Source organism: Ostrinia furnacalis, unplaced genomic scaffold, assembly GCF_004193835.3.
Source record: "Ostrinia furnacalis isolate ACB-3 unplaced genomic scaffold, ASM419383v2 OfSCF1253, whole genome shotgun sequence".
NCBI lineage: Eukaryota > Metazoa > Arthropoda > Insecta > Lepidoptera > Crambidae > Ostrinia > Ostrinia furnacalis.
In genome coordinates, this window is record NW_021131492.1 from 290,791 (window position 1) to 402,851 (window position 112,061).

The following is a 112,061-nucleotide window of genomic DNA, read 5'->3' on the forward strand; positions in this document are numbered from 1 at the left end:
GTATGTAAATCTTGCAGAAGTTAGCTTGCTATTTACACAGTGGTAAACAGCTTGCGGAAGTCAACTTCTGCAAGTTTTATTGCTAGTCTAAACCTCACTTTATAGTCGAGATGGGGAAACAAATTATCCGCCAAACAATATGTCTTAAAATAAAATATATTTTAGAGTAAACTAGCACTAATAAATCAGCACATCATCAGCAATACTGTTTCTACAAATGTATTTTTTACACTTTTATGATTAATGTCTGTCTGTCACAGAAAAACTTTATCGCGCGCGTCCCTGTTTCAAAAACCGGGATAAAAACCATCCTATGTCCTTTCCCGGGACTCAAACTATCTCTATGCCAAAGTTCATCAAAATCGGTTCAGTGGTTTAGGCGTGAGCAAGACAGACAGACAGACAGAATTACTTTCGCATTTATAATATTAGTATAGATTTTGCCAGACTATAATATACACTCTCATTCCGATACTCTCCGCGTCTAGTGCCACAAGTGCATAATTACAACTAGTGATATGTTTCACGATTATTTCAACACACATTAAACATAAACATCATAGACTCGAACACACAAATTAAACATAACAGTCATACAACTAAACTTAACATACAAAATTCGTCGCCAAAATCTTGAGAAAAATATATTTCATCTATAGCCTGGTCCGCGAGCACGTAGAATTTTGTCCAATAACCCCAAGCTACCCATCCTTATCGCTCGCGCGTATTTGTATTTGTATGTTGTATGTTGCTGTCGCGCTCGCACACTCACTGCGGGCGCCCGTCGCACAGTCGCGACAGCAATATAATGAGGATCATTTCGATTTTTAGCTGTGAATGCAGATTTATAGGGCTAAGAAATCCTTAATACACAGTCCAAAAATTTTTGTTCTACGACAAAAATTGACGAAGTTATGGCCAAATTACTAAAAAAGTTCACTGACCGCCCGGCGCGGGGACGATGACGTCATTATATCCGATCCGAACGCTGCCGGCGTACTGCGTGGATAGAAAATATTTTTTTCTAGCCAAACTATCAGTTTTAGAGAAAAACTTGTAATGACATTTATTCATCAGAATAAAGTAAGCTATCGATAAGTAATTTTTAAAAATAGAAATTGTGAAAAATAACGCAAAAAATCCATACGCTCATACGATTCAATGGGGCCAGAAACTGGGTATGACTTGCCTCTCCCCCCTCCCACCAAGGTCAGAAGCTGGGTAAGGCTTGCCCCTCCCCCAGGCTATAAGCTGGGTATGACTTATCCCCCCCCACCCCCAGGCCAGAAACTGGGTATTAGCATCATATTATGTATTATTGTCGGCCGTATATGTGTCGGCCGTTTGGTGTAGTGGTTCGAAACGGACTACTATTCCGGAGGTAGCGGGTTCGATTCCCGCACAGTACAAACATTTGTGTGCATGAACATATTTGTTTGTATTGGACTGGGTGTTTTCTATGTATAATAAGTGTATCTATGTATAAAAAAAAAAAGAAGCGCAGTGTAAAATGTCTAAGGATATTTATTATTATTACGTTTGTACGCTTTGGAGCTCACGGGTCAAAAGTGGCCCGGTCCTTTATAAGGCTTGCGTGGGGATACAGATCCAACACGTAGAGGCCGTTTTAAGCGCAAAATAATCGACAAAAGTTAATTACTATTATTAATATTATGTTAAATACTACAAACAATCATTAAGTTACACTCACCCCAACCGCGTCTCTCCGCATTGCATCGAATCCTATGAAAATGTGGTTTTTGGACATAGCGATACTTATTTTTAACAATTTTTATTTTTAAAAATTACTGGTCGATGGGTTACTTTATTTTGATGAATAAATGTTATTAAAAGTTTTTTTCTAAAACTGATAGTTTAGCTGGAAAAAAATATTTTCCAACCCAATAGTACGCTGGCTGCGCTCGATTCGGATATAATGACGTCACGCGGCCTTGCGTACGTTGACTTTTAGCGGCAAAAACGGCCTATGTTTATTACTTAATATCTTCGTAAGTAATGGTCCGATTTGGATAATTCAAAAAGATATATCTTTCTTATGTCTTAAAGATTAACGTAGATACTAGTTTTATTGAATTTTCTACAACAGTACTGATCCTCATTACGCGCGAGCGATAAGGATGGGTAGCTTGGGGTCATTGGACAAAATTCTACGTGCTCGCAGACCAGGCTTTACCTAGTTAGGTATAGAATAAATGATTCATAAAAATAAGTTTCTAAATACATTGCTACAAGATTGGAATTTGAAAATTCATGTCAATTAATATTGTTTTCAGAAAATATTGCACATTTTAGGTAAGCAATTACTACTTGATCAGTTATAAAAATACTTAAATATAACTTCATAATTTTTGTCTATCCAAGCAACATGTTTAAAAATATTTATAACAATTTAATACTAATAAATAATACATAAATAATATCTTTGGGATCATATTTTATATTTATATGCGAGATACTATATTATTTTAGTAACTAACCTGCTTTAGTAAGTTAGTAGGTCACGCATGACCTACTAACTTACCTGACCTGCTTGAAATAAATAGTGTGAATAGGGACATTATGGCTCAGTTGGCTTTTTTCTTATATTATGTAAGGAACTTGAATTACTCTAGTTAAATGTACCACAAAATGGGTATACATTAACTGCTTTGTTGGAATTTTTCTTTCGCTTAGAGGAACGATTCTTTTTTTCAAAAGTTTAAATGAATACTGGGAACCAATTTAGACAAATAAACTTACATAAACTTAAAGATAAATAAAGCCTCTTTTTATATAAACATAATTCAAATAAAATTATGACTACATATACACAAAATAATTATATGTCTAGCGTCTACCCACAAAAACCAGCAGCTTTTGTAAAACATCAATTCTATAAAACACTATGGCGCAGTCAAATGTGTCATAATTTGACTATAAATCTATTCTAACTTAACATTTTACGAATAATGTATGTAGAATTATTCCAATTCCATACATTAAAAATACACACGGCTTACATAACTCTTTTAAAATTAAAATATATTATTATTACCAAATAAAATGGATTACTCACCAGTTACCACATTTAACAAGCTTAAATAGTGATGTGTGCGCCCAATAAATGCATTACTATAGTAGTATAGTTCTTGCAACTCACGAAGGCGAATGAGCTTTACTTGTGTACGTGTACATGCACATAACGATAGTGTAAGTTCTATCAAAACTTTTGAAAAACGAACAGTAGCGAGCCACCACACATGTAAAGCTCACTCGCCTTCGGGAATTGCAACAACTATGTATAGTCTGGTCTGCGAGCACGTAGAATTTTGTCCAATGACCCCAAGCTACCCATCCTTATCGCTCGCGCGTAATTATATTGCTGTCGCGCTCGCACATTCACTGCGGGCGCCCGTCGCACAGTCGCGAAAGCAATATAATTACGCGCGAGCGATAAGGATGGGAGCTTAAGAATTCTACGTGGTCATAGACCGGGCTTTATAAATAAACATCACCAAAAATACGGCGCTCTCTGTGATTTCGTAAATAATAAGGGTCATTATAATAGTATTCCATTTTCATGCAAGCTTGTTTCAAACATATATTATTGTTATTTACGACAAAAATATTTAAAACAGAACTGGCAACACCTATTTACGTCTATAAAAGTTCAGATTCCTAACAATACTCTATAAGTACTGATTATATCACATATCGCCCAATAATTATTCTAATCTACTTAATTAGAAGCAACATTAAAAGCTTTATAATAACATTTCCAATAAGAAATATCAACTGTCCAAATAAGTCAAAATGGTTTAAATAAGTTTTAACATCCACGTAAACTTTCTTCGGTCACAAACACTTCGTTCCCATGCTATTTTATTGTATATTAGTAATTTTACTAACTATTGAAATTCTTAAAATCTTTTATATCATGCAACACTTAATTCCGTATTTCTAAGACCCAGAACAGACGGTGAAACGCAACTGCAACGAAACTGCAACTTTCTGATGATTCTGATGAATGAAACTGAAACTGAAAGTTTCAAACTGGTCGCGTCATGTGTGGTCTCTCAACGGACGCTACGGCAGAAACTTAGATGCAACTCAAAAGTAACTACAAGTTGCAATTTCGTTGCAGTTGCGTTTCACCGTCTGTTCTGGGCCTAACCCAACTTTTAATGTAGTTATCCCGTAATTTCAAATGTAACAATTAACGACACAGTAAAATTAAATATCTATCAGCACATCGATAATACTATGGCAGTACGTATTTTCCCTAAATTTTTAAAAGCATCCTATTCATATACGTAATGTGTAATACGTTAGTCGTCCATATACGTACTCGTATAACTAAATAATTCTTAATACATTTAATGATAGAGTGGTTAAAGAATGCCCTGTAGTTAGTTAGACCACATTTGAAAACCGTATGTGTTATTTTTATTAATATAATAATTTAAATAATATTAAAATACCTGCAACACCATCAAGACGTAAATATCAAATGTGAGTACTTTTAAACAAGATGTGTTTAAAATCGATTAATTAATAGATGTAAAGATTACTTTTCAATTCAAATCAGTGAATTGTCAGACATTCGAGCCATAGACAATAAAAAATATGAATCGTCGAATTAATATTGATATCATATCAGACTAAGAGTTGATAAGTGAAAACCTCGTAATGTGTGTTGAGGTTTTTCTTACTTATTTTACATTAAAAAGTGTTTTTGATAAAAATACACTTACGAGATTTTCACTCGTCAACGACGATAAGTGATAGTTGAATGTAATTTCACTGACTTTGAATTTACTTTGGTCTATGGAACAAATTATCACAGGATGGTAAATGCAAGCGTTTTAAATTTAATAATCTGTTAAAATCCTAACACCGGACCTGCCTGTCTTAAATCTATGGGCAATTCAACGTTTTAAAGGTAAAAAACTTACTTATACTCCTCCACAGGGCCTGTGACCTTCAACGGCATGGTGTCCCACTTGGCGATGGTGTCGAGGTCTACCTTGTCTATGGTCCAGCGCTGGGTGTCTTTGGTCGCGTCGCACGGGTTAATGTAAAGCGCGTGTGTGGCGCGATCGAACTCCACGCAGTTTTCGTTGCCGCCGTGCTTTATTTGTTGTGTTGACTGGAAGCAGACATAAGATATTGTACTGCTTGTAGATTGTGCTGTGTAGTTCTGAGTAGAATAGGGTCACTCTATCTCCTCCCAATAATGTGGGAAAAGGTAACGAAAGGTACAATATGCGAACGTTACGCCTCCCCAACCAGTTTGACCAGCCTTGAGGATTGTAGACCAATCTTTCTTTGGTAACATTACGGGTATATAACTAATCTGACCACTTTTTCCCATCACCACTGCAACTTCCCCACGCTCAACTAATCAAGGTTGATTAATCCCGGGGGATAATACGGTAAGTGTAGAAGATAAAAGAAAATGGGAGGAGTTGTTATACAGGGTGTTAGGTAAATGGGTATATGAGCCGACACTAGCCCATGTTAACATGGCCATATAAATGGTATGGTGAAGTCAGAAAATTGATATCTTCATTTTAATTATTTTAATTTTTGTGTCAATAAATATCATCTTATGGTGGTGACTCACCGGGCGGTACCTCCACAGCTGGTTGCCGCCACCAAGATGGCAGGCGTACAGCTGCAGGCTGCGCCGCGGCCGCGCGTCCGGCAGGTCCCAGCACATGTTCCTCTTCTTACACCTGCAATTACAATTACAATTGGTATACTTATGGCACAGATAATACAGGGTGGCCAGGGAGTTGACGTTCAAAGCTAAAATTTAGATTTCTTACATCAAGGTGTATCTAAATCACCATTTTGCTTACTTTAGGACTTAGGAGATAAGAGTTAATTTTGTGATTTATTCTTAACTATCCCTATGGTTGGTTTTTATTTTTTTCTCACTCTGAAAGCTTCTCTAGCGTAAGTAAGTAAAATCAAACTACAAGTGCTTGCCAGAGTGAGAAAAAATCTCATAAACAACTATATGTGATAGTTTAGGATAAATTACAAAATTAAAACAACTATATGTGATAGTTTAGGATAAATTACAAAATTAACTCTATCTCCTAAACTAAGCAAAATCGTAGAACATACATGGGGGTGATTTAGATACACCTTGATGTAAGGAATCTTATCTTTGAACGTCAACTCCCTGGCCACCCTGTATAATACTAATACAGATACCTTATCCCATAATAGAAACGGGGACGACTTAAGTCAGCAAATCCTTCGGGCTACCGAAATAATATACCGTTCATAAGTGCCACTTGTGGTCTAAACTGAATAAATATTTTTGATTTTGATTTTGATTTTGAAAACTCGGGCTAGCGCTAGTGTGCCGCGGCGGGCAGCGAAAAGGACATTGACCAAAAATGTATGGAATGTGGTCCAAATGTCCACCACTAATGAAACCTATGTAGTAAAATAGTCTACTAAATACTGATTTATTATATCCAAACCGCAATCAAAAATATGCTGTCAGTAAAAAGTTATGACTGAATGAAAAGTCTGTTTTTTACCTTTTCATCCGAAAAATGTTCTTGATATCATTCTATCCATTGCACATTTTGGACTAATCTACGCATGTTATGTCATGTCGTATGTGGCGCGGGGTTGAGTTTTATTAAATAATATTTTACTAGGTGTGCCTACGACTTTGTACGCGTGAAAATAATTTTTACAACATTTGTCTTTACTGCTCCGCCCCTATTGGTTGTAGAGTGATGTTATTTATCCTAAAACTATCCTTGATAAATGGGCTATCCATAACAAAAAGAATTTTTCAAACCGGACCAGTAGTTCTTGAGATTAGCGCGTAAACTACTACAATTTTTCAAACAGTCATAACTTTTTACTGACAGCTTATTATTTTTTCGTCCCATACTGAAAATTAATCTCTATTTAATGGACTATAAGTCAATATAGGTCTCATTAGTGGTAGACATTTGGACCACTTTTGGTCATTGTCCTTTGTCCGGCCCACGCTCCACGACCCGAGAGTTCCCGCGGCTAATTTTAGCAACTTGTATGGTTCGAAGTTGCGGGATATTTATTTGGCGTGCTATGTCAAAAGATGGCACTAAAGTCAATAAGTTTACTGCTTTACTGATGAAGGCATGTACTAACTACTAAGTAATCGAACAGATATAAAGTCCGGTCGCCGAGCACGTAGAATTTCGTCCAATAACCCCAAGCTACCCTAGTGCTGTCGCGACTGTGCGACGGGCGGCCGCAGTGAGAATGCGAGCGCGACAGCAATATAATTACGCGCGATCGATAATTATGGGTAGATCGAGGTCATTGGACGAAATTCTACGTAATAGGCAACCGTACTTTAGTAGGATGTGATCTCAAAGTCAACTCAGTTCACAACCCTATTCAGTGGTGATATTAACTACCGTATCCTGTATTCAACATGTGTCCTTAACTTAAGACACCTTGGTTTTCAGACCACAAACCAGGTTACTCACTTGATGTCCTTGTGCCAGGACAGCACGAACTCTTGTTCTGCAGTATCGGCATCGGAGCACTTCCGCAGTTGTAAGATATCCGTTTGTCCGCCGTGGTGTGCGTCGATACAGAAGCTTGGGTCGATCACTGGCTTTACCTGAAATATTATAATAGCATTGTAGACGATGTGGTCGCCAGCGTGAGGAAAAGAGAAGTGAAAACACTGAAGTGTAGTTTTAAAAACCGATCCCGGCGGCAGGCGTGCGCGCCCTACCAAAGATGAGTTGCGACTGTCAAGTAAAATGATTTTAGGAACACCGCACGATTGCCCCCCAGATACGCTCATTTATTAAATAACAATAAAGCTTGATAACCAAAGGGTCCTGAACGTACATAAGGTAAGTAAATACAAGTACATCATACAGGTAAGTATTTGCATTGCTTATTTACTCTAATTGATTACTGAAATGACTATAGTAAGTGATTTTAACCAAAATGAAGACGCCTAATCTGTTAGTTTTAAGTACAAGAAGATAAGGTGTGTAAATAAAGTCAAAAAGTGATCAGGCGCTTCCTATATTTGTTTTCCTTTATTTTACATTATTTATTTTGCTATTATACATACACAAATGAAATATATTTTAACGATTTTACTTTATTTTTCAGGTTTTATTTTACAGGTTTTGCAGCAGTGTGGCCATCGCCAACAAGCATCATGAATCATCAGCCTGATTATTACAACATGAGGCCTGAAACTGCGTTATGCGGACGCCCGCGCATTTTCGCTTCGCGACACACACAACTCCATGACGCGGCTTTAGATTGCAGTGCTTTCACACATCTACGAGTATTTAGGCATGGTTTGGCAAAGACTTAGTAGTATTGCAGATAAGAAATGAAAAGGAAAAAGAGAAAGGAACTAACAAATCCGAAAATATTTCAATTTAAATGAATAAACTCACCCTTCCTTCCGCAAATGGTTTGGGTTCCACTGGTGGGTATTTTAGTGTCAAGTCGAATGCAACCTGAAATCCGAAATTATATTCATTTAAAAAACGGCAAATTACGGATTGGACATCGCAAACCAACAAGGATTCCGTAAAATCGTACAAGATTAAATACCATGTTTTCATTGCCTAATACCTTCAAACAACGCAAAACGCAGTAAATTTTTAATTTGAACCTTTGAACAACCCACAGCATAACATAACCAAATTTTTCATTATTTTTGGACCTTAGGGACCCTCCATAAATTACGTCATATCTCAAGGGGGAGGAAGAGGGTCAACGAAGTATGACATCGTTTGATAAGGGGGTAGGAGGGGTCCTAAATTTCCAGACGGCAAATTGTAAAATATGCGACGTCACACTAGGGAGGTGGGTCTCACAATAAATGTGACCGGTTGTGCAATGACAGGAGAGGGGGCCAAAATCATGAAATTCGTGTGACGTAATTTATGGATGGCCTTTTAAAACAAGCGAATATGGTTCAAAATATGGTGGGAACTATATTCCCACTGCCTTATAAAGGCCTAATTCGGTGCCTCACCTATTTGTTTGTCACCTGTCATCCGCTTTGCAATGGAGGGAAGTCGAACCTTAATTTCGAACTCCTCCTATGTTCTTCTGATTAATTTCGTTGCGGGTCCAATGACAGTTTAACTTTCCCCCGGGACAAACTTGACCTTCATTGGTTGGGTTTTTGCGGCGGTCAAGCTGTAGATCCTGGCTACACAGGAGTTGCAGTGGTGGGAACGAGAGGTGGGAATAGTCCCGTCACCTGGGTGATGAACCAGCGGAAGGGCTTGCACTTGAGCCGCTGGCGCAGCGCCTTCTGCTCGGAGATGTCTCCGGGGTCGATGCTGAGGTACTGCGGCCGCCGGTTGTACAAGTATTGAGCGTACTCGTCCATCCATACTTCGGCTACTCGCCTGTAATTCTGGAGGGTAGAACGAAAAATATTTACGTGAGAAAAAGATTTCATTTTATTCATTTATAAGCACTACCGTGCCCCCAGATAAGTAAACCTTAGACCAGTCTTTCCCAAAGTGGGCGATAACGCCCCTTGTGGGCGCTGCAGGTTTTTTAGGGGGGCGGTAAGAGACCCAGAAAAAAAAATCGGGACGTTGTGTAGAGGCTTGGGAGGCGTCATTTAATAGGAGGTCTCTTAGACACCGACTGAGCACTCGACTCTCGACTACAAATGAGGGCGCTAAAAAGAATTTTTTCTCAAAGTGGGCAGTAAACAAAATAAGTTTGGGAACCGCTGCCTTAGACAGTTTAAGCAACGACATTTTTAGATCGTTTCATCCACGAAAACGCGCCACTATTCTTCCTCTAATGTTTGAGTGTTATCGGTACACGCTAAATTATCCATGAGTGCACACGCACACTACAATAATGATGCTCGGATCAAACTCCCCGCACCCCGCTCTTCCCTCGACCAAAAATTGCTAGGGCGCGTTTTTGTGGATGAAACGATCTATAGTCCCAAACTTTGCAAAGCTTGAACCCATAGTTCCATACCGGACAATGAATTGAAACATACTTAAAAAAAAACTTTTTTAATTATATTAAAAAATATCCAGATTAATACAAAGAAATATTCATACAAAAACAAACAAATATGTAGTTGTATTCTGTGGAGAGCGTATCTTACGTACAGTCAGCGTCAAATACTTCGGTACATCCAAAGTAGCCAAAAAGTTCGCAACACGTCTTTGTTGCAATCGGAATAAGGTAAGTTCGCAACACGTCTTTGTTGCAATTGGAATAAGGTAAGTTCGCAACACGTCTTTGTTGCAATTGGAATAAGGTAAGTTCGCAACACGTCTTTGTTGCAATTGGAATAAGGTTTTGTTATCACTTTGGGTGTCACGAACTATTTGACGCTGATTGTACTTCTCCGTGTACGTATATGTGAGCGTATACATGAGCGATACGAGCCAAGGTGCAAGCTTATGTGAATCCGTGAGCATATACAAGGTGGAAACGATAAGTGATCTCATTCAATACTCAATCATTTATTGCATAACCACATTAGCACATTCACATTAGGTCTTACAATTTAGGCAGTTATTTTTTATTTTTTCTGGGACCTACCATTTATTATTATTATTCTTACGCATGAATATTTTGATTATTTTTTCGCTTGGTGTGCAGACGAAGGTGCATCGTGTTAAACGCTTTGACATCATAATTACTTTCTTGTGATGGGAGCTGTTTTGCAATCGGAGTGTGTAGCCTGATGTGCTGTCGACTGTACCTACCTAGTCTTTGTTCATTAAGTAACAGTGTTGTATTCTTCGCCTACCAGTAAGGAAATCGGTGTGTTTTTTTTTTAGTGATAACTGTGTTACTTGTACTGCAACCGGAGTAGTATTGCTGTGTTATAGCAGTGCTTCTTGGCCTCCGAGTATCCACGGAAGACCAGCGTCGTGGTGTCCCTTACGACACCTCGACATGATGCTGAGTGGATACCGTTTCGGTGACACGCTCATTACCTACTCTCTTTAATTTTGTCAAATATTTTTGATGCTGTTTTGTGTCGCTGAATAAAATATTTTATTTTCATTTTTTTTTCATTTTCATTTTCAGTTATACAATGTGGACCCAGTTAGGGCACAGCAACTTTAGGAAGGAGACAAAACGACGATCTAAATTCTCAGTAATCAGTTTTTCGATATCTTGTATAGTTTAGAAATAATCGAGTGAGATCACTTAACGTTTCCACCCTGTATGTCACGTGCGAGTGTTAAGACGTACCTTGCCGACGAAGTCTCCGTGTCCCGGGTTGGGGAAGGGCGCGAACTTGCGGTAGATGTGGCCCACGCGCGAGCACGGCGCGTCGTACATGGCGCCGCCGCACTGCCAGATCTACGAACGTTATTAATCAATGACAAAGTTGATGCTAACTTCTGACTCTGGTTATACAAAGTTATTTTTTGTATATACGAAAGCCGAAACACGTGTCACGTATTTTAATCTATAGAATCAGTATAAAAAAATTTAAAATTATACCTTAAAAAAGCTTTCCAAGCTTTATTTGTTGTCCCAATATCCGCACGCGAGTGTAGACATCATACAGCGCGCGGCACTTTCGTTGTTGACAACGCAATGTTTGTTAAGCTTTGACAACATTTTCCTTACGCGCAGAACATTTTAGTAAGGTGTCCGTAAATTATGAATTTGTAAATATTATTTAGTCAAAATGTTACATGATATAAAAAATATTGCGATGGATTCTATCACTGATTCTGAACAAATAGTTTTAAGGTTTCGTATATACTAAAAATAACCTTGTATAGGAGTAAGAAGGAAGAAACAACTGGTGGTATATGAAAATGAACACGCTCAAGCTAAAAATTTCAATTCAGCAACCGGGGGTAAGTCTACTAGCGCAAGACGAGGCCTAATAGGTTCTACACCAAGCTCTGAAGTACGGAATCATCAATCTAAATGTTGATTAAGTCTGCAATATCCTAAGGCTGGGTTGCACCATCTTACTTTAACTTTAACAGACGTCAGAAGTCTGTCAAACTGTATACAAAAACACTGATGATGAATATAGTCACAGTTAAAATAAGGTGGTGCAACTCAGCCTAAGCGAACGGTAACAAATCAAAGTTTATAAGAATTGGACTCAAAACGAACATCCAAGTCGAGAGAATCTCTCTTAACACTACGTGAGAACCATCTTACTAGAATCGCTCCGTCCGAACAGAAGCAAAGCATTCACGACTTTATTACCAGTAAATAAATCACATTTTACCTTGAAGCTGAGCTCGTACTGCTCGCCGCCCCAGATGTCGAGGCCGGGGTCGTAGCCGCCGAGCTCCCAGAAGAACACCGCCGAAATCGCGAATAGACCCCCAGCCATCACCGGACTCCTGGGAACGCAGAGATAAACGAATAAATATAGAGACAAATAAAAGGGACATACAGGATATGCCTGACAAGATATGCTTTTAAAACCAGATTCAAGGCTTATCTTCTTGAGCGTCAAAAACTGATGTAGTTTTGCACGTAACAATTTTGGGGACTGTTTGCACGTATCTACTGTTGGTATCTGATCTTGTGCCTTGTTATTCTCATTATCATTGTCATGTTTGTTGTTTCTGCTTTACTTAAACTTATGCCAAAATGTGTATGTGTCACCGTTGCTCAGTTGCGTCTTGTTTTTTAATGTTTACCTGCGCCTCTCCACCACTACAATCAGGCGACCACTGAAAACCAGCGTCGTGGTGCTACGCACTGCGGCATTATGCTGAGGAAGCCTATTTGGCATAATTTTTAAATTATTTTTTTATCGTATTAATTTTCTGTAATTTGTTGTTCTAGTATGCCAAATAAATGTATTTTCTTCTTCGTCTTCTTCTAATTACACAGACGAATAATAAATCTATACTAATATTATAAAGCTGAAGAGTTTGTTTGTTTGTTTACTTGAACGCACTAATCTCAGGAACTACTGGTCCGATTTAAAAAAATATTTCAGTGTTAGAAAGCTCATTTATCGAGGAAGGCGCTATAATATCATGTACGCTATAATATCATCATGATACGAGTAATAGGAGCAGAGCAACAATGAAAAATGATGCAAAAATGGGTTTTCACGCGTACGCAGTCGCGGGCACAGCTAGTCAAATTATATTTTTCGCCGCGTGGTGCGTAGCAACTGGATGTGCTAGTAAAGCTTCAACCACACCAACGCGTGCAGATCGCGTACAGGTCGACATCTTTGGTTGGTGTGGTTGAAGCTTAAGTAACGACATTAACTGATCGACCCTGAAAACGGAGAAGAAGAGAAATTACTTCAATCGACCAGATAACTTGAGATAACATAGCATAGTAGAAATGACAGTCAATGTTGCAGCAAGGTACCGGCAAGCGCGGCGAGTCAGGAAGCCGCTGGATGTAGATAGCTTTCAACCATTTTGGAAATCGTTGGAAAGACTTATGACTAAAATGATGAAGGCTGTAAAGATAATGAGATGACTCACTTGAAAGGCTCGGGCATGTTCTTCTCGTCCTTAGGCATCACGGGCAGCCGCTTATAAAAGAACTCCCAGTCAAAGGTACCTCGAGCGCCCTTGTCTTGCGCGCGGTACTATCAAGATGATGATGATGATAATGATGACGATGTTGACTCACTTGAAAGGCTCGGGCATATTCTTTTCGTCTTTAGGCATCACGAGCAGCCGCTTATACAGGGTGTTACTTTGCATTCTTGCCATATTTACAGAGGTGACTATATTACTGATACTGATCACAAATCCGTTAAAAAATAATGCCCGAAAAAAATTTTTTTTAATCTTGAGTATTTTATTTTATCGACAATGTGTTAAACACATCACTAATTATCGTAACGCATGCACATCACTTGTTGGCGATGGCAATGAAGACTTTTTTACTTTTTATTGTATTTTTAAATATCTATTGCAATCTATTGTCTTTAAAATGTCTTTTTGACACTTGTAAAAAACTGAGAAATCCATCAATCACAAATCACGTTATAAATTATACAAAAATGTCTGAAGTGTATTCAAACAACGAATAATTTAATCAAAATGGTGCCTGGAGTGTCTGCAAGACGTTTTAGACGAAATGCTTGATGACGTACCCTTAGCGTTACACCAAATGCTCTACTAGCAGCAGGATGGTGCTCCCCCACAATAAGGACGTCAAGTGTGCGAATAATACGTTTGGTGAACAGTGGATTGGACGAGTGGTCTAGTAGCTTGACCACCACGATCCTCGGACCTGACAGTCCTGACACCAATGGATTTTTGGCGTGACTTGAAACAACTGGTATGCGCAGAAGAGATAAACAGTGTAAACGCGTTACATGAAATGATTGTTTTAGTGAAACTGTGAGACAAAACGTTTATGTGTTGCGAAAACTAAAGCGGAAAACCTACGCTTCGCCGTGCTAGACTGTGCCTTCATCAGAACGGAGGACACTTTGAACACTTGCTTCGCAGTACGTAAACTTTGTAAGTAGGAACTTATAAATAAATAATTAATTGTGAATAAGGTGATTTCATTTCATACTTAATTTATTAATTTGTAAAAATAGGGTACAATGTTAAAATTAATTAAAACCCTAATAATTATTACGTATTTTTGACGGTCCTAAGCCCGTAAAGTAGAAACTGAGAGTAGAAAGGAAAATCTGAAATCACTGGATAAAAAGGCTGGTACCCAGAGCCATAAAACAACAGATTATTAAGAACTAGGCCACGCCCACTAGGTTTATTCCACTTGCACCTGTAGAACGTGCGAGACAAAATTGGTTTATTCCGATTTGTACTGAAAAACCAAATTTACTAAAATCTTAGTGTACTTTCTTTATGGGAGTCTCTTGTTTATCTTAAATAATAGGTATTGTTCCCTACTTTTATCTCTGTGAATATGGCAAGAATGCAAAGTAACACGGTGTAGAAGAACTCCCAGTCAAAGGCACCACGAGCGCCCTTGTCTTGGACGCGGTACTATTATGATGATGATGATGATGATGATGATGATGATGATGACTCACTTGAAAGGCTCGGGCATATTCTTTTCGTCTTTGGGCATCACGGGCAGCCGCTTATAAAAGAACTCCCAGTCAAAAGCTCCATGAGCGCTCTCATCTTGCGCACGATACTATCAAGATGATGATGATGATGACTCACTTGAACGGTTCCGGCATGTTTTTCTCGTCCTTAGGCATCACGGGCAGCCGCTTATAGAAGAATTCCCAGTCAATGGCTCTTCGAGCGCTCTCATCTTGGGCGCGGTACTCTCAAGATGATGATGTTGAAAATGATGATGATGATGATGACTCACTTGAAAGGTTCCGGCATGTTCTTCTCGTCTTTAGGCATCACGGGCAGCCGCATATAAAAAAAACTCCCAGTCAAAAGCTCCACGAGCGCCCTTGTCTTTGGCGCGGTACTATCATGATGATGATGATGATGATGATAATGATAATGATAATGATGATGATGATGATATTGACGATGGTTATAATGATGATGACTCACTTGAACGGTTCCGGCATATTCTTCTCATCCTTAGGCATCACAGGCAGCCGCTTATAGAAGAACTCCCAGTCAAAGGCACCTCGAGCACCCTCGTCTTGCGCGCGATACTCGAAGGTGTCGTAGGCCACCACGTCGATGAACGGGCACATCACTACCCGGTAGTTTAACGCTATGGGCTCTGAAAGGAGACATTGGAAGGTGAGATGATGGCAATTTATACACTATGTGGTTGAAATAGGAACGATTTTGCAACAAAAGTGACGTATGGAAAGAGCCTGACTGATTTTTTGTGTGGTTTCTTCTCAGATATGGCCAACATTATTGTCCCAAAACAATGCCAGTGTTTAAGAGGGACGTGTAAAAGTGCATTTTAAAAAAATGTTTGCAAATATAAATTACCTACTTATATTTTATGAATTTTTTATGACTTGCAATCTACTACTTGTACCTTCACTTGTCATGTGCTTGGCTACGTAATGACCTCAGATAGTCGCTGGCGTTCATAAACTTGTCTAGTTAGTAACATACTCAGCAGCGATGGAATGCAGTTGACATATTGGTCTCCCCACTTGGCCAGTCGCACTGCTTCACTTGGCACTTTGCCATACCCAGCAGCGGCGGGAGCCAGTTGACGTTGGGCTCGGTGTGCGAGTCCAGGAATATCAGCACGTCCGAGGTGGCCAGCTTGGCGCTTGGCCAGTCGCACTGCTTCACTTGGCACTTGGCTACATACCCAGCAGCGGCGGGAGCCAGTTGACGTTGGGCTCGGTGTGCGAGTCCAGGAATATCAGCACGTCCGAGGTGGCCAGCTTGGCGCTTGGCCAGTCGCACTGCTCTTCCATTTTTTATGATATTTCGACTTTTCAGAGATAATTTTCACCAACGATTTAGAAAACCAAGAGGGATAACGAGAATTATTATTAACTGTCTTATGGGGAACATGACTAGAAACAATTCCATTTATAGTATCATAAAAAATATCAACGGCTTCTTGGATACTTCTATCGGCCAGCAGTTCATGCCAATTGACCGACCTAATTTCGCCATTAATAATATCATAATTAGCTGCACGAAAATTCGGAACAACTCGCAGCGCTGGTCGAAGAATTCGCGGTTTAATATGAGACGTGCGAATCGACAGAGCAGGGTGGTGCCGGTCCTCCGCAACAAGAGGTGTCGGACAACGATTGACAAGACATTCAAAATTGACACTTTGAAGTTTCGAAGGTAAATTACTAGAAATTCGCTTCTTACAAATGGATCTCTTCGAACTCAGCCTGGACCTTCAACACGCCCAGTGCCCTCTAATATACCTCTAAAAGGCTGTATGGTGTTGAGCATTTGATCCTCACCAGTCAGAATCGTAGGAATTGTGCTTTATGCAAAAACAAACAAGTGTTTTGCAGAATTTCGTGCCTAAATTGTACTAACTGTGTAATTATTCAAGGTCCTAAATTAACCAAATAACATTATTTTACACTATTTGCTATAATTTGATGAAATTATAAACTAATTGTGTAATAAACACGACTTTTATTTTAAATACTTTATACTATGAAAATCTACATTCTGGTCCAATATATGCCCATGCGGTCGTTTTCGACCAACAGAACTTTTGCAAAAAATAACAAAGCACATATTTATATTTTCATAACACTTCTTAGTTACTTACCTTGGAAATATATTCATTTCAATATTTCAATCGCAATAATCGTTTAAAACAGAATACATAAAAGAATATTTAGATTTTTGTAAGACTGAGTGCACTAATTTCAACAACAAAAAAATCAGTGAAATTCAATTTCAAATTCTAAAAAAAGTGGCTGCGTACGAACTTAGTAACTGTTAAATTTCATTAGGAAGTTCTTTCAACATTATATTTATAGCGCTAAAACAGAAAACAAACGTACAGTTTTTTTGTAATTGGCATCGCAAGAGAACATGTACCATTGGGTCGTTTTCGTGCCTCTGGGCATATATGGGTTATGTAAATGAAAATCTATAACACTTGTTTAATTTAGTACCTTAGTCAATGGCTCTTTCTTGGCGATGAGGTCTTCAATAAATGGACACACTTTTTCATTGTCGATGCAATTTACGAAGTCCTCTTCGCATTGGATGGTGTCGTGGAAGTCGAAATCGTCGGTCGTCTGAAAAGAAAATAATTTTGACGTGAAACTATAATAAATAACTTTTGGTTTCATCCAGATTCAGGATCACTGTAAGTACTTTGTGGTACTTATATAATTTTATTAAACTTGTATTTTTTTTTAACAATAATACATATTATAATGTCATTAGTTCTTCTCAGAAAGTACTTATCACATTCGACACGGAAATAGACACCAATAGCATTTTCTTCCGTCTTTTTGTTTATACCTCTTATTCTAACTAGATTTTACTTACCCCCTTTGTTCATACCTCTCCTCTCTTTTACTTTTACATCTTGAATCATACCTCAAGTTTTTCCTTCATACTTCTTTTTTAGTTCATACCTCTTTTTTATGATGCGTCAGTGAGTACTAATCTGCGCGACTTTGTCACCCCCTGATGCTTGGCACCCGGGGCGGACCGCCCCCACCGCCCCCCCCCTTACGCCGCTACTGTACCTCATTTATACCTCTTTAATGTACTCGGCGATGGCGGTGTGCGTGGCGAGCGCCTGCTTGTTGGCCAGCATCTGTGGCAGCCGCGACACGAACTGCTTGATCTCCTGCACCGACTTGTCATTGTGGCGTTCGTCGAGCTGCGTCTTGATGACGCGGGCTTTCTTCGAGAGTGCTGCGCCCACCTGAGGTAAGAAATAATAGTTATTTTGGTACCAACTTTATGAGAGTGCAATCAACGCTCTTCTCTCGTTCTATTAGTGAGTAAGCTAAAAGCAATTGTAATTCACTTGGATCAACTAAGTAAATGGTGTTTTTGCAAGACCGTGGAGAAGCCCGAACATGAATAAGTGTACTATAATGGCAGAGTTCAGAGCTTTGGCTAAAACTAAAATTTTTCGAAGACAAAATTCGGGCGAGTCCCACACAATATTTAAATAAATTGCAATACATTATTGTATTTAAATTGAAGCATTTACTTAAGTATTTATTTACAACATACCGCAGTAAAGTTGCAATCTCTCAGTTCAGCGAACAGTTCCTCGCTGGAGTTGAGTATGATGCGTTTCTTCTCGCGCGCGGTCACTTCAGGGCTGGCGTCGTCTGGGCTCACGAACTTGTGGCCGGGAAACGTCGCCGTAGAGTTCTTGATGCCGAATAGCTCGTCTGAGAACAAAAGAATCAAATTTATTTTGTACCTCTATTTTTATTTTGTACCTCTTAGCTATTTTTTTTGTACAAAATATGCGTTTTAGTATCTACACTAGTTTGTTAGGTAGAGTCGGATTTTTCGTAATTCCTTCACGCAAAAATTACTGGACGGATTTTCATTAAAACTAAATGTTAATGCATCAGAGTAGCACATAGGCAATATTATCTTAAAGTCTGCGATCAGAAGCTAGTAAGTTATGACCCAAGTGATTACTTGCTTAGTGTTGTTTTTGTGACCTAAAAAAATAAGGGAAAAGCTGCAATGTCAAAACAAAGATTAACACTTACCAATAAGTCCTTCGTATGTGAGTTGTGTCGTCATGACACTGGTGAAGTCGATGGCGCGGTCCAACAACAGCAGGTGGTCAATGCAGGACGTGGCGGAACCTTTCGGGCCAGTTCCCTGTTCTTCTTTGTTCAGTCGGCAGAGCAGGTCCCATACCTGGCCAGTTAGAAAATAGTTTTAGAGTCAGTATATTTTAAAATAGAGTTCAGAGTAATTTTTTTTAATGTTTACTAGTATTTGTTATACAATTTTATTGCTAACTGTACTAGCATGTCTACCTACATTCAGCTAAGCTAAATATTATGCTTATGTTTGGAGTGGGTTGACCACAATAGCTTCATAGTTCATGATGATGAAACTTTTCAAAATATTTGTAATTGAAACTGATTCTGAGTATCTTGTCCAGTCTGTATTTTACAAACCTGTTTAGCAGCAACTCCTTTGCCAAAGACCCGTGGTATGATGCCATACAGTTGCTGTATGGTACGCAGGGCCTGAGCCGAGTTGTAGATGCATGTTGGGTCTCCCTCAAGGTAGTTTTCTCTATGAAAAAGTAATAAAATGTTGAAATAAAAAAAAAATTAGTATTGATTTCAATTTAATGAGTAGGTAGAGACCATTATATTAATATGTAAACAAGGGTTTTTATGATTAGGTATGATAACATTTTAATTAGTTACAATTCTGGTTTTTAAACACTAGATAAAATGGGTTCAAAGTGCAAAATATGAATGTTAGAATCATTAAAATTTACATGAAAATATTGATATTAAAATTTTTTCAAGTGAAAGCAAGTAACCTCTATGACTTGATATAGGTAATCAATAAATAAGTGTGATATCATTTTCTTACACATGATTAACACAATACTTTAATTTATTAGCTATTGTTTTCTAAAATTGCTCACCTGAAGTCATTCTGTAGTTCCAACGACATGACGTCACTCTCAAAGGGGAAGATGTCACACTTGAACTCTTGGACGGAGAGGTTATTGATCACTCCCCTGTTGGAGAGATGCTTCTCACAAAGCTCACTTCTCCGTGGCACAAAAAATAGGTGGAATTCCACAGGAGTACTTTGCTTGGATCTGCAAAAGTAAAAATATTGTTTCAATAATTATCTTGAGAGTATTTAATATATGAAATAGACTAAAAAAAAATAACTTTGTTGGTTATCATTAGAGGTCTAATTTAGTACATAAGCCAACAATTTAACAGTTTGTTTGTAGTCCAGATAAAAAGGATTCTCATTTTGATTCATAAAGTGTTTGATAAATTGATTTGGTAATTTGTAAACTTATCAATAGGTATCAAAATTATTATAATAAGTAAGTAAACAGACATAATTGTTATTATAGTTTTACCTCAAGGAAACAATATAATCAGCTACAATGTCCATCAATGTCAGTTTTGGGCGGGCAATAAACACAATATGCTTGACGGAAATTGTGGGGAGGCTGCCAGGACGTAGCGGGAACATGTCAGCGACTTCATGCTCCTTCAGCAAGGAGTATTGAGCTACCAGGCCTACTGGGCCTGCCAGCCACTCATCCCATATTGTCACCTATAATAAGAAATTTAATTGAATCCAAATGTTTTTTGGTTGGGAGTTGGGACAATCTACAAATTTTATCTTCTTTGCAATAAATTATTTGTTACATTACAGAAGATTATAAGGACTTCTTTTTATGAAAATATCCATGTGCCAGTGACGTGATTTCGTGATTGTAACACATAAATCCTGTAATATTTAGGTAGTTTGGGATAGGATTTCACAATACGCATTATTTATCATTGTACCAACAAGACAAACTGCAGGAAAATAGAAATATTATAATCTTACTTTTGGCCCTTCACAAAGTTGTAGTAAGTTTAGCAGCTCTTTTCTCATTGTTTCTTGCACTAGAGCCACGTTTAATCGGCCCCCTGATAAATGAGTGCTCATCTTTGCCTCCTTCATTGTTTTAAATTAGTTTAGAGATTTAAAATTATAATAATTTGTCGTTCCAAAACACAAAAACAGTGGCTGATGAACAAAACAACACGTCAAATTGACAGCTGTTAGCATGACGTCTGCTGTCGAAAAATTATGTGTATTTTTTTTAATTCTTAAACAGCGCAAGGGAAGTATTAAATTTAATTAAATATACATTTTATTATACTTCCAAAATTCAATTACTCTAAATTGGTAGAAAGTTCATTGAATGTGCCGTTCCGGAATCGAATCGCCACGTCTTAATACAAGTTCATTGTATTTAAATTATGTAGTCTTTTCAAATTAGAGACACCGGGTTTGCATAATTATGAAAAACGGAACGGACCCAAGTTCTACAGAAATGCCTTCAGATTTCAGGAGTTCCAGACTACATATTCGTCATGTCTAGACTGAAGTTCTATATTGCTGATAGAATCACAGAATAATAATAAGTACACAGAATAATAATAAGTAAGTACTACGATAGAATTATATACCTACTCGTTTAAAAACACGAAAAGTAGGTAATTAACCGACGCCGCGACGGTAACGGCACAATTTACTTAGATGATCTTAACGTTAGAAGGCGATCTCTTCCAGACAATCCGGAAACGGTTAAAATCTAAGTAACCTCCTCAATAAAAATATTTTAGTGGTATTTGGGATTCGATATCTCCCTTTCACTAGTAATTTAGGTAATTTCTATTTATAATAATAAATCATTATGCTAATATTATGCTGAACCCAATCAAAAAACGATAGCTGACCTATTATTATGGTAATCGTGATTGACAGTTTGGAAAAAGAAATCAAATAAGTTATCTTTAGGAATAGGGGTAGTCATAATGGCCAGTGTTTGTAAACAAATGCAAATAAGCGCTCGATGAAATTATTAACATTAGATAGTAATAATTAGGTCACTTAAGTATGGATGTTCGAAAAATTAAGTAAATTAGGAAGTAAATTACTTAATCAAAACTAATAACTTTTAAACTAATACTACTTAATGGTTTTGCCTTGGTGGAATGTAATTTTTTAGCTGATGTCTTGACCTTACTGATATTATAATGTGCACCAACTCGTTTCCCAACAAGAAGATTTAGTCTTTTTAGACCCAACAATCACCGGGGGGTACGGATACCTACCACACGACCATCAATCTTAGAGACCAGCTAACTCTACTCGGAGCCCCGAGCTATACCTATATTGTATTTGTACATAAAGTTGTACCGAGCGACCGGGTGTTATCATTCGCTAGGAGCGGGCGGTGCGCGCGGCGCTCATCGATTTTTCCACAAAACAACTCATTTGAATCCATCACTGACATTACAAACACGTTTAAAACAAACCGCAGACGTTCCGTACGCGTTTTACACGGTGTCAGTGGAAAATGTGAGTGTTTTCCCGCGAAAATAATGCAACTCTCCCCGCGCGAGGAAAACTACTATGGCCGCCCTGAATAAAGGTAAGGTTCAACTTTTTCTCGTGGGATAACAGTTTTGTTTTCTTAAGTTATTTGGATTGTGTGCGATTTTTATGCAAATGTGATGTGGAAGGTCGGCTTTTTAGGGCAGCCTGTAAGTTTGTTTGAGATGATAACAGCGAGTGTGGGCGAGAAATGGCCATGTGAGCGACTGTTTGTAATCTTGTTTTCATGGTATTAGAGATAACGTGAACGACTTTAGCTAAACTTAATTTGGAAAAATACCAGTTTCATTATCTATTATTTTTTTGGTTTAAACGTAAATTTCAGTTTTGTGAGGATTTGGTATGCCTGAAATTAATTAAGTTTTATTTAATTTTTATTTCACATTGTTCGTTTACGAAGCATCTACTTAATGTTGTTTTCTAACTTGCATACTATCTGCACAGTTTTCGTTTCACATGCTAATTTGTTCAAGTTGAACCATGGTTAACGATCTATTTACGTATTCCACACTTGTTGCGGGCTATCTCTACTTCACTAACGGTAAACTTACTTTAGTTGTAGATAAAATATGATGGTTCAGTTTAAATGCTAAAACTTCGTTTAGTATGTAGATAATAACGTGTAGGAGAAACACAAAATCACCAAAAATTCAGTCTTTAAGTAGGTATTAGTTTTTTCTAATGAACCAACCCGTACCCCACGAACTTAGATATTAATTAAATGAGTTCTAGTCCGTAAGTCCCAGTTTAGGACTATACTTATTTCAAATAAGTTATTTGGGTTCGTATACCTACTGGTTGAAGTTGAAATAATAAAAACAAAAAAGTAATCTATTAAATAAATGCTGTTAGATCAGTCTATGACAGAAATAAAAAACAATTGCTTTTAGGGCATTTGCATACCTTGGCTTGGGTCCACCAGAAGAAGCATAAAAAAAATTTGTCCAATTAATCGAACCAATCGGAAAAAATTGTTCATGTGGTCCGATCGGTAGGACAAAGGCAGTAGAGGAGCACGTGGCCACAGGGTAAATTAATTACTTACTTCTAACGAACTTATTAGTAGTGTTTTAATACCTACCTTATACTTAGGTATGTACTAAGTAGCATTGAGGTTGTTTAATATATGTACGGTAGGTACTAACTAAGGTACGTAGTAGCTGTAGAGATATATCAAGCAATCACGTTTACAAAGGCCGTCGAGCTTTTGACACACTTGTCTCCGTTTTATTACTCGTGTAGTCCAATTTTCTGACTGTTTTTGGGTCGGATGGTGGATCTTTTAATGGGTGTTTTGTCCGCGTCGCCATATTGACATTGTAACAATAGAGGCGAAGAGGTAAATAGCCGTTTGGATAAGAATCTACCTTGTGGTTCGTTGATCTATCAAGGATATTATAGTAATACAGTACGAAAGTATGTTTGTACGTATCACGCCTGTACCAAAGTATTTTTTATTTACTTGAAACTTTATTGCACAATTATAAAAAACAGTGTACAAAATACGAACTTATTGTCTAAAGGCATTCTCTTAGAGTTAACCTAACACACTATCTAAAATAAGAATACCTACCAGGCATGTGTTATGCACAGACTAGCATACTTAAGTGTTAATAATATATTTCTCTACCGGCAACTAACGTCCTTACTAACGCCTTATTTGAGGATCATGCCCCACACGGGTCGTAAGGCCCTTAGGCGGGCTCTCATATTAAAGTCCTAATAATGCTGCGAAAGCCCACGGCAGTAATACTCGTAGCCCATAAAAAGCTTTTAGAATCGTTTCTTATAAGAGTTACAAAGCCGCGAGCGCCAACTTAATTTTAAAATTTTGGCAGCACAAAGGATTTGTTCACGAATATGGTTATCAGAAAAGTGTCTTATAAGAGCCTCGCTTAATGTACGCACGAATAAATCGCTCATAATAATTTTTTTTAACAATAAACACTCTTTTATTGCCACTTCACCACAGATTAATAAAAGTTGGTTAAATAAAATGAACGAGCCTTTAAAGGGTGACTCAGATCTGAATATTTATAACTGAACTAGCTTTCCGCCTGCGGCTTCGCCCGCGTGGAATTTCGTTTGTTAAATTTTCCTGAATTTTCTTTGCTATAAACCTCACGAAGCCCGAGACCTTTTCAACGAATGCAAAACCGTGGAAATCGGTTGGTGCGTTCTGGATTTATAGCGTCAGGAAGGAAAACCCGACTTATTTTTATATAGTAGATTTAAAATATTATGTTTGAAAAAATAAGTAAAAAGATCGAGACCTGATTCGGAACCACCCCTATACTTTTTGTAACATTACAATATTTTACTAGTCTAGTTAACCAACCAACGCTCCAAATACCGATTTTGCCAAGGCCAAGGTCGCACTCTTGACAGAATGTTTATTTAACTGACAATATTTTACTTTATCACTAACTACTTTTTATTAAACTGGCCGACCCAACAGATGTCGTTCTGTCAAGGGAACCATTAGTTTTGTCAAATCAAGCGTGTTGCTGGCCCGATTGCCTACTACAGAAACGGGTACTATTTACTATTTTCTAGGCGAAATTTTACCAATATTTATCTCTGGACCTTTTCAGATGACAACGAAGAACTTTGACAAAGTGGTCCTACTCGAGTTCCGCGCTACGAGTTAGTAACTAGAAATAAACTAGATTTTGATTTATGACTTACTGTTCATGATGAAACCAAAGTTAGATAGATGGGTTGACATACCAGACGATACATATTGTATTGCAAATAAGCCTATGATAGTAATTAGTTTGTGACCAAATAAAAGAGAGGTAATTGTCTATTTTAGTTTTAAAAATAGATTACAAGGGCAAAACTACTTATAACAAAACAGTTCTAAAATCGATAGGCTATGTATTGTATCGCGGCAGCGCAGTCACATCCGCATTAGTATGTAGGTTAACTGATAAGAATAATTTTCCATGAGCACTCGAGGCTGTATAACCTCACTTCCCTAGCCAAAGTAACAGAAAAATGGCACGCGAAGAAAGTTGTCCCGCCCACGCTAGTTTCGTAGTAATTTCGTAGCAATTTGTACGGCTTCGTAGTCATTCGTCTACATTTTTTCAGTTTGAGATAACAATGATAGAATACACTTGTATAACTTGTATTGCGTATTTTACCGGATGCGTAATTTTATGTAATAGTTATTAGATGCTAGTAAAATACGTTTTAGGGTCAACAAAGAATTATTGTACTACACAGTGTTTGACTACTGCAGTCATTAACGTTTCATTTTGTCTATGCATAATTATTATTGTAATTGGCTACAAATAAAGTTTTTTATTTATTTATTTATTTATTTATTGTAGTTACGGAGACGGAGAACAGCTTGGGCTATAAAAAAATCATAATTTTTGTTCAATGACCTAATGTTTTTTAGTTTCCATACAAATTGGATCAATTGTTGGATGTAGTATCGAAATCTTAAAAGAAACATTAATATTTATAACATTAATATAGGTACCACCTTCTTCAACTATTTCATTAAAATTTCGTAGTAGGTATAGAAGCGTGTCGTCTCATATTACAGTATACGGTCTACAGCATCTCAAGGTAAACATTCTGTCTTATGAAGAAGTAATAAGAACGGATTTGGAAAAAAAATGTATTCTGATATGTTGTCGACTCTACCTATTCTTCCATGAGTTACAGTTCGCGTAGCGAAAAATTAAATCTAATATTAATTACCATCCTTTTTCAATGTAATTACTTAAGAAAGTATCTTTTAGATAACGTCTTAGAAACCGGATCTTGTTAAAAGTACTTTGCCTTGGGCTTCTTTTAAATCCCATCGTTAAACTCAATATCTCATCTAAGAAATGTCTTTTTTTTAATTCTCTGAAAGGATTTACGGTTATCCTCACTCGTTAAAATTAAAGATCTCTAGAACAATCGGTAGAGTTATGAGAAAGATAGGGAAGTAAGTAATTGAAGCTGCGTTGCACGTTCAGTATACAGATCACAGCCCCATTATTTGCCTGGAATATCAAGTTAATTGTTACGAAGCTAATTTAATACTAATTAATTATTTCTTTTTAATAGCAAATGCTCCTAAATAAACCAACTTTGGTAAGTTTCAGGTTTTTCAGACCTAAATATTTCGTAAGCATCGGTCAAGCTGTTTCGGACTTTTACAAACACTGACACGAGAATTTTTCATATATTTGAAAGTAGGTAAGTCCAAAAGCTTACTAAGCGATAAAACAGAATAGTCTGTTTCTTTTTGATAAAGAAATCTAAAGAGGATAGGATACGCTTTATTCCGCTTGTATTTACAAGTGGTGTACAAATACCCGTTTTATTTGATTTTATATTATCATTTCTCCACCTAGCACGTGTAAACGAAATTCAAAGAAATAGGTATACAAATCAATTTCGTAAATATTAATATTACAATTCAACAAATCTCATATTCCCCGAATGTTGTCTCGTTTACCAAATATTACTTGTAAAACATTTACCGAGCTCCCTAGCACCATAGCAACGAAGTAAGAGTAAGCAATACAGTTATAACTTTCTATATTATTTTGATATCTCCACTTGAGCACCGAACGTAGCAAGATTGATGGGTCCTTGAAAATATTTGGGACCTTGTTACATAAAGGAGAATTTATGCTTACTTTTCCAACCTCTTTAGGGATGGGGAAACTGTTTCCCACTTTAATCGACTTGTACTAAAGTTTGGAATTCGAGGTAAAATATTATAATATGCTCTGTACTCATGAACAATCTGACAATGATCCTTTGTTCATTGGAGTAAGATAGATATTCAATGACTCAATGTCTTTGATGTTTGCATGCTACGGTTAGATATGATATGTTGATATTGACTGTTCATTTGGGAGATTGTTACTACGAGTACCTACTCGTATTACGTAGTCGGAGTATGTATGTATTCAAATATGGTCTAATGTACTATTACCGTAGTGTACTAGGCTGACAGTTTGTATAATGTAGAGAATGTAGATTATGTCGAAATTATTCTTCGAAGTCTTTTGAAAAATTGCGGTTGTACACGACTAAAATATTATGGTTGTTAGCTCTAACAAGTAAATTTTGTCATAAAAAGAAAAATATCTCAACCTTAACCGGGTTTGCTGGAATTAAAGTGAGAAATTGTCGCTTCGCTCCTCGATTGTTTTCTGTGCCTACAGCCCTCGCTCGCGATCATCGTTCAAGCTGTCATACCCACCGCGGTATTCGTTGCTGCTGAAAACCTACCTAATTCAGCCCAGTATGACAGTCGTTATCTATTCCCTACCTTACAGTGTTTAGGAAGAGCCTAAAATATTATGGTTGTTAGCTCTAACAAGCAAAATTCTGTTGACAAAGAAGAAAGGGTTTGCTGGAATTAAAGTGAGAAATTGTCGTTTCGCTCCTCGATTGTTTTCTGTGCCTACAGCCCTTGCTCGCGATCATCGTTCAAGCTGTCATACCCACCGCGGTAATCGTTGCTGCTGGAAACGCGATTAATCTTACCTTTTTCAAGTTCAGCCCGTTTCTGAGATTAATGTGTGTGCCAAGGCGAGGCTGCGGTAGAGATAGGACGGTCGGAATTATCTGGATTGATTCTTTAGGTTTAGATCGGCAGATCGATTTTATGGTTCACAAAAAGACTCCATGAATCAATGTCACTCTATTCATAGTCTTGAAGATTAAAACAAGAATTTATCGTCCAAAGTTGTTGTCTAAGTTTTATAAAACGAATGATGTTCGAAACTCTGTTCTGTGATTGGTTTAAGTATTGAAAATCCAATTACAGGCTTGAATTTATGATTGAGTAACAATTGAGTTTTGCGCATTATGTTGTTATACTTATTTACCCTTGAATAAATGAAACGAGTAAAGTACCTAAACAAATTCGTATACCTACAAAACATAACTACAAGTTTTATTTTTGGGTTAGCTTTAGCTGAAAAAATTACCTTAAGAGTAAAAATACAGGACCAATATAAAAAGAGTTGCCTACAGTTTGGCAACTTCATACGGATCGTAGGCCAATAGGCACAATGCCAGCTCAATCAGATAAAATGAAGCTGGTTTGACCACACCAAATGTACCTAATATTATTCCTTGATTACTTCAAAGAATATTTTGTTCTCCTGGGACAAGGACATCTGGTGAACTTCTTCATATATTTATAAAACACGTTTACATAGCTTAGTAGTAATGGAGCTGTCCGGAAAACGAAAGGTCGTGGATTTAGATTTTACCTGAGGCAGTTGATTTTTTTAATTTTAAATTCATTAGGATTATTTTTTTACTACAAGGAGAAGGTACGCGGTAGCCAATATATTGCTAACTGCCTAATAGCTGGTTCTAACGAGCATAGTATTCAGAACGAGCCTATCACAATAAATCACTAAAATACAGTATCATATTTATTGACAGCCAAATCGTTATTGTATTCGCTACAAAGCTTGGCAAACGAATCGCAAACTGGGTACCTACCATGAGTTTACGTTAGGTGTGCTCGCTAGCGAGTACGTCAAAAAAATCTATGAAGATTTTGTTTCTTGAAAGTAGCCGCTAGGGGGCGCTGTACAATATGTCATACATTTAATGTCAATTTTTTACGTAGTCGCTAGCGAGCACACCTAACGTAAACTCATGGTAAGCACACTGATTGTTGATCGTGATTTGTTTCGCTACAAAGCTTTGAAAACAAATCGCAAACTGCACATGACAGCGCATTCGATCGAGCGGGAGAACAAAGTAACCACTCTGCTAATTGCCGGGTTTGTGTGGTTGAATTCGCCGTTTGTTTCATTTCACAAAGTACGAGCGCAAATTAACGCTGTTTCTCTGTAGGTAATATTCAGAATTAACTCGTGTTTAGTAGTGAATTTTCATGAACGTAGTCAATATACAGGGTGGAAACGATAAAGTGTTCTCACTCGATTATTTATTTCCAAACTATACATATTATTATCGGAGAAACTGGTTCCTGATCTTGAAAGTGCATCACGAACTCTATCAAACGGTTTCAATAGCTTACAGAATAAACTGGATCTATCTAAATTTAATATTTCCAGCTTCCATGCATTTAATTACAGAACTTTAAGGATCAAGGGGGCGTAGTGTGAGTTTATGTCAAACGCATTCGATATCAACTGCAAAAACCTAACGAAAACTTTTAACTTTTAAGAGTCGATATCGAATGCGTTTGACGTAAACTCACACTACACCCATGCTACGCCCCCAGTAACCAGTTTTTCGATATCTTATCTTGTATAGAGTTGAGTCGAGAAATCAAACAATCGAGTGAGATCACTCATCGTTTCCACCCTGTATACCTTCCGTCAACGATGAATTATTTCCAAGTTAAATTTCCACGCCGCTTACCGGAACAAGTGAAGTAAATTAGAGATGAATGAGTGAGCATATTTCAGACAAGTACGTGGTTGAAAGTTAAATACTCCGTAGCATGAAACAGCTACGAAACGCTACGAGATCTTTCTACGAATTTCACTTTGAAATCAGTTAACTTGTGGTTACGGGAGGATTTCTTACTTTTAATGGAAAGGTTCTTCTTTAACATTCTCACTTTTTAAATTAAATAAAGCAATGTAAATACTTAACCGTACTTTGTCAGATGGGATAAGGAATCATTTTTCCTTTAACCTACATAAATCTAATTAATTTAAAGAGTTATGTTTGTAGACTCATTGGTAGGTGTTGTCCAATATCATTAGGTCTTGTATTTACGCAAGTGAAGTGCCCCATTTAATACTGCAGATACGGAAATAGAAGTTTTCATTATTAATGTGGGATATAAGATTTTAATATTTATATTTTAGTATTAATGTGGGAGTTCTGCATTTGCACATGTGGATTTGAATAACCAAACCTCCGTCGTAGTTAAACTCAATTTAGTTTCAAACTTAGTTTCAAAGGAGACTAGGCGATAGAGGTCCAGGCACGCACTTGCTAGAAAATGTGTAGACTTGATTTTTATGTATAAAAATACGAGGTACTCCAAGCAGTTCTTCATCAGGATGTAAGAGCCATTTTATTAGATATTCCCGAGACTAATTTTGATAGGCACAAAAAACGGACAACACAACGAGTATCATGTTTATGTTGACTCTACACCTACAGTAACTCACTAATGGTCCCATTTGCGATTCCGTAAATAGATTTGAAAACAAATTAATTTTGAAATACTGTTTTTGAAATAAAGGTTTTTAATTAGTCGATACCATCGGTAAACACTCTGTATGTTTACTCAATTGTAGTACAGATAATATAATACATTTTATAATTCTAGTAACATCGCGGCATCGCAGACTTTTTTTGCTTACCTACTTCGTTCCTTTTTTCCTTACACATCCACCGACATTCAAAACAAATAAATATTATGCTTGACTTTGACTTTATAATGATTTTATTTTAGGTATAAAAACTCTATACAAAATAACCTTTAAATCATAATAAAGGAATGCAAGTTCGTGTAAAATAAATGGGCAAAGTTTTATAACTTAGTTTATAACATTAAAAAGATACAGCCATGTCAAAACAAAGTTGTTTTGAAATTCGTTTTTATAATCCAGGCGACGGTGTGCGATGTGCGCGACCGTCTTTTGTCTTTGAAGAATAGTCTAGAGAAAATACTTCATTAGATAGGATTTTGTTCTCGTTTAATTACTCAGTATCTCTGAGGTGATTACGGCGAAGCCAGTAGAAATACAGAAGAGTAACCATTACTTGATTACCGAATAAAAGAAAAATATCGTCACACAAAAAGGATTTTCGGGGATAATCTAGGATAGCCGGTTGAAGTGGAAAATAATCAGAATTCTTTGTATTGGATTTTAAAGAGATTTATTTCTTTTGAATCCAGCTTGTTTATTTCGTCTTTTTTTATTTTTTGTCTGTGAAACACTCGAGTGTTGTATTTTTCAGTTTCGCTAACTTCAGTTTTTTTGTCGAAACGAAAAGAAGAAGAAGTTTTTTACTGGTTTTGAAACTTCAAGAAAATTATTTAATTTGGATTAAGTTTAAATTGTTATAATTGTTTTAAATTTTGAGAGAAGTTGATTAAACTCACGAGTTGAACTCTTGTAATCGCGGCCGTTCAACTAGTAACTTGTTTCTAGTTGTTTGTGAAAACAAGATTAGCGCATCAGCTTATTAAGCCGTAAAAACAAAGTTACTGGACCTTTGAGTTGGGGTTGACTAATTTGTGATGACTTTGAAATGGATTTTAAGTGATTATATTGTGATTTACCTACCTATTAAGTTTGTACTTAATGCTCACGATGCGTCTTGGTCTGTATTTCTAGATAACTCTACATTCGTTATTGATTTCGAATTGATAAAAGAGGATAACATACATTTTTCATTACATCCTCGTCCTTATGGGACATTGGAGATTTGGAACTAATGTTTATGATTTTACAGGCAATCTTATTATTTGTTTCGGCGTGCGGTCGCCTCCTTGGTCGCGCGACACTGGCCACAAAGAAAACTTTTCTCGTTTTTTTTCCACGACCAATATCGTTATTTATTTGTTTTTTTCTTTCGCTCGACTGACTAGATTTTCCAATTTAATTGATACATGTATAATAATACATAATAACTAGGTATGTAACAGGTGCCTCATTCTAATACGTATCTGTTAATTTATTTTTTATTTTATTAGTACTACAGTTGAAAATCGAGTTATACTTAGTAATTAAGAGTTGGGTTTACTTAATTTGACACTGTATTTAAATAAAAACTGTTGTTTGTTAACAGCCGAGAGCGGCTCAGAGGAGATGCCGACGGCTACAGCGTCTGACCCCAGCGCGGAGCAGAAGGACCGCCTCATCGCCGCCGTCAAGAAGGAGGTCAAGCAGTTGATGGAAGAGGTCAGTCAGTCTACACAGTCTTATTTTTGGGCAGAAATAAACCTCCCAGAGAAGGTTTATTTTGCCAATTTCGAGTGAACATTGATAAAGTTATACTAGAGCATTGGGTGTTTTAGTTTTATTGATTTTTATGATTGGAGACAAGTAAGTATTTCCGTAAGCCGGTTTCTTAAGGAATACGAAGTAAGTATTACAAGTTTCTAAAACACTAAAACTAGCTCGAATGTTCTTTTGTCTTGTGCAAGTTTTCACTAGCCGGCGTGTGGGACATGACTCAATCAAATTGAAAAGAAAAAAAAATCCTAATGATTTTGTTAAAAATCGTGAAGCTCTAAGTAGGTAAATAAACGAAAACTTTGCGTCTGGAGAAAAAAAAAACAACTATTTGCATTTTGTATTACCCAATCTACCGCGATTGCTATAAACTAGATTAGAAGTATTTGTTGTAACTCAAGACTCGACCGAAATATCCCGGCAAATTGAATTGGAGTCTGGAGAGTGGACAATACACCTGTCTGGAATTCCGGAACGAGCATTGGATGGAATACTAATTCGAATACCTTCGTTTCTTCCAGTCGGGCCGGAATGTTGGCGATCATTCTCGGATAAACAGAAATGTTAGCTAAAGATTGCTGAAAGTTATGCCGGTTACAGACCAAGAGAGAAACTAAATTAGTTTAGCTTAGCCACAGATTTCCAGTATACTTTGCAGTCTGCACACAACTATAGAAAACTTAGTCAGCTGTACGAGCTAAACTAAACTAACTTAGCTCTTGGTCTGCAACCTGCATAACGGTTAGGTACCGTTTTGAAAATACATATAAAATTATAGAAACGTACGAGTAAAGTCCTGGAATGAATGTGTTTACCCGACAAAGCAAAGCTCTTAAATTATGAAGAATGGAAATTTCGTCATAGCAATCATGTAGCATTGTTACTTTTATTCCTAACAAACGACCGTAAATTTGGTACATTATATGAAATATCTAAACGAAGGTAAACCGCCGGGGTATAATGTCGGATATTATAATACTTTTTCACAATATAAATGGGACTACCAGCTGCACCATTTATAAAACACGATATAATTTTCGTTCCAAATATTTCTGTTTGATATTAAAAAAGTTTGCGAGTCCCAAAGCTTGTATAAAGTTACTTAATGCAGCATTATTTCATTACAAAATACTTTGGGTGCTTTGTCATAGCAAATTGTTCAATGTAGAGCCAAAGTTGCAAATTAATGTTGATTGCAATCATGTTTGAACTTCGGCACTCGTGACTCCGCAACTTGCTGTGACTTCTTATTATACCTTCGAAGATAATTTTGCTTATGAGAACCCTTTATTTAGACCAGTATGGAGGAAATTAACATCAAATGAAGCGTAATGGCAAGAAATGTTAACATAGTGAAAGAAGATTAACTTGTAGTTAAGGCATTTATTGGTCTCTTACTAACCACTTTAATTGAATTTGTACATTACAAAATCAAATACATAATTATCGCAATTTTTGTATTTACATAATTTTGTATGGCGTGGAACGTGCCCAAAACCCCTAACGATCTCAAATTACAACTTTTTACTACTAATCTTACGAGATAAGTTAATCAACTGGTAAAGTTAGAAGCACTACGTACATACTTTACTGTTTTATAACTTTACAAAAGAACCCTAAAATGCTATGTTATACCATCGTAATGCGATTCATTACGTGGATCGTGATACGGATCGATGTAGACACGGTCCAGACTGGAGTAATCCAATTAGGGTTCACGCGAATAACACGTAAGTAACTAACACTGTTGCCAATTTCTTTAGAAACGTACTAATCCCTCTATGTACTTTTATATCTAAGTAAATGCATTTAAGTATTCTTCGTTCACTGAGAAAGACATTAATAACGATACTTCATTTAAACTAATCTTTTTTTTACTTTAGAATCTTTAACATTACTTTACTTTGCAGCCAAATAAAGGCTTTCTTAAATTACTAGATGTTATTAAGCTTTGTTTCTGCTGACGCAAGCAAATTTAAGATGCCACAGTGTTCACCTTGATGGGCTGTCGCCCGTACATTAAGGAAGCACTGCGGGGACAAAATACTCTCTCGTAAAAGGCACTACCTACAGGAAAATTAAAACAGGCTTGATTAAAAAGTAAACTTCTTAATGGAAATGTAAGAGGTGCTTTTATATTAAATGTTCAAGGTGCTGCTGAGGAGTTTGAACAAACTTAATTTAGCCACTCCGTAGTATCCTCAAGTTAACTGAATAAAACTGAGAAGTGTTCTAAGAACCAGGAAAAATGTTGAAGTTTAAACTCAGCAAGTTACATTTCTGAGAAAACTTCAGGAAATGGAGCTGTAAGTATGTTTTATTTTAATGAATAGTCCAACAACAAACAAGGTGCTGCAATATAGCACTAGAGATGAAAAACTTTACACTTTTAACTTTTACGTTATGTCGTGCCTGAGAATCGAATATTTGAAATAACAACTTGATCCATACTTATTTTTTTATTTAAGGCATAGCTACAAAGAGAATAATAGAGAGTAAGAGAGATAAACTTTCGAAGGGTTCACTAATATGTGTCCATGATTGGTCAAAGTAAAAGCTCGTATCTTAAATAAGGCAGTGACTTTTTTTAATTCAAGTGAAGATGACGCTAGTAATGTTTTTTTCAGTATCTATTCCCGAAGAGGTAATAAAAAGAAACTAAAATTTTCCATATACTTACTTACCTAAATTGGAATCGATGTCTCAGCCACTTCCCTTCTAACCTTCAAAGAATCTGAAAGCGAATTCCGGCGCGACGGATTCGGAATGTGCCCGTTGGGTTTTATAAATCAACCTTTATAAGAGCCTAAGCACACGATGCGTTGCGACGCCGCACCGCAAAGATTTCGCCGTATACGGTAATGCGCTATAGCGCTGCGCCGCACCGCTCGTGTGCCCGCCACAGATATTTCTATGTAAGACGTCGCAGCGACACTGCTCCGGGCCGCAACGCGTCGTGTGGTTTGGTCCTAAGGAGTAACTGGCACGGAAAGTATTCATGTAGTTTATCCTGTTTTCTTTTGATGTTTCCTTACATTGGCTTTGAATAGTGGTGAATAGGCGGGGTAGTTTGTTACCGTTACAACCTTATATCTTTTGATGGAGCTTTTGTATACTTTTATAGATCATAACATGGTTTAAGAGGTAAACTTTCCGACTGTTCTCTTTTCAAGCCAACTTCCCGATTGAGTCATATCAGACGCCTATAATATCAGAACATTCAGTTTGTCATCAGACCATAAGTCAACGTAACTCTCGGTCGGTATTGCAGAGATGCTAATCTCAACCTGTGGCCTAAGGTTGAATTGGCCTAATGACATAGTGGTTTGGACCTTAGACATAGTAGTCATAGTTATACATTTGATAGCGTGATCTTCGTACATCGCAAAGATACCAAACGACGTGACGTGAAAAGGAAAACAATGTTGCATTGTCTACAGGCGCTTGATATTTTACTACGCTCATAAATATAATATTCCGCTAGGTATATTACTTTATGACTACGCTACCGTTTTTAATTGACTTAAAAAGGAGGCATTTAGTTTGACTTGTACCTATATGTTAGAATGTCCGCGATTGTCTTGCGGCTAACCAACCGGTTTTCAGAAAAGTATTTGTTACATTCTGGAAAAGGTTTTGGTATACTTACTTTGTAATATCAGAATATCCAAGTGATTCCAAGACCTTGTTGCAGGCGGTGACACGCAAGTTCGTGCATGAGGATAGCGGCGGAGTGACGGCGCTCTGCGGAGCTGTGGAGGCTTGCCTTGGGCAGGGGCTGCGGCGCCGGGCCCTCGGGCTCTTCAAGACCAGCTCTACCACTGCCCTGCTCCATAAGATTGCTAAGGTAAGTGATGGCAGAAATATTGTAAAGTTAGGAAGAAAAGGCGAACTGTCTTTTCTCATCACGAGGACAGCTGCTTAGTGTGAGTGACAGCCTTCTATGAAGGAAGGGCTCTTGGGCTCTTAAGACCAGTTTCACCACTGTGTTTCATAAGATTGCCAAGAAACCCTAGTAGCAGGAATATTGTAGTAGAAAGATAGGGTATGAGGTAGGTAGTTCATCATGAAGGAAGCTATGGTTTGATTGCAGTCTATAATCGCCGTGAGAATACCCTCATAAAGCTCTTCAAAAGTGTATAAATTAGTTGGTCCCTAGAGTCGCTATTGGACATACATTTTGAGAAGAATATCTGCATAGTTGTGACACTATTAAATAAGTAATAACCTACTTGTATAGCGTGAAATATGCGGGCAATATAATAATAAATCTCCAATCAAAATACGAAAATACAAACAATATTGTTCAAGGCACCCCCGAAGGTGTACCAAATTACTTACCTACGTACAAAGTTGTAAATTATGACCGTATAATTTACATTCTGAAGTTGGTTGGCGAATATGTCAAACTGTATTTAGTTTATTCTCTTGAGGCAAAATTATTACTGACTTAGGTATAAAGCTTCGTTTCAGAATTTGTAGAAGTTCGAACGTAAGCAGGCAATCATTTTACTTGGTAGACATTTAGGTAACCACACACTCTTCAAGATAACAGTCGTAAGCACTTATATAGCAGGTATGTTTAATTGTGGACTGCATCTCACATAACTGGTGTAATTGCGGTCCAAATAGCTGCCTTGTTCTGCTTTAAAAAGCACACTCCCCTGGAGCAGTAATGTGAAATTAAAAATATTCATTGTAAATCAAATCCAGTGTAATAAAGCGCGACAGTTTATTAACGTTCAAAACTAGGTTTAAACTTCAAATTCAAGCATAGATTGATTTTTAAAGAAAATTTAATCATCATCATCATCATTTTAGCCACAGGACTGCTGAACATAGGTTTCCCCCAATGACTTCCACATCGCACGGTTGGTAGCGGCCTGCATCCAGCGCCTTCCCGCTACCTTAATTTTAATATGTATATCTATTATATTTTTATAACTATTAGTAGTTAACGTTATATCGTTAAGTTTATTAATTGTGCGAAGAGTTAATTTATTTTCATCCTTATGTATCACACTGGGTGGAGATAGAAATTAATTTGCGCCTGTAAATTGCGCCTTTGATGTCGCTGTGCGATGTTGGCAGCCATTGTTGTGGCGGTTACTCTTTATGTAGCGTTTACACGTTTTGGGTCTTTGTGCTTAGCAACAGTTTTGTGCTAACTTTTTGCAGCCAAATCACGTTTATTATAACAAAAAACTATTATTACTATAGTTTGTATTACTTTGTCTACGTGTGAAACTATGTAGTTTGAATAAATTTTGCCGATTTTGCAACGTTTTTCATAGCTGCTCAGCTCCTATTGGTTGAAACGTGATGATACAAGCCGAAAGCCTTCCTTGTTAAATGAACTATCAAACACAAAATCAATTTTTCAATTTGAACCTTCAGCTCCTGAGATTAGCACGGTCAAACAAACAATAAAACAAACTTTAGGGTTATAATACAATAGAAATAGTTGTACCTTGAACATGTCTGTCTCAAATTCACATATCTGCATTAGTGGCAAAACTAAGTTTATTTTGGATTCAGCAACCACTAACAGTAACAGTTCGGTAAATGTATCTCGGTTGAAACGGGGAGCGATCCAGTTGTATTCAATTAGCAAACTTTGGGGCCATTTCCCCGCCACATACCGTATTAATGTAAAATCTAATTAAGTTGTCAGAACTAACACAACATTAGCACGCACACATGGAAATTTACATTTTGCTTAATATCATGACACGTGATCCTAAAGATTTTCGGAGGACTCGTATGTAGAGCAAATAATGTAGTTTCATTCGGAATTAGGCAGTGAGTACTTTATATAAAACAAATAAATACTTACACTCTTCAAGAAGTCAACAAAAACGATTTTTGTGATACATCGTATAATGTGGATATCTACTTATTTACTTTATGGCTACTTAATAGAAATGTGAAATCATGTCGTCTATACAATATGATGTCGTAGATTGATTTTTACTGAAAAAGTACGAGTAAACCGGGTTTGATAACGGATGGGATGACGAAAACTTTAGTTTTTATCATAACAACGGAAAAGAGTCGAATGTTGTTTTCTGTTAGGCTGCGTCTATACAGTTACAGTCAGCACTGATATATATCTAGCACATAAATTTAGTTGAAACTAAGTGATACTAGTACAAGTTGTTGTAGGTAAATAATGATGTAATAACGTATCGTACGAAACAGAGCTAAAAATTCAATTCAGTTACAACCTTGGACTGATATTACCAATCCTCGTTTCATGGTTTTGTAATATGAACCTACTTTGAAAACGGTAAACAAGTAGGTTACAATCTACACCGTAAAATGTTTAAAACTTTTTTTTCGCTTCACAGTTCTCTAGCAATTAAATGTTGAATTAATTTCAATTTGTTCTCAATATCTTCAGCACGTTACTTTATTTCACCATAATAAATGCTTATTTACAAACACTAGCTATTAAATTTCAGCCAGTGTGAGTACAGCCTTAATTACGCTATGCTTAACATTTTTGCTTGTGCTGCTCAGTTAGTTTGTAAACTGTGTGCAGTACTAGTCCGATGTAGGTTTTTTGAAATATTTATTTTCAATCGTCGCTGTAAAATATGTGACTGGTGAAATTTTAAGGCATTTTAAACATTAACCTAGTATGTCAATGTGTTAAAAATCAGTACAGTTAAAAGAAAATGTGTTACGCTTTCTTTCGGAGATTTTGTAAACTTATGCTCAAACTATTCACCGTTATTTTCATCGTATGGATATTTTTTGACTATCGTCAAGTACTGCCTCCATTCTTCTTTTTATCAAAGATACTGTTGGAAAATTATAACACCAGTGCTGGTTTCTATAAACACCTACCAGCTAAATATCTACTGCTTTGGTCAAAGTGCGACTATCGTCCATTTAAATTGCTTCGCGAAAAGGGTATTTTTACAAAATACAACTGTTCATTCCAGAACTGCATTGTGACTTCCAATAGGAATTATTTCAGAGATCTTTCCTGGTTCGATGCGATTGCTTTACACGGAGCAAAGGTAACTAAATATAGAAGTGCTTCTGATAACCGCCCTCGAGCCACCCATATGTCATTGCACCAAAAATATGTCTACATTAATCTGGAGTCAGCGCACATTACTCCAGTTTGTAGTTTCAAATTCGACTACCTTTTTAACTGGACAATGACATATAAGTTGAATTCTGATGTACCATTGCCGTACATACAAATACGAGACAAGTCAGGAAATGTAGTGGGTCCGAAGATAAATATGCATTGGAAAGAAAATACGGATGACTTTGATAATGAAGTTCTTCGACTTCTTAAAAATAAGACCAAAGCTGTAGCGTGGTTCCCTTCTAAATGCGATTCAGTAAGTCTAAGGGAGATACTGGCGAATGCATTGCACCAACAACTTCAGAGCTATGGGTATAGTGTAGACGTCTATGGAAAGTGTGGACGTTTGAAATGTGGATCAGACGACGATTGTAATAGTTTATTGAAGAATAATTATTACTTCTATCTGGCTTATGAGGAGTCTATCGCTGAAGATTACGTCACTGATGAGATTTTGAGACCACTGCAGCACTATGCGGTTCCAATAGTTTTTGGCGGTGCTAATTATTCCAGGTAATTAATGATCTAAATAAGTACTTTTATTTGATCATAGACTTCTGTGCAAATGTTTTAATTTTACTACCCAGGCCTATAATCAGTGGCTTGTTTTTCAGTTGGTATTCTCACTTCACTTCTCTTTAGTACTTAATAGGTACAAAAAAGTCTAAATTATCTAGTTTTATTTCAGATTCCTACCGCCACGTTCCTATTTGAACGCTCGCGACTCAGTGCCTTCTCGTTTGGCAAGTACTATGGTCAAGCTAATGAAAAATATCAACCTGTACTATCGATATTTTACATGGAGGCAGCATTATACATACCACAATCCAATAACAGACAACGTTTGCGCGGTGTGTGCGGCTCTAAACGATCCAAAGCTGGCTCAGCGGACTGAATACCCTGACTTGAGATGGTGGTGGAACACTCCTCCTCCTACTAGATGCCCGAATAAAAAAAAAGTAAAAGAAGAAGAAGAAAAAGAAGAAGGCAGAAAATCAATCGAGATCGAGTTAACGTAATTTAGACTGCACCATAAAGTATTTTACTGTTATATTTCGTTTTAAATTAAGGTCTGAATTCCCACTTGTAAGTAGTAAAATTAAAACATTGAATAAAAGAGTTTTTTTAAGAAACTATCAGTTGGTCAACTCTAGCTTATTCAAGAGGACTAAGGTATTTTTAGCTTGTAACTCTTTCGTAGGTTGCCCTATAACAAAACTCAATTGAGGGCTAAGTTTCTTGTAAAGAAAAATAAAAAAGATGAGTGTTACTTACCAGCCAATCACATTCGTTACATACAAAGTAAAATAACGCAAGAAACAAAGAAATCATAAACAACACTTGTTTTCTCTTAAAAAGTCGGTAAGTACTTACGTTTTTCCACGAAGGTGTATGTCAACTCGTAGCGAGAAAATGGAAACGCAAATGTCTCGAAGGCCTAAAAAAACGCCCTATTTCTTGGCTCATTAAATTAAAAAAACGTTCCGGTCCCTTAACGTCCATCTTGGGAGTTTTCTAATTTAAATTACGCATAATTACCGCTCTCATAGGCGAAATGTCAGTAGGCCTTACTGTTAAACAGAAGTACTTAGCTTTAGAAACAGGAATTTTAGCAGGAAAGAAGTAATTCGTTTTCAAAATTGAAAATGAAGAGAATATCTCAAGAACATTTTAAAACTTTCGAGTGATTGTGACTCTACGAGAACAGTCAAACGGAATTCTGTGTTTTGCTATAGGTACCTTCTNTAGTAGGGAATTTAGTGCAATGATTTGTATGGAGACCCCTCCACTTTGGTATAGAAGGCTCATTTTTGCAACAGTGTTTCTTTGGGTGCTCCTGAGTAGATTTCCGTCGGTAGACATCGGGAGCCCCCCCTGTGGTAGCAGGGGGAGGGGGGGCAAGATTCCTTCTGCCGCGCTTCACTTTAAAGCCTATATCTTCAAAACTATGGTTATTAGGGCAAGTGTGGTATCATTTTTGGATAATTAAAGGATGGCGAATTCATTTCTAGAACAAACTTTTTGCCTTTTCATACAAAAAAATAGAAATATTGAGCAAAATTCACAAAAACCAAAATGTATTTTTTTAAATAAACGTCGTTTACTATGAAACCACTGGAGATATTCTAATAAAAAAATATGTCCTGAAAGCTACATTTATCAGAATTATAAATATATACCATAGTATGGTACTTTTTCCGCAAAAAGTAGGTGAAAAAAAATTTTTCTTCAGGACGCAGCGGGCTAATTTTACTGCGTATCGGAAAAAAAATGTATTTTATCCATTAATTCATACTATTTGGTTCATAAGCAAGTAAGGATTATTATTTTAAAATTTATTTAGAGTTGCTGGCACATAAATCTGCCATGAGTTGTATTTTTTCTTCAATTAATTTTGAACTCTCTGTGTAAGACATAAGGTTGAAAATAGCTTAAATACAATTTAATATTGAAAATATCATAAGGAGAAAACACTAAATAAAGAACTTGAATTTGTCTAAACGTCTAATAATTATTATTATTTTAACTAACACTTATTTCTATATACTATTGTACCAGTGATTGAACGGAAAGTTAAGTGTGAGAAAAGTAAGGATTGATAATCATAATACGGGAGATATTTTTAGCACAAAGGCTACGGCTGCTGTGACCATTTTAGTTGTTTTTTCAGACAGCACCAACTTCTGCACCAAAATCCCAACAGAACAGCCTAATCTGGTTTACTGACAGCTCCAAGATGGCCTTGGGAACGGGAGCGGGTGTCTACTGTAAACACTTCAAACACAGTGAACGCTTAAGGAGGTTTGCTACAGTGTTTCAAGTTGAATTCTACGCTATTAATACGAGTGCACTAAAGAACAGGGGTGTAAAAAACGCAATATTTACATCCTGAGCCACAGCCAGGCAGCACTCAAACAAAACCATCGCCTCAGTAAGTTAAGTCTTGAATTATTCTAGATACAATCTTATAGACGAACAAACTAGGAAGGCATGTCAAAGTGTCCCTGATGTGGGATACCTGGGCACACAGGGATCGAATGCAATGAGAGAGCCGACAGTCTAGCGAGACAAGGGTCAGAGAGAGACGATACCTATTGGGTTAGAACTGATAGTACCTTTATCTAAAAGCATAACTCATGGCCATAATATGGCCATATCCAAGAAGCACAGGGCTGAAAGGTAAAGCTTCAACGATATGAGCCTCACCAACTCATTCCTAAAGGTAAATACAGGGTCATGGAGAAAAATCATTAAGCGGAAATAAAAGGTAAGCCCAAGCAATTACGGACATTATGGAACGAACCACATGTCCCACAAAATGGGCCTAACAACTGAAGACAGCTCTCGAGCATGTGGAATACATGTGGGGTCCATAAAACACTTAATACTGTAAGGATGGGTCTAGTCTACTTGGGTCAGCATATCCGGCATCAGAAGACTATTATGTGGCTTTCACTCAAACGCTTAATTCACTTAACTAGGATAGGATTTTGAGGATAGGATAGGATTTTTGTGGATGATAGGGAATAAAAAAGGGAGCATAAAGATCCTAATGGGTCGCTGTAAACTACGCTTAGGTGTGGCCCTACTTAAAATAACCCAGACAACTTTTTATCAGCATTGGTTACTGGCAGTATATCAAGGGGTTCACGTATGTAGTTGTAGGATAGCAAGCAACAGACTCAGTCTTCCCTTTACTTGACTGGTTGGGGGTGGACCAGAGCCGATAGCAACATGGAGCCTAGATGGACCGATTTGCCCGTAGCTGCCGAATCTTGCCTGGAAATGGTGAGATGTATCATGTAAGTGCAAGTAGTAGTGCAGAAGCTGGTGCTGTCTGAAAAAACAACTGAAATGGTCACAGCCGTAGCCTTTGTGCTAGAAATATCTCCCGTATTATGATTATCAATCCTCACTTTCCTCATACTTAACTTTCCGGTAAATCACTAGTATAATAGTATGTAGAAATAAGTGTTAGTTATAATAATAATAATCATTAGACGTTTAGACAAATTCAAGTTCTTTATTTAGTGCTTTCTTCTTATATTTTCAATATTAAATTGTATTTAAGCTATTTTCAACCTTATGTCTTACACATAGAGTTCAAAATTAATTGAAGAAAAATACAACTCATGGCAGATTTATGTGCCAGCAACTCTAAATAAATTTTAAAATAATAATCCTTACTTGCTTATGAACCAAATAGTATGAATTAATGGATAAAATACATTTTTTTTCCGATACGCAGTAAAATTAGCCCGCTGCGTCCTGAAGAAAAATTTTTTTTCACCTACTTTTTGCGAAAAAAGTACCATACTATGGTATATATTTATAATTCTGATAAATGTAGCTTTCAGGACATATTTTTTTTATTAGAATATCTCCAGTGGTTTCATAGTAAACGACGTTTATTTAAAAAAATACATTTTGGTTTTTGTGAATTTTGCTCAATATTTCTATTTTTTTGTATGAAAAGGCAAAAAGTTTGTTCTAGAAATGAATTCGCCATCCTTTAATTATCCAAAAATGATACCACACTTGCCCTAATAACCATAGTTTTGAAGATATAGGCTTTAAAGTGAAGCGCGGCAGAAGGAAACTTGCCCCCCCTCCCCCTGCTACCACAGGGGGGGCTCCCGATGTCTACCGACGGAAATCTACTCAGGAGCACCCAAAGAACCACTGCTGCAAAAATGAGTCTTCTATACCAAAGTGGAGGGGTTCTTGCACTAAATTCCCTACTATAGGTACCTTCTGTCGTCAGGTTTAGATTTATGCAAAACTACAAAAAGAAAAGTAAGCAAACTTTTAATATCTACTTTTCTTTAAGTGCTTCACCAATATTTAGTGATTTATGAGGTTGGTTTACAGCTGAGTTGTATTACCGTAACTATAACTTTAACCTTAACCGGTGTTTTTGAAAGACTAGGTCGGAAAAGTCTGTCAATATGTTTGCCATAGAACATACCCAGGATTAGTATCTTTCTGTAACAGACTTCACGCGCGTGTGAAGCCGCGGGTAAATAAATAATGTCACCAGTGCATTCCACAAGCTCATGCTCACAGCTGGCATCTGAGAGGTTATGCATGTTTTAGCATTTGCGACGCGTATCGTGGATATGCATCCACAACAAACACGCTCAAACTATGTAGGACAGCACATCAAGGTAAATACTGTGAGCTCTTATGTACTTGTAATAGGGGTGATTATGGCAAAATGTATAACTGTCTGATGTGCTGTTATCTGTAAAACTGACGGCACATCAGCTAAACACTGTGGTATCTTACGTTACTTGAAATAGGTAATTCATAAGTGCCACTTGTGGTCTAAACTGAATAAATATCTTTGATTTTGATTTTGATTTTGAGGTGCTATTTTGCAGAAAAAAATCCTGTGTTGTCGCTGTACCTACAGTTTGGAATAGGAAAAGTTTTAAATTGGAAAAACTAATTGTCCTTCCAGAGTTTTAAGGTCACGTTCATATTTGCTTGAAATTTAAAAGCTTACAAGCACGTGCTCGTGTGGTGAATTGATAAAGGTTATTGTATCCTTATTTTGGCGATGGCAAACTCTAAAAATCCGGACTTATGTTAATTTAATAAGCAGTTTAGGCAGCCTAATTTTTTTTTACTTTTATGACTATGAGATGTTAATATACGGCAGCGAATCAATATAGCTTCGCCCCATGTCTGTTGTCAAAGGAATAGTTTTCCACTTCCATTACTCCGCACTATCTAATAAAGTCTCCGCCAAAGGGAGGACGCCATTATGATAAAGGGTGCGTATGGGGAAATAGTTTATGTATTCGTAGGTTTATTTACTTGCAATACTTACCTATCAATCAAAATAATTCCTGAATAGAGTCGTGTGTAGATATCTTGTTGACCACAGGCAATAAGTGACATTTATGCTGTATTAAAACTCAACAGTCTAAATTCTAAACAGTCGATACCACATGCATCAGATTCAGATTAATGAGGGCAATTAATCAACAAAATGTATATTTGCCCTTAAATAAAACTACTTAAATTGCTACAGAACAGGGTAGGCAACCCTTCTGTCATCTCTATACTTACTATTATTGACACTAAAAAATATAATGAATTATATTTAAGAAAGCTTTTTTTTAATTATTAATAAATAATCATACGAGTCCAGCCAGTGTATGTTTATACCTATGTTTTTTTCAGAAAGCCACGTACTATTTCTCGACTCTCGGCATAAAGCATATTACAAAATTTTATATCCATCAGAAGTTTCAGATTTACATAACAACTGCGCTAATTTGCTTTCAGTCGTGGAACAATGACGAACTTTTCAGCCGCTGTCAAAATGTTCCAAAGTTTCTTTGATATTTTATAGACAGCTAGCACATTCTAGGATAAAGCGTTATTTGGCGTTTATATTAATAATTAATAGAATAGTTTGGAATTGGATCGACCGAACATTTAAGCAATGTAGTGTCTGGCCATTTTGTTTTCAACGGATTTGTTGTTTTAGTTTACTAGCCTTAAGGGACGGTGTGGCCGGTCTAAATGTCACCAGACATATTCAAGGAGTATTAATTACACCGCTACAAATCTATCATACCACATTTGATAGAACTACTTTGAACCTAGGAATAACCTTTAACTATTCTCTTGGTGCCATTTACCTACATCTAAAATAAATACTTAAATTCGTTACATTTTTCCATTTAATCTAAATAAAATTGGTTAGGTTGCTTCTCTAGTAATATCTTTACGCGTAAACTGCCTGAACATATTAATTTCACGTAATTTGGTATGTATAAACGAAACTAAGAAGAGTGGTCTAGTTTGTTTTCTTTTTATTTGCAAAAATAGGTGATAACTCATGTTTACAATGAAAAGTCATTGTTGTTTTTGGTAATACCTAAGGTGTACTGTTTACTTGTCTACTGAAACACTAAAAACCACACAAAGCTGTAGGCATAAAGATAAAATCTTTGAATTTCGTTTGTCACAATGCCGTAGTATCTCTGAAAACTGTGTACATTTTCCGCTATAAAACAATAGGCTACGGCACACTTGGGAATGCAGCTATTTACTGAAAGAATTTTCCAGTCGTTTCAACTGTACACAAACAAAGGATTTTTCCACTTTAGGTTGTTAGTAGTTTGGATACGAGTAGAATGGATTGGAAAAGCTTGATAGCGTTCATAAAGGTAGGTAGATAAAAGTTTGAATGTAGGATACTCAACTTCGCAAATTGGACTTATGCTTTGAGCGTGCAGCTTTCGCTTCAAAATGTCATTTATCATCAAGCTAATGCTAATGCAAGCTAACGCCTAAAGCCCTCATTTCTTCTTCTTTCATCCAGAAACTGTCAGCTGTCATCTTGAGGTGATCAGATCAGTACCTACATCGATTCATGAAATGTGACGCTTTCGAGACATGGTTTGAAAACATTTTATCAGTATTGTGACAAACTACTTTTGGACTTTTTCGAACTTTGATTACCTTCTCTAAGATTAATTTTCTGTTGAATAACTTACGGCGCGCGCGCACGGGTGACTTTTGCCACTATCGCGGATAATACTGTCACGGCGACAAAAAAGCTACCCGTACGCGCGCGCCTTTGTTTCAGAATAGGCATCCAGAAAGTATTACCATTACGTTTGATAAATAAAAGTGTTTTTAATAAAAAGTGATAATGGTAGTTGTAAGTCCTAATGAAAAAGCTCATGCTGTACCTTTATTCACGTAACCTCTATTACAAGATAATCGACTCTAATCGTACAGAATCTGAGAGCATTCGTCCTCATAATGTTAATCTAAGGTTGATTCGTGTGGGTTTTCGTGTTAAAATCAGGGCTAACAAATCGGCTTACGGCTGAATTAAGGTAAGCTTCAGTCGCTTAATCGCCTAGGGATTTGACCCAGGTTAATCAAGGAGGATAAACCAATTCAGGAGTGGACTGAACTTAGGTAAAAAGTTCTCAAAGAGTAGATTAATATTGTTGTCTTTAATTTATTAGGATTTTAAAAGTAAAATGCTTCACATTATTTGAGCAAAGGGTTCATAATTATGGATATACCTAATACTTTTTCTCTAACTATGAGCACTACTTATTAATCTGAAATATTAAAATTATGTAGTAAGTATAAACAATATAAGTATGGTTTGGTAGTCATATAAAATATTATCGTGAGAAGGTATTATAACTACCTACCTACCCTATAAAAACAACAAAAGAGTGATTCTCTGTTTACGTATTCAGGAGACGCGGCTAAAATCAAAAAGGTCGTAGACATTCTTCTTCAGGTGTAAGATTACAACAAGTAACTTATTTTTTTCTTCGTGGTAAGAAAAGTTTCTTGCCACATAGGTACATTCGTACTCGTATTACTCGTACGTAATATAATTAGTTCATCTTTGTTTTAGACAGCAGTCGTTATGCTAACAAGAAAAAAATCTTTAAAAAAAAACGTATTTTTTTCTATGCCTATCTAAGGCTGCGGCTACAGAATTGGTTATGATTCTGGTTAGTAAACATTTTTTACGCATTTTGAGTAAACACTTCTCTACACAAAATCGTTACGGTTTTCACGAAAAATCGTAATCTTGTGGGCATAGCCTAATGTAGTAAACTTGACCTATGCACGTACTGAACTAGATGGGCCTGTGATGTGCAGAATAATAAAGTGCTAATGGCGGCTTTTAGCTAGATGACGGCCATTTGTGTCGTCTGCTCAAGCTATTAGACATGGGAAACTCTGCACTATACATAATAAAATACGTGTACTAGATTGCGTTGTGCAACGTAAGAAATTCTGCGTTACCTACTGTAGCCTAAATAAGACAGATTTCTATTGTTCTACGTGCGTGATGGAAGTGGATTAGGTTTAATTTTAGTCCTGTATTAATTTTCACACGTGCCCCGAAGCAGCATTGTTCTGGCAGTTTCTATAGTGCTGTGCTGGACAGGCTGATGTGTGGACAATAAGCCTCCAATAACGGCTTTTACTGGATGACACCTTGTTTATTTTTTATTCCAAGCCTTTTCACGGGGACGGCACGTGGAATTTTACCTATTTGTGATGCTTTGCTGAAACAAAAGTAGCATGAAGTTCATTAATTGAAGGTAAAGTTATGTTTATGATAAACCTGAAGGGGATGTTTACTTTGAAAATACGTATTATACTTACCTGTCTATGCTATTTACTGAGATGTTTTAAGGTATATTTTTTTCTGGTGACGAGTTGAAATCGACAGAGATATATTGACTAGCTTAATATTGTTATTCTGGAATTTTGTGGATTTTTGAGACGCAAACCCAAATTCCCCAAGGATTCTGTCTATATAACCTACTACTACCACTTTATGGAATTCTTTCTTTGCCATTTGGGAAATTACCCCGTATTGTGTGTAATGGAACAATTTATGGAATCAACTGCGTAAAAACGATGTTTTCGAGAGCTACTCGATTTGTTTTGTGGATATTTTTATAGGCTGGAATTGTTTGCTAATACGGATTTCATGTTAGTATAATTTAGTGGTGAATTTTAGAATGTTAAATAAAGTTAGTGGTGAATTTTATTCAAGATTGCAATGAAAATAATTACCTAGTCAATTTAGGTTTTGAACGACACCTAACGTACTAACTAAATAAGTACTTTGTAGAATTATTGTAAATACATTATAAAGAAAAATAATAAAGAAATGATAAAAAAATATTATTTAGAAACCCCATATTTCTGTTATAGATAAAAAAATAAAATAAACATATCCCGCATTAATCTCAAGTTTTATGTCCATACACACAATAACTATTCACACATCCCATCATCTTAATGGAACAGCTTCAATCTCCAAAAATAATAATAATAAACACCTTTACTGCTCTCACTTTAGGAAAACGTAACATGTAACAATAACAGTAACACAATGTTGATGGTTACGCCTACTACATTTGAATTTGATCGACCTCTAAGGGCTTAAATACAATTATCATTGAAGCTTTACGTGGAGCGTAAAAGCGTTTTAAGCGGGGCGAGCCGGATTATCCGCCCTCGCGCTTGCTTTTTAAGCGTTTCTGAGTTTCTGAGAAACAAACATGCAGAAGTAAATATAAATTGTTCCAACTATTAAAACAATTTTGCCACATATTAAACAAATACGACTTATATTATTTTATCAAAGAAATAAATTTGCTTAATATTTTGAGAATTTCATATGAGTAGGTAAAGGGGCATTTATGTGCATGTCAGTCAAGCGCACTTTGCATTTTGACTACTGAAAATCGACTTATGTAACTACATTAAGAATCTACGAAAAAAAGGCATATAACGCAAACAAACTTAGAAGTACCCAAGTCGTAAATACATAGGTTTATTATTTTCCATATTATTTCGCCTTTAGGCTGAATAATTTAAAATACATTTTATTGTTCGTAAACAGTTATGTTTGCACAAAAGAAAACCTCGCACAATAGCAACGAAAGTTGCCCAGCAAAGTGGAAGAAGGGACGGAAAATTTTCTTTAGTCATAAAAGATTTAATTTTCCATTTTATCGCATTTTGATTGACCCTTGCTTCATTTAAGTCTACATTTAAAGTTACATAAGATTTCTATAATATTAATATTAAACTTATATTTTGTAAATATTTTAATAAGTATCTAGTTTACATTATCTTTTATTCCACACCTTCTGAAGCTTTGTTTTAGCTTTGAAAAACAAATTTAGGTTTTGATGCAAAATAAGGCTCCTAAATAATATGCCAAAAATACTTGGCGTGTCGTACCATAATATGAGTAATATGTCAAACCCACAGCTCAGACCGTTTCAAAACCCACAGCTTTGAAACGGTTGGTTTTTGATATAAAACTAGAATAAATCTTTGTCCAGCAGCACTTTTATTAAAGCTCTTTGATGTGTCAAGAAAGGCAACCAAGTTAATCTTCTTACAAAGTTAGGTTCAGATTAAATGCGGCGAGAGAACTCGCCACTTTCAGTGTTTAACTTCACAACTTTCTTTCAAGAAAACCTTTTCACAAACTGAAACTTACTTTGTGAATTAGTAGTGAAAAGAATCAAAGCCATCCACAATATAAAATCCTTAGCCGAAACTGACCTGTGTGCCTACCATGAGTTTACGTTAGGTGTGCTCGCTAGCGACTGCGTAAAAAAAATGACATTTAAATGTATGACATATTGTGCAGCGCCCCTAGCGGCTACTTTCAAGAAATAAAATCTTTATAGAATTTTTTGACGTATTCGCTAGCGAGCTCACTTAACGTAAACTCATGGTAGGCACACTGAAGTATTTTCAAAGAAATAGAAGGCAAATAGATAAAGCTGAAAATCTTCGTTGTTGACACGGAAAGCCGTTAAATAAATCTATAGCGCTCTATAATAAATGCTTTAAAATGGTTTAAGTATTTTGTAAAAGCAATTAATTCTGTTATGGAACAGAGTGGCCATAAAATACCTACGCAGCCGTTCTGAAATGGGTATGCGAAAAATGTAGGTTTACTTTTCGCAGTCCATGTAAACAGACGATGAGCGACACGCTATGTAAGATGCTGCAATGTAGGTATTGCAAGCGCAGTTCCATTCTAACCGTGACCTTTCGGATTAGACTGAAATATCCCCGGCAAATTGAATTGAGAGTGAAGAGTTCACATAGAACTCTGGAACAGATAAAATATTTTGACTTTAGACTTAGTTACTAAAGATTTATGTATTGAGTTTTAACAACATTTTTTCCCACAGCACTGCCCCGAAGCGGCACTAGTGTCTGCGCGGGTTTTATCAGCTGAGGGTGCGCCGGCGACGCGATCCGCGTCGGGGGTCGAGCGTCGGCCTTCGGCGCCCCGTCCGCCGCTCAGCAAGCGCGGCTCGGGCTCGCTGCTGTCGCAAGCGCCGCCGCAGTCCAGGTAAGTGTTTAGAAGTTAAGATTCTTTAGAGATGTGTGTACCAGTGAGTATAGACCGTGCTGTGAGCTTAATCAATGATGATCATGACGTATGATTAAAATGATGCAGCTTTGACGAAGGTCCACACAAAATGTAGATAAGGTACATTTATCGAATTATACATTAGATCATAACGGTTATACAAAGTTAGGACTAGTAGAGCCATTTTAGAGGCTGCCGAAGAGGTCATTGACTAAAGAATCGGTGATTAAGCCAGAGGCGTGCTTGAGTTTAGATGAATGGGACTAGGTGGTGGATTTAATTAGAGTCAGTTCAATAAAGGTTTGAAATAGCTACGCATACAAAATATATAAGAGCAATTTTGATTTCTACATCCCAACAAGAAAGAAACGATAGAATGTTTATTTAGATAAGACGTCTTTATATTCCGTCACACGACCCTAAGGGACTGATGTGTCGTTAAGTATTTGCTTGCCTCTCAATAAAAGAGAAATCTTATTTCATTGAAGTCCCTTCCTTTCCCAAATTCTTCGACATTTCATCTAAATAATCCCTCTATCAAATTGATTGGGTATAACTGCTTCAGACTTCAGGGATAGCTTTATAAAGAAAGGACAGAAACGAGTCAATTCTTTCGACAAACGTACGACAGTAAAAAAATTGCAGTCTAATTATGTTGCCATTGTTTCATGAAGGTACATTACAGAATATGCGGACTTGTTTAAAGGGTTAAATTTAATACGAATATTTTTCAAAAGGTTGTATTATATTATTTCATTTCCTATCGCGTATATATTTTAATATACGCGATAGGAAATGAAATAATACTCCAAAAAATTGTCTTGCTGTGCTTTGAGCTCCGGGGCAACTTCCGCGTGTCTTAAATATTTCATGTTTTTCAGATGGTTTCAGAATAAAGGGATGCTCACACAATTAATATGCGAGTATATTATTGCAGAATAATCGTCATGGCAGAAGTAGGTAATAGAAAATACTCATTAATAACAACACAATTTTTATTACGTTTTTTGACGTGAAATCCACGATTTAATTGCGGCCTTTTAACAGTTTATTGAAACTGAAGTTGACATTTTAGAATTAGTAGGTACCTATTTCAAAAAAGAAGTCCCTAATATTTCGGGTCCCAGATGTTTGGGCCGTTTTTTAATTAAAATGATGAAAACATCATGACAGAATGCGGCTGGTTCAAATGAAAAGAAAATTGCTATGTGGCTCGTTTCCTCGCCTTTTCCGAGATGCGAAGTAACTCGAGTCCGGACAGTGTTCATTAAAATAATTAGCTCGTACCTTCACATTTGGTGTTTTACAAAAGATCTTTTTGTGTGCTGGTGCGGAGATTGTAGAGACGTATCGTGAACTATGGTTTTGGGTTAGCCGGTTGATATTTAAACTATTTTCCCTTCCATCCAACGTTCTCGTTTGGAATGTACACACCTATTATTATTAAGAACAGTCCACTCCGTATCAAACGCTTCGCCAGCAAGATCCTATCTACATTCCCTCTATATTGTTATAGACNTGCTATGGCTATTGCGGCTTTATTCCAGGCACCCATCGTTTTGTATTATTATACTAGTTTCCCTCACCGGCTTCGTATGGGTAGACTAGACAGGTATTTATCAAAAAATTTGATTCCAATAATTGTGAAAGAAATTTCCAAATCCGTCCAATAGTTTCAGAGCCTATTCAATACACACGTACAAAAATACAAATCTTTCCTCTTTAGTATAATTATAGTCGTAGATGTAAATTCCCTGTCAGCTGTAACGTTATATTCCCAACGTCAACCGCATGAACCGTCATTCAATTTGACTTTCTTGAGACGGAGTAATAAGGGATTACGTTACGTTTTTACTTGAATTCTGTTTCTCTACAGGTGTGCTAAGCTTCTTTTGTTTTGGTTACAGTTACATTACTTTTGACAACCTTTTGTTTGTTATTTGTGACTCTAGGGAGGTACCTACATACTTTAATGTGACCAAACAAAGGCGCGGCGTTGGAAATATTGCTTCAAAATTATCAAGTCAATAATGCATTTGGTAACTGGGCTGAAAATTCCAAATCCGAGTTTGTCCAATTCGGCATTTTAACGAGCTCGACACACGAGTATGAATGCGAAAATCGTGCAGCACCGCACTAATCGGATTATTCGCTATCTACGTGCGTGGTTAGGGTTGCTAGGTTTGGGAATTGGAACGGTTTCGTATGACAACTCGGTCTGACATTTCGATAAGGGACACTAATAAAATGTTCTTGATTAATATCAGCCTCTAAAAGTGCACTGTGAGACATAGGTCATGGAATGTGGCGAGCGGATCTGGGACTCTTAGGTTCATATACAGTGGCATTTGTAGTACGTAAATTTTCGCTTCTCGATTTGATTTGATTGATTTGATTTCTCAACTTTCAGCGCTTCTTGTACCTACAGACGACGACATATCAAACTAAACACTATCTTTCCTATCTTATGAAGTAGTAGAATAGGTGTTGTATTCCGCAACAAAAGTGAAATTTCTGCAAGAAATCTGAGAGAGTGTTGTTGAAACTAGATTGAAACTTTAAAAAAAGTTGTTACGGTGCTTATTGAATTTAGATTTTTACAAAATAATCTATTTATCAGAGCTCGAAATCGGTCGAAAGTAGAAATTAACGAGCATACAAAATAATGGTGTTACCCGGCAAAATTTATTTAGATAGATTTGTAAAAGCCCATGTCCGGATCCGGATTTATCCAGGCGACAACCCTATTCGTAGTACAATTATTTTTGCCCGGGGATTTTCCTGGGCAGATTTATTAGGAAAATGAAATTGTCGGCGAGAGGCGACAAGCCAGGAAATACGTTTTACAGTTACCCGGTTAGGTATTTCAAGGCCGTGTGCACTGCTACACGTTTAAAGGTATCACTTTTGATCACAATTGGAATAGGGATTTATAGGATTTAAAGCTTTGGGCGGTTTGAATTAGTTTTGTGACGTGCTACGCATGGTTATTAGCATAATTTAAATGAACGTGAGATGGAAATGTTAAAATACTTAAATGGAATTATGCAAAGTAGCACGATGGTAAACCTAGTCTTTTGCAAAGTAGCATGACTGTGGCTAATAATGTCGCAAAAGTATTTTACAAATAGTTTTTTTTTCTATTCGTAAAAATACATAATAATCATATCTCCGAAACTATATCTATTGTATAAACTGGTCTACTGAAAACTATAAAATACTATGTTTTGACTTAAGGTCTACCATGTTTTTTAACTTGATCTGTACAACAAACATTTGAAGCAAAGAATTGAATTGAATTAAGTTTATATAGAAAATAATATAATTTCATAACAATTTGTGTAATGAAACTTGTTTCTAACAATGTTAAATTAATAACTGAAAAAGGAACGTCGTGTTTGCCAGAACTTTTTAATCAAATCATTGAAGAGAAAAACAAGACAGCTTTTTCTTATGAAATTCTACAAGCAAGTTTTTAATTGAGATACCTACTCTAAAATTACAGGCTTAAATACTTATGAAGTGAACACTTCGCAATTAATGGGTAAAATATTAATTTCGCCAGCGAACTTGAAAACCGCTACATTTGAAACATTTAACCACCTGAAACGATTATGTTTTGCTAACTTGAAGTGAATTTGCACAAGAAAATTAGCATAATCTTGGATCTTCAGCCTTTATGGAATACTTTTGCCGAGCTTATTTAATTCAACAAAGTACAGTCAACAGCACATCAGACTTCACTTTTTTGTGAAAAATAACACCTATTACTAATAAATAAGATTCTTATCAAGCTTGAATTGCCTTCATACCGGTCGAACTAAGTAATGTATTTCTAATGTAGTTACTAAGTACTTATTCATCATCGTATCTCAATATTTATGAGATTTCTTTTAGTTGCCTATAATGAAAATGTCTGGTAGGTATAGTCTGCAAAAGTAAACTTAACTTCTTTCGTTTATTTTTATATGTAAGGTCAAGAAAATGCTAGTAGTTATTGTGTTTTAGAAGTATGCAAACGCTTTGCATTGAACGTTAGAATTCCATCGTCAACAATTTACTGGGTCATCTATGGCATGGATTTCCTTTAACTTTGAATAATTGTGTACAGTCGCCAGCACATCTTACAGTACATGTTTGCAAAATAGTACCTATTACAATTAAATAAGATTCTGATGCTACAGCGATTTGCTTGATGTGAGTCGTGTTTCCATTATCGCTGCGACAGGGCTTCAAGATAACAAATTAGGTGGTGATGACATCATGGGCGTACTTCGTGTATGAACACAGAACAATCAGCATTTTCCGTCTTTTCCTTATATTTTACGAGAGTGAAAATGAAAGGTTTTTCTTAATAAGAATACCTGCGTGTTTTCTTGGAAATGTAGTGTAAAGGATATATAAAAACGAGTAGGTTAGGTTAGGCCACATAGGTTGGCAAAAACGTGAATCTGAAAGCTCAGAGCAGATTTCACTCTTAATATCTCTTATTTTTGTACTTAGTCTTATAATGTAATCTTGATTGATAAATCGTATTTTCATCGCTCAACAGTTCGTTGCCCCTATTTTGTACACGTCTTCCAAGGAATGATGGATAGTAGTACTTAATAGCGGACTAAACATTACTTCAATGTAATAATATTGATGTCATTTACTGAAAATGTGGAGGCCTATTGTTTTTCTTCTAAAAACATGCGTAGAACCAATAAATATGTTGGTTTAAATTAAAACAAAGGTTACATCGAATGTTTGAATTATAAAATCCAATGTAACCAGGACAATACCTATATCTACACGGTATGAGCGACAAGGTGTCTGATTAAATCCGTGTTTGCTGTCTGATTGCGCGCCGTGTACGCCAGGCCGTGTTTACATTGTACGTGATTCAAACGTGCCGTGACAACCCTTCGGGTCACCACATCTATTAGAATATCTATTCTATGTAATCTGCATGTAGTTACATAAAAGTATTTATGTATGTCGTTGTATATTATGTACTTTATGCTGTATAACGTATTGTAATCAATCTAAAACATTATGTCGAAATGGTTCTGACCCGCTGCGGCAATTAAGAAAATCTGGAAAACCGATTTTAAAAGAAAGCAAATGCTTGCTATGTTTAAAGGTACCTATTTTCCAAAGTACTTACGGAATACCTAGCTTCGAATCGATTTTGGTTAGAATTCAATGGTTTAAAACTATTTTTTCTTGAAGATTAGCTTATACAAATGCTCTATCTTAGGGGCATCATGTAGACAAGTACTGCGAGGAAGCTTTGATTAATTTGATTTCTTTCGTAAGAGATATTTACACCACCTCGTCGCCTCGTTATAGTAGAGCTTTACATGGTCTGTTATTTAAATTTGCTTATTATACACGCACCTTACTAGGTGGCAAATATTGCGTCGTGAAGCTTTCGGAGTTTCAGTGCAAATCCTTTTAGCCGTATAATCTGATTATTCCAAGTTTCGTATTTTGGGCTGGAAATGTAGCGTAATTTTGCGTGAATCCTTCATTATGGCAGAATAATTTAATTTTAATCATTTAGATTGGCGAGCGTTTCAATTAGGCCTTGTTTACGCTTACAAAAGCAAAGCTATTATTTTAAATTTGGGTAATGCTGGATATTTTTTGGAGAAATCTTTATTGGCAGCGTGATTAGGCAGCGATTTTCTTTTGTTTTATCTCAATGAATGTAATTACAGCATTTACAGAGTTTTTCTTTAATGAAATGAATTTTAAAGTTGATACTTTTGTTTATGTCTAACATGCAGCTAAGTCATTCGTTCGGTAGGTCATTAAGTTTGTAATTTAGACATTTTCTTTTCATACTAATTCTAATATGTTAGGTACTGTATCAAAAAATGTTAGGAAACCTACTTACATGAAGAGGCCGATCCGATACATCGCACAAAATATTCTTTCTTTTATTCTTTCCACAAAGGAAAAAGTAATACCTACTGCGTTCGCTCCCTAAGGCCCGCGTACGAAATATTTTGTACGATGATTTCCTTAGAAGAGGAAAGGAAGGTAGAAGTCGAAGTGTCACCGAGTACCTTTTAGCTTTATCTGTAAAAACCATTTTTCATTTCGTCTCATATCACCGGAATTTCTTTGTAAGGAATTTATTTATGAACGTAACGCAAAAAACGTGTTTTCGACTTATTTGCGTCTTTTATTTCTTAAGTTGTCTGGGTGTCTGTTGTGTATATTATTACTTTTAATGTGACGTCATGTAAATTATAAAAATGTGTAACTACTTATGTACATAGGTACGACAAGTGCAGTGTTGATTTACGATAAACTTTTCGTCATATCTCTTAACAACGTCGAATTTTTTCAACAGAATTAATGAAAATAAAGCTATGTAACAGATTATTGTAGGTCATCTGACTGAAATAATAATGTAGTCATCTATTAAGAACTATTATTCGTTGTATCCCTTGATTATTACCTGTTGTGTATGCCATAATAAATAAATAAATAAAATAAATTAAAATATGTATTCTTTCAGCGTTAGGTTCTCCATAAAAGTATTTGTAAATGGTGTCAACATCACTATAAGATTGCTAGTAGCAAACTCACAGTAAGAAAATCTTCCTGGAAATTTTTTTTCGTAGTTATCTGTTTAATTTATCTAAGTAGATAAAAAGAGAGATTCAACCAACAACTTTCAGTCGCTAAATATAATAAAAAGCCTAAGATCTATAATCACGTTAATCGTTGTAATAATTAACTAACAAACTTACAAATGAATAAGAAATCTCGAACTTTCTCAGGCTCGGATTTCATCTTCATCTTTGCGAGTAAATGGGCGGAACCGTCGATTAGATTGTGTCGGATTAAAGGACGCCGATCGATCCGATCCTTTGCCAAGGTTATCGGGCGTAAGAACGTGCCCTGACACATCTAACACACATTCCTATTGCATAATAAAGCCTATTCCAAGCTCAAAATGTACCTTTATAGTAGAGCCTATTTCGTCTTCTGGTGTATTTTATAATGCAGTCTACACACTAAATCCCGCCGACTTGAGTAGTCGATTTTTGACATGTTGTCAAAAATTATAGAAGTATACAAGCCGTGGATGGGTATGATTCTGCCGGGCGGTCGGCGGACTTAGTCTGTAGAGCCCTTTTAACAAAATCATTAATTTAAACCCGAAATTCGGACAAAAATTGGAACATTCTTCGGAAATTCATGTCAAAAAGATAATAAATTACAACAATATAAAGAGATTTTGATATTAAAAGGATCGCCCGTAATAAAAAGCAATGGAATTTTTAATTAAAAGAAGCGCAACACAGATACTTTGTTCTAGCGCTGAGTGTAATTGATGTAGAAGCTTACGTTCTCTGACGTAAATAATGAATTCCTTTTCAATACCACAACATTGGTTTTCTTCTGTATTAGGTGCTGAGGGAAAGAAAACTTCTTATTTTACGAATCAATAAGAAGACTAATTAAATTTTGCTTCCTTATATTATTGTAGAAGTAGATAGACGCTACTTTTTGTAAAGAAGCTACATTTGTTAATGCTTTTGGTTTGGCGAAGTGGGACAATTTCCCTTATGCCAACTTGCACACGTTATCTTTCTGCCAATAGGTAATGACCAAGCTGAGGTTACTTGATGCATTCCAAGAAGAAACTTTTTTCAAAAAACTGTTAACAACTTTTTACCACCATTGTTTTAATTTATTTTGAACTCTGACCAGGTTATTTAACTACTACCCTGTGAGACAAACCCTAAGCATTATCTCAAGGACAATTAAAGTGGGTAGAACGTTTTTCTTAGAAAAGCTATAAGATCGAATCAGGTGATTCAGTAGCACCCCTATTGAGTCTCGGGCGAGACCCCCGAGGTCAAGGTCAGGGGTCCAAACCGCGGAATAATGTACAGTCAACAGCACATCAGACTCTACATTTTTGTTGGAAAATCACCCCTGTTACCATTAAATAAGATGCCAGAGTGTTCAGCATGATTCGTTGGTACTATTATGATCAGCAGATTACGCCTACACAGATTACCGGGCTATTAGGTATCAAGAGTTCAGAAAACACGAGAAAATGAATAATACTTGTGGTAGTATTCGGGGCCTAGGTAGTAACTATGATTTAACGTTTTTTCTCTAACAAATATTTTGTAGTAAGATAATCTTGTCTTCGTGATATGTGTAGTTATAGCTAGTTTATACGAGCTGTAAACATGTTTTTGTGTAGGAATAAAAAATACCTAGGTACCTACTTATGTTCAATTGTCATTTAGAAAAAGCAAACCCGTCACGTATTGCTTCTTTTATTTTCATCTCACATACTAGTACCGGTATCTTTATATGACTGTCATACTGCTTGCGAAATTGGTAAAGAAATCCTGAAATTCAAATAAGTAGGCTTATGTACATTATGAATTGTGGGTGTCAGGACACGGAACTTAAATATGAATAAACCTGCGGCTATTGTAGAATAGACTTTATATCGGAACTGGTAGAGATTCATTCATTTTTGTTACGTTCCTTGGCCTGAAAACCGCAATATATTCAAGCAATTCAAGTCCATATTTGGGGCGTAATAATTTCCCAGAAAGTATACTGACTGACACGTTATTGATCCTATGCGTTCGTTTTTTCGTTGAAAACGGAACTCTAAACACTGATAATAATATGTTTCTCAACTTTATAGGGAAGGACGCAATCACAACTATGCTCAATTAAACAAGTTCTCACAGAGCTGTGAAACTGGCATCCTACTAAAGTTGGTGAATAGAAACCGCTGCGATAGTTCTATAGTTAAATTATTGAGCTGGCCAGCAAAGGTTGATTGCTAAAGCCATAGTAGGTATTTAGTTTATCTAAGTGGTAAGTATCTATGATGTTCACAGATAGGTACCTACTCATCAAATCTGATCAACGTTTAATTTGTAAAATATTCGCAAAATTCTCCCAAATATGAAACGAAAAGATTTTTATGGACCTTTGCGTATTGTTCAAATATATTGTCTTCACTTTGTTGGAGACAAATTCAGAAAATTGGACTCTTTTGAGAGATCATACGAATGAATTTGGGTGGTTCGGTAAAATAGCAATTTCCTGTAAGTAAAGCTACTGATTCGGCAGTAATACACGAACTCAGTTGAAATTTTTTACCTACGGTTGATATAAAAATTCACATCATTTATTTCAATCCATTGTCAAAGAGAGTGGCGGAATCCTATCCGGTTCAGTGAATAGTAAAAATTCGAGTGAAAATGAATAAGTTACTAAAACAATACCTAAACCTAATACATACATTTATCTATCTATTGTTAGACTAGCCCTAAAGTAACTCGCACACGAAGCTTTTTTACCCAACGATTGCGTAAGTCGAAGGAGGGTAATATATCAGCCTATGTCATAGGACATCCATCCATATCCATACACACACAGGTATGGATCTATCAAAAATTTTAGATCGAGTCTTTAGCTAATGCTGCGTCTAGACTGTTAAAAGTCGATCAGTATTATACAGAATTACAGCTGAGAACTTGTATTTTCTTTTTAGGTAGTATTAATATTATTCAACATCCTCAAGTTCCCTATAAACTTGTATTTTCTTAAACGTAGTTTAATATCTTTCAGTTTTCATTATATCTCGAAAGCAGTATTTGCCTAATGAGCGAAACTAGGCAACAGCTGTAGGATAAACTAACTTCACTGGAGTTTTATAAAATTGGTTTAAGGAGATTGCCTACATCGACGAAGTTTGTGGACACTATAGGTAGAGTTGCAAATTGGACGTAAAAGTAAATGTGGCACTATCATATTAAGATGAAGATAGCTTGGTGTATACACCTTCTTATGGTAGCTCCCAGTTATACATTCAATAACTCTGGAGGTGCACAGCACGTTATTTTTTGTATTCCTCTGAATACCATGAAAATAGGCTGCAAAGTTTTTCTCAGGTAAAAAGATCATCATCGTCATCATTTCAGCCACAGGACGTCCACTGCTGAACATAGACTGACTAATGACTTCCACGTTGCTAAGAAAAAGATATTGACTTGAAATTGCCTAATATTCAAATTAAAAAAACGATACTTTAGACTGTGTCTTGACACATCACATGCGTCATGCGGCACAGTTAGTTTGACGTAATGGTTAACACATGGGAATGTTCCCACCCTTTCCATCTGAAATCGTCAAGGTCTACAACTTGACCGCCCATACTTCGATCTTCACCTTTCCTCTGATTAATTTCGTTACGGGTTCAGTGGCTCTTAAACTATCCAGGGACTAACTTAACCTTCACTGGTTGGGTCTCTCGGCAGTCGAGANGGTCGAGACTTATTATGCATGGTTACACACATAACGATAGAAGATTATTTGTAAGAAGGAGTACACATGGTTACACACATAATTATAGAAGATTATTTGTAAATAAACAGTAAACAAAACAAATACTTTGTGGCAGTAGTATCGACTATCGTATTAAATAAACGAAACCCTCTTCCAAGTTTGCGACGCGGACGCCTCTCTTTTCACCCGTTCAGAAAGAGTATTCATTAAATCAGTATCGGAATCTAACGAGCTTCCTTTGTGAATAGTGAAAAGTTTTGCTCCAGCAACTACGATTTCAGAGCTTGGCTCACACTAAAATCTTAGAAATACTTTTATCGGTGACGCTGATTTTCATTTGTAGCGGCTTCTTTTTCAGAATAATTCTCTGGTTTAAATATTCTTTACTTATCGGACTAGCAAGCTAAAGTGGCAATGGGCAGGGCACATAGTACGCAGAGCTGACGTCCGATGGGGCAGCAAGGTTCTGGAGTGGAGGCCACGAATCGGAAAGCACAGCGCACGCCACCCATAAGGTATCCACTCATAACCGCAGGCCACTAGCAACCGGTCATTATGGATATAATTGAGGGAGGCCTATGTTCAGTAGACGTCCTATGGCTGAAATAATGATGGTGATGATACTTTCTTACAGTATCTCTTAATTTCCACCGCATTTTGAAGAAAGATCCAACGTGTCATATTCAGCCTTAAGAAGAAAAACACTGACCAAAAGATGAGCTGGGTAAAAGGACAAATAAGTGTTAAGCTTAGGCTCCAATAAGGACGATAAATATTCCATTAAGGAGCCGGGTGCCTTGTTATTTTGTGATTGTGACCCTACGGGGCTATCGGATATTTCGCTTTTGTTGCTGAGGAATTTGCTGAATATTCTTATGAATATTGCCGCCTTAGTATATTACTATTATCAGCTTATGGGCCTTTTGTACGTTTTATTTATTATTATTGTCTTTATTATTATTAAGTAGGAATCTTATTTGTTTTGGCTAGCAACCGAGATGAAGAATTTATCTACAAATATGTCGATAATACTTGCCTACTTGTAAAACAATTGCAATCTAAGTTTGATTTGAATAGAAGATGAGTTTTGAAGGACTCTGTGGAATCTCCTGTTTCTAAGTTAGTTTGAAAAGCCCTTGGAAATATTGGAGTTTACTGAGAAATTGAAATTAAACCCATTTCCTATTATAAGCTCTTCATTAAAATGAAATGTATTATCCAGCTTTCACTGGAACTCGTTATTGTATTATTTCTACCGACAACTCGGTTTTCTTTGAAATTCCTAACGATAGGCATTCGATAAATTTCAAATTAAATATCTCATACTTTAAATCATACTTAATTCAGTTTAACATTTCGCAAAACAACTTGCGGGTCGAATCAGTCTCCGCCATTTTCCATCCCAATTGACCGTTTACGTGTCTGGAATACATTTGGAGAGCACTAACTTTAGTTGATCCCTCTCATTTTGGGATGTCTCTACAAATTGATGGGGAGCCGACTGATCCTGGGGCTCAATGTAAGATGGGCGACAATGAAAATTCGAATGGTGGGATAAAATTCAAATTCTCGTCGTGTTGGTCTCCATGCGGGAGCGCTAAGCGCCCGAATGTGAAAAACTTTTGTGATTGTACGTAAAAGGTATGTAAATACGTAATGCTGTGCGTGACTGAAATATATTTTTTACGTATATCGACATCGTTCATTTTATCGTTGTCGAAACTTTATAGAATCCGATATCGATATCGTCTCTTAATAGAAATTCGAAAAAACTTTATCCTTTGTAATTCGATCTTCAAGGGGTTTATTTACTGTGCCATCGATAAATATTCCATCTTATGTCCGTGTAATAAAGTGGTCTTTTCATCGTCATAAAATTGTAGGTATTTCAGTACATTTTTTTACTGCCTTTTTATGGCTGGTCGTAACGGAACGCAATAATGGCGATTAGATTTTTCAAGATTTTATCTGCTGTTAATCGGGAACCCGAGAAAATGCAAAGTCAGCCTACTAAAATAAATAAAAACAAAGTAATTAAAGTATTACCCACATAAATTACACTGCACAACAGCATTTCTAATGATTGGGTTATGTTACATGATATTAGTCCAATTTTTAATGACGATTTCAAATCTGTGATTGAAATATCTGTATCAGCTCTGGTTAAAATAATATGACACTTGGGTCTTTTTGTAAAAAAACNAAGTAGGAACCTTTTTTGATTTGGCTAGCAACCGAGATGAAGAATTTATCTACAAATATGTCGATAATACTTGCCTACTTGTAAAACAATCTAAGTTTGATTTGAATAGAAGATGAGTTTTGAAGGACTCTGTGGAATCTCCTGTTTCTAAGTTAGTTTGAAAAGCCCTTGGAAATATTGGAGTTTACTGAGAAATTGAAATTAAACCCATTTCCTATTATAAGCTCTTCATTAAAATGAAATGTATTATCCAGCTTTCACTGGAACTCGTTATTGTATTATTTCTACCGACAACTCGGTTTTCTTTGAAATTCCTAACGATTGGCATTCGATAAATTTCAAATTCAATATCTCACACTTTAAATCATACTTAATTCAGTTTAACATTTCGCAAAACAACTTGCGGGTCGAATCAGTCTCCGCCATTTTCCATCCCAATTGACCGTTTACGTGTCTGGAATACATTTGGAGAGCACTAACTTTGGTTGATCCCTCTCATTTTGGGATGTCTCTACAAATTGATGGGGAGCCGACTGATCCTAGGGCTCATTGTAAGATGGGCGACAATGAAAATTCGAATGGTGGGATAAAATTCAAATTCTCGTCGTGTTGGTCTCCATGCGGGAGCGCTAAGCGCCCGAATGTGAAAAACTTTTGTGATTGTACGTAAAAGGTATGTAAATACGTAATGCTGTGCGTGACTGAAATATATTTTTTACGTATATCGACATCGTTCATTTTATCGTTGTCGAAACTTTATAGAATCCGATATCGATATCGTCTCTCAATAGAAATTCGAAAAAACTTTATCCTTTGTAATTCGATCTTCAAGGGGTTTATTTACTGTGCCATCGATAAATATTCCATCTTGTGTCCGTGTAATAAAGTGGTCTTTTCATCGTCATAAAATTGTAGGTATTTCAGTACATTTCTTTACTGCCTTTTTATGGCTGGTCGTAACGGAACGCAATAATGGCGATTAGATTTTTCAGGATTTTATCTGCTATTAATCGGGAACCCGAGAAAGTGCAAAGTCAGCCTACTGTAATATAAATAAAAATAAAGTATTTAAAGTATTACCCACATAAATAAATTTATAAACGTCTGTGATTTCTAGTGGGTAAAGTTTTGTTGAAGCTCGATATGCTTATAATAGTAATCTTCGAGATTCATACCAATAACCGTACTGTAGCTGATGTAGTCGGCAAGTCACCAAGACAAAGCAACCGTTGTAATAAATAGTTAGTTACAGGTGAAATATGAAATATTAAATGTTTTAAAATTCACATTCTTCTGGCAATAAAACTTGAATACCATGGAAATTCTATTGCCTAGTGACAAGAACGTTAAAGTGGCAACTTCAAAAGGATATCGTATGCAGCCAATATCGAAGCCACGAGCTCGCACGTCGCTGGATGATTTAGTGACGTATTACAGTCGTTTCAGAAGCAATATCTGCTGCGGAGTGCTCTCATAAGCTTAAGGGGATGGAACGATAGCGTAGATCATTTTCATCTAAATTGGCGTGTTCTTTGCCAATAACATTCAGTAGGATAAAGGGAATCGATGAATGAAGTGTATGTAACTATCTATAGCCACAGAATATACTATAGCTAATACAGGATTAGCTGACTTGTTTAGCTTCTATTAGAATAAAATAAGAAGTACAGGCAGGGTTTCTGCTATGATGGGTTTCTTATTAACCAGAATAGCAGGGGCTAGCATATTGGTAGTCATAGATGTTGAGTCTATTGTGTCATACCTACTCCAAACAAGAGATCACTTTTTAAGTTTTCCCGAAGTGGTGGTAGGGCAAGCTATATTTGGGACGTGTATAAGTGCCCTGGAAAGGGCCTATGTACTGAATAAACTATGTATTTAATTTCATTTCGGTTGCTAAAAGCGGGCTGATAACAACAGCCTGTATGAAATGCACAAATCACTTGAAAAAAAAAAAAAAACTTTTACAACTACGTAAGAGAGTGTTTAGCCTAAATCCCCATTGTACTTGTAATTTAATTCCCGCCGTTGCTATGGCGAATAATTAATTAACAATTAACACCAAGTCAATCTGCGCTCTACCTTTCGTAGTGGGCATGTCAAGCTAAACTCTAAAGGATCTTATGTTGGTTGTAATAGGAGCTATTTTGCAACGAAAATGTATAGTCTGATGTGCTCTTGCCAGCACCTTTTTATCGTATTTTACCCAAATCTGTCTTAAGCTCTAAATCCGAAATGAGATTGAATCACTTTCCCTCTTTGGTTATATCGCCCTTTTTTATCTCGGGTATTTATCATTCATTTTACTAACCCTTCGGTTGGTTCGATCAGCGGTTAAGTCGTAGTGCACGTATTGGCTATGAAGGAAATAAAATCCACGTAACCTCTAGTTTCAAAATTGAGATGTTTGGTTTGAGGGTGCTCATTTTCTACTTATAGCCATAAATTCATGCTACTTAAGTTGAAGATAAGCGCACTCAAGTCAAAAATCTCAAATTAGAAACCATGCCTAAGCATGTATCTTTGATGTGTTTACCCGACTGCGCCAGAAAGAGGGTTATTCAAATTTAAATAGTTTATTTATACAGTACGAGAGGCCCTTTTCAGAGCACTTACACACGACTTCGGGAAAACATATGGGAAGAAACTCAGTCACCTTTGTCTGTTTTTTAATCGACTTCAAAAAAGGAGGAGGTTATAATTATGTTCGGCTGTATGTCTTTTTTTTGCCTTTGTTTTTGTCTGTTCACCCTGTGTTATATTTTTATATCTAAAAAAACAAAGATATTTGCCTGTTATATAAGGAACCAGACTTATTATTCTACTTTCCCGTGTCTACGCAGCACCTGACCCATTTGTTTCGTGATATCGCAGCCTCTGATTTAAGTGAACCGTAATATTGTACCGGCAAAATATTACCCATTGTTTATTCTATCAAAAGAAAACGAATTTACACAATTACGCGGTGATTTGGGGCGTAAATTATTTCAGGTTTAGGGTTGAGTTTAATTCGTATTGTTTAGGAAAAGGATAATGATTTATACAAGAATTCGAGAACTTGGCTTCAATTGGAGAAGTGTTATAATAACAATAACAGTTCAATATACGAGTGGGATAGCGTATACTGTTACCGTTCCTAAAACTACTGGTTGTATCTACATATTTCTACGTCAGCACATAAGGATAAGACGTGTAGTTGTTTGTAATAGGTAGCACCTATGGAAAAGAAGAACAATAGAGCCGTGGACCTTTGGGAAGAACCCATTTATAGCACCATCCTAGACCATCTCATTGCTCAGACTTGTTGAACACCTTTAACAGTTTAAAAACTTCTTTGCAGATACCTCTGGATCCGGATAGCGTTATTCGAGAGGCAACTAGCGAAGATCATCGAGCACCTGGTGAACAACGCCACCCGGTACTACGAGCGGGATGCTCTGGTGGCTGACCCGGAGTACGGGAGCTTACTGAGCTCGTTGCTTGTCGGACCTTGTGCTTTGGAGTATTCCAAGGCGAAGGCCCCGGCGTGCTTCTGGACTGATCCACCAGCGGATGAACTGGTAAACTGTCATGGACTTTTTATTTGTTGTTCCTTGTTTAGGCAGGGAATCTCAGGCTTTGATACATCTGGATTTCATAAAAAAATATGATTGCGTGCCTCAGGGTGTAGGTTAAACCGTTTTTCCGACCAATACATATACCCATTTATACAATATAGTAAGTGAATGAGGGCTATCGTTTTAGCGCTCACCAGTTAGCGCCACTGTAGAGTAAGGTCCTGTCACTTGCTAGTAGCGAAGACAGTGGCACCAACTGGTGAGCGCGAAAGTGGTAGGAGGACTATCGTATTTGCACTCATCAAGATGGCGCCACTGTAGAGTAAGGTCCTGTCAATCGCCAGGGGTGCCAACTGTTGAGTATAAAAACGATAGCCCTCATTAGAAGCCCATTGTCAGTTAGCTGTTGCAACCACATTATCATGCATCACTGTTACAAGCTGCGTATTAATACATATTTAAAATAACATAGTGCCTATGCATAATATGCATTAGTCATCTTATGCATCATTAACATAATGATATTATAGATACTTTAAAGTGTAGAGCTACGAGATGATGAAGAGGTCTGTATCAAAAATTGTGAAGATAGTTAGTGTCATTTTGATGAGGATAAAAAATAACTTATTTTGGTAACAGGAAAAAGGACTATCGCCTGGATAAATAGGTCGTCAGTGGTCATATTTCACAACACACTGTCTCCCTAGAGATAAATGTACCCACATGATAGAGGATATTGACCCAAGAAAAGTAGTCCGCAATAATAAACGAGTGTTTTTAGTCTCTCACTGGCGCCCTAAAATAACTTACATCTTAAGGGCTACGTGGTTCGCATGCAGGGATGAAAACATGAGGGTATTAACCTCATGTTTTCATCCCTGCATTTATTGTAGGATTTCTACAACAAATTATTTTTACAACTGCTGCCTGATTTCAGTCTGGCACAAAAAGCTTTTTTAACATTATTCATTAGTAATCCAGTTACTAATGTGTGTTGCTCATCATGTCGTTCGTCTTGTTTCGGCAATTTATTGAATTTTGGGTATTCCATAATTTATCGTAAGAGACAGTAGGTCAAATATTTAATAGACAAAAAAAACTTAATAACTCTATTTCCAGGTACAAAGACATCGCATGTCTGCCGGCACCACCACACCACCTTCTGTGAGAAGACCGATACTGAACTTCAGAAGGAGCCTGAACGCTTCCTCTGACGACAGCGGTGCGGTTAACACGGGTGAATGAGCAGAAATACTATTTGATTTATTTAAGTTCTACTAGGACCATTAGCTAGCTAGCATATTATTATAACAGCTAACGCAGTGAACTATGTCGCCACGCAACGTTACGCGACGTAAACGTGTGTAGGATGCAATATTAGGTCGCCCTTGTCACCATGTCACCGGGTAACACATTATCACTACGGGAGTGAGAAACACAGCGGAACGTTGCCAGGCGGCATATTTATTTAAATTCCACTTGAGATTTAGATTTCAGAAAAGGTAAAAACAAAAAGTAGAAAATATGCATGACCACAGACTTTCTGCTTCCATCGCGTTGCTTTCCGTCACTTGTAGAAATAATTTTCCTACCTGACACGTCTTCTTCACGTTATAATATCTTAAGGACATCCAATGACTGTGTTTACTTATAATGTTAATTGTGTAATTATAGGTTCTGGAAAGACTGGTGGATCCACGGCAAAGGACTACGTGGAAAGTTTACATCAGAATTCAACAGCTACACTTTTGTATGGCAAAAATAATGTTAGAGTACAACCGGTAAGCATTAACTTGAGTCCCATTTAGAGTGTCACAGTAATGGTAAGCCATTTCGATGTAATAGAAATGCCCAAATGATTTTGAACCTTAATTCCTAAAACAGAAGACTTTTATTGCAAATACCTTTTTAATTTCCTCTATAGAAAGACGTAGAAGAACCCATGCCAGGCTACTTGAGCCTGCACCAGACCGCAGCCGGTCTCGTCATCAAATGGACTCCTAACCAACTCATGAATGGTTACGCGGAGAGCGAAGGAATTGATAAAAGGTAACAAACAGGCTTTAGTTAAAACATATTTTTATTGTTGCTGTTTTATTTATGTTTTTTTACTAAATTAGCTGCTATGTAGAGCAAGGTAAATATGTATTGTAGTCAGTAGTTTTGTGTGGATTAAAGTTTACACTGGTAATATTTTATGCGTAGTTATTAAACCATGATGTTTGATTAGAAAATATTTACACAACATTTGTAGGCAATGTGTAGACTAGCTACTTTGTTGTTTGCGAGTTCTTGTTTCCAACAACACCTTTATTTATCGAGCCCCAGATCTAAAACTCAATGTCGGGACGTAAAGTAGGTACGAAGTTTTGTTTATCTTTTCTTGCCGATTTTTTGGAGTAGGCTTCAACGGGACTTTTATATAGTAAATAATATGAATTTATATGTAAGTTTTTATCAATCTTGTGCAGATGTGTATCGACGAGTGAGTGAATTATCTAAACTCATATTGTTCTTTATTGCTTTTAGTAGTAGTACACCATTTACACCTCTTCCTTTATGTGTACAGGCTGTATATTCCGTTGCCACTTTTACTTCTGTAAGAGCGCCAGCTTGTTGTCTATGTGTAGTTTGCTCCGCTTCCACCTTGTGCATGCGTCAGCCTGCCAAAGTGCCTGTGTTCTGTGCAGCGCGACCCCGTGTACTGTCTACAGGCGACTCTGTGCTGGACCACTGTGCATCGACTGGTAAGTTATGTTACGAATATCGTGCAAGTATAAGCCCAGGAGCACACCTGTGCACCAAACAGTGCTACCCCGTAAAATGAACTAATTTGTGCTGAAACACTGCATTGACTGGTGAGTTGTGGTAGTTTTTCTGGAACAAGGATATCAAACATCGATTCTCCTATGTGCAATCTCTAAGTCCTGGAAAGTACCTGTGCTCTAAGCAGCGTGGTGGTGACCCTGTGCACTGTCTACAGGCGGCTCTAATTGACGACGTCATAAATTCTCATTGTACAAGCTACATGGAGGACTGAAGGTATGGTCATCTAAAGTTAGCTCATTTAGATGTTTCTTGGCATGCTAGAGTTTACCCCTTAGTAAAATAAGGTAGGTAAGTACAATGTTTATTCACTTTCTAAGTAAGAAAATTTTAACTCAATAATATCATCCATAGAAGACTACTAAATCTGTTAGGAATTTTATGTGGTAAATCCGCTCGCTTTATAAACTTAGAAAGAAAGGAAGAACAAAGGCACCGTGAAAATTTTTGGTTCTAAAGTGAGTTATACATTCGAATAGTAACCAGTATTCGAACGGACGTCATTGTAATAGGTACTATTTCGCAACAGCTATGTGCTGAGGATTTTATAGTCACGTGCCTATTTAGGTACTGCTTTAGTTCCATCACAAAACAAGTCATCTCTGTGTCTCCAGCGTGTACTGGGCGATGTCGCTGCAAGTGTGCGTGTGGGAGGTGGTGTACGTGCACGTGCACCGCTCGCAGGCCAGCGACGCGCTCATTCTCGTCGGCCAGGACGGCGTGCAGCGCCCGCCCATCCACTTCCCCAAAGGTACCTACGATGTAAATTCTAACTGAATTCTGTACGAAAACCACTGTTTTTAAAAAGCACATCTGCCTTTTTAAAAACCAATTTTATAAGTCATCATCATCATTTCAGTTACAAGACGTCCACTGCTGAACATAGCCTCCCCCAATGATTTCCACATCTCCCGGTTGGTAGCGGATTGCATCCAGCGCCATCCTGCTACCTTTATGAGGTCGCCGTGGCGCCGGTCGAATTGGTCGGTGGCATTGGTTGCTTCTGAAATGAATCAATCGTGACCCGAACAAATAGTTTGATTATTCTCTTCTCTGAAATATTGGACATAGTCTTTCCTAAATACACTATTATTTTCCAATCGTTTCGTCGTACGTTGATGTATCTATTTCATATCAGTATTTTTCGCTTGCAGGAGGACATCTGCTATCATTTCTAAGCAATTTAGAAACTGGATTACTACCGCACGGACAACTTGATCCACCATTATGGTCTCAAAGAGGGACAGGAAAGGTAAAATGTTTATGCATGTCCTTTAGATGGAGTATCAATCATTTCAACCAAGTTTTTTTAAAGCTACTGTAATGATTTTTCAGGTCTTCGGACGAGGCAAAATTCGTAGACGTCCTCTGCCTAGCCTCTGTGAGAGCGGAGAAACAGAAGAGGCTGAGTGGGAAGAAGCCGCTGGCGACTATGTATTTCGCATCGTCAACAATGCTATTACGGATAGAGAAGGTATTTACAATAGCTGGTTCACTTTCTTGCATCTACCCACCATGTATAGTGTTGCCACCTCGGATTTTATTAAAGCGCTAACCTAATTTGGACCTAAAAACCATATTGAAAAACCGCCAAAAACCATTTTAAAAAACCGTCAAAAACCACCAGAAATAATTAAAACTCTAGGTAATGGAAACATACCACCAAGAGCCCTGAGAAAGCGCCAGTTCTGGTTGTAAAACCACCAAGGTGGCAACACTGAGTCCATGTAGCTATCAGAACATCTTGAATGTTTTTCTTTTAACAGCAATGCGACATTCCCTCCTCGAGCGAGCAGTGTCGTCACCCCCGCGGACTCCTCGTCGACCACTTGCTTCAACCTCCACAACATCATCAGATTCATCTACAATGTCAGTGGACTGTCCTCCTCCAATCGGTCACAATGGAGTACAACCACAGGTTGTGCCACCACCACAGCCAATGGAACAGGTAAATTCATAGAAGTGATCCATAACTTATACGTTATTTTTTTAAATCACACGTTGGGCGCCACTTTTAAAACTTGGCGCCCATCGTGGTGTTTCATAAAAAGAAACATTTTAATTATTACTGTCTATTTACAATATTACAACTGATTTATTTAGCCTGCATCCATTGAGCTAGTATGCAGTACGATGCGCCGCCAGATAATATCGCGGGCGTTTTATGGATGGCTCGCCTACTGCCGACACTTGTCCACTGTTCGGACGCATCTCAGTGGACTTGTTCATCCGAATATAGTTCCTATAGGTAAGTCAATAAAGGGTGTCTACTTTATTTCTTATACTGTCTTTGGTTGCTCCTAAATGAAGCTGATGAACTGATATAGTTTTAGAAGTAACAATTATCCCATTATCTATATATATAAAAATGAAACCCGTTTCGCGTTGTCACGGCATCACGTGTGAACGGCTGAACCGATTTCGATAATTCTTTTTTTTAAATGTTTGTGGAAGTCCAAGGATGGTTCTTACGGAAAAAAATATTAAGAAAATCTCTACGCTAAGGCGGTACGAAGTTCGCCGGGTCAGCTAGTTATTGATAATTTCAGAGGGCACAGAGACAGGCCTAACAGAAGAATTATGGAAGTCCATGACAGATGAAAGAGGAGCGGTTACTGACAAAGACGAAGTGTACAGACTGGTCTACTACAAGGGCGTGCAGCACGAAATCAGGCGGGAAGTGTGGCCTTATCTCCTCGGCTACTATGAGTAAGTTTGCGACAGTATCTGACTGAGAGTTACCTATAGACATCTGTAATGGTTTGACAGAGCGAATCAAATCGTATCAAATCAAAAATATTTTATTTAATTTTGACCAAGATTTTGACACTTATGAACTTCAAAGATAATTTAATAAAAGAATCAGAGAGAAATCAGTATTGCTCTATTTGTTTTGATTAGATACCTACTCTGTATTTTAAACCACATAAGAACTGACTACACTAGCAAAAAAATATCTAACTAGGTAAAACAAATAATCATACCCTGGAAGCAGTAGTTTAATAAAGAAGTAGCTGAAAGATTTAAATCCTTTTAGATTCGGGTCAACAGCAGAAGAGAGAATAGAACAAGACGCAGCATGCAGACGGCAGTATGAAACGACGATGTCGGAGTGGTTGTGTGTCGAAGCGATAGTCAGGCAGCGCGACCGCGAGGCCACTGCTGCCTCGATAGCCAGGCTCACTGAGGCTTCGGGGAAGCCGAAACCAGTGGATACCTCAGAACCTTGCGAAGTCAGTACCCCCACCGTAACAAACGCATAATTATGCTGGGTTGCACCATCTTACTTTAGCATTAACAAATTCAAAAGTCTGTACAACTCCATACAAAAACACTGGTCATGGTTACAGTCCCGACTGAAATAAGGTGGTATAACTTAGCCTTATTTGTCTCTATATTTACCTCTTGTGTCCTACTGCTTTCTCTTTTTATTTCTTGCCTTAGGTTGAAAGACCAATTTTCACGTGTTTGAATTTTGTAGGTGTTTGAAGACGACTGCAGCGTCATATCAGATAATCCACCAATCGTCTCGCCCGAACCAAGTGAAACTGACCAAAAGAGGCCTGACGTCAAACCAGTCCTTTCACGAGCCCCGAGCATAGATGAAGTGGATAATATCGAGATGGACTCAGAAAAAGAGAAGGATGATACAAAAGTTAACGGAGAGACTGAGACGGGTGATAGTAGGGATATAGATTTAGACAGTCTGAAAGACTTAGACGACGACGAAGAAGTACATATTAAGAGTGTTGTAGAAAATCCTGATATGAGAAGAGAGAGCATAGCGGAGATAAAAAGATTAGCGGAAGGTATAGTTCAGAAAGGCGATGGGAGAGGACTATTGTGTAGTGTGGATAGTGCGAATATGAACCTAAACGGCAGTGATTTAAGGTCGTCGATAGATGAAGCCCAGCCACAGCAAAGTCCAGTCCAGCAGCATACGAGTGTGATTATAACAAATCCATCAGTAGATTTGGCTGCTTCGGGATCTCCTGCGTCTGGTGGCACTACAGGTAAGAATGATAAACATAACAACAAAAGGATCAGAACTGTCATCCAAAATTTGTATGGAAAATTCGGAAAACTGCTGATTATGTTATGGTAAAATTTTAAAGCAACTGTAATTTCTAGTCTGAAAGCTTTCATAGTTATAATTGCCCTGATAGCGAAGGAGAGCAGACTTAATCAGTAGGTCACCTTTTCATTTGCAAAATCGGGGCTTGGCAATAATCTAATCGACTGAGGTACTCCTAACACAAAAGGAAGTCCCTACATTAATATGACTATTGGTGTGATGAGAGCCACATATTGTTTATAGCCTAGCGTGTCATTGCTCATTTTCAGCTAACGTGAGCCCAGCTCGCAGTCCCCTTGGTGTGGTCCGAGAAGAGTCCCATTCAGCGGGTGCTTCGTTCGATACCTTGGAACCGGCGGGCGACCAAAGGCCTGAAGCGAGGTCCAACTGCGTGTCCCCTGCTAGCTCTAATGGTGGCGTTTATTCGGTAAGAATTTTCAGATGAAGATCCCAAATGAATATGTTCCCAAATTATGATTTATAGAAGACTGGTTTACACGAGTAGACCAGACTTCTGGACTACCATAGCTGGGTATTCACAATACTTCATCAACAGCCCTTTACAGTCCACTGCTGGACTATGAGCCTCCTCCACTATAGTGGAGGGTTTTGCCATAATCTCCACGCTTGGCAGGCGGGTTGGAGACTTACGTCATAATACTTACGTCATAATAATCTTTATTTGATTGTAGAATGAGCTGGTGGAGAGTTTCGCGTTGAATTTGCACCGCATAGAAAAAGATGTGCAGCGCTGTGATAGGAACTACCCGTTCTTCACCGATGAGAACCTTGACAAGCTCAGGAATATTATGTGCACGTAAGTAGCAATCAATTAATGATGTTTCCTATGAAAGAGATAGTACATCATATCGAAAAAAAAAAGAATTGAAGAAAGTTATCGATTCTTTCGTCACTTCGTTTCAGTGGTGTCTCAAAGTGGTGGTGGGGCAGCTACATTTGAGGCATGTGAGGTGCCCTCACTTATACATGTCTGAAATATAGCTTGCACTACCACGTATCAGTATAATTTACATACTAAATCAGGATTTCAATGTGAACTAAATCAAGCAGTCCGATGTGGAAGTCGTACATTACTTTGGTTCTCCAGATACGTATGGGAGCACCTAGACATGGGCTACATGCAGGGCATGTGCGACCTGGCGGCGCCGCTGCTGGTGACGATGCGCGAGGAGGCCGCGGCGCACGCGCTGTTCGCGCGGCTCATGGACCGCGCGCGGGACAACTTCCCCTCGGGGCAGGCCATGGACGCGCACTTCGCGGATATGAGGTGAGGAGGATCAGTAGACACATAGTGCGCAGAACTGAAGGCCCATGGGACAGCAAGGTTCTGGAGTGGAGGCCACGTAGGCACCGAAAAACGCAGCATGGGATATCCACCTACAAGGAGGACCGACGACTTCATAAAGGTAGCAGGAAGGGCGCTGGGTGCAGGTGAGAAGGATCACTAGACACATGGGCAGGGCACATAGTACGCAGGGCATGCTGATGGGGCAGCAAGATTCTGGAGTGGAGGCCACGTAGGCACCGAAAAACGCAGCATGGGATATCCACCCACAAGGAGGACCGACGACTTCATAAAGGTAGTAGGAAGGGCGCTGGATATAGACCCCTACCAATCTGGTGATGAGGCAATCATTGGGGATGTTCAGCAGTGGACGTCCTGTAGCTGTTGATGATGATGATAGAAGCACTGGACAGGGACTACATGCAGGGCATGTGCGACCTGGCGCCGCGGCGCACGCGCTGTTCGCGCGCCTCATGGACCGCGCGCGGGACAACTTCCCCTCGGGGCAGGCCATGGACGCGCACTTCGCGGATATGAGGTGAGGTTCATTAGACACATGAGCAGGGCACATAGTACGCAGGGCATGCCGATGGGGCAGCAAGATTCTAGAGTAGAGGCCAGTGTGGGACGTCCATCCAGAAGATAGCAGGAAGGCGACTGACGTATGCCACCTAACCTGGCGATGCCGATATGGAAATCACAGGGTAGGCCAATGTTCAACAGTGGACGTCCTATAGCTGATGATGATGATGATGGGACAACTTCCCCTCGGGGCAGGCCATGGACGCGCACTTCGCCGATATGAGGTGAGAAGGATCATGAGACTCATTGGCAGGGTACATAGTACGGAGAAGTGACGGCTGATGAGACAGCAAGGTACTGGAGCGGAGGCCATGTACTGGAAATCGCAGCGTCAGCCACCCACAAGGTGGACCGACGACCTCAAAAGGTAGCAGGAAGGGCGCTGGATGCAGGTCGCTAGCAACTGATGATGGGAGCACTGGACAGGGCATGTGCGACCTGGCGGCGCACGCGCTGTTCGCGCGCCTCATGGACCGCGCGCGGGACAACTTCCCCTCGGGGCAGGCCATGGACGCGCACTTCGCGGATATGAGGTGAGAAGAAGGAGCATTAGACACATGGGTAGGGCACATAGTACGCAGAACTGGCAGCAGATGGGGCAGCAAGGTTCTGGAGTGGAGGCCACGTACGGGGAAATACAGCGTGGGATGTCCACAAGGTAAACTGACGACCCCATAAAGATAGCAGGAAGGCGCTGGATGCAGGCCGTTATCAACCTGACGATGAGGATCATTGGGGATATTCAGCAGTGGACGTCCTGTAGTTGATGATGATGATGATAAGAGCACTGGACAGGGCTACATGCAGATGACGATGCGCGAGGAGGCCGCGGCGCACGCGCTGTTCGCGCGCCTCATGGACCGCGCGCGGGACAACTTCCCCTCGGGGCAGGCCATGGACGCGCACTTCGCGGATATGAGGTGAGGTTCATTAGACACATGAGCAGAGCGCATAGTACGCAGGGCATGCCGATGAGGCAGCAAGATTCTAGAGTAGAGGCCAGTGTGGGACGTCCATCCAGAAGATAGCAGGAAGGCGACAGACGTATGCCACCTAACCTGGCGATGCCGATGTGGAAATCACAGGGTAGGCCAATGTTCAACAGTGGACGTCCTATAGCTGATGATGATGATGATGGGACAACTTCCCCCCGGGGCAGGCCATGGACGCGCACTTCGCCGATATGAGGTGAGAAGGATCATGAGACTCATTGGCAGGGTACATAGTACGCAGAACTGGCAGCAGATGGGACAGCAAGATTCTGGAGTGGAGGCCACGTACCGGAAAACGCAGTGTGGGATATCCACCCACAAGGAGGACCGACGGCCTCGTAAAGGTAGCAGGAAGACGTTGGATGCTGGTCGCTACCAACCTGGCGATGTGGAAATCATTGGAGGACACCACTGTTTAGCAGGGGACGTCCTATGGCTGAAATGATGATGATGATGATAGGAGCACTGGACAGGGGCTACATGCAGGGCATGTGCGACCTGGCGGCGCCGCTGCTGGTGACGATGCGCGAGGAGGCCGCGGTGCACGCGCTGTTCGCGCGCCTCATGGACCGCGCGCGGGACAACTTCCCCTCGGGGCAGGCCATGGACTCGCATTTCGCGGATATGAGGTGAGACAGGCCAAGGACGTGCACTTCGCTTATATCAGGTTCGTTCGTTCGCTGCTGGTGAAAAGTTTTATTTTTTACTTAGCAAGTGATATGGATGAGGACTTCTCTGATATGAAGTGAGAAGAAGTTGGCTCACCAAATATTAATTTGGCAATCCTTTTGATGTAAGAGGAAATGAGGTAAGACAAGCTATGGACGCAAGTAAATTATTTTTTATTTACAGATCGCTGATCCAGATCCTCGACTGTGAGCTATATGAGCTCATGCATGCCCACGGCGACTACACCCACTTCTACTTCTGCTACCGCTGGTTCCTGCTGGACTTCAAGCGGGAACTGCTTTACCAGGACGTAAGTTATCTTTGAGTAATGCTCTCGTTTTAAGTTTTCAACCTATGTCGTCCACTACTTCACAAAGGTCTCGCCCATGGATTTCCAGAACGACCAGTCTGCCCACATCCAGGTTTTACCAGCAACCTTCACCAGATCGTCGATCCACCGAATCCCACGTTTTTCGGTCCGTGTTTGCCACTCGAGAACTATTGTGGTAGGTACTAATACAGGGTGGAAACGATAAGTGATCTCACTCGATTATTTCTAAACTATACAAGATATCATAAAACTAGTTACTGATCCTGAAAGTGCTTCATGAGCTCTATCAAATGGTATTAATAATAGGTTTCTGAATAAACTGGATCTATCCGAAAATTCAATGTTTCCAGCTTCCATACATTTGGTAAAGTCACATTATTTTAAAAACTACACATGATTTCGTTAAACTAATTACTGATTCTAAAAGTGCTTCACAAGCTCTATCCAATGGTATCAATATTAGGTTACACAATAAACGGGATCTATCAAAAAATTCAATGTTCCCGTCTTCCATACATTTAGTACTAACTACTACCACAGTCATGACACTCATCTCTTGACAATATTATAGCAAGTAAAGCCTAAAACGAATGTTTTCCATGAATAATTTTAAAGAAGAATATAATTTACGAGTTTATTTTAAGAGTTTATTATTCAATAAAAAAACACACTTGTAATATTGTGTGTCTGGCATACATTTAGTATGGAAGGTGGAAACATTGAATTTTCAAATAGACCAGTTTATTCTGTAACCTATATTATTGGTACCGTTTGAAAGAGCTCATGAAGCACTTTCAGGATCAGTAACCAGTTTTTCAATATCTTGTATAGTTTAGAAATAGTCGAGTGAGATCACTTAACGTTTCCACCCTGTATAGTGGTTACTTTGGTTTTCCAACGGATTTCTGGAAACTCTGAGCATAGTTACGCTCCATCGCCTTTTGGGTGACCTTGAGCCTACTTATAAGGTTTATGGTAAGGGATCACGTCTCCGTTCCAAGTTATCACTGGCAACACATTTCATATTGGTGAGAGATACAGAAAATTGTAGTGAAATATCACAATTTTTTTTGCAGGTGTTTGCAGCATGGGAGCTGATATGGGCGGCGAGGCACGTGGCGTCGGAGCACATGGTGCTGTTCATAGCACTGGCCTTGCTGGAGACGTATCGTGACGTCATACTGGCCAACACCATGGACTTCACTGACATTATCAAATTTTTCAATGGTAAGTTGCAAGTGACAGATGTACAGGTGCAGGCGACAACGGGACTATTCCGACTCTCGTTCTCACCGCTGCAACTCCTGTGTAGCTAATATCTATTAGGTAGCTTGACAACCAACCAATTAAGGTACAGACATATTTTTTTCAGATAATAAAAAATTGAAAAATATACTTTTAAAAATTATATGATGACGATGACCTGGATATTCCAGGAAAGTTCTTGAAGGTCATGAAAAACCCATGGCACAAATCAAACATTCCAGTAGGTATAGTTGTAGTAGTCTGGTGAAGATATTACACGCAATTTTCTAAAATCTTGTGATGCAGCTATCTGTCTTCATTGTTGTCTGATTATAAACGCCCATCATAATTTATTGGCTGCTCATTATCATAATATATTGCCATTTATCTTATTCACCAAAACTACTAAGACAAAGGAAGTCCGCCCAACAAATTACGTTCTGAATGAACTAGCGTAATTACTCCGCATTTATAAATAAAATGACCGGACAGCAGCACGTCAAGGTAAACACAGTGACGTCTTATTTCGTTGTGATACAGGCTATTTTGCAACAAAAATTTGTAGTCTGATGTGCTATCGAATGTACATTAAAATAGACTGTTGTTTCAGAGATGGCAGAGCGGCACGACGCTTCCGCGGTACTGGCTTTAGCGAGAGACCTTGTTCTGCAAGTTCAGACTCTAATTGAGAACAAATAAGGTCCGGAATAGGTAATGCAATATGATCTAGATGTATGCTAACTAGGCCACCGGTAATTGCATGACTATACAATGTCACTGTCGCAATGAATCCAATGATATGGTATAAATCAATATCGTGACGCATACGAGATAGATACTTATTTAATAGTACACAGAAGGTTAAGAGAATACAGAAATATTTTAACACTATTCAACATCACCCTCTGTTATTAAAAATCACTCCTGTAAAAAACTGTCTAAAATATTTTTTTGAAACGATGGCATCTATCATGACATGTTTACCCTATTTTAGGAAAGTATCATAAAGTCAAAGGAACACCACTAAAACAAGTAAATGTGTGTAAATATTTTTGTAACAATTGAATGCGACGCGCTTCAATAGGGTCATGTCGCCTATTCGCGTCCTACCGACGGATCTCTATTAGATTTAAAACCCTATCCTGCAAATCCTACCAACAATTTTCCATTACTGTCTGGTGTCGAACTAACGACAACGTGTTGTATGACCACGGATGACGGCACATCAAGCTTAACAGTATGGAATCTTGAGAATGTAGTTGTAATAAGTGCGATTTTTAAATAAAAATTTATAGTCCGGATGTGCTGGCGAGTGCAAACTTTTACAAATATATAAAAATGATAATTTCTTTATTTATTATACGAATATTAATTAGTTAGGTAAATCTTGAATTTAATACAAATATCTATAAAAAGACTAAATGTTATATTTATTATTGTATACTTACGGAAAGTATATTTATTTCAATGTGCGTTCATATTATTATCGTGTGCTGATTGTACAATGTAGGTTATTGATTATTGTATTTAAAAAAAATATATATTATTATTATCAATATGTTATAACTATAAGTACATAACACTTTAATGATTTATTTACAAACATTATTTATCAAATTAAATAATTATAATATTAAACCTACCCATTTATATTAAAATATTTTCATAAATATTTAAAAATTACTCCTATAAGAAAAATTTAAAAACTATTTTTTTTTACTGTATTGGAATTTACCTCCATTCCTAAAAGTTTAAGTTTCTTTATTATTGAGATTTATAATTTCAAATGATAAATACGAAGCATTTATTATGTCGTTACTTTCACGTTGTAATGTTTTAAAACTAATACTTGAGGTACATTTATTTTTTATTCACAAATAATGAATAAATAAAATAATGATTAAAATCATTGAAATAAACTTTTTGATAACATATCTTGATAAAATACAGGTGTTGATGTATTACGATTTCTGACTTACAAAATAAAATATTAAAAACATATTTTATGAATTATGCTTCATTATCATCATAGCTGTTTATACAGGGTGAAATGAAAAATCTGCATATGAAAAGATTAGACTTTTAGAGTTTTTATTGTGTAATTGGAAAATGTATTAGATTACTTTATATTCGTTACGTTATGTGATTCAAATCCTTATTTGAAAAATTGGTATACCTATATGATATCAGCTATATCATCAATCATCATACATAAATTAAATTAGTTATACAACCATTAGCGACCCAAAAATATTTTTTTATTTTTTAGTTTATATTTTTTGTAAAATTATTATGATCACCTTATATCTTAAACCTATCTTCCTCCCGTGCCTTGTCCTAAAGTGAAGTTTCATTTACTTTACACTTAAGTAAAAGCGTAATATTCCCTGTTGACCTGCATGACGTTAGAGAATTTTAAATTATTGTAGGTGCTTATCATATTAATATAGCAAAATATATTTTACATACGTCTTTGCCAAAAGTGATTGAAATTTTATTCAAAAGAATGGTAAAGTTTATAAAATAAAATTATGATATAGCATGTTGTAATGTAGATTCATGTTTAAATTTTAAATTGTAGATAAATGATAGACTTGGCAGAGTACCTTTCAGTTGTGAACTAAAACAGTTTAGCTTTCGAAACAAGGTTTTATATCCACTTTTGGAAACAGATATCGACCTTTCCCATCCCCGCCACGGTGCGATGTATTAAATTGACTAGTAACCCTGTATGAGACGGTATTTCTATTGATAACATTGATGTAAAAACTACAATTTTAAGTAAAATCTATACAATACACCTAATTCTATGAAATTCGTTTATTCATTCTCTTAATTTATATTTTAATTTAATTATGTACCTACTTTTACTACCGTTAATTTTTATCAACACTCAAATTGTGTTTTTAAAAATATTATTAAATTAGCGCATAAAAAAGGATACGCTTCTTGTATTTCGTCCATGGCAAAAGTACTTGTGCTCATTTATTCCGAGAGAAATTTTATTTAAACAATATTTAACAAATATTTAGTCTTTGACTTTAGCGCTTCCGTTGAGGTATCGAATATTATGTCATTAAAGAGGTATATTTATTAATTCATTAAGTCAAGCTCTCTCGTTAAAATAATAATTATTTTAACTGGGTCAGAAGAATTTAAGCAAATTTTTAAGAAAAATCACTTAGTTAAATAGTATTTCACATTATGATAAATTATTAAAGTAAGTAGGTTTAAAGTTTTTGTAGGGTTGAGTTTCTCGGCTGACAAGCGGGGTGTAGGGCTCCAAATAACAACACCGCGTTGATGCAAAAATGAGGTACTTTATTGCAAAGTATGGGGCAGGTACAAAAATGAAGGTGCGGGAGTCTCCCGTCCGTTGACCAATTCCCGCAAGGACGTTGGACACAGACGCGGGAGAATCGCTGGCAATTTGTAATTAGGCGTTTGGAAGTCCCAATCTGTGATTCCCCTAAAGAACGTCACAGTCGGATACAACTTTGGCTTATTACTTCTCACAATATTCAACATAATCGTCGGAAGGTCTTTAAGGAAAAAAAAATCTGGACACCGCGATGTAGAAATCGACTCTCAATGTGCTAGTGGCATCTAGCGGCGAGCGGTGCAAACATTTCCTAGACTGAATAGATCTTGCAATAAGCACGGTGATCCGCGGTGGCTTGGTAATGCAGGCGAACACCACGAGATGGCGCTAGTAGTATTGATTGATAAATGTGACTTTGTTACAAAGTTAGTTTTCAGAAGACGGCGTGGTAAATTTTTGATAAAAGTATTTATTCCTGTTTTTTTAAGATCTAAACAATTTTCCTACACATTTATTTCTGACTCAGTTAAAATAAACACCTTGTATAGTTGGAGACAAGGATTATAATGTTACTAGTATTATTTATTACTATCCTATATTAAATGATTGAATACTATATTTTATATGATAGTGTTATTGATTACTAAGGCTTTTTAGACTTTCTGTGCTTGTATAACCATTGGTGTCCATCTGATTTTAATATTGTGATTGTCATACGCTTACCTACTTATATTTTAGTACTAATTTAGTACCTACTAAAATACAAGACAGGCCTAAAGATAAACCAAGCCAAGCTTTACACACACCCGGACTGTGTTAAAAACACGTAATTAGTGTCAAATGTAGAGAAATATTAAATAAATTGATAAAAATAATATAAAACTAGATTTAAATGTTTTCAAATAAATGTTTGTACGAATCATGTAATGACCATTTTTGAAATTCGCACTCGTTAAAATAAGAAAGTAATAAAAAATATTTACCTAATGTTTATGTACAGTGGTATTTAGAAATCTATCAATAAAAAAGCTCAGTTTTGGGCGTAGTTTACTGTCATTTCAATTGTTGTTGTCACCAATAACTTAATTTAAGTATAATCATTATATTATTGTTCGTGATGCAGCTTGTTTTTGTAACTATGGATGGAATTTCGTTTTCGGACCATAATAAATGTATTATGTGATGAATGTATACCTACGTATTTATTTATTTTAATTGTTCGCTTCGTTGTCGTTAAAATAAGCAATGAAAAAAGAAATTTTAATACGTATAATGAATTCTCTTTCTATATTGTAAAGATGTTCCCATACAGTGTTTCTTATTTCAGTAAAAAAGTTGTCATGAACTAATAATAAAACCAAAATCACCCATTTCTTTAACTGTATAGAGATAAATTAATAACTAATAATAGTCGACAATTTCTTAATAAATGTGTTGCCCATAAGTAGCCTTTACGTGTCATTATTTTGTCCTCAGTATTTTAGTCACCTCAGTATAATTAAAATTTAGGTAAATAGGAACTTTTGTTACCTTATTGTAAATTTACAAATAGTGAATCATGAATCCAGTGAAATCCCTGGCTAGTTGATCATTGAATAATTTGTTTGTCAGTTCTTGGAAATAGTTGATAGTACTACTCGTGGTTACTCAGAAAAACGTATTGATAAAACTATAGTCAGCCAAATTGTGTTATCGCAAGTTAGTAAATAATATTGAATAATTATCCTCAAACAATCATGTTTTGGTACTTCAATATAATGTTACTGACATCTTACATCAGACTCTCAAGAAAATCTTTGCCTTTGCTTGTTTTAATTTGCGACATAAGGCTGTTTAGGTCCGTCCTACCACCCCACTTTGACAATGTCGTTTAGAATCAAATAAATGTTCTTCTTTTTATTTCTTTGCTCATAGTTCCGCAACAAACAACTAGAAAAGGAAACCACTATTAGTGTCATATTAACACAATGCTGTGTTATTTATACTAAGATTTCCTTAATGATGTTTTCCGTAACGGCGTAGTGGTAAAAAACCGTAGATTTCGGAAAATCGAGGGCCTCGCTCTGTGTTTGTTGTAAAGCATATTTATTTTTCATGTCCTGGATATAAATGAATACTTCACGCAAAAGTAATTTCATTGAAAATTTGAAACTTTTATGTAACGAATCGCTTTTTTAATGCACACATGGCTTTTTTAAAATACTAGCCAAATTAGTAATCTTTAAGAATCTACATAGAGTCACTCTACCGACTCTGTCACCTCTGTTAGAAGAAACTACTACTAGACATATTCTGCTTCTAATAAAAATGTTGTGCATTTTTTATGTTGATAACAATAGAGATACTACTGCATAAAATTAAATAAATGTTACAATTATTAAGTATTTTAGCTGATAATTATTTTTGGCCAACAATTATTTTTTTGTCAATCATATTGTCATTAGAGTTTCCATTTTAATACGTGTTTTCTTGTTGTACCTATGTTGGAATGGTGTGAAAACCACAGTCAAAACATTGATAAAATTTAAAAAAAAATACGGGACTTTTTTAATCGATTTTCTTATCTTTAGTTTAAAATGTTACACATTTACCCTACACCTACACCATAAAATTTTTAGTGAGCGTTTTGACAACTCTTGAAAAGTACGTAAATAGAGTAGGGTTTTACCTAGTTTCAGCTATGAGAATAACAGGTAAGTACCTATGTAATGAAAAATGCATCTGTATAAAATTTCTTTTTATTGAGCACTGTAGTGTTTTTACAAACTCCATTGTCATAGCATTTGTACGAGTACTATGGGAAATTAATAAAATTAAATGTTCTTGCATTAACCTAAACTGTTATTGAAAATACTTACACGTTAATACATTTGTCAATAAAAGTAATACTTTTAAAACTCATAAAACTCATTTATTTATGCAAGTATATGCTTTTAGAAAGCATTTTTACACGTCTAAGTACTAACCCTACCACTGAACTTATATACTTTTATGAACTAAATAAAAAACTTCACCAATACTTACTCGACATCTACATAAATACAGACTCTATGTATATTATATGCGTTTATGTACATTCCGATGATTGAACACATTTAATAAATTATACACTTATAACAAATGAAAATAGAAATCGCATGCAGTTAATTCCATTTGTATATAATTGTAGTTATTAAATAAATAATATTAAAATCAAATTAATGAAAATTATAGCAACCACATACATTTTATATTTGTTAAAATGTTTTACAATTGAATTAAACTAGATTCTCTATATTCATTATCTACTTATTTATTTAGGAACCTTACTGTTTATTTGTGGGTAAGAATATTTTTATATTTAAATACAATTATTGCTAATAAAATTACTTAATTCAACTAAAAATTAAACTACACGAGCATTTGAAAATAACGAATTTTCAGGGCAAGATAATTGTTGACATTAGCATCACAGTTTAGTAGAAATCCGTTACATTAAAATCATGATTCTATTTTATTTGCGTTAAGAAAATTTTATCTAAAACTAACTCTTAGATCTATTTGGTAAGTCAAAACACTCTTTTTAAGGCTGCACACGAGTCACGAGCGCTACCCACTTGCCGGTTTTTGGTACAGTCTACGAGTAGAGTCCTTTCTCTGATAACTTTCTATAGCAGACTTGTTCATAAATAATAATGTATTCTAAAATAATAGATAAATAATCAATAGTACCGACCCGTAACTTCCACTTCTAAAAATCTTCTAGTTTCAGCAATAACTTTCAATAAGTTTCATACCAATTCTTTCTACTCCTTCATCATGGCTAATCATCATACGTAGAGTTACCTCTCATAACGTCCTTAACTTTCTCGGGAATTTCAGGGAGATTTAACAGGTCGGTAGCTGAACCAGGGTACGGGGAGTAGTGTGCCCAGCCCTGGATCTCTTTATACAGGGCATCTCCTGGGCACTCGGTGTCCCTCACTTGTCTGTGGCCGAGCAGTTTGTAGGTGGGGCTGATGTAGCCGAGGTCGACACCTGCAGCGATCAAAGCCTTGGCGGTTTTGAGTTGGTCTTCTGGGGGAAGTTCATCTGAAAATGATAAAAAAGGTATGTTTTTCATGTTTGTATAGGTACTAATGTATGTTTTAATTTGGACCTTAATCGGTTTAATCATGACGTGAGTAAAATTTAGTTTGAGAATGCTAAAAGTAACTGTCTATTTATTTGAATTTTTTTGCTCTGTTTAGGGTAGCTTTATGTTTTACAGTTAGTAGGTATAATAATATGTACCACGAAACAGCTCTTATACAGCAGCGATCACAGCGATAGAACGAAGTGCTCAACGTTTGACGTGAGCTAGGAACGCGTTCTTTATGGTAAATAAAGACTCACATTTCAATGTAATATTAATTGTAGATTACCTAGGATCCTGGGCTCAGATTGAAAATTTTCAAAGTGATTGGCTTAATGAATTATCTAAATAATAAATTAAAAAATAAACTTACTTCGCCAGTCCCCTATAAGACAGATGCCGATGCTAACGCTGTTAAAGTGTAGCGCGTGCGCACCCAGTGTGCTCCAGCCGCGGCCCTCGTACGCTGAGCCTTCGCTGCCTACTGCAAAACTGGAAAAGGAAGAAATTGGCATATACAATAACATTCAAGAGGCAACAAAGTGTACCTATTGGACGTACAGTGTTAAATCTTTACTTGGGAAAGAAGGCGCCGTGTAAAATGAGGATGAATAAACAAAATTACGAAGTGGTAAAAACGAGCGTAATTCAAGGTAAGTAAGCACTCTTACGGTGGGTTGCACCATCTTACTTTAACTTTGACAAATGTCAAAAAGCTGTCAAACTCCATACAAAAAGCACCGGTAATCGTCATAGTTACCGTTAAAGTTAGGTGGTGCAACTCAGCCTTACAGTGATCTAGTTATAATAGAGGCGGTTTTGCTAAAAGGCCGACAGGGCAGTAATAGACGTATTTTTAGGTAAATGGGCTGTCGTATTTACATATATCATACGAGTAGAATAGATACATAATAGTTAGTACCTACTTCTACATAATATTCTAGTGGCATGACCGTGGCCTTAGCTACGTGATAGTGGTGTGACACTTTCATACGATAGTCGTAGTAATTACCTATTGGTTAACGTCATATTGTGACGTGATGCACCGGCACTTAACCATTTAGCTTGAATAGTTAAAAAGTTTATTTGAAACTTATGCCATCGGTATTGAGTTCAAAATATCCTGGCAAAAATTCCGCTATGACCAAAGGATTAAATCGTATGGATAGTCAAGTCTCGCATAACGCCATAGCCGCGGCTTAATACTTTTATTATAGAGATTATTGAAGTACGTCATAAAAGTTTTCATTATAAAATCCCTATCAATTAACTGTCTGTAACGCCATTATAAAATAATCATATTGTACGTATATCTACTAATAATAATAAGTAGATTTATTATTATTCTAAAATCTTAAGTTTTATAAGACGTTCACGTAATAAATAAGTGTTATCTGGCAAGGATTTAGTTTTGCGACCTTTCGTATGGCAAGTGACTGATTTAATCTTGCCTTGTTTACCCTGTCCAATTTTTTGTGAAAGATTTTTAGCATCAATCAAATGTAATATTTATTGTGTTGACTACTAACTTGATTTAATCTTACATAGTCAATGTAGAACAAAAAGACACAGATGTACCGTCTTTTTTTTTCAGGAGCCTTTCAGTAAATTTCGAAAACAAAATAAATAAATCGCTATAAGACATAGGTATAGGTATCCAATTGGGATATTGCCGTCCTCCTGCCGTCCCTTAGCATGCTATGCATGACTCTCATAGCATTCTCCCACATTCTTCGGTGCTGCGACTGCGCGCTAGCGGGGTTTAAAGGAGTGGTAGATAACATTTTAGAAAACAAAAACTATTTATAAAACACACTTACTTGTATCCAATATCCCACCACCCCCTGCCGTCCATATGCATGCTCTGCATGACTCTCATAGCATTCTCACATTCTTCAATGCTTCTGCAAGCTGGTGGGGTATAGGAGTGGTGGATGACCACATATGGCACTGGTGTGTGCAGAGGTAAGGTCATCTTCGGCTTCCGCGCATGCCACTCCGATCGGGTGACGAAAGGAAAGTTGTATGTGTGCACTTCATTTTCTGATGACGTATCTGAAAATGAAGGAAAATTGTTTTAATTTATGCATCGCCTAATTACTCAACATTACCTATATCCTGCCTATTCACGTAGGTATGTACGGAAATAAGTTTATTTTTGGAATCTATTGAGCTACATTACATAAATTACATTCAATGTAATCTTAAATATATTTTAATGTATTTAGGAAAAACTAAAAAACTTGTAACTGACCTATATCTACGAATAACGTTCTGATAGAGCATGTACCTATATTACTTTATTCATCACATTAAAGTACGAGCCTACATCGATTATTATTCCTTGGCCTTGAAAATCAATGTAATGATAAGGTTTTAAAAAAAACGTGGCCCCCCAACTTCAATTTAACATAAAAGATTACATCATAGTAGGTATTCAACACCTCGTGCTTAATTAGTTTTGGCGAAATTATAGCTATAAGAAATAACTTGAACCTTAAAATTTAACATAGTTACCTACTTACTTTATTGGTTACGATAGGTGTGGCCTTACCTATCGTTTGGCTCTCTCTAAAATGTGCAAATAAAAGAGGACAGAAAATCGTCATAACAGCACTATTCAATACTGATAAATCACACCCATATTCAATCGATGGAAAATTATGAGATTGTGGTAACTTATATCTACGAGTAATACTTAGTATAGTTTTTAAAGGAGAAATATTTCTATTTTCATGGATGAAAAGTCATTTGCTAAAAGGCTCTGAATATTGTCTATCTATCTATAATATACCTACCATACATCACATGTAATAGGTACTGTCTAAAAGCATGATGTCCATCGCATCAGTAAATTTTTTTTTCAGCATTATCTTGTCTTTAGCGGAAACCTACCTAAGGCACCCGTTAAAGACATTTAAATATTTAGGTATTCCACTGTTGTCAACTTTAAATCAGCGATTAACTAAGATGACTTTATAAATCAAAATATTAAGCTATTTTTGGCAAAAAATTTGGGATTTTTTTATTGGACTTAAGTTGAAACCCGATCTATCTTCCAAACTATTGAATATTTTATGTATGGGCTACCAAATGTTTTATGCATGATGGGTAAATAATATAACTAAACAAAAATAATTTATCAATTCTTACCTGTAACCGTAGTGGGGTGTCCCATTATATCTCCAACAAAATTTACGAGCGAAATCAGGAGAACCAAAAACATATCTACAGTATGTGGTCCACGTTTCAAAAATCTGGAATTAATTTTAAATAATTAATTTATTGAAGGCATGACTTGAAGCGAGCACTTCCTGGAGTGATCTGGTTGACTGTGAGCAAAACGTTGATAATGAAAATTCTTATCAATGTTAAGTNCTATCGATCTGAGTTACGCGTAATATTATATAAACCTAATTATATCGAAGATATCTGACGTTAATCAATACAGTTATCTTTTACGGTAATTTGTAGAGCAACAGTTTTAATGGTTTTTTCTTATTGTTGGATTTATAGCGATTAGATCCGACCTTTTCTTGAAGGACGAACTGATTGTAATATAGGTATTTTAATTTAATTGCAAAGAATTCTTATTTTTAAACTTTGTTCGAAATATCGAAAAAAGTATATTTTAAATTATCTCAAATTGTCTTTGAGCACATAGCAATGTTTATTTTTAAGAGACATTATGAAGCTTCAAAAAACTGTGATTTATTTATTTTACTATTCTAGCTCAGAATGGTATTCTTGTAAAGGTGTTTCTTTCATACAAATATTTATCCTTTTAATATAAATTGTTAATGTTACGTACCTAGTAGCCTCTATGTAAATATTTCTCCTCAAAAAACCTTCAAGCTTGTATATTTGGATTTAGGTAATACACTGCACAATTTTCTGAAGTCGATGCAAGTATCGTCCACTTTTCACACGCTAGCACCAAAGTTGAGCACTATAGGACGCCTTTTGTTGCCGGACGCCACTCAACGCTCAGTTTTTACTTACTACTAAATTACTCTAACTGGTATACAGTTATTTATACAGCCATTGAAAGCGAGGGAACTCCCCTCGGACTGTGATCAGGTCAAAAAGCGGCGAGAGTAACTTGCACTCATAAAATATTGTCATTTAGGACCAAACTGGTTCTACTTTACACGTGGATGTTAATAATAGAACATTATTAATTCATCATTGCATGAGATTATTAGTTTTTTGTACAGCGCAAAAAAATAATATTAATTTATTCTGCGCATTACTTTAAGTAGCTATTATCAATCACAGTTTTTCTGAGTCTTATCAGTCAGATTTAATAATAAAAACAGTCTTAATTAAAGCACATCAGTATGATATTAATAAAATTCCATAAACGTTTCATGTACCTACTTTGCTCCCAGATTGTTTATCAAAAAGTTCTTCTAATTAACTTAAAGGTGAGTTCTAAATTAGCTACTCTCAGGGATTAATCTACTTTTACCAATTGGTTTAGTCATGGGTTGAACAAGAGATGGAATTACTAGTACTACAGGAACACGACTCTATAACTTTATCCACGCTGGTCAGACGGGTTAGGGAGGCTTTAGACGTATGGTTCCGACAGTGGTGCAAATCTTTCATTTAAACAATACCAAAAAATATGAGAATTTAGTGAATTAAATAAAAATAAAAAGTTCCAAAAGTATAATAATTTATTAAATTACTTAATAATACTTATACCAATAATAATTTTCATTATAATTTTATAATTTTTAAGTATTGTTCTTTCTTCAATATTTAACATATTTAACCCAAATCATGCTTATTAATATTAAGCAACTAATTGATATGAAATTTAAATATTTTGGCAAAATAATATGACAGAAGTTACTAGCATGTCTGACTATCCGTAAATGCTGTAAGTAACTAATAATACGAGTAGCTACCTACGTAAATCTTTGAAACTTGACATTGATTTTGGAATATTAGTAATTTAGACTTAAATAGTTTTATTTAATTAATTTATAGCCAACCGTACATCAGCTGCTAACAATGTAGCATCTACATAATAGTTGTTTTAGACGCTATTTCCCAAAAAAAATCTACTCAGTCTGATTTAATGTCGCCAGTGCCGTAACTAGGGCGGTGCCAGCGGTGCCCAGGCACAGGGCGCAGAAATGACCAGACCAGTATCTAGTTTTGTTTCATGCACGCTCTGCACCCCCCCCCCCCCAGGTAGAAGGTTACTTTTTATTCAAAAAGGTTACATTTTTTTATATTTTTCGCACCGGGCGCATAAAAGGCTAGTTACGGCACTGAATGTCGCATGAAAAATCGAGGTCTCTCCTAAAAAAATTCTAAATGTTCAGTCCTTTTTTATGAAATAATAATCATCATAAGTAGCATTCCCCCTAATAACCTCTTTAACTTTCTCCGATATTTCTTTCAGGTATAGCAGGTCTTCGCACGAAGCCGGGTGCGGTGAGTAGTGTTTCCACGTCTGGATCTCTCCATACAGTGCGTCGCCAGGGCACTCTGTTGGGCCCACTTGCCTGTGGCCAATCAGTTTGTAGTCGGGGCTGATGTAGCCTAGTTCCACTCCTGCGGCTATCAACGACTTGGTAGTTTCAAGCTGGTTCTCTGGCGGCAGATCATCTGTGAACGTGAAAAAGAACAATGATTTTCAAGTCCGTAAAAGGGTAGGTAGATGACACAACTTTATGAGCTGTTAAATTATGACTCTACCGTAGATTTTGTTTTGTATTAAAGGAAACTTTGACTCCTACACTAATTTAAAAATCATAAATCATTTTTCAGGGCTCGTAAACTTGCTTTTTAAGTCCAGGCGGGCGAAGCCGCATGCAAAAGCTAGTTTATATTTTGAAGATCGTTTCTAATACGGTTCGTAAGATCATCTCATTATAAAATATCGATCAGATATTGATGGGATAGGGAATTCCATCAAAATGGCGTAATAATATTAATATTACGATAAAAATAAGATAAAAAGCGTCATTACATCGCAAGATTGGTAGAGTATCGATAGAATCTGCTAAAGATCGAAAATGTTTTTATTGAACGTGGTAGGTATACTGTAGAGAAGTAACTAAATTAAAACTTTTTACACCAGGCAGTTTGCCAACAGGGAGAGATGGCGGGAGATTCGTGCACTGAGCTGTGTCCGCCTCTACAATCGACGTGGACACCTTAATGTGACTACGAGGGCTCGAGCTCTACCAAGAATGAAACGACTGAGAGTCAAAGCATATTGGCGCCGCACCGCTCGTCACTAGTGCGAAGTCGTGTGCCCGACACAGCTACACACCGCCGCAACGCATCGTGTGCTTTGGCTCTTAGGGCGCCTTCAAATTAGACGCGTGAGGAAGCGCTGCAGTGACAGCATTGTGGCGCGCTTGCTGCACAACTCATAGTTTTCATACAATTTTAGATACGCAGTTGCAGCGCCATTACCAAAGTGACAATGTGACAAAGACGTGCTGCTGTCTGATATTGTATGAAAACTAGTAGTGGCGCGGCAAGCGCGGCCAGTGGCGTCACTGCAGCGCTTCCTTGCGTCTAATTTGAAGACGCACTTAGAAGAAGAGGAAGAAATGAAAACAGAAACTTACGTCGCCAATCCCCTATGACGCATATGCCGAGGCTGACGCTGTTGAAATGAAGCGCGTGCGCACCCAGGGCTTGCCAGCCGCGGCCTTCGTACGCCATTCCATCGCTGCCCACTGCAAAGCTGGAAACGACCAATGCTAAATTAAAGTACGGCCAACGAGAAGCGATACCATATGTAAACAAACCCAATGTCATGTTCATTTGGAATAGCAGGGGTTTGACTTTGACCTATTTTGGCGGGAGAACGAGACATTACAACAAATATACAAGATGGGAAGAGACAGAATAGATTGTCAGTTCGACAGTCGAATCGACCTTTTGTAGGTATCGCTGCTAGTTGGCCGTACTTTAGATTGACCTCCGGGCAAAGTAGCATTTTGATAGAGACATTTTGTAGCCACGATAGCCGAACGGTGAATGGGTCGGACTGGCCGACTCGAGATCCGAGGAACGCGGGTTCGAATCCCATCGCCGCCGCTCGTCTATTGTGGTGAGCCCACTCGTAACACAAACTTATTTAGCTTAACACGAGGGGCTAACGGGACTATTATAGTCATTTGCGCAATTTGCAATTTTGTGTAATTTAAATAGGTTTATTTCGCGACAGCTTTCGATAAGTGCGTCAATTGATTAATCGAATTGAATTATCAACTACTTTATTTATGAAAATGCCACACTAAACTGCATCATTTGATATCAGTTGTGATTGCGGTGAAATACCCACGTTTAGCTGCAATAAAAAAAACAGTTTTGCCAAAATTGATAAGTCAGCTACTTACTAATTTTGATTCCATCTGCATTATTTTGGGGAGTCTCTATCTTGACTTTGGTAGCAAAGAAGTACCTGTCTCCTTTACTAAATATACGCGAGGAATGTAATGTTCATTTCAATTGTCTTTCCTACCAAATAAAAAATAGGCTTACTTATATCCAATGTCCCCCCAATTCTGCCCATCCATATGCATGTCCTGCATGGTTCTCATGGCTCTCCTGCAATGCTCTCCGTTCACACAAGCGGCCGGGCTGTAGGAGTGGTGGATGACCACATATGGCACGGGGGTAGGCAGGGGAAGGGTCAACTTTGGGACCCTAGCGTGCCACTCGGAACGGGTGACGAAGGGGAAATTGTAGGAGTGTAAGTCATCTGAAAAATATTACAAGAGATTTATGTAAAGGCGAAAAACGGTGTAGGTGTCGATCGTCAACTCGAGATCCGAAGGAACGGTAGTACCTATAAAACCCTCCGCGCGCCGCTGGACTATTGTGGCGACAGTAACACAAGATTATTAACTTATCACGAGGGATTTTCGATACAAATTAATAATATTCTTTATTAAAAAAACCCTGTTCTTGAAATAATTTACTATACGAGTACCTACTTTACGTTAACTGCCCAGCAAACATCATGTTGGATATAAAAATAATTTACCTAAGGAAAACTAAAATGAAAAACCTAATACTTTTAAGGGTACGTACGAGTATAATCCGAGTGTGATACAAAAAGAACATTCATTTGTGAATCTAAGGGGTTCCCAATGCATGACATTTTAATTTACGATTTTGGTTTCACGGTTACAGTTGACATTTTAGTGTAATTAACAAAATGAAAAATAAATAAAAACATCGTTTTTTTGAATTAAATATTCGCGTACCTACTTTTCGGTTCCAATAAAACTCACAAAATTGTTTTTGAAGTACCTATCAAAATACACTCGGCATCAAATAAATCGCACCTCCCGTGACAAGCACTTTCAAACGTATGGATCCCCACTTCCCACCAATATTGATACCATTTGATAGTCTAGTTCTAAACTTTTTTTACCCCAGAAATGTGTCTTTAACTCTTTAGTAGGATCCAGAGTCTCTTCTTAAAGCGACAGGTAGTTACGCTTTTAAGCTAACTTTTGTGGTAATAAAACTGTAAAATTGGGAGTAATCGCTATCCATCTGTTAAAGAGGACACATAAGATCATTATTTGGTTTTAACCACAAAAATTGGACTAACTGGTCCGAGAGTGAGCCCGAAATGAGGCCTTTTTTCAAATCACGTTTATGGTACCTGTTAAATGTTTATAAAAAAGTATAATGTGTTTTTCATTAAGTTTATTTATTGGGCTTTCAAATAACACCAATATTGTTGGGGCACCATGATTGTGTCAGAAGAAAATCTTTAAAGTAATTGTCAGGTGCGATTTATTTCACGTCGAGTGTATTACTCAAAAATATTATAAATGAATACTGGCAGATGATAAACATAATTTAAAACTAAAATTAATATTAAACTTACCTGTGCATACTGGCAGCGGACCCGGCATCTCGAAAAAAGAAATTAATGGTATCCGTAACTGTTTACACTAAAACACTAACTAATGAAGATTGCGTTCACACTAACGTAAACAACTGATAGTCGCTATGCACAAGTGCTCCCTTATTACACCAGGTTATAATGAGTAAGTTTCAGATAAAACCATTGTTATCATATCGATCTAGCTGACTGGGGAAGTATCGACATGATTTATTATAGTCAGTCAAAGCTATCAAACGATTTTTATCTAGCCCGGGATTTTTTTAGCGCAATGATTTCTTTATGCAACTGCATCATATAGTGAAGGATATCTAAATATAGCTTTGGATGCTATTTATAAAACATTATCCTATTATCCGATGCTAAGACCCAAGATAATGCACGATTACTCAAAAAGTACCGATTCACTTTTGTCGTAAGGCCAACCTTCAGGAGAACTGGTATCATCATCATCATCTCAGTCATAGGACGTCCACTGCTGAACATAGGTCTCCCCCAATGCTTTTCAGGTTGCCCGGTTGGTAGCGGCCTGCGTCCAGCGCCTTCCTGCTACTTTTATGATGTCGTCGGTCCACCTTGTGGGTGGACGTCCCACGCTGCGTTTTCCGGTAAGTACGCGGTGCGTTTCGGTAAAGTCGCTGACATAGCCCAACGGATTAGCAAGCTGAAGTGGCAATGGACAGGGCATATAGTACCCAGAACTGACGGCCGATGGGGCAGCAAGGTTCTGGAGTGGAGAGAAGCCTATCATTTTGTTGCAATCCATTAAACACTTTTTCAAAATAGCACATATTACATTCTACACAAAGATGTCTGTTAAACTTGATGTCGTATGTCGTAGTAGAGCTAAATATGCAATTTGAATAGGTTATTTTTATCGAAGATGGGCGTGAAATCGGACGTCATATTTTTGGCAACCGTATCCTATAGGATGCAAACAACATACAACAAATTATAATTTCGGTGGCGCGAGTGCTTTCGTCAGTGTTAAAAAATACGTAGTTTGTGACACCCAAAAAATGTGTCAAAAAGTTGACAATACAACCTTATCCTACTTCCTACTTATAATATTATAAATGCGAAAGTTTGTGTGGATGTCTGGATGTTTGTTACTCTTTCACGGAAAAACTACTGAACGGATTTTGTTGAAACTTTACAGTATTATTTTTTATAACCCAGATTAACATATAGGCTATAATTTATGACGATATGTGACAAAAGAAATTCAATAAATAAATAACACGCCTAAAAAGCGCCATCTATCGTCATTGGTTAAAATCTACAGCGCTGCACAAACTACTGTTATTGACGTTCGTAAATAATACATGAGGGGGAAGCTCCGAAACGCCATCTATCAACATGATATCTAACAACAGATTTTACGAACTAAGGGCCTAAGGGGGTAAAACGAGGTCCACGCGTACGAAGTCGCGGGCGACCGCTATTTTTAATAATAAACAAAGATGTGTTGCAAACTTTTTTACGCTGACTGTACTTAGGTACTCGTATTTCAAAATATACATAAGATCTCATTATCTTAAATGTAAACTATCCAGTATGAGTCTATTAGGGTTGTCAGACGTTTGGATAAAAAAGGACATAAAGGCTTTACGAATGATTACTCGTATCCGGTCGAATACGACAGTGGCAGACTACTGATCACTTGTCTTATGTTGATAAAGTTCTAGGAACATTTTTTTAAACTCAATTTTATTACAGAAGTTATTTTAATGAGTTGGATGACTTTTCAGTAAGTCATAGTTATCAGAATGCACACTTTTATTACATCAACTATCTATGGTTAATAGAGTAAAATAAGGTAAAACTGCTAAATAGTCCTACTTTTCTATTTTTAAAGACCTGGAAACCCTACTATCGCGAGGGAAGTCCCTTCATTTTGGATCTCATCCAAAAAACTTGATTATAACGCCATTTATTAAAATCGTTTTCGCTTTTGCACATGTGGCCGTACCCGTACCTATAAGGTAATTTTATATTTAGTGTAATTATGTAAAACTCATTAGAATCATGTCTGAAAAAAACTGAAAGCGGTATTTTCTTATTATTTTAAGCCTAGCCGAGACGCAGACCATCGATTTTTCGCCGGCCGATAGTTTAGTCGGGCAGTTGATTAGTATGGGCATGTATGGAAGTGCGCACATTAGACCGATTGATTTTTCATACAATTTAGAATCGGGCCCAAGTATCGGCCGACTAAAAATCGGTGGTATGCGCCTAGGCTAATTCAATGAAAGATTATTTTGTAGATCTTAAAGGTTACAGTAGGTAATATGCATAATGGTGACATAAGTAAGGGCTTAGGTAAGTATGTCAGTCAGTTCATTTCTCGGTTTCTCAATATTGTTTCTTAACTTTAACTACATACCTACTTAGGTACTCTTGGTTTTTTCTTCTTCGTTGCTACAGTCTTGGCAGAGCTTTTGTAGTCGCCTGGGACCATAGACTCAGAAATTATGAGACAACTTAGGTATGACTGTATGACATACCTACATCTAGACACGCCGTAGCGTGTCAGCCAAGTTCGAGTAAGTAACGAAACCTAATAATAATAATAAATTTATTTTCGTAACTTAGTCTAATAATATACAGATAATGGTAGGAACTTCCCTTTAGGCAAGACATTGCCTGTGTTGGAAACCTGTGGAGCATAAAACAACTACATATTTTTAAATGAAAGTACTGCGTTTTGTAAACATTAACTTACTTAAATATGCACGGGAAATTATGCATCCTTTCAGATAAATGTTTGTATGTCAAACATTGTTGTCTCTCATTTTCAAGTGATTACAGTAGTAAGTACACAAATAGCACGTCAAGCGTTCTATTTAGACCTTGAAACTACTATTATATTACTTGCGGAAAAAGAGCTAATTTTTCAGTGCTTGGTGTAACACTGTATTTACTTAAGGCATTATGATTTATATTTTTTAAATTATGTAGGTATTGTTTAATAAGTGTAATATACAAATTAAAGTAACAATAATTGTATTAATATTTTATCGTAATTTCATGTGATGTATTCCACGGCACCGATAGTCCAGTAAATTTTTATTGTCGCCTGAATGGAGTGGTGGAAATCTGGTACTTCTGATTTTGGCAGACTAGTTTCAGATGTAAAACCCGGTCAAGTTAACTGCGTACCTGGCGGCCGTGACGTCATCACATCGACGCTCTGGTACGAGCGGGGAGGTGTGCCCGATGATTATTCCAAGTTTGCTACATTCAGCGCTGAACGCAACGTCAAAAATTTTAAAAACCATCGCGAGCAGGTTCATGACCAAAGTGCTTATTTATTAAACTAATGATCACTATCCAATCACCTTTATAAAGCCATGTCTTGGCATTCTTATTTATTTTCATTTCGCGGTACATTTGAGCAGCAAATTAAAATCGGGAAAGGTCGAACTTAGTCCAGTAATTTCGTTCGAAATAATGTGGAAAGATTTACGTGTAAATTTTCTAGGTAAAATTACCAAGTGACTAGACTATACCTACCTATTACTGAGTGAGTCGGACTTCCATCTTTCAAAATACAGGCGTTTTTAAGGTTGCACTTTGCTTAAGTACCCCTGAATCAGAATTTATGTACCCGTAGAGAGTTGATTCATAGTATGCAACAGTAGGCAATTCAGAAATAATATCATTAAATCATAACACACTTTACCCCTTCAAGGGCTTAAGCATACCAATTAATTTATAATGACTTGCCTCATATAATTATGTAATTAAAGATGCAACTTTACTTTTTCTACAGATGCTGCAAATAATTGTACCTTAAGGGTAAGTACCGCCATCGTCGTATGAGTCATGTACACTTGGGTATGCCTATTTACCTACCGTGGTGTAGTAGGTAAAGGTCGAGATTAACCATAATAAAGGTCATAGCAGACTTATCAACTCGGAAAGGGTTCAACACCGTATCGCCTTTCGCGTGCTGTCAACCGCGAGGCGAGGCGTTTACGTTACGGTGCGGATTACGCCCGTATTCACAAACGATGCTTGCTTAAGTGAAGCAGCAAATCGAACGCACAGCGTTGAATAGAGCTCTGTGATTGGTTCATGTGTCACCCTGTGCGTCCACGCGCACTGTGAAACTTCATAATAATGTTTGTGAATACGAGCGACAACGCCGTGCGTTGCATAATTTGCATGCAGTATGGAGTTTCATACAAAGAATAGTGACCGCCTCGAGTCGATACGGTTACGATCCCTTTCCGGGTTGTTAAGTGTGCTATGTTCTTAAGTAGGTATGTCAGCTGAACCACATTAAATTACGACTTTGAGGTGGGAGGTAAGGAATAAGAAAAGAATGTATTGCTAAACAAAATTAGTTTATTTTATAATCAGCAAATATTAGGCTAGATAAACTAGATATAACTCTAAAAATACAAAGTTATATTATGATTCGATCAACAGGAACTATGTGACGTCCGAACTCTAGTATGTATACTTAAACTAAATTGGCAAAGTAAACGGTATTAATTCGGTAATAAAATTAAATAAGTAAATAAATGAGTCGCATTATTAATTCCTCTTTGGCTTTAACATGTAGAGGTATAATTAAAATTATAATTCATAGGGTTTTTTTCTCACTATAAAATTGCGTTAATTGGTCTGACTTGCCTTCCAAATTCCAAAAAAACATGTTGTCAAAAAAACTACACGAGTTTTTGGAATGTAAATCCTAAACCTACGAAATAAAACCTAATTCTTAACCTCTTCAAATTTGGGTACGAAGTGGTCCCAGGTAGAGATGTGTTGGTACAACGCCCCGCCGGGGCATTCGGTGTTCATGACCTGTCTATGCCCCACCAGTTTGTAGTCCGGGCTGATGTAGCCCTCCTTGATGCCAGCCTTGATGAGCTCCTTGGCGGCTTCCAGCTGCTCTTGAGGTGGCAGTTCAGCTGTAAAAATATACTTGGTTAGTCTATGTTCTAGAAGTTATAGCCTAAGGCTGAGTTGCACCACCTAACTTTAACCTAACTATAATGATAACCGGTGTTTGTATATGGAGTTTGACAGACTTTTGACGTTTGTTATAGTTAAAGTAAGATGGTGCAACCCAGCCTTTATAATTTATCTACTTTCGTTACAGATTTTGATTCGTCAAAGTCGCATTTACTGTTATACTTTTAATAGATGCGATTTTGTAACTTTGTGATTTTTACCGGAAAACTAGACTCGCAGAAATCTCGATACTGAAACTTTTCTTACTTTATAATCGCAAGCATAAGAAACCTAGAAGTAGTTCAGGTGAGATACAAGCCAAGAGCTTCCTTGTTGTGGATAAAAAAAAGTTAAAAATAAACAAATTACAATATATTCCTACGTAGGTACGCGTTCACGGTTCATTAGCGCAAATAAATTACCTCGAAAAGCAATAAATTATTGAATGTAAAAACAANACGTGCTGTCAACCGCAAAGCGAGGCGTTTACATTACGGTGCTGATTATACGCCCGTATTCACAAACGTTCATGTGTCACCCTGTGCGTCCACGCGAACTGTGAGACCTCATAGTAATGTTTGTGAATACGAGCGACAACGCCCCTATGTGCATTGCATAATTTGCATGCAGTATGGAGTTTCATACAAAGAATAGTGACAGCCTCGAGTCGATACGGTTACGATCCCTTTCCGGGTTGTTAAGTGTGATAAGGGGTCATCCATAAAGTACGTCANTAAAACAACAAACTAGGTGTTACCGAACATCGCTAATCTTGAGTAATGTATCCAAGTTATCTCATGGTCTTGGTGATGATAGTAAGTACAAACAAAATGTCGATAATAAACCCTCTTGAGGCCGACTCGATCGGTCTTGACCTAGCCCAATCGATTGTACATCCATTTTCAGGAGTGTCACTGATAAATTTTATGTTTTGTGGAGATAATAAAAGTAGGTACTAAATCACAAAAAAGTAGGTAAAACAAAATTAGTTATTTCCAATTCTTATTGGATGATCTTGACCATATTATGTAATGATATTGCTTTTGGTAATTTACGGCTAAAGAGTGACAAAAAGTCTTCGACCAGCATTCTTGGGAAGGTCTAGCTAGGTCTACCTTTGACCTACTTCAATATATGTAGATTCGGAGTTTTCAACTAACGTGGAATAATTTTAGGTAACATTGACTCAGGAAAACCATTTAAAGTAGTAATGGATTAGTTTTTAATTCTACAAAAATTTGCATGAATAGTAACTACTTATACATGAATCAATCTAGTTCTTATCTTAATCTTACAAGGCCAATATAATCACAATGTAATAAAAGTAGGAAATTAAAAACGCAAAACCTAATTATCTAATGTATCATCAGTGATATCCACTTGACCTAGCCTAATAATCTTTTAACTGCAAAAGTAAACAATATCAGTTATGATAACATTTTGTTCCGACCTAGTTACAATACACTGCAGTGTTGTCCGAGGCCAGTGTTGTACATGGATTACCGAAACTACAGGTACATGTTTATGTTTTTTTTCTTTTTCTTGTAAAAATTTATCGTTTACTAATATGGTAGTTGATGCCTCTAGTGTTGGTTTAATCTTCTAATTAATCATCATATTTTATGATGACAATATTATAATCCTGTGATTAAAACAATTGATTAACTTTAAAAAACTAATATGGTACTTATTTAAAATTTTACCCATCGCAGGCTCGGGACTATGTTTAAGTTTCAATCGAGATTAGATCGCTTATAACTTTGTCATTATTAACGTCAACATTATCTTTTTCAGTAGGATGGCCTTACTTCTCCAATCGCCGATCAAGCAGATGCCCACGCTGACTCCGTTGGCTCTACCAGCGTGGATGCCCTTCGTCTGCCAGCCGCGGCCCTCGTAGACGCCTGCCTCGCTGCCAATGCAGAAACTGAAACCAAACGGTGATGTGAGTACTGGAACGGAAAGACAATATATTTAACGCAGTCTAAGAACGCAGTCATTTTTTGGACTTGGTTGATGGAAGATTTGTGTAGGGCGCTCACGATAAGCTTGACAAAACGTGGTCTCCACTTAAAACCTCGTTAAGCCGATCATCATTTTTATGGCTATTTCTGATTAGGTTTATCTTAAAGATCATAGCATAACCATACAACGTTACATTGTTGAAATATATATTTATCGTTAATATTCTTGTAGATTATTGTTTCTATTATATTATTTGGGGCATTTAAGTTTTTGTATGCTAGGAACTTAGTCAATAGTTGGCAATAGAGAAAACTTTAGTCAGGGCACTTGTTATTTATGTACTGTCTGAGCTTTGTGAGAAGAATGAAGAAAAAAAATGTTTGAACATTGACCATAATGCTAATTGAGCTAACGATGTGCAGAATCCGATTATACCATGGTTGTAAGCTTGTAAGACATGGTCCTTTGAATCTTTCTGCAGTATGCTATTTGGATAAAACGGATAGTATGACTTTGTCAGTACCTAGTTAACGTGACCTCATCTAAGTTACATACGACAGTCTCTATCACCCGAAAAAAACTGTTGCAGCTATATATTTTACTGCACATTAAGCGCACAATTTCCGTCATAGAAAACGTCGAGTCAAGGTTTTTAAACGGAGTAACTAGTACTTTTATTTTATGTTATGTAACTTATAACCGTGTGCAAAAATGACGTGTTTTTTTATCATTCCGATCATAATATAACATGGAAGATATACAAAACGTGACTTTGGACTTGTTCCGATTAAGAATAGAACTTTATAGAACACATAAAAATAATTAGGTTTGCTCTTCCTTAGTCGCAAAAGGAAAATCCTCAATAAATATTGGACCTTGCTTCTTTAGACGATCTTATGTAAATAAATAAAATCGTTTTACTTCCTTTACGTTAATTCCGGTCGTTATCTTCACACATACACAAGGAGTATAATTCTCTTGAAGCCACAAGTTTTTAAACTCTTCATTCTAATTTTTGTGACTTACTTAGCTACGAATAGAGTCTGACCAAGCCATATTGATTGTTCTAAGCTTGAAGTTGGTAAATCATTAGATTGTTGATTTTATTAGCTATTTCGTCCATTAATTAATTACCTTATTTATTTATATTTTACTTTATTCGAAAAACAAACAGTGTTAGGTAATTGACTTTGACACAACAGAACAATAAGGTAAAAAATGCCGTTAACCTTTTACACCGAGCTCCGAATTCGGGTTTTGTCGTGACATTTTACCTACAACTTTATTCTATTATGGTCAGTTTCCGTGTTTCGACCTTAGCCAAAACCGGATGTTGAAAATCATTGCACTTTGAATAGCATTTTAACGTGTTAACATCACACTAAACTGCGACCTCGCGGTTGTTCCCCCAAAGGTTATTTACATCTGAAGTCTAACCTTTTTATATCAAATTCAGCGATATTGGGTTTCCCGTCCGAACCTCTTTATATATTTGAGAGTTTATTTTTGGAACGTGATTTAAAAATAAAATAAATTGCTGCCTGTCTCGTTGATTGTATGACATGAAAAATAGAGCGTGCAAAACGGGTTTAGTCGAACAAAAAATGAATCTCTAAACAATGCTCGGGTTTTGATTATTTATAGTTAGTATTCATCATCCTGTCATGGTGCTAATTTTGTGGCGATTAGGCAGTTCAATGTTAATTTACTTACAACAATGGTAGATATTCGTAATTAACTACCTACCAGTTTGATTAACTCGAGACTTTGAAGTAATTGCAAAAAATTTAGTGTGCATAGTTTACTAAGATAATTTAGTAACGAACTTTGGTCAATCATTTTCCAGGAAAGTAAGGCGTGTCATGATTATCAAAACGGATAGTAAAGTCTCAGAACTTTGTAATTCGTACTAAGCCATAAATCACATACACAACCCTAACTTAAAAGTTAACATTTAAGTTAGGGATGTGTGTATCCAACTTTAACGAAAGCTAACATGACACATGACTCACACACACCAGAGGTGAACCACATAATACACTTTTCATGTCCTCGGAAACACGGTGCCATCTTTTACATAACGGGTAAATAAACTTACCGCGTTAAAAATAGTCATCATCATTGAAATGAATGCTTGTACATGTCGGCATATTATAATCGTAGATGATTGTTATGATGTCAGAAACATTATCACGTCTACACTAAAAGTATTAAGTTGTTACATTGTTATTTGCCTTTTTCCGGTCACATTTACTTAGTTTATAATTATTTACTAAGTTACAGCTATAAAGTTAAGTGACAAGTTGTATTTTTTTTAATTATGAATTTTAAAAGAACTACCTAGTTCAAAAGCAATTATACATTATTTTGTAATCCGAAAAGTGTCTGGCTTTTTCTGTAATGTACGATGAGACGTACCTACGTTCATCGAACTCACGTCAAAAAAAGGTTGTCGCCATTCAAGTCTACCTTTAAAAAACCGGCAACGACAAGTCTGACTCGGCCAGACATAAATAATGTTCCGACCACCATACAATGTACTTTAACAGTACTTCTTTAATAGCCACCCTTTTTAGTTTTATGCAGTGTTGTTAAATAATCTGAAATCTGAAACTGAACAGAAGTCAAGTATCGAGAATAAACCTGAGAGGTATGGACTGTTATTTTTAANGTTATGGACTGTCATTTCTAAAAACTAGTCTACCATCATCAAAACTTAAAAATTAACATTCAAATTAGTATACATATACCCGTATCAGTATAATAAGTCTATATGCCTACGTTCTTAACTCGATTGGCTCATTCGCGAACAGGCAATGAAATAAACTTTTTATAACCTGTTTATGTGACGTAGAAGATGTTATTTACCTATTAAAATGATTCGATAAGTATTATTCATTCGTTATCACTTTGTTTTCGTGACCTAGGATGACGACATCACGAGAGATTCGTAGTAGAAATGTATTCAGTAGATAATATGGAAAAATACACAAGGAGATTCAATCTCCCTAAGGTCGTTTTTAATATGTTTGAAAGTTTTTTTATACTTAGTAAGAAGGTAGAGCAAATTGAAGATTATAAAACTTGCTTAGTTTGTCATAGTCTCATTTCAACGGAAAATATTTCAAATGCAAGACAAAAAAACTAAATGCTTAGTTTATGCTTATGAAATATCGTTATAAATATCTGCCCGAGACTATTTTGAGCATTTTTCTTTATTTTTATACTTTCGTTCGTATTCTCCATCTGATAAACTCTACCTGTTTGGTCTATGTTAATTTGTAGGCTGAATACATCTTCTACTAGTCAAGTTAGAACACATAATACTTATGTAGTTATTACACTCGACTAGTAGAACATGACATAAATACATAACTAGTTGTCGATTCTACCACATATTCTGTACAGTGTTGAGTCTACTTCACCTTCTTGTAAAAGATTCTGTCGTTTTTCTACTATACTTACTACTGAACCCTCTCTCGACACAAACATCTGACTATCGATCAATGAATGAGTCACTACACGTGGTTTCAATTACGAGTGCTTACTTATTATTCAAAGGAACAATCCGGAACAGAAATAAGTAAACTATTCGTGTAAGCTTTGCGAAATTCACCTTAATGGGAACTTACATTGAGATGACTGTACGTGAGGTGAATGGTTCTAAGATGGTAATGACTAATGAATGACTTTTCGGCACTGGATCGACTGCGCAAAACAATTGAATCTGAAGTTAATTGAGTCGAATGTCCTGAAATTGTATTTATTCGTAACCCGTTCCTTTAAATTTTGATTTTCTGCTTGATAAGCAGTAGAGGACCATTTATTGAGTGATTTTACACTACGTGTGTTGGACATTGAACCCATAATGAGTCTACAAGTTCAATACAATTCCAACGTCACCACGTCAGTGTTAAAGGCAGACATCTACTCATCGTCTGATTATGACATAATGGCTATTTCGTTTCCACTACAAGAGAATCCTTTACAAGCACAGGCAAATATAGGATTTGGCGCTGACCAGACGGGTTCGGCAGGTCTGATATTCGTATATTCTCCCATAGTCGTCTTTTATAACATCCACATCATCCCGACATCCTGGTGGTCCTATTAACTATTCTCTGCCAGAATCTCACGTCAAACTTACTCAGTTATTACTTAGGATCTACATACTACATGGTAAGGACAATCTTTTCATGTGGGCATTGGATGGCTCAAACTTGGAGTGCAAATGTGGTTTTGTTCCCCACATGATGTTGTGCCCTGCGTGCCCATACAACTGCACGCAGGAAGGTTTACTGAAGGCTACTGACAACGCCACTCTTGTGGCGGAGTTTGGGGCTGACACTGTGTAGGTTTGTTGTCGACACGACAAGAAGAAAATCAACCGCCAAATTTAACCGCCTCTGTGGTCTAGTGGTAAGACCACCTGCTTCAGACGCAGAGGTTCCGGGTTCGATTCCCAGTGGGGGCAGATTTTTCTGTTCGGTTTGGTAGGTGGTAGGGCTTGTTCTAAGTCCGCCTGGCTAGCTACCACCATCTTACCTAAGTCCGTCGCCATAGCAACAATGTTAACAGCATTATTGTGTTCCGGCAGTTAAAGGTATGATAGCCAGTTCCTCCGTGGTTGAGGATTCCGGGTGAAGCTCGCTTCCACCTTCGGCCTGATCGTCACTTACCATCAGGTGAGATACAGGCCAAGAGCTTCCTCGTTGTGGATAAAAAAATGTACTTACTTGTATCCAATATCGCCCCAGTCCTGGCTGTTGTGGTACCTCTGCATGGACCTCATGCCGGCCATGCAGTCCTCAGTAGTATTGCAGGCGGCGGGGATATAGGTGTGGTGGATGACCACGTATGGTACAGGCGTGTTCAGAGGCACGATCTTGGTGGCGGGCTCAGCTCCCCATTCTTGACGTTTGTAGAGCTTGAAGGGGTAGTGGTTTTCTGATGTTTTTTCTGTAAATAATAAGTTAATCTTTATGAAAAACACGTTTTTCGTAACTATTAACATGAAAATTATATCACTTTTGCCTGTCGCTCTAATACGCGTTTTTCTATGACACACTGAATTTCACGCGGAAAAACCGTCGGCTAAACTAGCATGATGTACAATTATCTATTATTTAGCTCTACTTTTTATAGAAAATGACATCGAACCTTTAAGGCTGGGTTGCATTATTTTAATTTTTACTTTAACAGACGTCAAAAATCTATCAAACTCCGTTTAAAAAAACACCGGTTATCTTTATACCTACTAGTTCCAAAGTTTGGTGTTACAATTCAGCCTAAATCTTCATATACCTAAGTACAACCTACCTGAAAACTTTATTGGAAAAAATACTCTTTCCATTTCCATTTCCATTTTTTTTTATGTTTACAAACGCTACCGCTTCTTAGCAAGCAATTAGGTGACTGATATGTGATTCTAGTGGTGCATTTCCCTATTGTCTCTATTTATAAGAGGTACTTATTAGGTATGCAGTTGGTTATTGTATGTTGGGAAAGTCCCTAACTGAAGGATATTGATTTATTCTAGTACTTTCATTTATCAGGAAAAAAGTCGTTATTGCAGTCATTAACTAAAGAGTATTTTTTTTATATGCTAGACAAGGCAGGTATTTGACCGCAATCGCACCTGGTGTTGGTGTATGGTCTTCCGACACGTAGATACATAACCACAGTAGGTATATTGCAATGGTTTATTAATTTATTATGGAAAAGGGCAGTGTAAGGTCATAAAACTCTTACAAAATGACGACTTTTCCTAGTGAATTATGAACTCTATGTTCTAGGTCTTATTACCAATTTCATATTTCATGAAAATTTTATTTGAGACTGCATCACTTTCCTGAATTTTAAGAGCAACTTGTGACAATTTTTATAAAGGAACCATACTCAGAACTAAATAAGTTCAACTCACTAAGTATTGGATCTCAAAGGCATAATAATATTGCCTATAATGGTCCTAAGTCTCAATATTAGAGCCAAAATACGCATAATAAAATATTTAACACACTTACCCCCCACATATCTCTCGGGGAACCCATTCACCACACTGCTAACAAAAACAACAACGATGCTCAGAACGTAGCCAATCATCGTGAATTATCTCACAATAATAATGACAAGATAAATAATAATCTCCTCTAGATGTGCAACTTGTATTGACGGCCAATGTAACGCAGCGCCGGTTTTATACGAAATTGTTCGCACCCCGGTTCTTCCCAGAGCAAAATAATGGTGTGCTTTGCCATTCAGATTTTAGGGATTCACATATAATCAATAACTTGTTTTGAGATGTAATGTAACAAGTTATACTTAATAACAATTAATTATATCAATCAGATGGATTATCTACATTACATAACATCACAATATTATAATATCGTGGCTTTTGCGTAGTAGAATTCTTATAGTTCGATGACCAGCTGTGAAATTATGATTTTATTATTAATAATCTTGATTATTCAATCAACAGTATCTATCTAGGTCATACGCACATTTATTTCCAATTGAAAAACTATAGTCTTACTGTAAGTGAAGCTATAGCGCAAACAGAAGAAAATTAGTTTCCAATTTATAAATTTTCCGTAACATGGTTGTATGTACAATTCACTTGTCGTTTGTAAATAATAAAATTAATTTTTAAAAATCATAGTAAGAAAAACTGATAAAACTTTGAAGAAAAATGTAACTGATGTTTTTAAATTTTGTGTCAAACAGAGGTAGAGTTAGTTACACATAATTGTGAGGAGCTGTTAAAAAACTCAGTATGGATGTATGGAAGTTCAAGCTCGTTTGACCTCATCATTGGAATTGATAAAAAATAATAATAATCTAACCTTAGATCTTTGAGTCAGACCAAACGACGACTTTATAAATATTTTACACAAGTTATAATTGTTAGTTTACGCTAAAAAGTTCCTTGATATAACTTCTAAGCAAAAAAATATAATTTCGACGTAATGTCTTAAGAAAGGTGACATCACTAACTGGTCAATATATCGATGAAAAAACAAAAAATATAGTTGATGATAATTCTTATGTCAATAAAAGCTACATACGAGTACATAACACTCGTATGCAATCTAAGATCGTAGCTAAGGTTGATGTAACATTTATTTTCATATTTTAACATTTTGGAACTTGGAATTATTATTTACACAAAAAAGTAACTTGTGAATGTCTTATTAAAGTTGGTATCCGCAATTATAATGTAAAGACAATCGTTTCAAACTTCATATAATTGATCATCTGTATTTTTAACTGTAGAGTTATTATTTTTGACTCAAACATTCCTTAAAGCTAAGAGTATGGTCTTCCGACGCACACCGTTGATTTTTCGTCGGCCGATAGTTTAGTCGGAAATTAAACAGCGCCCCCTATATTATAGCCGCCCTAGGGGGCGCTGTTTAATTTTTCATACAAAATTTTTCGATGACACTTTGAATACGCAACGAAACGAACTCGAAAGTTTTTCCTACTAGAGGTACAGTATGGGCATGTATGGGAGTGCGCACACTACGCCGATTCGATTTGGCCGATTCTTCATACAATTTAAAATCGGGCACAACTATCGGCCAACTAAAAATCAACGGTGTGCGCCTACTCTAAGCGTCCACTTGTCGGTATCGTACGCAACGGACGCATCGTACAAAACGCATCGTATCGGATGTGCGATGCGTACGATGCGGACAGATGGACGCACTTATATGAGTTTCTATATAAATAATACTACGATCCGTTGCGTGCGATACGTCCGATGCGTACGATACCGACATGTGTATCAAATACAAATAACAGAAACTGAATTGACGCTTCAAATAAAATTAACTTAATGCCAAATGAAAAAGGGTATGTTTCCAGCAGGCGTGGAGGCCATATTTAATAAGTAAGACTAGCCTTTTCATTGGCTGACCTGTAAAACTCCAGCCAATCACAGTAATTATTTATTTATCATTTAATTGATATTGATGTGACATAGCGATAATTTTAATCGATGTGTGCACACTACAAGATTATTCTAGAGATAATGTAAATCTTTACATAAGATCTTAATGACTTTAAATAGGTAAATTACGTTTAATGATAGATTGCCCGGTGCTTTGTCCTGCTGGAAGCTCTTCTGGATGGACTGGTTTTTTGTTCTAAACGTCCTGCCAGAAGATTGTCGCAAGTCCTGCCCGCAGTACGCAACTTGTACGTTTTTGCTTGCTGGTCCTTCCAGCAGTACGGTGACCTTCAAATTTGAACTCATACTCACCAGAAGTAGTAAACACTTGGTTAGTGTTTATTAAATAAAAAGTCATGTCGTAGAATCATTTCGTTTAATCAGTCTTTTACTTTTCTTAATATATTATAAACTTGTTTATCTTCTTTTAACTTAACTAATAGGAACTATAATAAGGAACTTTAAATTAATTACTTTAGTACGTCACTTTGTATTAGAAATTACACCTATCACTTACAAATACACTACAAATTAAAAATAAAAACAAGAAATAAATTATAAATGTTTGATTAGGCTGGAATACTACACATTCATTATAATATTATCGCCAAAATGTTGCCGACTCCAGGCCCGGCGCGTCAAAATGTGTCGCGCGAGCGCGAACGCGCTGCCCCCGTGTATACTCGTGCGCCATCGGGCTCTGGCTAACGGTTAGTCGCGTTTTTAGATCTTGGGCACTATTGGGTGAAAGAGAAAGAAACACTCTATTTTTTTGTATAAATTTGAACTTTGTACAATGTATACTTACGAAACTGTGATCTTTTAATTTTGCGTCCTACCGGAAGTACTTTAAGTCCTGCTTGCAGGACTCCGGGCAATCTATCATTAAGTAAGTATTCGCGATTTGGTGCAGTAGTAACCTTGGCTAAAAAATGTAAAAGCTTATTTCTGGTGTGAGTAGAATGTCCTTCAGCTAGGTGGAGTGACGACTTGCAAACGGTGCTGGCAGAAGATGTAATGTAGGTATATAGTTAGCAACTCACGAAGTCGAGTGAGCTTTACTTGTGTGTGTACATGTACACTGTACATGCACATAACGATAGTGTAATATCTGTCAAAACTTTTGAAAAACGATCAGTAGCGAGCAATCACACATGTAAAGCTCACTCGCCTTCGTGAATTGCAACAATTTTAAGCTAAAATGGCGCGTATTGGGGTGTTTAGCAGTAGAC

The 112,061-nt window shown here is 36.9% G+C and overlaps 6 protein-coding genes across 10 annotated transcripts; 1 reads left to right on the forward strand and 5 right to left on the reverse strand.

The window, feature by feature from the left end:
- Nucleotides 1-4,102: 4,102 nt before the first annotated feature.
- On the reverse strand, nucleotides 4,103-17,207 carry LOC114352109 (N-acetylgalactosaminyltransferase 6-like). The gene is made up of 10 exons (XM_028303567.1): nucleotides 17,191-17,207; nucleotides 16,127-16,377; nucleotides 15,519-15,696; nucleotides 12,263-12,380; nucleotides 11,257-11,367; nucleotides 9,272-9,430; nucleotides 8,454-8,516; nucleotides 7,512-7,648; nucleotides 5,627-5,738; nucleotides 4,103-5,149 (listed from the first exon to the last, which is right to left on the reverse strand). The coding sequence occupies exons 1-10, from the start codon at nucleotides 17,205-17,207 to the stop codon at nucleotides 4,952-4,954; spliced, it is 1,344 nt and encodes a 447-aa protein (XP_028159368.1). The 3' UTR covers nucleotides 4,103-4,951.
- A 305-nt stretch (nucleotides 17,208-17,512) lies between these two features.
- Nucleotides 17,513-21,176, reverse strand: LOC114352119 (vacuolar protein sorting-associated protein 33A-like). Its single transcript, XM_028303589.1, has 8 exons — nucleotides 20,964-21,176; nucleotides 20,485-20,684; nucleotides 20,029-20,208; nucleotides 19,544-19,664; nucleotides 19,124-19,277; nucleotides 18,627-18,790; nucleotides 18,139-18,309; nucleotides 17,513-17,668 (listed from the first exon to the last, which is right to left on the reverse strand). Exons 1-8 carry the CDS (start codon nucleotides 21,078-21,080, stop codon nucleotides 17,531-17,533), a joined length of 1,245 nt encoding a protein of 414 aa, XP_028159390.1. The 5' UTR covers nucleotides 21,081-21,176; the 3' UTR covers nucleotides 17,513-17,530.
- A 1,162-nt stretch (nucleotides 21,177-22,338) lies between these two features.
- Nucleotides 22,339-81,003, forward strand: LOC114352115 (small G protein signaling modulator 2). Of its 5 annotated transcripts, none has more exons than XR_003655836.1 (24): nucleotides 22,339-22,560; nucleotides 32,292-32,404; nucleotides 36,153-36,305; nucleotides 51,302-51,465; nucleotides 67,362-67,581; nucleotides 68,698-68,815; nucleotides 69,253-69,359; nucleotides 69,503-69,627; nucleotides 70,209-70,325; nucleotides 71,019-71,155; nucleotides 71,559-71,656; nucleotides 71,740-71,878; nucleotides 72,171-72,352; nucleotides 72,508-72,652; nucleotides 72,954-73,113; nucleotides 73,442-73,637; nucleotides 73,886-74,417; nucleotides 74,749-74,906; nucleotides 75,172-75,296; nucleotides 75,588-75,654; nucleotides 77,175-77,287; nucleotides 77,527-77,555; nucleotides 78,212-78,338; nucleotides 79,436-79,454. XR_003655836.1 is itself a non-coding variant. In XM_028303583.1 (24 exons), the coding sequence occupies exons 1-24, from the start codon at nucleotides 22,542-22,544 to the stop codon at nucleotides 80,301-80,303; spliced, it is 3,555 nt and encodes a 1,184-aa protein (XP_028159384.1). In that variant the 5' UTR covers nucleotides 22,339-22,541; the 3' UTR covers nucleotides 80,304-81,003. The 5 variants fall into 5 exon arrangements, 4 of the variants coding, with proteins under 4 accessions (XP_028159384.1, XP_028159383.1, XP_028159385.1 ...); XM_028303583.1 differs by lacking the exon at nucleotides 77,527-77,555 and adding an exon at nucleotides 80,215-81,003 and having other exon boundaries at nucleotides 79,436-79,586; XM_028303582.1 differs by lacking the exons at nucleotides 77,175-77,287; nucleotides 77,527-77,555 and adding an exon at nucleotides 80,215-81,003 and having other exon boundaries at nucleotides 75,588-75,767; nucleotides 79,436-79,586.
- Nucleotides 81,004-86,497: 5,494 nt separating this feature from the next.
- LOC114352121 (peptidoglycan-recognition protein LB-like) lies at nucleotides 86,498-91,055 on the reverse strand. The gene is made up of 5 exons (XM_028303590.1): nucleotides 90,852-91,055; nucleotides 90,194-90,297; nucleotides 88,861-89,095; nucleotides 87,414-87,532; nucleotides 86,498-86,997 (listed from the first exon to the last, which is right to left on the reverse strand). The coding sequence occupies exons 2-5, from the start codon at nucleotides 90,264-90,266 to the stop codon at nucleotides 86,729-86,731; spliced, it is 696 nt and encodes a 231-aa protein (XP_028159391.1). The 5' UTR covers nucleotides 90,267-90,297; nucleotides 90,852-91,055; the 3' UTR covers nucleotides 86,498-86,728.
- Nucleotides 91,056-91,991: 936 nt separating this feature from the next.
- LOC114352123 (peptidoglycan-recognition protein LB-like) lies at nucleotides 91,992-96,071 on the reverse strand. The gene is made up of 5 exons (XM_028303592.1): nucleotides 95,925-96,071; nucleotides 94,562-94,781; nucleotides 93,640-93,758; nucleotides 92,332-92,665; nucleotides 91,992-92,131 (listed from the first exon to the last, which is right to left on the reverse strand). The coding sequence occupies exons 1-4, from the start codon at nucleotides 95,950-95,952 to the stop codon at nucleotides 92,376-92,378; spliced, it is 657 nt and encodes a 218-aa protein (XP_028159393.1). The 5' UTR covers nucleotides 95,953-96,071; the 3' UTR covers nucleotides 91,992-92,131; nucleotides 92,332-92,375.
- Nucleotides 96,072-100,393: 4,322 nt separating this feature from the next.
- On the reverse strand, nucleotides 100,394-109,055 carry LOC114352122 (peptidoglycan-recognition protein LB-like). The gene is made up of 4 exons (XM_028303591.1): nucleotides 108,899-109,055; nucleotides 107,612-107,834; nucleotides 102,719-102,837; nucleotides 100,394-100,867 (listed from the first exon to the last, which is right to left on the reverse strand). Exons 1-4 carry the CDS (start codon nucleotides 108,975-108,977, stop codon nucleotides 100,668-100,670), a joined length of 621 nt encoding a protein of 206 aa, XP_028159392.1. The 5' UTR covers nucleotides 108,978-109,055; the 3' UTR covers nucleotides 100,394-100,667.
- Nucleotides 109,056-112,061: the final 3,006 nt, after the last annotated feature.

Bases quoted from the DNA above. Each gene is read 5' to 3' on its own strand.
- LOC114352109 (XM_028303567.1), bottom strand. The intron at 15,697-16,126 runs GTATGGCAAAGT...GTCTCCTTTCAG, and splicing joins CTGGCTCCCGCCGCTGCTGG to AGCCCATAGCGTTAAACTAC. The intron at 5,739-7,511 runs GTGAGTAACCTG...TTGTAATTGCAG, and splicing joins TCCTGGCACAAGGACATCAA to GTGTAAGAAGAGGAACATGT.
- LOC114352119 (XM_028303589.1), bottom strand. From the start codon at position 21,080: ATGAAGGAGGCAAAGATGAGCACTCATTTATCAGGGGGCCGATTAAAC. The intron at 20,685-20,963 runs GTAAGATTATAA...TTCTTATTATAG, and splicing joins AACTTTGTGAAGGGCCAAAA to GTGACAATATGGGATGAGTG. The intron at 18,791-19,123 runs GTAAGTGTTAAT...TTTTGTTCTCAG, and splicing joins CACATACGAAGGACTTATTG to ACGAGCTATTCGGCATCAAG.
- LOC114352115 (XM_028303582.1), top strand. The intron at 71,156-71,558 runs GTACCTACGATG...TTTCGCTTGCAG, and splicing joins GCCCATCCACTTCCCCAAAG to GAGGACATCTGCTATCATTT. The intron at 71,657-71,739 runs GTAAAATGTTTA...ATGATTTTTCAG, and splicing joins CTCAAAGAGGGACAGGAAAG to GTCTTCGGACGAGGCAAAAT.
- LOC114352121 (XM_028303590.1), bottom strand. From the start codon at position 90,266: ATGTTTTTGGTTCTCCTGATTTCGCTCGTAAATTTTGTTGGAGATATA. The intron at 87,533-88,860 runs GTAAGTGTGTTT...TTCCTTTTCCAG, and splicing joins TGGTGGGATATTGGATACAA to TTTTGCAGTAGGCAGCGAAG. The intron at 86,998-87,413 runs GTAAGTTTATTT...TATCATTTTCAG, and splicing joins TCTTATAGGGGACTGGCGAA to ATGAACTTCCCCCAGAAGAC.
- LOC114352123 (XM_028303592.1), bottom strand. From the start codon at position 95,952: ATGCCGGGTCCGCTGCCAGTATGCACAG. The intron at 93,759-94,561 runs GTAAGCCTATTT...GGTCGTTTCCAG, and splicing joins TGGGGGGACATTGGATATAA to CTTTGCAGTGGGCAGCGATG. The intron at 92,666-93,639 runs GTAAGTTTCTGT...TCACGTTCACAG, and splicing joins CGTCATAGGGGATTGGCGAC to ATGATCTGCCGCCAGAGAAC.
- LOC114352122 (XM_028303591.1), bottom strand. From the start codon at position 108,977: ATGATTGGCTACGTTCTGAGCATCGTTGTTGTTTTTGTTAGCAGTGTG. The intron at 107,835-108,898 runs GTAAGTGTGTTA...TATTATTTACAG, and splicing joins CCCCGAGAGATATGTGGGGG to AAAAAACATCAGAAAACCAC. The intron at 102,838-107,611 runs GTAAGTACATTT...GTTTGGTTTCAG, and splicing joins TGGGGCGATATTGGATACAA to TTTCTGCATTGGCAGCGAGG.